General features: G+C 53.7%; 7 protein-coding genes across 8 annotated transcripts; 3 read left to right on the top strand and 4 right to left on the bottom strand.

Moving 5' to 3' along the window:
• Positions 1–56,329: 56,329 nt before the first annotated feature.
• RHCG (Rh family C glycoprotein) lies at positions 56,330–65,030 on the bottom strand. The gene is made up of 10 exons (XM_050903466.1): positions 64,820–65,030; positions 61,229–61,415; positions 60,605–60,755; positions 59,693–59,840; positions 59,142–59,308; positions 58,307–58,444; positions 57,814–57,950; positions 57,156–57,280; positions 56,682–56,755; positions 56,330–56,501 (listed from the first exon to the last, which is right to left on the bottom strand). Exons 1-10 carry the CDS (start codon positions 65,028–65,030, stop codon positions 56,436–56,438), a joined length of 1,404 nt encoding a protein of 467 aa, XP_050759423.1. The 3' UTR covers positions 56,330–56,435.
• Positions 65,031–71,545: 6,515 nt separating this feature from the next.
• On the top strand, positions 71,546–89,747 carry TICRR (TOPBP1 interacting checkpoint and replication regulator). The gene is given in 23 exon segments (XM_050903599.1): positions 71,546–72,202; positions 72,744–73,029; positions 73,633–73,874; positions 74,128–74,371; positions 74,891–75,026; positions 75,768–75,910; positions 76,652–76,687; positions 76,690–76,857; positions 77,431–77,579; positions 78,344–78,438; positions 78,796–78,889; positions 79,060–79,139; positions 79,461–79,703; positions 80,298–80,394; positions 80,649–80,718; positions 81,427–81,567; positions 82,070–82,160; positions 82,673–82,734; positions 83,555–83,710; positions 84,452–84,609; positions 84,821–87,119; positions 88,382–88,495; positions 88,847–89,747. Coding segments are annotated over 23 exon segments (5,880 nt in total). The 3' UTR covers positions 88,966–89,747.
• Positions 89,748–91,082: 1,335 nt separating this feature from the next.
• KIF7 (kinesin family member 7) lies at positions 91,083–102,524 on the bottom strand. The gene is given in 19 exon segments (XM_050903059.1): positions 91,083–91,950; positions 92,168–92,317; positions 92,410–92,608; positions 92,990–93,196; positions 93,418–93,633; positions 94,530–94,706; positions 95,215–95,340; positions 95,593–95,790; positions 95,906–96,108; positions 96,449–96,574; positions 96,577–96,603; positions 96,905–97,011; positions 97,298–97,500; positions 97,911–98,138; positions 98,284–98,421; positions 98,738–99,269; positions 100,023–100,434; positions 100,700–100,900; positions 102,221–102,524. Coding segments are annotated over 19 exon segments (4,140 nt in total). The 3' UTR covers positions 91,083–91,564.
• Positions 102,525–103,367: 843 nt separating this feature from the next.
• Positions 103,368–105,674, top strand: LOC127020855 (ras-related and estrogen-regulated growth inhibitor-like protein). The gene is given in 6 exon segments (XM_050903673.1): positions 103,368–103,427; positions 103,429–103,476; positions 103,478–103,616; positions 104,053–104,106; positions 104,561–104,637; positions 105,183–105,674. Coding segments are annotated over 6 exon segments (804 nt in total). The 3' UTR covers positions 105,609–105,674.
• A 1,685-nt stretch (positions 105,675–107,359) lies between these two features.
• Positions 107,360–112,922, bottom strand: PLIN1 (perilipin 1). The gene is made up of 8 exons (XM_050903456.1): positions 112,878–112,922; positions 111,286–111,484; positions 111,061–111,143; positions 110,452–110,704; positions 110,061–110,260; positions 109,363–109,515; positions 108,433–108,666; positions 107,360–107,918 (listed from the first exon to the last, which is right to left on the bottom strand). Exons 1-8 carry the CDS (start codon positions 112,920–112,922, stop codon positions 107,547–107,549), a joined length of 1,539 nt encoding a protein of 512 aa, XP_050759413.1. The 3' UTR covers positions 107,360–107,546.
• Positions 112,923–117,149: 4,227 nt separating this feature from the next.
• PEX11A (peroxisomal biogenesis factor 11 alpha) lies at positions 117,150–122,683 on the bottom strand. 2 transcript variants are annotated; one of them, XM_050903146.1, is made up of 3 exons: positions 122,613–122,683; positions 122,003–122,118; positions 117,150–120,425 (listed from the first exon to the last, which is right to left on the bottom strand). In XM_050903146.1, the coding sequence occupies exons 1-3, from the start codon at positions 122,666–122,668 to the stop codon at positions 119,860–119,862; spliced, it is 738 nt and encodes a 245-aa protein (XP_050759103.1). In that variant the 5' UTR covers positions 122,669–122,683; the 3' UTR covers positions 117,150–119,859. The 2 variants fall into 2 exon arrangements, with proteins under 2 accessions (XP_050759103.1, XP_050759102.1); XM_050903145.1 differs by having other exon boundaries at positions 117,150–120,335; positions 122,613–122,668.
• An 828-nt stretch (positions 122,684–123,511) lies between these two features.
• WDR93 (WD repeat domain 93) lies at positions 123,512–134,918 on the top strand. The gene is made up of 15 exons (XM_050903144.1): positions 123,512–123,804; positions 124,574–124,769; positions 125,415–125,479; positions 125,722–125,800; positions 126,658–126,795; positions 128,295–128,378; positions 129,028–129,211; positions 129,419–129,489; positions 129,937–130,023; positions 130,338–130,469; positions 131,031–131,247; positions 131,955–132,021; positions 132,757–132,925; positions 133,055–133,235; positions 134,435–134,918. The coding sequence occupies exons 1-15, from the start codon at positions 123,541–123,543 to the stop codon at positions 134,550–134,552; spliced, it is 2,052 nt and encodes a 683-aa protein (XP_050759101.1). The 5' UTR covers positions 123,512–123,540; the 3' UTR covers positions 134,553–134,918.
• Positions 134,919–138,179: the final 3,261 nt, after the last annotated feature.

Genomic DNA, 138,179 nt, shown 5'->3' with positions numbered 1-138,179 from the left:
GGCAGGCTGATCTCTGTAGGGTTTTATTTCATCCAGTGTCTGCATTGCCCTATTAAAACCAGAGCTCTGTCCCCGAGTCCCAACATGTCACTGTATGTCGAGTGCTTATCCCTGTGTATTGGGGCAGAGGAATGTGGCAATAAAACTGCTCACAACCACTTGTTTGGATAAAAAGCACAGATTTGCTTACTTGGCAGTAGCTTCCCTTTTTCAAGCAGAAATGTTTGCACAAGTGACTTTCGTTTTGTTGCAGTGGTTGTGGGAAGGAAATGTTTCGCCGTCATGCATGTTCTTGCGTTTCTGTGTGACGTTTTGCCCTACCTTGTTTATAGGGATGTCCAGAAATCTCTTCGCTTTCCTCTTATGGAAACCAAACAAAGGTCCAGGTGGTGGATCTGGCTGCAGGAGCAATGTCAGGGAAGCTGGGCTACCTCTGCCAGACCAAGGCAGGGCTCTTTTGGGTTTGCATCACAGCTTTTCTCTTCTCTGACTAAGCTGATGGACAGGAATAGTTTTGTACTCCTAAGGTGCATCTGTTTGTGTAGGAGGACGTGGGATTGTGGCATTTGTGTTTGCAGCTTTTACTGGGCTCCTTAACCAGGCTTTCTTTGGGCTGATATCTGCTCGGACGGGGGGAACCTCTGGGCGGCATCGCAACTCGCGTTGCGCAGGTCTTCACGTACAAACACCATAGGTGTACAGAGGTATCTGGCTTTGTGCGGGTCTCAGAGCCAGCCTCTTTGAGGTCTCTTTGTTTTGTCTCCCTCTGGGTATCTTGTGCGGATGCATTTGCATATATGGAAAACGTTGTCATCATCTTCTCCCCCTCCCCAGCTCCTGTTCCCTTTCCTCTGCCGACTCGTGGGCATTTCCAGCTGAACGGTATCTGCTGAGGCCAGCCAAGCGCGCTGGGCTGGGGGCTAACACTCCCCGTCTGTACCTTCTCTATTTCCTTCCCCAGGCGTGGCTGGGGGGTGGTCAGGGCATTGGAGGCATTTTTTCCTGTTTTTTTTCTCCTAATATTTAACAAGTAGCAATAGGCAGACAGTCAGGTCCTGAAGGGAGTCTGGTCTGTTCTCTGAGCCCCCGGACCCGACACCCTGCTGCTCCCTCCCTTTCTTCTCGCACTGTAGCGTGTCTGGCAGCAGCACCAAAAAGAGCAGTCCAAACTGCGCGGCGAGTCTGCTCGCTTGCTCTAATCCACGAGGCCAGGTTTAAACACTTTTTGTCCCTGCCTGGAAAGCCTTGGAGTGGTTATACCAATAAATCCCTTGCTCCTCCATGAAGATGTCCTTCCCAGGACATTTTAAGTCACTAATCCTCTCCAAGGCATCTCTGGCTCCATCTTCTCTTCCCAAACCCGTACCTGTCCCCCTGCTGCCGAAGACTCGAATGCCCTCAGGCATCATCCCTCCAGTCTGCCATCTCTCCGTGCACCTCTGTGCAGCCCTGCTCCTGCTCCCGCTCCCGCTCCGCCGTCCCACCGCCCCGCTGCCCGCCTCACGCTGGGGACAAGCTGGGCCATTGGAGTGGCCGGGGGCGGAAGAAGGGGGTGGAGGAGAGACGGGGCAGCTGCGAGGCTTGTGTTAGTAAACACTTCCTTGGGTTCACATTTTAATTCCTTACCCCCCTTCCACATCTTCTCCCCCATCCTTTCCCTTTTCTATATGCTCACACAATGAGACCATTGTCAAGGGGTGATTTGAATGAGGGGTCTCCGGGCATGTTCCCAGCATTGTCAAACAGAGTGGGAAAAAAACCACAACTCCAGCCTAGCCAGGAGGACCAGACCAGACTGAGACAGATGCCTAAATTAGTGACAAAGCCTTTTGAATGTCCCCCCTAGACAAGGGTTGCCTTGTGCATGCGTGCGTGTGTGTGTGCATGCTCGTGGGTGTGTATTTGTGGCTGGGTGGCAGCTTGCATGTCTTCCCATGTTAATTAGTTTTGCATGCATGTCTGATAAGGTGCCAATGAATATATTTGTACTCCTTCCATTGGCAAAAGCTGTCTCGGCGGCAGGGGAGATGCGGGGCGGCGGGGGTGTGCTCAGTGCAGCCTGGCAGGCTGGGGTAATTGAGCTGTGCGGAGCTGGGAGAAGAAGGGATGAGGGTTGCTGCGACTTTTGGTGCATCGGCGGAGCTGGGCTTCCCAGCGATGGGATCTGCTGCTTTCGTTGCAAATCATGGAGAGTTTAAAAGAGAACTGAAGCTTTTTTTGGTTCACTGGGTCTTTCTCTTCATCTTTGCTGATTGTCTGGCTGAGGGTCTATAGGCTCTTTCTTCTCCTCTGCCCTGTGTCTCTCTCTCAAGTCCTTTAAAAGGTGTTTATTTCCAATGGATTTGTATCCATCTTTTTACATACACATACACATGCGATCACTCACACAAAGCCCCAGCAACAAAACCTCCACCTGCTTCTCCAGAAAGGGAGTCAAATCCGCTACCAGTTACAAAATATGGGAGGGAAGTGAAGCGTGTGGGTGCCAGGGGTGGAGCAGTGGAAACAGGCAAATGGAAATGCAGAACAGGAGTTGGAGAGACAGAGATAGCATGCGCTCTAAAGGATTTATCAACATTTGCTCAGGATAGAGTTATTAATTACCAATGCAGAGAAAAGTCTTTCTACATCCCCAGCGTATGGACCAGCACATGTCATTCCTAGAGTGCTGTTATCATCCATCCATCCATCCATCTGCATTCTGTAGGTTCACACAAGAATTCATTGTACATGTAGAGATGTAAACACCAGTTCACATCTAATTAATTTCCTGTCTAAATTAATTTTGCATCCTTTCCCTTAAATCCACAAGACTTAAGAGCCCACATACATTTCTTGAGCAGACTGGGAAGAAGGTCTAGCATGGGCCAAGATGTCTTTTCTCTCCGTGCCCCCATCTGCTTCTAAGCAGCTGCCGGATGCCGGAAGAGCAGGGAATTACATGGCACAAGGCTGCTCTGAAGCGGAGGTCATTTCGGGAAGTTTTGCTGCAGCACAGCTTGTCTGCTGTGGAGTTTGGTGGCACCCAGCTTCATGCTGGCTCCCATCCACTTTGCCTTCTCTTCCATACTTGGGTCCTGGTGCTGGCGGTGAAGGGATGGAGAGCAGGAGCAGACACACGGTGGTACAGGGCTGGTCCTGCAGGGAGCCTGGGTGGGAGATAGCTTGGTCAGAGCAGCAGAGCATGGGGTTGACTCCTTATGATGGGCTGGCAGGGGAGGAAAGGGAAGGTCCTGATGAACAAGCAGGGTTTGGGTTGGGCAAGGGTTGACGCCTCTTCCCCCACTGGCTCTGCAGCTGCACTGGGCTTTCCTCTGCTGCTGGGAGGGGAGCTGGGAGGTGACACGAAGAGATGGTAGAGTAGCCAGGGAGCGGCAAAGCCACCTGCCTGGAGGAGAGCTGACATGTCCCCGGCAGGGCAGAGTGGGCTGCGAGAGGAGCAGGTCTCCTTTGTGCTCAGAGAAGTCCAGGAAGGCGGGCAGGGCCAGGCTGCACCTCCCCATCGACCTGCACGGAGCATCTGCGAGAGAGCACTCGTGGCCAGCCCGAAGAGCACCCCAAAATCCTCACTGCAGTTCCAGCAGTAGGTGCAGTGGGCAACTCATGAGTAATGTGCAGGAAAAAGGGACTCCCGTGAAATGCAGGTCATCCACTTGGAGAACAAAGGCAATTTCGTGTGACTTATCAGCGGTGCCTAATTGCGCAGGGTGAATAATGAGCAGCCAGGGAGGCAGTACTGCGGTCCCTCCCGGCAAGCTGCAGCCAGTGGCCGAGCCCCACATCTGGAAACCCTGAGTCGGTGCCAGCAGATCGTGGGCATCCTAAGAGGGGTCCAGCCCCAGTGCTCTGCATCTGTGCCCATTTCGGAGCCGTTTGGGCTCCTCCGTTGCAAAGTAATTGTGTTAATCCCACATGGACCTAAGAGGGGAACCTGCTGCTGGAAAAAGTCACTCTGCAGTTGCTCGGACCTTTCATTTGCTCACAGGGTGAATGTGTCATCCATGCCTGACCCAGATGCAAAGTGGCCTTTAATCACAAAGAAGAACCAGGCACCAACATCCTGCAAAGGGCTGGCAATTCCTTCCCCGGCTGGTGCCTTGTACCCAAGCAGGGGCCTTGCTGGGGTCCCCTTCCAGCTGATCTCCCACCCCTTTGCCCTCCTCTCCTGTTTGCGCATCCCTGCCTCTCCTTAATTCTGCTCCCAAGCTCTGGGCAGGGCCGTGGAAACCGCTTTGTCAGAGCTCCTCGCCAGGTTGATCTGCAGAAGGGTTTTTTTTTTCTTTCCCCATTGGGATGACTATTCCCACACAAGCAAAGCCTCTTAATGAATCTGTGGCAGCAAAGTAGGTAACGCGCTCGCCCTGCCAAGGCTGCTTGGCACAGCTGGAGTCACGTAATCGGGCTAGGCTGCCAGCCGAGGACAGAGCGGGAAGAGTTAAAGTGAGGACAGTGTAGGGACAACTAATCCCCAGCAGAAAGAGTAGCAGAGACCTCCCTGTCCTTCATCATCCTCCCCCTCCATCCACGCACGCTTCCTCCCTCTCCACCACATCCTATTCCTCTCCCACATCCTCCCTTTACTTATTTCTTCTTCCGTCTTTCTCATCCTCCTCTTCTCCATCGCTTTCTCACTCCTCCCCCAGGTTTCCTTCCTGTCCCCCGCACTCCAGCACGGTCTCCTCTCGCGTGCTCCGTCATGTCTCCAGAGCTGGTTTTCAAGTGGGACCGAGGGACGGTGTATTTGGGCTGCGGTGGAGGTCACAGCTATATGGGGATTGTTTAAAAGAGATTTGCCCACATCCCAGCCCATGTGACCAGCCTCAGCTGCAGGTCTCTCTTTCTTAATCTGGAGATAAGCGTGATTATCCGAGGAAGGGCTGTTCGGAGCTTTGTAACTGTGACAGGGGAGCTTTCAAGTCGCACTTTGCTGGCAGAGCAGCGTTTAAAGCCGGGGAATCAGATTCCAAGCGTGGCTTTGCATCTCTTTTCTGCTGGGAGCATGGTGCAGGGCTGGCAGTGGGGATGGGAGCTTTGTTAGGACTTTGCTTATGATGCGGAAAAGGAGTTAGGGGAGGGAAACGGGGGGAAGAGGGAGGCAAAAAAATCCCAATTTGCCATTTCCCCATCAGTGGTGGCATAGGAGAGAGGTACTGATTCAAGGGGACAGGCCAGCCTGAACCCTGGTGTAGAGCAATAAGGTCCAACAAGCCTGGGGTCTGGCTTAGTTTTAGCCTGGGGTCATGTCTCCTTGTTCTGCACTCCCCTGGCTCGCTCCGTCGAGCCCCTCACACAAGAGGTCTCCGGGGCCCTGTTTGGAAATGAAATGCTGTTTTAGCAGCTCCCGTGGCACAGCTTCCCCAGGCGAGATGGCAGAGCCAGCTTTGCTGCCCGATAAACACATTGTGCCCCAGCGCTCAAGGCAGCTGGCTCCCTGTCCTCGTCCGGAGGAATATTTACTGGAGGTGGGCCCTTGTGGGGCATCTCTGCAGCCAGGGTGGGAATGCAGGGACATATAACAATTGTATAGTTTAATATCGTATCGGTGTCTTGTATTGCTGGAGGCTGAAATATTTAACATCTCATACAAGGGGCACGGTCCCCGAAGATTTCTTTTGCCGGGACAGGCATCAAAATAGGGTTTAGTGGAAATGTTCAGCTCTGGAGCAGGCACTGCTTTGCTTCTATTTGTAGACTAGAAACTCAGAGCGGAGACTCGTAACAGCACTTCTTTTGATGGAGATGGGTCAAGGAGAAAGAAACCTGGATGCACGCCAGGGGCGGGAATCTGGGGCAAGGTTGAATCAGGACGAAGTGCCAACGCTTTGGACCATCACTCGGGCAGGACTCGCTGTTCTTGCCGTATCCTCCTTGGAAACAGTTCAACTTCCAGTGTGGCAGCTGAGGCCAGCCTGATCCAAAGGACACCCTGAATCCCTTGTGCTCCCCCCACACCCCACACCACCCATTTTTAGCGGGTGGGAATTTGCAGTGAGAATGCCAAACAACCCCTTTGCCTGGCTTTGTTTGTGGAGGGGCAGTTGCTTGCCTGTGTTAGGATGCCGAGGGATAGAAGACATCCCTTTTCTTCCTCTCCCATGAAGGCACATCTCATTTTTGCATCATTCTGCCAAGGTAGCTAGCCAGCCTTAAAGCAGCCCAGGACATGTACCTGTGCCCGAAGATATGCAGATTAAAACGTGTGTCTGCAGGGCAGGTAGCTCAGTTTACCTTCACTGGTTCCAGAAGGGAAGCAGTTGCAAATGCATCATCTTGAGAACAAGCTCTGAAACATCTCCCACGTTGCCTGTCTGTCCCTGGAGCCCCACACAGCTGCTCTGTGGGTGGAAGCTCTGTTTTCCTTGTGCCCCTGTGAACTTTATTTTTTGCTGTTTTTCTTTGTGTGCTGCTTAGATGAATCCTCTTCAGTGCCTACAGCTTATTCCAGGGCTTTACTGAGGATCTGGCCAACACATGTAGCCTTACTCCAGGGCATGGCTCTTGAAAAAGCTAGAAGATGGACACAGCATCTTTTTCATCTAGTGACTGTAAGACCAAACAGCCCAAATCCCAGCCTGCAGCCATGTTGCGCAGATAACGCCCGTGCCCCAGGGGAGAACAAAAGCTCCCCTCGAGATCCCACAGCCTTGGATCCGGCAGCGGGAACGTGGGCAGGAACATGTAGGTGTTGGCGTGTGCAGGCAGGAACACGTGTACACTGGAGCAAGCATGCCCATCTCTGCAGGCATTGTCCCATGCCTGCCCGTGTACCAGCCCATCTCCGTGCACTCACCCCACGTGAATCTGCCCCATACCCACCTGAAACATGAGTTTAGGCGTGTAGGACAACCACGAGGGCTGATGGTAAATTTACCGCTGGTAAATGGAGGGAAGCACGGTAGAAGGGATTAATGGAGAGATCCGTTTGGGATGCAGCAAGGGAAGGTTTCCTGATGCAACACACGGGAGAAGGAGCTAAAAAAGGGAGCGGCGTGGTAGAGACGGGTGTGAGATCAAAGGCTGCGCCGGGGCCAAGAGCGAGGAAAGGTGACAGCCAGGAGCAGTTTGTGTTCCTGGGTGTGGGGTGATGCTGAGGAGAGTGAAGGAAAAGCACCAGCTGCTCTGAATGAAAGCCATCGAGAGGGGAGAGAGGAATGGAATGGAGGGGACCAAGCAGGGGTCGCAGAGCAACGAGCACCAAGCTCACGGTTTTTGGAGAACCGAGTGGGTGGCTCTCCATGCTGGGGTGAAAGATGGGCAGGAGAAGGGGGCTTGCACCCAGTGAGGATGTGCAAGCTGGTCCTGGCCCATGGACAGGGAGCCAGCACAGAGTCCCGCAAGCCAGAGGCACAGGGTGGCTTTGGGACGGAGGAGCTGTCACGATGCCAGGGTGCACAGTTTCCCAAAGGTGAGCTGAGCCCAGAAGCTGAGATGTTTCTCTCTCTCCTAAGGTTTCCAGGAGAGAGAGGAGCTCCACAGTTGGGTTGGGAAGAGCCGAGTCATTTCTCCAAACACCACATTAGGCCAGATGCTGGAGTTTGAGCACAAGCTGGGCAATAACACATGCAAGGGACTGGAAAGTTCATTCTCCCTCCTGTGCCCACACAGCATCCTTGAGCCGCACCAGGGCTGCAGCCCACCCCGTGGCACCGGGACCCTGCGGCGACCAAGGGGTCCCTCTGAGGACCAAGGGGAAGGGAGGAGCTCTGGCAGCTGCCTTCAGATTCTCCTTAACTAATCCCAGTGTCCACCATCAATGCATGGGTGGCTGAGACCCAGGGGCGATTCAGGCCCTTGCTATTGTTGCTGTTGTTCAGGGCCGTTTCTTACAAGGCCCCCAGCACCTCGGTACATGAGTCCGGTTTTTGTGATTGATAAAAGCAAAAACCTTGACCAAAAAAACCATAACGTTTGCTCGCAACCTCATTGCCATAGTAACGGAGGTCCTGAGGACACCTCTGAAGTAGGTCACCGTGGGCCCCGTTTCGCTGCATCTCCCAGCGCAGCATGGGTCCGGATGCAGGGTGCACCCACCGCAATCCAGCTGGGCATCGCCCTGGTGCAGCCCAGACGTGCTCAGGGAAGGCTAGGCTGGAGAGCTGCCCTCCGGTGACAGCACCCAAGGGTGCCAAGGGCTGTCCTGCACCCAGTCACGGGAAACTTCTGTCCCTCCTGCTGCCCCCATGCCAGCTCGCTGGTGTCCCCCAAGTCAGGGCTCCTTTCCCAGCCTCCCCTCTCCCCATCCCCCACCACCTCGCTGCCTCCCTCCCCCCTTTCCCCCAGCGCCTCTCCTCCTGCTTTGCATAATTTTCCATTTTCAGTGTCCCCTTTTCTTTTTCTCCTCTCCATATGGTGCGTCCCCCTCTCTGCCTGGCGCAGGAGCCGTCCTTAACAAGCTCGGCAAAGCCCTCTCTCTCAGAGGCTGCACATGAAAGATGCTCTGTAAAAACAGAGGCCGGGATGGAGCCCCCCCGCTTTTTCCCCCTTGATTTATATGGGGCTGGGATGTGGGAACGTTTCTGGGTCGCGCTTTGGAGCCGCCGGGTGCTCGTGCCTGTTCTCTCCAGCCATTCAGCGCAGACCCCTAAGGCCAGCTCGTCCCCTGCCTTTGATCTGCAATGCAGAAAGAGCGGCCGGGGCAAGTTTGTGCCTCTCTTGTCTGGCCCGAGCCCTCATTTCGGCTGGCAGAGAGGGATGCCCCGTCCCTGCCACACCGGGGAGAGGCCATGCCCTTCCTGGTCAGTGTCCGGTGGTCTTTTCCAGCCAGCTATTTCGGCTCCCTCCTACATCCCTGGCACCATGAGGACCTTCAGCCCCACCAGGTCCAAGGCACTGGGTCTTGGCGAAGAAGCGGGTCATGGGTTTTGCAATACGCAGCGGCTCGGCATGTCTAACCCACCACTGCCCCTCTCCTGCTCCGCTGTGGATGCTTGCCAGCGAGCACCCAGCCAGCCAAGCCAGGGTCGGAGCAAAGGGTGCCAGGGCTGGCGACGCCTGCCCAGCATTTGATGGGTTAAGCCGGTCTCCAGCTAATTTCTCCCAGCAGCTCCCCTCCTCCTCCTCGCACTTCTGTATGCAGCAGGCAGGGCCTCAGCGCAGGTTCCTGCACTGAGCTGTTGCCAGGGGAGTAGTTAGGCGAGTCTGAGCTATGCGGGGAAAAGGCCCGGGCTGTCAAAGTGTCTGAGATGAACCATAGCCTGGTCCCCCTGCAGCTGGGCCCAAGCATGCATCAGCCCTTGTTTGGAGCCTGGGAATGGCAAAGCCCAGGGAGGTTCAAGGGCAAACTTGCTATTCATTAGTCAGGGGTCCTTGACGTTCCCACTCTCTGTCTCCCTTCTTCTTCTTCTTCTTTTTTCTGTCCCTCTTTTGACAGATTCCTGGGTGCTTTTGGGGAAAACTCCCCTCCTCCTCCTCCTCCTCCTCGCCCCAGCAAAAGCCCTCCACATAGACTTCCCCAGCAGACAAGGCAGGAGGACAATAACGGCAGGGCCACGATGCAAACGAGAGCCGTCGGAGCAGCCGCATCCCCTGGGTGTCCTTTCTCCCGGGTCCTCCCCGCGCTGCCGCAGGAGAGCCAGCCGACGCATTCATTTCGCTCATCTTGCCCATCACCGATGTTTTATTATCTTGATGCTTGCAGGAAATTGTAACTTGAGATAAGAAAAATGTCAGCCGCCTTCTCCTCTCTCCTGTAGCCCAAAGCGCCAAGAAGTTCCTCCGTAGGAAATGTAAATGCTTGCCCAGGTGCACAGGACAAGCGTGAGATGGAGGGAGCCTCAAGAGGCCGTGCGAGCATCTCCGCCAGGAGATAAAACTCGCAGCGTAGGCGTAACACAGAGCCTCCCTCCCGCCCCGCCGAACAGAATATTTCATAGCTCTTAGAAGCCGAAGCTCCCTTGTAATTATCCAAAGCAGACAGCACGTGTTATTAGTTTAAAATGATTTTTTTTCTTCCCCCCCCTCCCTGGGCCCCTGGAGCAGAATGGAGGTGTAATTGTGCTAAGGAGTTAGCAGGGGAGAGCACTGCTTTTGGTCACATTCAAGTTGGAGGGCTTGAGCCAGGGAGGCGGTATGAAAGGCTGGTATTTGCATAAGCAGCGTGCATCCCTACAAAAAAGAAAGATATCAAGGGCTTGCAAAATTCAATCAAGGCTGGGAGGGAAAAAAAAAAGGGGGGGGAGGGGGGGAGGAAGGGAGGGCAAAAAAAAAATTGACAGTGAAAAAGGTTTTTCTAAGTAACACCCTGGCGAGATTAAATTGTCCAGAAAGTTTCTCCGTGTGAGCCGGTGAAGCGGAGGCTGGGCTGAGGGCAGGGGAGGAGCGGGGTCCCTCCTTCCCGGCCTCAATAGGGGATAGGAATCTGATTAGGCAGAGCGTTCTGCATGCATTTGCCATTATTTGAGGGTTTTTTTTGCCCTTCCCGCCGCCCAGAATTGCTGTGGCGGGGCAGTTTGTCAGCGTATAAACCTCAGCGCTGGCTTTGTAAGGGCACAGGGAGGCACAGGAGCAAGTGCTGGTGCAGAGGCTGAGCTGTAATTGCAATTATTTATGCATTGTTTTTAAAAAAAAGAGAGGGATAATGAATCCACATGCTACTTTGTGGGATGCTTTCCCTGCACAGGGTGCTGGGGAGGGAAGGCAGCGTTGGGCTGGGATCGGGTCCTGGTGGAGCCCTATTTTTGCAGGCACCCACAATACTGGACTGAACTCTGCCCACGGAGAAAGTGCGTGCAGGAGGTTTAGGCTTTCCTGAAGCTTATGTCAAATCATCTGGGTCGGTCCAGCCCCTCCTGCCCCCGGTTACTAAGTGCTGGAAGGTGCAAACCCACCGGGCAGGCAGGGCATCGTTTCCAGGGTGGGTTGATGTCTTGTGCCAACGAGCATCCTCTCTGTCTGCACCGTAGATGAGTTTCTCCGTAGGTCGCAGCAAGCTCCCCCTGCCCAGGTGGAGGGCAGGGGCTGTCACTGCCCAGGGCAGGGGTCTTTACTCGGCAAGGGTTTTCCCTGGTGAGCACAAGGGTTCAGCCTCCTCTTCCCCTCCCGAGCTTGGGAAAGCACCCGCCACTGTTCAGATCTCATCTGCCCTGACCTCAACATCCTTGCCAGCCTTGGCGGGACATTGGGGGTGACTCCTAATGTCACGTAGGATAAAGCAGTGCTGAGCCTTGGCTGCTTGCAGCCTGGGTCTCCCTACACACACGCCAGCATGGGGTCTGTCCTCTCGGCACCCTAATTCTCCAGAGACAGGCTGTGGTCCTTCCCCAAACCCATGCACGTGGGGTGGGTTTGGCTTCTTAAGTTTTAGGCTTGCTTCAAAGTTGTGAAAGGGAAGGGATTTTCCTCGGATTTCCATCAAGTGCTTTATGAATATTGCAATAAAGGGGTTACAGAAGATCTATTTTTAAGAGAGAGAAAAAATACCCATGAAAATTGCAGCCTGGACCCCAGAGTGCAGAGTATTTGCACAGTTCAAAGAGTTACGGTGGTTCATCCAGTTGCAGCCCGGGAACGTCGCAGTGCGACCTACAGCAGATCACATGCCGGCTACTCCCAGGGCGGCTCATTAGAGAGCCACACAGAAGATTTATCTCTTAAAATGGGCTTGCAAATATTTTATAAAATTTGCAATATTTTATAAAATTACGATTTGGTGCAATAAAAAGAATAAATTAGCCAGCTGATGGTTCCTTTTGCACTCTGGATCCAAGTGTATTCAAGAATTAGTTATATTAGTCTTTACTCCTTCCAGCATAACAGTTTATAGGCAAAGCAAAGGGAGAACAGCAGAGGGATGGGACTGGGTTCGGAAGCTGTGCTAGGGGATCCGTGCTCGCCATGGGGAAAGTGCAAAGGAAATAGAGAAAAAAATCAGGAAGAAGGGAGGACAACCTGCTGCAAGGTGCAAGATGTGTGGGGCAAACCCGGGGAGGTGCAGGGAAAACCGAGAAGGGGACTTTCGCTGAGCGTCACAGCTTCGGCTCCAGCTCAGTGGCTGGGTATCACTTTCTCCAGCCAGGCAAGGGCGCCGAGGGCAGGGAAAGTTAACACGAAGATTAAAACATCAGAGGGCTGTGCCTTTAGTGGCTCTGACATGCAGAGTAATCCCATGCCCCAAAGCCTAGGGGAGGAAGGACGAGCGGCAAGCCCTCCCCTGGCTGGCGGTGTGCGGGGCAGGCAGAGGTAGGGGATTGAGGGGGGCGCAGGGGGAACTTGGCATCTTGGGGACTGCGGCTTTGCCGGTCAGGAAGGGGGTAAGGTGGCCTGGAGCCATGGGAAGCGTGTGGTGAGGAGCGAGAGAGGATTGGAGTTTCGCTCCATCGGTGAGCTGAGTTGGTCTGTTCTCAGCCAAGCGCTGCTGGACCTTTTCCCTGCCAGAGATTGTAACTGCTCCATTTTTTTCCTTTCCTTCCTAGATCCCAGCGAGTGGAGAAGGGACTTTTCAAGCCTGTGAGTTCCTTCTTGCAGTTGGCTACCACGTGCCCAGGCTTGCCGTCTCCAGGTTTCTCCAGGAGGGTCCCGACCTGCTTCTCCAGTGGACCCAGAGAGGAGGCGGCTTTGGCTCATGAACACAGAGGGTTTCTGCTTCGCTTCGAATCACGCCGGTCCAGCCATGGGGAGGGAGCCAGGGCAACACAGGGAGCCAGGGGATCATCCCACATCACTCCTGTATGTTGTCTTCAGTGCCCTAAATACCCCAGAACAGGACCACTGTGCTTAGGCAGAGGGATCTGGGCAAGCCACCGTCTCACCTGGCAAAACACCGGGTGCGTGAAGCTTGGAGGGAACTTTTAGCACCGGGTTTTGCTCATGGAGCAGAGCTCGGCCCTTGCCGCTCTTCATCCCTGGGTGTGCAGAGCTGCGGGAGCACAGCCATCCCGACGGCACTGTGCTCGGGGCCCAGAGGACCGTGAGTCTGTCCGGGCCAGGCAGCCCTGCTGCTGTTTTATTGCACCCTCTCTGTTCCTGTAAGAGAAATGTACTGGCTGTAATTCTCTCCCATTAAAATCCCCCCACCCCATGCACTGTTGAAAATAAACTCTCCCTTTTGCAAAAGCGAGCCGTGTGATTTGGTGCAGTCTTGGGATGGAGGAGGCAACGAGCACAAAATAAACCCAGGCAAATCAACAGGGAAGCAGGAGCAGCCGAGAGCCAAGCGGCCGGGCTGCGCCGTGCCCCACATCAGGCACATTTCCCTGAAAGCCCGAGCGAATCCCTCGCCGCTAAACGATCTTTATTTGGTCTGAACCCCGTCTGGGAAGTAACCGCTAAACCCAATGCAAACAGACCCCCGTGAAAGAATATAATGAATATGTCTCTCAAATGATTTGGAGCCCTTCTGCCTGCAGAGCAGGGTTCCCCATTGTGCCCGGCTCCCGGCGTGCTCGGGGCAGGCTGCGCGAGGTGGCCGCTTTCCCAGCTGAAATCCGAAAAAAGCAAACAATGGGTCAAGGCCGGCATTGTGCGAGCCCAGGCAGGCAGAAGGAGCGCAGGCCGGCATGGCCAAGTTCAAGGCTGGGCAGGGGGCCGGGCGCGCAGGGATGCTAATGGGGGCTGCGCGGGGGCTGCGGAGGCGCGGAGCGGGGGGCTCGCGGGCTCTGCGTGCCGTTATCCTGTGCAGCCGCAAGCACCCGAAAACCACCTTATGGAGAGGCAATGGGGCTTGATGGCCCAGTGCAGCAAGGAGTGCTGGGGGCACTGGTGGTACTGGGAGGGATTTGGGTTGCTGGGGGGCTGATGCTACTTGGGGGGCTGGTATTACTGTGGGGGATTGGTGTTACCTGCAGGAGGACTGATGCTACTGGGGGTGGACTGGTGCTGTCGAGGTGTTACAGGGGGAATTGGTGTTGCTAATGGATATTACTGGGGGAACTGGTGTTATGGGGGGGATGCAAAGGGAGGTGATGGCACAGTGCCGGGCCCCGCTTGTGCAATGTGCATCCTGGGGGGGGGGTGTGTGTGTCTGGATTTGGGAGCCCTGCGGAGGACACAGCCTCTCTGGGTGTTACACACAGCTCTGCCCAGTGCTCCAGGCCCCGGGCGGGGAGCCCCCCCACACCCCCTCATCTCCCCACCGCTCCCCCCTCCCCGGATGAAGTGTGCGGAGACAGGCGGAGCGGCCCGTGGAAAAACACCATGGAGGGCCTGCACAAAGGGGGTTTTATTCAAATTTGTTTAGAGTTTAGCGGATTTGCATGAAAAATGTGTGAGAAAAGCCGGCTCCAATGACCTCATCCCCAGCTGCCATTAATGTTCAATTAAGTGCTGAATAGTAGCAAAGGGGGGACCGGCCGGGACGTGCAGAGAATCCAGGCTCGGGCACAGACTGTGAGAACCGGGCGGCCCCCCCGACCGTCTGGCCCCGGCCAGCCCCGACGGGGTCCCCCCGCCGCCGCCGCCGCCCCCCCCCCCCCCCCCCCCCGCATCGGGAGGTGCGCTGAGCCCGTCGGGTCTCAGCCTGTCTGGGTTATTCCCCGGATCGCTCGCATCCTGAAGCAAAGTGCCCCCCCCCCAACGGTGAGTGTTTGGGGGGGTAATGCCCCCTCTCTCCGCCACCGAGGCTGTGGTCACCCCCCCCTCGCAGCCCGGCTCGCTCGGCCCGGAGCCGCTCTCCGCCTGGCAGACGGTGTCAAAGCCCAAGTTCAAGTCCACGCCGAGGGGCTCTGCCCCGGGATTCCCAGCTCCTTTCCATCCTCCGCCTTTTGTTCGCCTCTGACAATTGCTCTTTATTTCTTACACACCCCCAGCCTCCCCCCGCACCCCCCCCCCCTTCCCTCCCTGCCCGCACTTGGCACCGTTTAGCTGCCTGCCTGCAAACTTAACAACCCCGGTTCTTGGTATAAGCACTCAAATTACCCTTCTTTCTACATATAAACGCGGCCCGGGGTGTGCGGCTCTCCCCGGCCGCGGGGTCCCCCCGGCGCAGCCCGGCTCCCCCGCACCGGCCCCGGCCCCGGCCCCGGTCCCGGCCGGAGGAAGTTTCTGCTGCGGGACACGGCGGGAGAAAACGAGCCGGATTCAGCACCCCCCCTTTCCGGGGCTCCCCCGGGCCAGCGCTCAGGTAAGGGAAGACCCCCGACCATTTGCTTTTGGGGGGCTGCCTCTGCTGCGGGGCGCGATGGCATGGCAGGTTTTGGGGGGTGATGGGGGGGGTGTCTCTCTGCAGGGGGTCCCGCATCCTCCCGCAAAACCGGCCTTGCCCCGGGCACGCTGATGCGGAGCCCCGAGCCGGCCTCCCCCTGGGGTGCGGAACCCCCCGAGCCGGGGTGCAGGGGGGACACTGCCTGGCGGGGGCAGGCGGAAAGCCAGGGGAGGGGGCCTTCCCAAACCTGTCTCTGCCCCGGCCTGCCTCTCTCCGCCCCCCTCGGGAGGGGAACACCCACCCGGGAGCGGGCTGGGGGGCTGGGGGACCCCGGCGGGCCGGCACCCCCGGGGCTCCCGAGCACCGACACCCCCGGGCCCGCTGCCCCCCGGGACGGGGCGAGGGGGGCACAGAGCTTCGGGGGCTAACCCCCCCGCCGCGGGGGCAGCGGCAGCATCCCTGCTGGGGCACACCTCCCTCTCCATAGGTGCGATACATGGGATTGGGGAGGCCATGGGGTGCCCGAGGGGGGGGCCTCAAATAAATCCCCTCCTAGTACCTGCGACTGGGCAGTGCTGGGATAAATTGGTCGGGGCAGGGCGGGTCCGGGGGGCCACGTCTGCCCACAGGCCTCGGGCACGGCCTGGCAGATTTGGTTTTTCGGCTGATTTTATTTTGTTCTAAGACAATTTCGGGTGAAGGAGGGGGAATAAATCTTCCCCCCCTCCGCGGTTAAAACAGAGATAAGGGACGGAGGGAGCGAGAACACCTTCACTGCGGAAGGGGGCAAGATTTGGGAGAAGGGGGAAAAAAAAAGGGGGGGGATAAGAGAATGAGAGGGGACGGGGAAGGGGTGGGATAGCGGGTGGGGAGGCAGGAGGGGCTCCCCCGAAACCCGTCCCCAAGCGTAGCGCAGCGAGGCGGGCGCCCTTCGCCGGCGCCTCGGGGCGGGGCGGTCCCGCGGGTGCGTGCTGCCGGCCCGGGGACACGGCGGGGGGGGCCGTGCCTCGGGTCCTGTGCTGTCACATCGCATCGCGTCACGCAGCATCGTGTAGTACAATACGGCATCAGAAATTATAGCGTAACATAAAAGTGGGTTTTATATATATATATATCTCTAGTATGGAGCCTATATAACACTGTATAGCGTTACAGCCGTGCGTCGTCCCTGGGGTTTCCCGCTGACCCCCACGCCCCGTGGGGGGGGATGGGGGGTGCGCCGTGCCGTGCCCCCGCCGAGGGTGCGGTGGGGTCGCCGCATCCCCGCTCAGACGGCGGGGAACCCCCCCCCCCCGCTCCCCAAAACAGAGCTCTGCGCTCCAAGGGGCGTGTTTGAAAATAGCGGGGTGGGCGCACCTCGGGGCGGTGGGAGAGGCGGCTTTTTTTTTTTTTTTTCTTTTTTGGTGGCTATTTAAAAAACCCGCACCGGTGCCTCCGATGTCCGTCCCATCCGTAGGTCCACACGCGTGAGTGTACACACGGCTGCTTCTCCCCACTAGTGCCCGTGGACACCCCTCACCCCCCTCAGCAGAGGAACCGAGGGCCGAGCCCCTCCGGGGCGCCCACCCGTGGCTCCGCGCCCACCGGCGGCCACGCACGGTGCTGGTGGACCCACAGCAGTCACGAGTTGCCGGGGTCTCAGCACCGGGGCCGGCGTCGGAGCCCCTCGGAAGGAGGCAAGAGACTTTTCCCCCGGGCGGTGGGAAATCAGAAATCCCTCCGCGCGTGGAAACAGCGAGGATTTGGCTCTGGGTGCGAGGAAGGCGGGATGGAGGGGGAGAAGGAAGGATGGGGGTGAAAAAGGGATGGAGGGGGAGAAGGAGAGTTGGAGGAGGGGATGGAGAGATGGAAGGGGAGAAGGAAGGATGGTGGGATGGAGGGGGAGAAGGAGGGATAGAGGGTAGAAAGGGAGAAATGGAGGGTGGGAAAGGAGGGATGAAGGGTAGAAAAGGAGGGATAGAGGTGGGATAAAGAGGGATGGACGTGAGAGATGGAAGGATAGAGGGGGAGAAGGAGGAATGTAGGGTGGAAAAGGAGGGATGGAGGGTAGACAAGGAGGAATGGAGGGGAGAAGGAGGGATGGAGGGTGGAAACGGAGGGATGGTGGGGGAGAGGGGGGGGGAACCCCCCGATTGGCTGCTTAAGCACAAAATCCGGCGCTGGGTTTGAGGGGAGGGGGCGCGGATGGGCCGGGGGCTGCTGGGGGGCAGAGGTGGGCGCTCGGGCAGCTCGCAGGGCCCCCCCCCGGCAGCCATTTTGTGGCAGTGCCTGCCGTCGTGCCAGGGCTGGGCGGTGGGGCCGGAGGTCCGCCCTGCCCTCCCCGGCCCGGCGGGGCGGTGAGGGGCGCGGGGCGGGGGGAGGCCTCCATGCCACGGTGGGAAACATATTACCTCGCCCGCCACGCTTGCCCATTGACAGAGATAAACATGCAAATGAGTCGCTTTGCATGTCATTAGCATACAGGCAGATTGGGGGGGAGGGGCCGCCTGTGTGCGCACTGCAGCGTGCTTTAATGCAACACCCAAACAGCCATTGCTGGTGTCTCCCGCCAGCAGCACCTGCGGCTCCCCGGGCCCCCCGCCGCGGGCAGTGAGACCCCCACCACCCCCCCGCACCCCCCTTGGCCCGCGGAGCCGCCACCGGGGCTGCCCTGCCAGGTACCCGGCTCGTCCAGCCCGGCCCGGGGCTGCAGGGCGCAAGGACACGCAGGAATGAATAAAACCAAACCTCGGGCAGCGCTCTTTTGGGGCTATTTCTGTGTTTTCACCTATTTCTGTATTCTTTCACCTTGTGCAGGGGAAGGGAGCGGGCGGGGGGGCCGTTACCGTTCAGCCGTCGCCTCTCGCAGCCCCGCTCCGCCGCCGCCTTTAATTGCGTGGGGTGGGTGGGGTGGGGAAAGGGAGCGAGAAAGCTGGGGAATTTGGGGAGGGGAGGTGCAGGGGGGGAGCACGGCCCGGGCTGGGGGGTCCCCGCGGCTCCCGGAGCTGGGGGGGCGGCAGGGGTGCAGCCCGCGGGGGTGCGTTTGCAGACGGCGGGTGTGTATCTGGTGTGCGTGTCCGTGTGTAGACACGGGTGTGTCCGCGACCTCTGCATGTGCCGACCCGTGCGTGTCCGCACACGCGTGTTGCATCCCCCCACCGTACGCGTGTACCCACTCGAGTGGGTGTGCCACACCGGCGGGTATCCGACCTGAGGGTGTGTATATGGGATCTGCGTGTGTCCCCGCACACGCGTGTGTGTACCCGAGCGGGGTGTGTCCGCACACACCGGCTATACCCGCTCCCCGGGCACCCGTGGGGCGCATCCCGCCGCGGGGTGAGCACCGCACCCACGGCCGGGGGGGGTGCGGGGAAGGCCGCCGCTCCCCGCTCGCAGCTGAGGCGGGGGGACCCCCCCCCGGCCGGGCTTCCCCTCCGCGCCGGCCGCCGTGCGGCGAGGGGGGGACCGCAGGGGTCCCCGCCATCACCCCCCGGGTTTTCGTTGAAGGGGGAACAGCTCTCCCGTCCCTGCGAGAAAGGCAGGCGAAGCAGCCTGCAACGGGCCGCGGGGCGAGGAAAAAGCACCCGGGGAGGAATCCACCCTCCGCGGGTGGGGTGGGGGGGGCACTTCCCGGGCCCCTTCTCCCCCCCAAAATCCCCGCACGGCTGCGGTGAGACGGGGGGGAGCGGGGGAAGCGCCCGAGCAGCCCCGGGTGCGGGGCTGGGTGCGGGCCCCCGGCGTCCCCCGCAGCGGCCGTTCCGCAGCCCAGGGGGACCTGCTGGGGAATGAACCCCGGCCCTATTTAGGGGGCACTCGGTGGGGAAATCACCCCCTTTTCTCTGCGTCCGCTCGAGCCGCGGCACAACCGTCCCTCCTACACCTCCCAAAGCAGCAGGTCCCCGCTCTTGCAAAGAAACCGGCTTTTCAGTCTTGCAAATAAACCCGATTTTTATTCCTGCAAAGAAACACACTTTTTATTCTTGCAAATAAACACGATTTTTTTTTCTTTCTTGCAAATAAACCCGATTTTTATTCTAGCAAAGAAACCCGCTTTTCTCCGCGTCTGCGGTTGATTTCTGGTTGGGAAGGACAGGGCGGGGAGAGGGCTCCGGGGCCGGACCGGGCGTTATTTTGGGGAGGGGGAAACCCCAACTCCGGCGGGCGTTGAGAAATAAAATCGCGCCGGCTCATTTCCTTGTCCCACCGCAGGGGATATAAAAGCGCCGGCGAATTTATTTTCCAAAACAATTTTTAAAAGCTCGCGTATATCTTTTTTCCCGTATTTCCTCGGGAGAGCGAAAATTCGCAGAGCAGCCCCGTAATGAATTTTTTCTGCTGAAAATTCCTCCCAAATCCAGTTAATAGATTATTATTACAAATAATGCCGCCTCTTTTCTGAGCGACTCAATATACAATTGGAAATTAGAAACACCGTTGTTTTGTTGGGTTTTTTTTTAATGTGTGTGGGGGGGATTTTTTGTTTTGCGTTTTGTGTTTTGTTTTTGTTTTTTTTTAATGTACCTGAAATATAATTTTCTTAAGCTTAGGCAGCCCTTCAGAACAACCCGCTGGGCAAAATCCGGAGGTTCTGCCTTTTAAAACGACAAAAGTGTTAGGTGAAGGCTCCGGGAGAAGCACCGTGGCACGGACAATGCCGAGCAGCGGGGATGAATCTGTCCGGCTTGTGCCACTGAGGGGAATCATCCTTTTAATTTCGGTCTCGGGTGAGAAAATTCAGAGAGTCGGAAAAAGCGATTTATAGAGACCCTGAGACCTGCGGCCACCGGGGCGGCCCCGGCCCGGGCCCGCACCAGCTCCCGGACCTGTTATCCATCCCCTTGTGCCCGATTCCTCCGGGCGGCCGGTGGGATCGGGACGGCAGGGACAGCCCTGGGCTGCAGGGCAAAGTTTGTAGCGCTGGGCAGAATTACTTCAAGGGCGATGTGGGGAGCAGGATTCGGCCCGGCTCTGCGGAGCCGGTCCCGGTCTCTGGGTGCAGAGCTCGTACCGCCTTGTGCCGCCGGCCCCAGGCAGAACCCTCACCCGCAGCACCTCCGGCTCCGGCTCTGGGGCCAGCCACAGGCGAGGAGGAGGAGGGGGAAGCGGCGGTTAACGAAAGAAGGCTGTATTTCTGGCAGCAGGGCCGGCTCTTTGTCGCTGGGACCGGGCAGGGCGACCCCGGGGCTTTGCCACCCCGTTTCGCCGTCGGGGCACGGCGGGGCGTCCGCACCGTCCCCAGCACCGGGAGCAGCCCCGCATGCCGGCGAGGGCGGCGGAGGCTGGCCGAGCCGCTTGATATTCATTAAAACAGCCCCTCGGCTGCATTTTCGTCCCCTATACACGGTTTCCCCGCATAGGCGGGTGCGTTTGCGTTGGGGTGGGCTCTGACCCGCTGCCGAACCGTGGCCCCCGTGCCCACAGCACGGCCCCGGGGCTCGGCGGCCCCTGCGGGGGTTGATCACAGCCCGGTGGCGTAGGGAAAAGGGGAAGAGGGGGCAGGATCGGGCCCGCCCGGGGAGGACCCCCCCCCGCCTCGGCGCGGCGGGACGTGGCCGGGGGACGCGCGGGGACCCGGTGGAGCCGCGCCCCGACGGCGGCCCCGCCCCTGTCCAGGGTCCTGAAACCGACCGCGGCCGCCGAGCCGCCGACGGGGCTGGTCCCGGGCGGGAGGTGGCGGGAACCCGCGGGGTGCGGGGGGGGACACACGACCCCTCGGATGCGGGAGAGAACCGACGGGGTGCGGGGATGGACCCTGCGGGGTACGGAGCGGGAGCCCTCGGGGTGCGGGGCGGGAGGTGGGCATCCCGCCGGGGAGCCGGTGGCTCGGATGGCGGCGAGACGGGGCGGCAGCTGTAGGGCCGGCGAGCGGCCCCGACGGCGCGTTTCCATGCGCTATTCTTTCCCGATTTACTGCTTGTCACTGGCAGCTCAATGGGGGTCCCCCTCTCTCCGGGACCTTCGTTGCCTTCCCCCCCCCTCCCCCCCACCCCCGCCGGCCCCGGGGCCGCCCAGAGCCGACCCCCCCCCTTTCCCCCTCGGCACACCGCGCTGCCCGGCAGCCCGCTCCCTTGCGCGGCTCCGGGGAAGTTCAAGAAGTTGGCTGGCCCCGCTCCCTGCGAGCAGAGCCAGCCCAAACACCAGCGCCTGCCCCGGAATATTTCACCATCGGGCAGAGGGAAGGGAGGGGTGGAGACAGCTTAAACCCCCCCCCCGGACTCTAATCTCCCATGCATCGTTACAACTGTCCGCAATGAGGCGGGGGAGGCCGGGCTGCAATTAGCTATAGAGCCGCTCGCCTTGCAAACAGAGGGGCTCGGATTATTGCAAATTCATTTCTATTTTCCAGGCCAGCGCTTGTATTCTCTGTTAGCATAAGAATAGAGCCAGGCCCTGTGAACTCCTCCGACCTACTGACCCCTCTCCCCAGAAATGAATAGCAGCACTTTCCGTCCCCCCCCCCCCCGCCCCCGCCAGCCTCTCCAGCAGACTCGAGCCACGGCCTAAATTCCTAATCAGGGTAATTTAATATATCTTAAGCCCCTGGCTGCTTTATTTTCGCTCCTTTTTTTTTAGTTTGTTTTAGGCATTCACTGGCTCTCACCCCGTCATTAGAGATCCTTATTTGACGGATATAAGAAGCTGTTATGAGACTACAAGTCTCTTTTTATCTTCTAAATAAGCTGTGCTTCCCCGTAATTAGAATGGTGTTCCCAGCCTTTGAGGCCTTTCAGGGCCGCCTAACAAAAAACTTGCAGGAGATGAATAATCCCGAAGTACAAACTCCCCGGCCCAAGCAAAGAGCCGGGACAGAAGCCGCCCCGGGCGGAGGGGAGCGGCGGGGGCACCCACGCGTGGGTTGCGAGTGGCTCCGCCCACGCGTGTGCAAGGGCGGCCTTGCCCGCACCCCTCTGGCCCCCGGGGCGCTGGGGTTTTGGTGGGGTCGGGGCAACCCCTCGCCTCTTGTTTGGGGCTCTGCTCCGCGCACCTCCACCCCCCTGCGAGGGCCTCGCCCCCTCCCACACCCCCACGCGTGATCTCGGGGGCAGCGTGACCCAAACCCCCCGGGCCCCCCCCGGCGCCTGGCGCTGACCCAGCCCTCTCCCCCCCCCCACCCCGCCCCGGGGGTGTCACCCCCTCCCCACGCCGGGGGATGCAGCCCCGGGGTGCCCGACGGCGCGGGGGGCGTGGGGGGGGTCCCGTACCGCCCCACGTGCGCCTCGAGCCGTCGAGGGGATCCCGCCGGGGCCTCGCCGCTCGCCCCTCATTGGTCAGCGTGGGCTGACGACGTGCGACCGGGCCTTGCGGATTGGCTGGCAGGGGGGGTCGGGCTTGATGGCGTCACGGCTGCTCGACGGGGCTCCCCCGCGCGCTGCCCTGCCTGCCAGGGCGGGGAGGACAGCACGGTGATGGGCGCGGGAGGCCGCAGCCCTCCCTTCCCCTCCCGGTGCGTGTCCGTACGGAGCGGCAGCCCCTGGTATTTCGGGAGAATATCCTCGTATGTATACGCAGATATACGTGGATACATAAAATAGATGTGGAAATGTGGGGAAAGTGGCTTTGGGATAATTAGCCTTCTTGATGTGGTTGGAGAGTTATCTAATCCAGAGGAGCCTAAAGGCATCATTACGGAGACAATATTTCAGGAAATCCAATTCATTGGAGCAAAAATATGACATTCATTTTGCTGGTTATGTTATTACAAATATCCTTCAAAGCCGACATTTCACGCCCCTCCCCCTCAAAAAAAAAAAGAAATAAAATAAAATAAAATGACCAGACTAAAAGCCCCAAAGCTACGGACTGGGAGGAGGAGGATGAGTCCGGCGGCAGAGGGATCACCCCTCCCCTCCAGGACCCGGGCGCAGCGGGCTGGACGGAAGCCCCCCTCTTCCGTCCTTGATGCTGGAGGGAGCTCCCGGCGGGGGGGCAGAGGTCTGGGGGGGGGGTGTGTCAGGCAGAAACAGCGGCAATTGCTCGGCCCCGAACACGGGACACCAGCGCTGCGGCTGCCCGGGAGCTGGAGGAGGCTGCTCCTCGCTCGGCTTGCGCGGGGCTGCGCGCTATTTTCAGCTCTTCCGTGGAGGAATTGCAGTGCGAGCGGCAGTCGGTGGCGGGCAGCGGGCAGGGAGGCTCTGCCTCGCCCGCAGAATCTCGGAGCCGAGCGGTTCCCGTGCGGTGCGGCATAAAACCACAGCCCCGGCGGGCAGGGCTTCCCCTCTGCCTGCGCTGCCCGGCGCTCCGCTTCCCGAGCACGGCAAGTCCAAGTGCCACTGGTGCTACTGGTGCTACTGGTGCCCGGCGGGGAGCGGCTGGCCGGGAGATGCTCTGCCGGAGTTTCCCTGCCCGGATCAGGCCCTTCCCACCTCTTTTATTTGGGGCCGGGGGGACGAAGCGGGGACCGAGCCGGTAAGGGGGTGGGTGTGAGTCGGTCTCTCCCGGCGCCCAGGCTCGCCGGAGCAGCATCTCCCCAAACCCCCTTCAACGAAATCCGCTCCCCGGAGCGCCCCACGCCTCCCCCCCGCGCCGCAGCCCGCCGGGCACCCCCCTCGCTCCACGCCGGGGCAGGGACACGCGTGGGCCTCCCCCGCCGTGCTGTGCCCCGCTCGTTTTTTTGTGAAGAGATGGCCAAAACGGGAAGGAAAAATGGTGTTTCCCGGCCCTGGACGGCAGGTTCCGCGGGAAGCCGGGCCCCCCAGCCGGCCTCGGCCTCCCGGGCCCGGCGTGGCTCCGGCCGGCCGGAGTGGGCTCGTCCCGGCGGGGCGGCGGCGGGTGTCGCTCCCAAACCGCGCCCCGCCCGGGTCCTCCAGCTGCCGCCACGTCCCCGCTCCAGCTCGCAGCCTGGTTGTTTTGTTTAATTAAACTCAATGTCAGTGTTAATTTTCCGCCTGGCCGGGCAGCCCTGCCTTTGCCGGAGCCGGCGTGTTGGTTACAGATGTCAACGCGCCCCGTCGGGGCTGCGCCGAGCCCGTGGAGACGCGCCGCGCCGGCCACGCGTGGCCGCGGCCGCGGGCTGCTAGCTGGGGCCCTGGGCTGCGGGGCCGGGGACGGCAGGGGCCGGGCTTCCCCGGTAACCCCCCCCCTCCATCCGCGACTCGGTCCTGCGTGGGCGAGCAGGGTGGGCAAGCACCGTTGTGATGTGTGTGGTGTAAAAAGCCGTCTCTGCGCGTCTCGCGTGGATTTCCCTGGAGGCACGGGGTAATTGGTGAGACCCCGTCCCGGAGGCGAGCCGCCGGGAAACCTGGAGGTGCATTTTGGGAGGGAGGAGGTCCTGCCTGGTGCTTTAGGAAAGAGGTCCCCTCCCGAGGTGCATCCCTGCCTCTGGGGGTCAGAGATGCTCCAGGGATGAGCAGAGGACCCCGGGCCACCCCCAAACCCATGGCAGCTCCGGGGATGAGCCACCCCCTCCCCAGAGGTGTCCCAGACCAGGACAGGGCACAGGACCGTGGCAGGGAGGGGTACACTGTCTTGCCTGCTCTTGCCCATTTTCCTGCAGAGCCCCCAGCCCCAGCTGGCTCCCAGCCGCTCCAGCAGCCAGGCACCTCTCTGCTCTTGATTTCCCAGTTACTTTCCCAACTCCTCCAAACTTTTGGTCCCTGCAGCCCCCCAGGTGACTGCCAAAGCAGCTCCCTGTGCTGGACATTCAGCTGGTGCATCCAATGCTCTCTGCCTTTTCTGCTCAAGCAGTGAGTAGTAAGTGCCCATTCACCCTCTCCCTGCCATTCATGCTTTCACAGTCTCCTCTCTTCTCCTCCTTAGTCCCCCTCCTCTCTTCTCCTCCTTAGTCCCCTCTTTCTGGAGGCTGGACTCCTACTCTGTTTAATCCCTCCTCAAATGGCAGCTATTGCACACCTCCAACCTGCCTCCTCGTCCCTCCTCACTGCATCCCCGGCCCCATGAGATTTCGCTGCGAGGCAGGGACCCACGTGGCGCAGGGTGAGCCGATCCCTGCCCTCTCTCTGGTCTATCCTTAGTCATTCCTGAGATGCTGTATGCCCCTTGCCCCCTGCCAGTGACCAACGATCTTTTCAAAGTCATATCCATGCCTTGGAGCGCTCTTCCTCGCTGGATGTAGCTGTTTCATTGCCGTGTAGGCAATGGACTGGTTTTCTCTGTGCTCGACACAGAATTGCTCCTTCATTTGAAGGCCAAGTTCATCAGCACAGCGAGACCCTTCTATACCCCTCTATACGGTGCCAGACTTTGTTGTGTTGGAGCAGCAGTGGATATTGTCCCGTCGCTGCTTCCTCCCTCCTCCCTGGCACTTCCGAAGGCCCGCGCTCCCGCCTGCTGTGGGGGCTCCAGCACTGACCCCTCTGCGCTGGGAACCCTCCGGGTTTGTTACGCCACTGTGTCTCCTAACTTTTAACTGGTTATTCATTCCCCAGCTGCTTTTCAAACTTCACTTCTCGGCAACAGGCTTGGCCTTATTTACCAAACAATCAGGTTTATTGCTGTTTCTCCCCATTCTTTGTTACTATTTCTATCTGTTTTCCCCATTAAACTCAGGACGTTGTGATTTTCCGGACCCCCCGTAGAGCCCTTTTGGGGAAGTTGGCTATCCTCCATTCCTATTTACAAAGACCGATTCACACAGGAGGCTAAACTCCAGCTACTGAAATAGCCATTTCATATTTAAGTTCTTCTAAAAGCCTTGCCTAAACCCCGTCTTTTCTCGCTACTTGTTTCTGCACACTCGATCGAGCTGTTTTGCAACCTCTCCTACCGCTACCTGGGCCGTCAGTGCATCCAGCCCCCCAGAAAGAAAGCTTCTTTTGGGGGGATTTCTTTAAGATTGTGGTAGCAGTATCCAATGTAGGGGGATCTTCAATGTAGGGGATTCATCCCATTTTCTTCTTCCTCCATTTTCTTTTCCTGTGGATGCCAAGCCCCCGGACATCCACCTCCGGTGCTTTTTATTTGTTTGCCATCAGCAAATCATTCCTGAAAAATCCCTTTGTCCTGCTTTGTTGTTTTATATCGATGTTGCGGAATTCACCTTGGAGGGGAGCTGAGGATGGGATTTGGGGGCTATGGGGGGGGTGTCAGAGCTCTGACACAGGTGACCAGCGTAAAGCAGCCACCATATACCTACCCCATCCCAACGGGGGGGATTTATTCCTACCACCTGTCCCTAAAACTCCCACAAACAGATCCTCGCTCTTCAGGTGTTGCCGGGGTCCAAGCACCATCATCCCAGCCCCTGTCCCAAGGCAGGCATCACATCCCAGGAGGCAGAGGATGGCTGATGGTGGGCCAAGGGCAGGAGAGCCCGGGGGGGGCCGCAGGGCCGGCCAGCACCAGTCCCCAAGGAGAGCCAGCCCCTTGGCACGCGTCCACCCCCCCAGCTCGATTGAGGTGCAGGTGTGAAGGCGACAGAAGAAGAAAACGGGCCCTGCCTTATTGAAGCCACTCGTAAACAAAGCCACTTGAGTGGAGAGGATTCAGAGAGCCCAACAGCCGCAGGAAACTATAATTACGTTTAAATATTGTTAGCATCATTATCTTTTATCTGCCATCAGATTAAAACAATTATGGCATTTTCAGGAATCGTCCTGGCATTCTCTTGACCGGCGTTATCTGTCAGGCAGGAAATGTGATTTTCGCTTGGAGAGGTGCCAGCCGCCGTGCGGCCGGTCCCATGGCCCCGTGATGCTCTGGTCCTGGGAGAAGCCAGCAGTCGGGGTGAATTCCCATTTTACAGAGAAATCCGCATTCATCCCGTTCCCTGTGGTCAGGCATCGGTTGCTCCTTCATCCCCATCCCCATATTGCTCTGAGTTTCTACCCGTCGGCTCCGAGGTTACTTGGCCTTTGTGGTGGCAGGGGGAGGCGGAGGGGGGGGACGCCGGCCCGTGCCATCACCTCTGCCGGTGGCTGTGGCGGCGCGCCGGGGCGGGTGGGCTTGGCAAACACGGCTCCGTGCCTGAAAGCCGTGGTGAGCAATTTACCCGAGGAACTCATTTCAGGAGATCTAGTCTAAGTTAATTAAAGATGGCTGGCTGGGGTCATCGCCTTGGCAACAATTAAGGGCAGGAAAGACGCCTCATTAGTAATAGTTTTTAACAAAAACCATAATTTTTCATATTAAGACAATCCCGGGCACATGAGGTGGGGGGGAGAAGGATGCTTTCTTTCTGGCTTTCTCTCTTTCCCCACCTTGGCTGTGGGTTAGCCCACGGGGCAGGACCGGGAGATGGGAAAACAGGATTGAAAGGAAAAGCCCCTTTGCGGATCCGGAAGCTGGCGAGGGTTCCGTGGCCGGTGTCCGGGCAGCAGCCCCGGAGCTGGCAGAGAAGGAGCCATGTGGAAAGCAGGGGTTCTGCTTGGAGGGCAGCGGGTGGGATCCAGCTTCTCGGGAAGGGGGAAGAAGCCAAGCACTGGCCATCGCCACCGTGCGGGGGCTGCCCGCACATCCCGGCCTGGGGAGCATCGTGCCAGGCTGCCACCCCCAGCCACCGGCGATGGGCTTATTCCTCCAGCTGTGCCTTTGTTTTTTAATTTCCCCCCTTGTACTCCAGAAATCTTAATGCCGCTGCCTACTAATGCCAGGCTGGGCAGAGTAGCTTTATTTTCTACTTAATTAACTGTCATCCTGTGATTGATCAATTAATGATGGAGCCATCATGGTAATGCTCTGGGAGCCGGTGCGCCGGGGCCAGGCCGAGTCACGCGCTCGCCTTCCCACTCCTACCTGCTCCGGCGCCCCGGCACACTCCCCCCGGCACCGGGGCCGCACCAGCTCCTCTCCTGACAGCAAAGGACAATGTGACGGATGGAAAATCCCTTGCTCCCAGGAAATTTGGCCATTTACAGGGCAGCCGCGGGAGGGACTGGGGACTGGGGACTGGGAGTGATGCTCCTGCCCTGACATCCCTGGCCGGCAGCTGGGGGTCGTGGAGAGGGCCGCTTCCCTGCCGGACACAGCGCTCGCTGCTGCGTTTAGCTTTAGCCCAAGTATTTCTGCTGTTTTCCCCCCTTGCAGTGACATTTTGGCTTGAGAGAAAGGACGAGGCTGATGTTGCCCATCGTGGTGATGCTCTCACTGCTGACCCAAAGAGGTCAGGGCTCAGCAGAGCCAGCAGCAGAGTGGGTCTACTCGTGGCCTCCTCCTCCTCCTCCTCCTCCTCCTCCTCCTCCACCAAAGTTGCACACATGGCTCAAACGGGAGGGATAAATATAAACTCCATTCAGATATCCATAGAAACAGAGCTGGAGATGGAAGACCCCATGCAGTTAAAACATTCCTCCTCCCCACACGCTGCTAGTCCCAGTATTATTCCAGAGCATTTTATAAAACCAGTAGAGCTGGGCAGGGACCAACAGAAATGACCAGTAAGGTGTTACCGGGAAAATCCCAGAATGGAGGAAACACTCTTTCTGCTGAATAATTTATCCATTAGCATTAAAAAAAAAATCAGGATTGTGTTTAAAAAGGGGTGAGGCTCCACTTGGCGTGGCTGGGCGTGCCGGCACATGCGTGTGCTGGGCTGAAAGGGATGCAGCGTGACTCCGGCGTGGAAGCGGTGTAAGTCCTGTTGCTTAATTACTGTTTCCTTTCTGTGCTCTGAAAAGTGCTGAGATACAGGTTTGATGTGCTGAAAAGCGTCTGGCATCTTGTCACGCACCAGCCCATTTCCAGCATTCAACAGCTGGTGAATACACCCCCTACGCACCCCCAGACGTATACCTGCACCTACAACATCGCCGCCTGTTTTATCTATGGATCGGTCCAAACGATAACGTGTTTATTCAGACAATTCCACCAGCTGGTAAAAAAGAAACCGAACTGGTACCAAAGGGAACCAGCCGCTTCTTGGGGCTGCGTGTGCGGCTCTTCCTCCCCACCGGCTCCAGATTGAGTTGTTTGTCTCATTACATCCCTGCACACACATCCGCACCCCCACACAGATACATATATAATCCCGTGCGTACAGCCAGGAGAAAACCTTATATAGTATTATAAACATAATGCTATTTTTTGAATTAAAGCTTAAAACCATTCATCGGAGATGACACATGCGACACGTTCAAGCCCAAGAATAGGTTTGGAAGGAACTCTGGAAAATATCAATAATCACCAGCGTTTCCTTACATCCCAAACCCAATCCGACATAATTTCTGCTGTCAACAACGCGCATTTACAGGGAGGAGACATCCAAGGGGGCCCGTGTCTCGAGCCCTGCCTCCCCTTAGGGGTGAGGTTTCTGCGCCTCCGTGGGCTGGGGGAAAGATTTATTTCCCCCCATCCTCATGGGACGGAAACTGTTTGCTGAATTAACCCCTCTGGGTGTTTTTTGGGTGAAGGACGGAGCCTTTTCTCTGCCTGCTTGGTGCCTGGAGGTGCACAGTGGTGTTAGGTGTGATGGGCCCAGTGATGCTTGGGCAGCCCCTGGGCTTGTGCTGGCTGTCGAGCTCCCACGTGTCGTGGCCTTGTGGAGCCTAAAAAGAAGCCAGGGTTTGGGTGGCAAGACGGTTTTTGCAGTGTGCCAAGGTGGGGGGCAAAGTGGAGAGTGGGTGGCAAAGCACATCTCCCCCATAATCACACAGGAGGGACCAGGGAGCTGGAGAAATTGTGAATATATTTGGAAAAGTAATGGCAGAGCATCCTTAGCATTTCCCCGGCTCCTCTCCCCGCCGGCTGAATCCATACCCCGGCCGAAGCAGCGGGAGCTTGGCGGGTCCCGGGGGGCTTTTGTAGGGCTGACCATGGGCTGGAGGAGGAGGAGAGGCCGTGGGGGAGGCGGGCTGGCCGCTCACCCTCACAAAGGGGCCCAGGCTGGTGGTGCCCGGCGTGCCCTGACCCCGCGCGGGGCAGCCGGGAGGGCACAGCCACATTGTGGCCAGCTCATAAAGATGCTCCCAGACAGAGCTGGAGCCATTTAAAACCAATTAATAACTGTAAACTGCCCCGGCCCTCGCTGTTCATTAGGCAATGACAAAGAAACTTTATTTTAGAGTTCTAAGTCCTTTTTTTTTCAGAGAGAAACTTTTTAAATATGTAATTGGCTCTGGGAACCAGGACCCAAAGGGGTTGCAAAAGCAAGGGAAGCAATTGCCTTAATCAGTCCAAGATCCCTGATTTATTTATGTATTTATTTCGATTTCAAAGCAGTGCTGCTCATCATATCAGGGCCTTTAGAAGCACAATTATTTTCTCGACAGAAGAGCTAACCTAGGCTGCGATTATTTGCCTTTCTGAAAGGTGGCAGTTGCCCGTCAGCCGTCCTCCCCACGAACGCGCTTCCGCTCCCGCATCTCTCCGAGTGATTTTAGCATCCGAGAAACATCCCCCCCAGCCTTCCCGTAGCCACAGCCTGCCTGAACACCCAGCCTTTCTGCCGAGCTTCCCAGCTTCAAAGAGCGGGGCGAGCGTTCGCTAAATAATGTTTCTTTATTCCTGTTCTTTGGCTGCTTTTCAAGCAGTGGTCGAGAAACGCGCTCGCGTCCTTAGGACTTGCAAAAGGCACCCGAGGTCACAGGTGGAAGGAGCTGGGCAGCCTCAGCCCTGGCGGGGTTTTGGACCACGGAGGTTTGCTTGTGTTTCGGCCCTGAGAAATGTTTTATTCCCAGGTTGTGCCTGGGTTGGAGAGGGATCGGAGTGGGATTCGGAGGTGATGCTCTGCTGGCCTGCGGAGGCAGAGGGTGTTCCAGCGGCGGAAGGGAATGAGCGGAAAGGCAGGAAAAGAGGGAGCTGCGCTTTGAAAAGAAACCTCCTCGCAGCTGCGTGGGATGCCTGGGGTTGGGGCGATGCCCCGGCTGAGCCTAAGTCCTGCCCGCCCGCCCTGTGGACACCCATCCCCACGGCGAGCGAGCAGGTCGGGGCTTGGGGTGGGCAGCGTTGGTACCCGCAAGGTCAAGGGGGAAGCAAATCCACAGGGCTGGGATGGATCCTGCTGGTGTTTCCCCAACCAGCTGCGAATTTTGCCCCCATAAAGGGGCAAAACCCTTTTGCGGTGACAGCCCTGCAAGCATCCCCATCCCAGGGGGCTCAGCCACCCGCTTCCCCGGGAGGTCCCCGCAGCCGGCAGTGATGCCACGCTGCGTCCCCAACGCCACTGTGGGGCTCCTCCGCGGCAGCACGAGCCACCCGTGGGCTTGCGAGAAACCCTCGCGTGTTGTGTCCCCCCCCACCCCTGTCCCCGCAATGCATATTTTGCGAAGGTTTAATTGGCTGCGATTATTAACTAGCACGGACACTGGAAACCTGCCAGTCAGGAAAATAATGAACCGTTTTAATACAAATTCAGCCCGTAAACAAACGTGGCTGCCAGAGCCGTTGTGGCCGCCCGGCGCTGGGAGAGGCGGCGAAGGAGATCGGCGGGGAGATCCAGGGCAGCCCCACCGTCCCCTCTGGCACTGGGCGAGGGTCTGTGTCCCCACGGCCACCCCATGTCCCTGCGGGAAAGGCCTTGCCTTTCCCTGGGGGCTCTCCCACGGGACTGTAACGCTACCCCCGAATAGCAGCACCAATAACAGAGCGGGGGCCAAACCCGTGTAGATGTAAGAAGATGTAGATTTGGGGTTTGGGGTAGTTTTGGGGGGGATGTGTGGCAGGGGAGGGGTGGCAGCGGGGCTGTGCACGGGGGAGTGGATGCAGGGGGTGCCTGGGGCTGAGCCCTGCCGGAGCATCCTTGCTCCCCGCCTTGACCTGCATCCCTCCCTGATCCCACGAGCCCACCCGGGATCCTAGCACCTCCACCCCAGCTTGCACGGTCGCAGACACGGGGAACAAACCCACTCTCCCCTGGCAGATACCTCCTTTATCTGCCAACGGGCTACCCCCAAAAAGGGTTTTCAGGGCATTGAGGCAGTGGGCAAACAGCCTCCTCTGCCCGCTGCAGGCAGGAGGGCGAGATGCTGTGGCCCTAGAGCATCCCTGGGGCACTGGCATCCTCCGGCACCCCTCGGCATCCTCCGGCACCCCTCGGCATCTCCCGGTACCCAGGGCGAAAAGGCAGGGCTTCCCCTAGCAAAAGGCGTCTGTGGGACCCAGACTTGAAATCTTCTGCCCAGGGAAATATTTCTGCCAAGGAGCCGCTTTTGGTTTATTCTAAAAGGGCTACATTTTTCTATGTTATTTTTTAATTTTCTGTCTCTTTTTTTTTTTTTTTTTAAATAGTAAAACGGGCTGATTGTTCTTTTAACTTTCAGTAATTTGTGGAAATTAAAAAAAAAAAAAAAAGAAAATAATTTGCAACGTGACCCAGATTTTAATGGCACTCTGAAATAGATATCTCCGGGCTTTGTTTTGTTGTTTTTTTTTTTTTATTTGGATCAACTCACTCCCAGAATGGTGAAAAATCTCTCAAATCTGGATCATGAAAGTGTCCTGAATTGTTTTCCTGATTTTTTAAATACTCCTGAAAAATTAATTGTTCTGTATCTCGATGGAGATTAAAATCATCTTTGTCTTACATGTAGCTCGCAGGAGCGCATTTTACCATCAGAAAATATAGTGAAATTTTATAAACCAGAGAGATTTAAAATATATAAATTAGTAAAAAGGTGGAATCGGCTCTTTCCTCAGGGTCATGTGTGTAAAAAGGCATTTTAACATCTTGTCTGGGCTAAGACTATTGCTGCCTGCCTTCAGAAGTGGCTCCTTCCCTTGAATTAAGCACCAAGGTAGTAAAGATATGGTATTTATAAGCCAAAAAATAAAGCAGGCACAATTTATTAAACAGCTATAATGTGACAATAAATAATTTTAATGTCAATCAAAATTGGATTATTGTCACTGAAATTTGGATTGAAAAGATAAAAGCCTGAAAGGGAGAATTGAAATCCAACCCCGGAGACGATTCCAATACCTTTGTTCCTCACGATAAATATTTTGGGTGAGAGTTTAAATCAGCTAATTCTTGATTTGGGCGGAAAAAGGTTGAGTGGGATAGGCTTTTAAGAAATATAGTAAGAAAATATATTCATGCTTGGGATTGGTGAGAAGAGCTTTTTTTTTTTTTGTGAAAGCAAGAGAGAAAACAATTTTATTTTATTTTATTTTTTTAAAACTGCTTGGTTTTTAATTTTCTTTGCAGTGTCAGGTACCAACGGGAGAGGGATGCTTCTCCCCACCCGGCCAATATTCACCCTCCTTCCTCCCACCTTAGCAAAACCCAAACTTGCCCCCCCCGGGACGCATCGGCAGAAGCCGCCCCTGCTTCGGGACAGGTGTTTATCGGCGCGGCCAAACTTCAAACGCCCGGGGAGCCCCGGCTGCTGCGGGGCCGCTCTGCTCCCGGCGCCAGCCACGGCCCCAGCTCCCCTGCCTGCCGTGCCGGGGCCTTGGGGGCGAGGGGCCTCTCTGAAAACCCTCGCCGAAATTTTCCCCTTTGGTCCCTGAGATATTCAGTGTGCATCTGGGGAGAAAACAGCCCTTTTTGGGGATGGTAAAAAAAATAATTCCCCTGGCAGGAAGCGGGGCATGTTGGAGAGCAGAGGCCAAGGACATGGCTCCGCGAGAAGCATCCTCATCACCTATTTTTTAACCCCAAAATGAGGATGATGAGGATGCTGGGGCGTAATGGGGTGCAGGCAGGGCTGCTGGCCTCTGCTTGATTCCCTGAGGGGCTGAGACCCTCCGGGCAGGAGAACGGTCCCCTTCTCGACAGCATCGCCCAGCTTCCCCTCCTACGCCTGCCCGCTGGCCTCGGGCAGCAGCTCTGCCTTGGCACCGAGTCCAAACGGTGCCTGATTTGGGGCCGCAACCAGCAAACATTCAACTGGAGGGGCCGAGGTGGAAACCCTCTGCGTGTCTCTAGGGTGACGTTTTTATTCTGCATCCCAATAATGCCCAATTCCTCCTTGAGACAGGGCTCCCAATTATTTTTACAAGGATTTAGGGGCATGACATAAATAAATATACCTATATGTATACACATATATTTAAATGTGTGTATGTGCATACTAAATTAATACCCAATATTGGCTTAAAACCCACGGCACCAGAACACGCACGGATAGAGGCGTGGGCTAGAAGGGGGATGTCTAAGTTTGTCCCCGGAGCAGCTGATGGATAGACAAGGAGGAACCGGCGGGGGCCGGACGGTTTTAATCAGCGTGTGTGTGTGTGTGACAATAGCTGGGTGAAGAAGGGGACCTGACACCGGCATCCTTGATTTGTTATAAATCACACCCGTAAAAACAGGGGGGAAAAAAATTAAATTCAGGGGATCACAGTGCTTTTAGTGCCAACTCAATCCCCAAGCTGGAACAAAGCTTTGCCAGCCCTGAAATAAATGATGCTGCACCTAATGGCTCTTATCCCTTCCCCGCTGCCTCCAACCAGGCAGCTTTAGGGTTTTAACGATGCCGACGCGATGGGAAGCAGCGTCTGGGCCTGATGCTGATTTTTACCGGCAAAGGTAGTCCCGCCGGGTAGCGTGGAGGTCCCGGGGGACTCGCGGCAGGGAGGGAAGGCTTGTCCCCGTGTCCCCAGGTCCCCGCTTGGCCGTGGCTTTGCTGATACCCCGCAGCCGCCGGGCTCCTCTCTCTGCTCAATTGCACAGCGCGCAAATGGAATCGCTCTCCTCGCTGTGTTTGTGGCCACAGGAGTGGAAGAATTACATTGGGCTGAAAATAGTATTTACTTTTACTGATTGAAAAATAGATGTTGGGGAAAAAAAAATAAAAAAAAATGCAAAAGCAGGAATTGAAACTATAATTACAACAAACCGTATGTAAACTCCCAGGTAAACACTGATTATACTGTGTCATTTCAGCCAGACTTTATTAGCGAGGGAAGAAGCGAATCTTCTCTCTCTCTCCGCCTGCGGTGGATGCAGCACGCAGGATCCCACCGCCTGCCATTTGAAGAGCACTTTTCACCCTAAAAAAATCTCATGTTTATGGCCTGATCCTGCATAGCTTTCATCAGCTCAGTTTCCTAGGCTGAGCCGTGCCGTCCCCCTCGCGTGGGTGCAGAATGGGTCTGCTGGGGTGCTGCTGTGGGCGCAGGGCTGAGCCGCCCCGGGGCACCTCCTCCGCTTTGGGGAGGCACTGGGAAGGGGCTGGAGTGTGCCAGGGGGATGAGAATCTCGGGGTGTGGGACCCAGCCTGCTCGCTCCTACAGTGCTGTCGGGATGGGATGGGATGGGATGGGATGGGATGGGATGGGGTGCCCCAGCTGCAGCATCCCCTTTCCTGCAGGCAGTTCACAGGCCCGACTGCAGGAGAACAGGGCTGGCTGGATCCATCCTTGAAGAGAGGCTGGAGGAGGCGAGTGGCCACAGCCTCGCCAGGCCCTTTGCTTGTGCCCCCTTTATCGTGGAGCTGCATCCCAAGAGCCCAGCACCCCAAATGCAGGAGAGGAGCAGGGTCAGCACATTGTTCCTGGACGCCTGGGTTACGCAGCAGCCCCCTCGCTCGCTGGCATGGCACACGGTCCCGCAGAGCCTCCAGGATATCTCCTCCCTGCCAGGTCTGGCAGAGACAGAGCAATGCCATCACACTGGTGATGTGTTGGTCTCCACTGTACCCCGTGTCACTCTCAGGACACCCCGGAGGGGACCGCAGCATCCCCTCCTCTGCCATGCGGCGCAGGGGTCACCCGGCAGCACCGTCCCCTTGGGATGAATATTTGAGGGGCTTTTGGGCTTTTGCCGCAGTTTCCTCGTGGGGATGTGGGGGGAGAGGGGAGAAGGAGAGAGCGGAGGGGAAGAAGGAAACGACGACTAACGTGGATAACACCAGGTATCGCTTATACAACAGGGCTGCAGGGCCCGGCCGGCCTTACAGCTTTGCCATAGTGGCACCCTGTGGCAAAATGCATTACTACAGCTGGCAGGGCCTTTGGAGGGGGACACAAGGCCTGGGGGGACCCTCGCCCCAGGGGCTCGCAGCCCCGCGGGGACACACGCCCCCCACTCTGGCAGGGATGGGATGCTGGGGGCTGAGCAGCAGGTGGTCCCCGTCGCCATGACATCCCAGTTCCCGGTGGTGGGTACCACCCATCCCCATGGTTGCCCGTGGGGTCAGCCAGGATGCTCAACAAGGCTGGACATCCCCTTGGGCCGGTGCCGGCATGCTGGCAAGCTCGCTGGGCACTGCGCGCTTGCTCACTTAGGGTTCTCCAGTGGCATCCACGTGGCCAGGCGGCGTGGGGCTGTGCGGTGGCGTGGAGGGGGTGTGTGTGTGTGTGTGTGTGTGTTGGTTTTCTCCTCCCGGAGCAGACCCGGAGTGACGGAGCGAGCTCTTTGTCTGCCTGCGCGCCTGCCTGTCACGGCTCCCGGCATTTCCCAGCCACCTTGCACAGTGCGCAGCCACTTCGGCAGGAGCTGTCTCGGAATTTTAATGCGGCTGATTAACACGCCACAATGCAATCGCGGAGCCGGCCGTACCCCTTCCCCAGCCTTGCCTTTTGGGGGAATAAATAACCAAACCCAACCAGGCACCCCCACCCACGTCGCATCGCCCCATCCCAAACTGAGCTGGGGAATGGGACCAAGCTGGAGGCACGAGGTGATCCAAAAGGGAGAGATCCTGATACTGGTCCTGTCTCAGCTCAGCAAGCCGTGGGGTGTAACGCAGACGCCTCTGCCATCCAGGCCTGGGGGTGGCAAAGCTCGTTTTGGGGCTGGCACGGGGATGTGCCGAGGGATGTGGCACTGGGTGACACAGCAAAGAGTTGTGGGAAGGGTCACCTCTCCCTCTGGGAACAAGGGTGAGCAATGGAAAACTCCAAGCAGAAGGGAAAACGGTGAAGGAGAGAGAGTGGAAAGGCAGGGGAAAGCTGCCTGCCGAGCAGGGAGGAGGAGATGGGTGAGCAGATAGCCCTGTGGCCCAGGAGAGGACGAGGGGGAGTTATTGACACAGAGGACACATTGCTAAAAATTAAATCTGTCCCTTTCTCAGGCGGTGTTGACAGAAGAGGATGGGTAGGAGATATCAATGGCAGGCACACGTGTCCCAGGAGAGGGTGAGACACCAGCGGAGATGGAGCAACAAATGAGCCTCAGACGGCTGCAGGAAAGAAACTCAAACACTCTTTGGAAAGTGGGGGGCACCTGTAGGCTGGGGCTACCCTGTGAAACACCCACCCCTCTGGGCATCAGGGAGGATCCAGCAGCCATCAGGGCCTGGCGTGGGCCCCATTGGCATTGGGGAAGGTGCAGGCCTGTGTGAGGGGCTGGGAGACCCCCCGCACCCCTTGTGCATGGAGCCCTTACAGCAGAGAGGGGTGCAGGAGGAAACCTCCCCTGAACGTCAGCTGCTGTGGCGGAGCTAAGTCAGACCGCTGCAGCCAAAAAGGAGATGGGGAAGAAGAGATACCGAACTCCTCCGCAGCGGGGTGGGGGCTCGTGCCTGCCAGGTTTGGCATGGGGATGCTCCCACCTCCGTTGCCCCTCCCTGTGCTACCAACAATTCCCACGTAGGCAGCCGAGCCGAGCATAGCGGAGGCAGGAGCAGCCAGGGAGGGAGGAAAGGAGAGAGGCAGCACCCGCAGTGACAGGGACCACAACCTGGGCATCCCCGTGCGATTCATGTGCTGGCGACTGGGAGCATGATGGCATGGTGCATCTTCTTACGGCATGGACATGCAAGGGAGGATGCTCGCAGGGGCAGAGGGAGAGGTTGGGAGATGCCACTCAGGACCCATCACGCTGCTGGGATGTGCCCACGGGTAGAGGGGGACATGTGACAGGGACAACTGGGCACCCAGGGAACACAATTGCTCCAGCACCTAGACTAAAGGCCTGAAGGTTCAACATATGAAGCAAAGGTGGTTTGGACTCAGATGGGAGAGAAAACCCATTTCTGGAGCACCTCCTCCAGGGGGAGATGACTTCATGGTCATGGAGGTTTGAGCTGGCCGAGGGTTTGGCTGGGAGAGGTTAGGCTGACTTTTCTAACTTGATTGCAACCAGTCCAGCTCTGCTGGGGATGGTTGTGATGTTTATTAATGGCGGCGAAGGAAGGGACCAGCAGATTTTTAGATCCTCGCAAGCATAAGGCAGGGGAACGGGCCCTTTCCCAGGCATTGACCATGACCGTACTACTTCACCGCGGGGCTTCCCAGATGTCAGCCATGTCCCAAAAAATAAATGGTGAAGAAAGGGAGAATAAACCCAAATGCAAGCAAGGCAGCACAAGCCCCCCCTCTGCCTTAGGGCTGCTCTCACTAAAGGCTCGATCAACCTTATTCTGGGGAAGGCGATATATATATATTTGCGAGGCGAACCTCAAATGCAGAGCAAATGCCCCCTGTTTCCACAGCTGCCGGGTGCAGACCCCTGGTCCCACCATTGCAGCCTTTTGTCCCGAGCAAGAGCTTCCTTTGGGAAGGCGATTTCACTCCCATGTGCACCTTCCCTGGTTTTCTTTGGGGTTGTATCCCCCCTCCAGCCCCTTTAGCATCCCTTTACCCTATTAATATCCTTTGACTGTCCTCACACCTGCAGACAATCTGGTCCCCAACCACCTCCATCTCCCCAACTCCTCAAAAGCTTCCCTCAGCTGTCTTTAAGTCGTAGCTGAAATCCACGGTATGTAGGAGGAGAAATTCAGTCTGACAGCAGTTTAAAACACCGCACTACTTGGCAGATTTAAATGCTATTTTAAATATAAGCTATGACACAACGGACAAAAATAGCATTGAAAATACCCTGTCATGTTCCATATTGTGAGGAATAGAGAAGCAGACCAGGCTAGAAAGGAGCAGAGAGAGGGGCCAGATGGAGAGGAGAGGTTATTTGGTTTGTTTTAAAGAAACTGGATAAATGTATTTTGTATGTGACTGGGTAAATGTGTTTTATGGAGCCTGGAGCCAAAAAAACCCCAAATAAACCTTCTCATGAAAAAATCTACATCTTTTATTCTATGTGGGATCTGCCAAAGCAGGTTTGCTGGTAAATAATTGGTGAGAGGATATATTTGTTACCAGGTTGTTTTGGTGATGCTCAACACCAGCAGCCACCAGCTATCGGAGACTGCTTGGTCCCCTCTGAGCCTTCTCCTCCCCTTTATTTACCTACGATTTAATAGGAATTGCCTGTTCTTGAGAAAAACAAAAAGCCACCCTAAAATACCTAGAAGTGATGGTTCACTTGTGGCTCCCAGCTCGGTGACCCTGCGGTGTGCCAATCCAGGAGCAGGCGCTGTAGGAGCTGATGTATCGCAGCGCTGGGCTGGGGGTGTCACTGCAGGGTCAGCCTGTGGCACTGGGGAGGGATGGAGGGATGGAGGGATGGAGGGATGGAGGGATGGAGGGATGGAGGGATGCAGACTGAGCCACCACCAATTTCCTGAGGCGTGTGGGTGTGTGGCTGGAAGATCTCAGGAGCTCGCCTGACCCTGCAGCACGGTTGCCCGCCCGGTGTGGGTGCAAAGCACCCGGAGCATCTGGGCCCTGAGATTGCGAGGCTGCAGGGAGAGTTTCCTCTTCATCATCCTTCCCGAATACAAGCACTGCTCCAAGCTGCTCTCTCCTCCCAGCATCTTCTTTCCCATCCCTCCACACACACTGACGTACAAGGCAAGACAAACATCCATCCCCTCTTTGGGTTTGCTTCAGAGGAGTGGGTTTTCGCTCCTTCCAATCCTCCTGATATAACCAGCAGTAAATCTGGTGGGAGAGGGTTGACCTGAGGACGGTCCAAGAGATTTGGGGAGAGGTCGGAGTGTGAGCGAGCCTCAGGCTGCAGCACCATGCACTGCCCTGGAAAGCCCTGGAGATAAGGGCTGGTGCTCCCCACTAGGCTGTCCCCGCCTGGGGACAGGCACAGGGATCGGCACCCACGGCACAGCGGTGCCAGCTGCCAATTGTACCCCCCAAAATGGAGTGTGGGGTTCACTCCCAGTACAGGACCTGAGCAGCTCTGCCTCTGGCTGCCTGATTGCAATAGCAATTGCCCCTGCTTATGCTGGGGTAAGGATTTGGTCCCCGACAAGCACCTGATGGCACAAGTTATCAGAGTAGCCGAGCTGCCAGTTCCCTGCTGAACCCCGTGGCAGGACTTCAGGGGCTCCCCAAGCCTCCTCCACCCACAGCTAGTCCCGCTGCAGTGGTAGAAACCAGGCACAGGGACCTGGAGTGAAACTTTTTTGCTATCACCTTCAGAGAGGTCTTTTTTATTTTAAACCCAGCATGCTATTATAACAGAAACAAGCAATTTAAAGAGTTTAACAAAACAGTTCAATGAAGCCAGGTTAGCACTAGAAACCAAAGACTGAGATCTTTCAACCCCTTACAAATCACCATGGCCTGCGAAAACGTGCCCTTGGTTTTCCCAGCTGACATCTCCGGGCAGATTTCCCTGCCTGTCCAGTGACGACGGCAAAAGGTTTTTATTAGGAGGGAGAACTGCCCTGAAGCTGTGCTCCCATCTCACCCCCTCACCCCCTGGGTGCCCATCCCCAGCCAGGGGCTCGCGGCTCCTCCTGACCCTCCGGCTGTGCCCACCCATGGGATTCCTGTGGACAGCAGCTCTGTGGGCACCATGGCAGCGGGTGCCAGCGCTGCTCGGTGTCAGGAATGGCATCGCTGCTCACAGCGCCAGGCAGGGAAGAAAGCCTGTGAAGCTCCCGACACGTTACCATGACCTTCTCAGGCTCTAGGCTAAGGCAACCAGCAGAGAAGGGCATCCACACCTCCACATCTTCATAAAGATTTTAAAGACCCCCTGGTTGCCCTGCCTGATGCAGGCTGTTGCAGACGCAGATGTACAGCCATTTCAGCGTGGAGTCTGGCTCTGGACACTAGCACCAAGCAGAATGTACTCGTACAGCACCTCTCGGCCCTTGTGCACCTTGCAAAGGGGAGCGTATGCCGTTCTCAACACCTCTGTGTGTGCAGAAACCCAGAGCGAGAGGGAAACGGGAGGATCCCTGGTGAGAGGTGAAGGAAAACCTCCTGGTAGGGCCAAGACAGGCTTTGCTGTGTTACAGCTGAAGTAGCATCACTGCTGCCAGAGCTGACGCTGGGTGCTGGGTGCTCTGCTCACCGGGTGATTTTCATGCCCCATTCAGAGAAGCAGAACCACTGCTCTGTAAAAGCAGCTTTTTTGTGCTTGTTTTCTATTTTAGACGAAAATAAAAGCATTTCTGTGTCTTTTGATCTGCCTCACTTCCTTACTGACACTTTCAGGATGCTCACAAGCATTTGGGCACGGTGGGTCCCCATAGCTCAGCAGGGTCCCCAGGACTCCCCGGTGAATTGCAGCCATGCAGGTACAACCAGCAGCAGAGAAGTGGAGCGAGGATGGGACGTGTACCCAGCCCCTCTCAGCCTTTCCCCTGGCTGTCTCGCCATCCGAAACATCACCCCCGTTGCAGTACAAGCCTCGGGGTGTGGAGTTGCTGATGCTCAGGTACACAGCAGGCACGGCCATGGGGATATGCCGGGCTCCTGCCCACCTGCGGCAGGTATTACAGGGCCGAAGCTGCTTGCTGGAGTGGTGGCATTGCAGTCCTGCCTCCTCTTACCGCCTTGCCCAGCTGCGACGGCAGCTCAGCTCCCTCCCTTGCTCTTTGTTAACCGCTGAATTCATCTGACAACTCAAAGAGAGAGAGAGAGGGGAGAGACCCTGCGGCCCACCGTGGCCGGCGCGGTTCCCCGGCTCCCCCTCTGCCCTCATTTGCAATGCTTGAGTGGGGATTTCTCTATTTACTAAGCTAACAATGTGGGTTCCCAGGGCCTGGGCTGATGATGACATCCTGGCGCTGGTGGGTGGTGGGGCCGGGGGGGCGGCGAGGGCTGGGGGGGGATTGCATAATGCCGAGGCAGGCGTGGGAAACCACAGCATCTGCGAGAAAAGTCTCTGCCAGCCGCTTTGAGCATGGCTCAAAGGGCTCCCGGGGAAGCCACGGGGCAGAGGGAGCCCCGGGGACCCGGTGGCAAGGGGAGACACTCAAACCCACCTCCCACGACCCCAGCCCCGCTGCCACGTCCCCGCAGAGCGAGGGGCGGCCAATGGCCCCACTGCCACTGCCTCCGTCCCTGGAAGGGTTAACGCAGGCCGCCACGGGTCTGCTCATTACAGGGTTAAGGGGGAGATGGCACTTGCAAATCCCTCAATTATCCGGGCCAGAAGGCTGCTCAGGAAGAGCTTTATTAACGGTTGCCGTCTTCATTAACCGCTTCTCCACAGCTGCCTAATTACGGCCGCCATTAGGCTCGCCGGGTCTCCCCACCACCGCCCTGACCCCCCGGCCCTCTGATTAACCTTAATTACACCTCCATTCCCGGGAACCGGGCGCTCACCTGAGCGGGGGCCGCGGCCGGGGGCTCGTGGGCTTCCTAATTGCGGGCATCCCTGGCGGCGTGGGGAGGGGGCTGGAGGCGGCCGGTGGCCAGCCGCCCGCGGCACGCCAGATGTTCGCTGCTGAAAAGCAGAGGGCTGCCCTCGCACTGAGCTAAGCGGCGGCAATGAGATCGGTAGCACGGCATTGAGGGAGGCGGTGAAAGGGTTTCCCACCTGAGCCGATGGGGCTCGGCCGGGAGGAGAACGGGGCTTGCCGGCGAGGGAAGGCAAAGGGATGAGGGATGGGAGATGCTGCGGGTGCTGCTGGTCATCCCCCAGCGCTCATCCTTGCCAGGAGGCCCAGCACCCTTCTGGGTGTCCTCCCCAGCCTCCTTCCTCTCTGGTTAGGCTATGGGATGTCTCCCAGGCTGGATGCAGCACCCAAGGATGTCTGTCCCCGGAGGTGGCTGTACGGTGCATGCCCACGCTCAGTATTTCAGGCAAGGCCACAGACACTATGAAGGGTGGCAGAGACCCTGCTGCCCTTCGGCTCTGCCATCCCCAGGGTGCCGCCACTGCTCCAGGACAGCCCCAGCCTGATGTACTGCCCCGGCCTCCTTCCACAAAGATGCTGCTGCTGCTTTTCTTCTCTCCCTCGCTGAACAGGGCGAAGCACGGCTCCTTGGGTGAAGGGAAAATGGAACCGCTTTCCCCCTCTCCTGCGAGATGCCCCCACCACCTTCTTCCCCCTCCTTGCCACATACCTCCCTTTTGGGAGTAAAAAAAAAAATAAGAAGAGATAATAAAGTTCTTATTTCCACCACATTTGCCATTTCCTGGTCTAAGTAAAGAGTGTCATAAGAGTGACAAGCTAAAAGCCACTGATTACTGTGGATTCATGGCATTTATTCTCCTCGTGAAAAGAGCAAACATCAGAAATAATGTGGTCCGGCCTGCCTCGGAGCCTAACCCTGCAATTAATCAGCATTCATGTGCAGAAGGTGCACGAGCATCTGATATGCAGAGAGGGAGTAATTAAAGGCAGATGCAATCTCTGCTTCCCGCAGGCCTGGGGAGTGCAACCGCGTCCCCCCCCATTGGGGTGCAGCCCCCCCAAAGTCACCACATTCCCCCCTTTCCTCCAGAGCAGCCGGTCACGCTCACCCCGTCTGCCTTTGCTGGGTGCATCTGGGACAGGCTCTGCTCCCTGGAGCGAGCAGGGCGATAGGGACCCCTGTCCCTCGGCTGTTGGGCAAAGCGAGGAGGAGGGTTTGGGGACGCGGTATTCAGGCGAGCTTCCGATGCCTTGAACCCTGACACAGCCCGGTGACACCACGAGGTCCCCGGAGAGGGGGATTGCTGCGGTCTGGGGCTTGCCCGGGACTATCGCTGGCCTCCTCCCGCCGGGGTCTGCCCTGCTGCTCCCGCTGATCCTGTCGAGACCTTTAATCCGTGGGGGATCAGCAAATTAATCCACTAAAGCATGAAGGGCCTGAGCTGTGTTTAATCGCTCCCTTTTGTGTCAAGGGACGGCTAAATGACCATACAAGAGAAAAACCCACAGAGGGGTCAGAGGGGAGGCGGTGGGCGATTAACCCCCGTCACCTCCCTCCAGGCTGCGGCGCGGGGTGAGACGGGGCCAAGCCTGCAGCCGCCGGGGCCAGGGCATTGCGGGCATCAGTTGAGCCGGCGTCCCCTTGTGCCTCGATGCCCCGTGTCACCGACCAGGGGTGGCATTGTGGCCCATGGCGCTCTGCAGCCCCCCACCATGGTCGGAGCTGCCCCAGCCGCGGGCGAGATGAGCTGTGCGAGGTCTCAGCCTGGCTCCCAGCAGACAAGCTGTTATCACGGCAATTACCCCCCAATACGCCCTTTGGGAGCTATTTCGGCCGAGGGGTCAGTCGTGCTGACAGTGGCCAAATCCTCCCCTTGCCCCCCGGGAGGAGGAGCCATGGCGGGGGAGGCTGAGCAGAAGCCGTCTGCCTGCTCCGGCACAGATTGTGCCAACGCGTGGTTGAGCGTGGCGAACGCTCGCAGCCAGCACCCTTCAAAAATATCACTCGGGGAACAAATGACACCACCTCCCCCTCGCCATCCTCGCACACCAACGCCCTCGCCCCGGCAGGGGTGGCCACGCCAGCCTGGGTGCCGCAGCCCCCCGGTCCTCCCCCCCCATTTTCTTCAAAAGGAGAATAACCTGCAATATATATATTTTTTTTTCCCTTTCTGGAAACTAATGGACTCCTTAAATAGCAAAAATTGCACCCTGTAATTAAGATCTTGCTTTTTAAATGATTAATCATTCTAACCCCTTCCAGCGGCATCCCACTTACTGCTGCTCTCATATTGAAATGCAGATCTGAGAGGGAGGGAGCCGAGCAGGTCTGCGGAGAGGAGCAATTAAATCTTCCAGCTGTCGCTGGCCCACCCCATCCTCCATTTTTTTCGGGAAGCCCTGGGCGTTGTCCGCTGGGCTGGCTCCATGCCCTGATCCACATCCCTGCTTTTGATCCTCTCATCTCCATCCTCCTCCCCACCTCCATCCCTTCTTTTTCTGTTGCCTCTTGGTTTCCGGGCTCAGCAATACTTTCTTACTGCAAGGTGTGACCTTCCTTTCCTTGGAGGTGCTGTCAGCTCCCCAAAAAGCCATCTGTCCCCCTATTCCCAGGTGAAAGGGGAAAGGATGTGAATGCAGGGTTACGGTAACATCAGCCGGGGGCCGCAGAGAACCAGCAATCCCAGTCCAGCCCATAACAACCAGCTGCCTGTTTGGGGACTGCTGCTCTGCCTCTCTGCCTACGCCAGTGTTTGCAGCCCTCCGAGGTCTCATCCTCCTGTCCTTCTCTTGGCTTTCCCCTGAACTGCATCACATTGTGAAAAATCAAATCCTGCAAAAGACACCCGTGAACATGTGCCACCTCCCTGCAAGGGGTTCCTCACAGCCTCGGCACATCGCCTCCCTCATTCACACTTCCCTGGGACCAACTACGGGTTTCTCAGGATGCTTCAGCAGGAAAACTGCTCAGCTGTGTAGAAACCATAACCAAAAGAAGGTCCTCTGGCCTAAATCCCTCCTATAGACCCTCTTCAGGTTGGAGGGGATCCTTCAGGTGTTTTCTAGAAGCATGCAGTTGGTTTTTCAGCCCATTGCAGTGAAGCTATGGGTGGAGAGAAACCAACCAGGGCAAAACGCATCTGGTTTCAGCCCCCAGCAATGTCAGGCTGATGGCTTGGGAAGGGCAGGCTCTCTCTGATCACCACCCGAAGGGGAAGGACCTGGGATGTGTGTTTCTGTTTCAGTGCTCTGCAATAAATCCCCCTTTCTGTCACCCCCTCAAGCCAGTCCCATGGCAGGTCTGCAAGGTGGCTGGGACTCCAATCCCCATCCCCACGGGCCAAGGAGGAACCTGGTCCTCTGGGTCTATTTAATTCAGTACAATAGACACAGAGTTTCTCCAAGGAACCAGAGAGGGGGGTCTCCGGAGTTTCTGTGTCTCTCTGCCAGTTTGATTTTTCTGATACGGAAATAGAGAGGACACAGGAAAGTGTGTAATCATGTGAGATGGGGAAAAGGGAATGACAAAGAAGGAAAAAAAAGAGGCTGGGATGGGGAGAGGATGCTCCCCACAGAGTGGAAATGAGAGGAGAAAATGCTTTCCCAAGGAAGAGGAATGGGAAGGGGGCTCCTGTGTTACTGTTACCTCTAAAATGCTGCACCTGTCTTCTCAAATGTTTCCAAAAAAGAAGGTTCCCAGAAGATCCGAGGAAGGGAAAGAGATTGGAGCTCCTCTGGACCATCCATCCCACAGTCACCGCATGGTGCATTGGGCTGGCGCAGCGCTGAGCACCAGGGCAGAGCATGGGAAGGGTGCTCCACAGATTGGGGGAGCGAGGAGTGAGCCTCCTCCATAGTACATGTAAGACACTGTTAGCCCTCAGCATCAGCACTGTTTCCACTCTGATTTTCAGGCTTGCTCCTTATATTCTGGGTTGCAACACCTGGCTATGACATAGCTATAGGATAGGACGTGGTTCTCCTCACCAGGTACTGACCCATCCCAGGACACAAGGCAATACTACCAATGAGGCCAAGGGGAGTTCCAGCCCTCCACCCTCATCCTCTCGACATGGATGTATCCAAGAGGGAAGAAGGTCCCTAGGTACCTTGTCCCTGCTGAAGAGTGTTTTGGTCTTTATAGTCACCAAGATGGCTTTTAATGGTGTGGACAACTCTGACCTGGGACTTCATTCCCACACCCCCAGCTAGAGCTCAGAGGCCTTTTTCCCATGACAAAACGGAGACAATATCAACAAGCCACAGAATAAGCAATGGGGAACCACGCAGAGCATGAGCTGCCCTCCCAAAGGAGTGACTCCTTGCAGTCTCCATGCTGCTCTGACACCCTCTCTTATATAGTCCGCATGCTCCGAAACACCCGGTGACCCTGGAGGATTTTAAAGCATTAAACGCCCGGTTTGTTGGTGTTTTGGCTTTGGTCTTGCTGGGGAAAACCCACGCAACCAGGCTCATACAGCCAGGAGCACCGCGAGGGTTAACCTGCAGGAAGCGGAGTCGGTACAGACGACCAGATTCCCAGAGCACCAGGAGGAAAGTCAGCAAACCCCACCAAGCTCTCTATTTATGGATCGCTGCTCCTCTGCATGGCCTCTTTCTTCCTCCTCTTTGCTTTCCTCTTTTTACTCCCTGCCCCAAGTTGCAAGGCGCAGGACCCCGTCCCGTCCCCGAGCCCCCTCCATGCCATCATTTGCATTTTCACCAGCCTTGATTAATGCCAGAGCCTGTTTATAGAGTTACAATCTCCAAATTAGGTTGCCGAAGGCATCCCGGGCCAGCCCTGGAAAAATCTCGGTGGCTGAAAGGAGCCATAACTAAGCCTCAAGCAGACGTCTTTATTCAGCTGTAATTGACGTTTAACAGACGTCTGTAACTTCGTCTGGACTTATAAAAAACCCCGAAAAAAAGTTCTCCCCTCTCTTTATGTTCCCCCCTTTTATCCAGCAGTCAAAAGTGTAAGAGCCCACCACACCGGCCCCACTCGGTCAGTGTGCAGCAGGGGCCGTGACAATAGTGGGGCTGAGACAAAGCCGCAGCCCACGCTGCACACACTGGCGCCTTGTATGTCTATTTACCTCCTAGAGTGGTTTATGCTAATTTATTGGCGAGCGGCGACCACTTCTGCATACTGATGTGCCGCCACTTCTTTCTGAGCGGGGGCCCTCGTCTGCAGGGAGGCCCGTGGGGGGACCCCCTTCCCTGCCGGCGGCGCCCCAGAAAAGGATGCTGCAATGCTCGAGGCTCCCCATGTGCCCCCCAACCCATCCAAGCTGCCTGTTTGATCGCACGATGGCTCTTTATTTCGGTCCCCTTTGGACACAGGGTGCTGATACTGTCCCTTTGCACAGGGATGTTCCAGGCAATGGAACCAAACTGCAGGGAACCAAACCCACAGCCATAGGATGGAGCTAAGGGCACAGAAAGAAACGCTATAGATAGCTGTGGAGACAGCCAGATTTTCATATAAATATATCTCCACTGTGTTCTGCTGACATGTGTGAGTATGGAAGGGTGCTCACAAGTCAGGAAGACACTAGAAATCAGGATAAAATTATTTTCTTCTTTCCTGAGTGCTTACATTGTGTACTATTCTTTGCTGCACAATGGTTTATTTCAGCACTGGGACACGAATTCTCAGATCAGGTTTTACTGACTAGTCCTTGAAGGCAAATTTTCCTTTCTTCCTCAAGAAGATGTGGTGCCGCTCAGCCCCTGGCCAGGGGAGAGGCCCTGTGCTCTCCCGCAGATGATCAGACCATCAGGAGGACAGTCAGGTCTCTCTCTGCAGACCACATCCTTCCCAGAGGAGGGTTTTATAGAGCATTTTCAATGTAGAGACCACCTAGAGTTAAAGACTAAATTGGTTTTAGCGGTTCAGGATTCCCCAGAGAAAAGTGAAGCCAAATGGGATGCTGCTGCTCTCACCCACAAAGCACCTTCCAGCACCTGCCCAGCACAAGTCAAGGCGAAGCCAAGGCTTGGAGGCAAAGCCAGGAGAAACAACCGAGGCAAAAGGAATAAAGTCAGGAGCAATTCGTTTTGACACTGGGGACTTGCTGTTTGTAGCACATGGAGCTCCTAGAAACCTGGTCAGTGCCATGATGATGTGAAGGTTGGGGACAGTCAAACATGGGTCTTCATGTCCATGGCGTGAGCAGTGGGTCATCGTATTGCAGATGATAAAGTGAATGAGTCGGGCAGTTTATCCAAGAGGAACAGAGGCCATTTGCAGGTTTAACCAAGCAGTGGGCCAGGAAGCTTTAAGATGTATGTCAAAAGTCTTTTGCCCTCTCCAGGAGAGGATGAAGGGTGTGCTCCAGCCCCTCAGCTCTCCCACTGCTCCTCCGCACAGGTGATTCCTGGCTGCAGAGCAAGGCAGGAGACCTGTCTGTGCAGTGGAGGACATGCCTCATGGCTGACAGAGCCACCCAAAAAGAGTGAGAAATCTGGCCTGAAGTACCAGAGCAGTGGTAAGGTCCCAAAGCTGGGAGCTTGCCCCTGCTGGGGCGGCCAACAGCCAGGAAAAAAGGGTGACAGAGAGTTAGTTGGACAGGTGGGACTGCGAGAGGTGTCTCAGAGGTCAGCAGACCTCGCCTGTGCTTTGCTGTCTCAAGCCTAGGGAGACTTGAACACGCTGTTGAGAAGCTGCTGGCTGGGAGGGATTTATTTGGGGTGGGTGCCCACTGCCAAGCATGGCAAGCAGCCGGCGCAGCTGCTGCTATCCATGGCGAGCACAAAGGGATAGAGCACCTGCACCGTAACACCACCTTCCCCCAGAACGCCAAACGTAGGTACTCCTATTCCCAGGAAGACTGGAGAAAGTCATCATGCCTCTGATGGGACTTAGGACAACCTCGGGGCACTGGGAATCCCATCCCGCTGCCCATGGCGCTGGAGGTGGCCGTGGCATTGGCACTGGCACTGCCCCTTCAGCCACCGAGGTACCCCCTCCAAACTGGAGGAGAGCTCAGCTCGCCAGAGAAGCCAGTTTTTCAGCTGCTTTGTGCTGCTAAAGCTACAGAAAGGGGCTGTATCACAGCCATGGATCCGGCCTTTTGTGTTTCAAACCCGAAGGCTCAGGGTTTCTTTCCTTTTTGTGCTGCTTAAAGCAGCAGTAACTTTTGCAGCCCCCCTGGCATCTTTCCCTGGAGCTTTTCGCACCAACTGGGCGCAGGGCATAGCCGTGGGGAGGGAGCAGCTTGCGATGCCATGCCAGAGTGGTTCCCCTTTCCCATGGAAAGGGAAGCAGCCTCCCCGCGGGTCTCTTCCACAGTCCTCCTGCATGTCAGTGCAATGAGCCCTGGTCACCTCCTTCTATCATGAGATCAAGGGCTTGCAGGAGTCTGAGGTCAAGAAAGTCTTCCCAGGCTGAGGTAGGGATGAGGGGGTTTCTTCAGGCTTCCTACAGCAGTGGAGAGGGAGGATTTCCCGCATAGGGCTGAGCACAAAGAGCTTGAGCTGCCACGCATCAGTAATACTCAGGGGTGCCTTTGCTCAGGGCTGGCGAGGGAGGTTCGGCAGTGGCACTAGAGAGTCACTGGAGGGGTACAGGCACGAAGGAGAGCCTCCTTCCTCCCCCCCCACCAGCACCCTGCCTGCGAGGGAGGGCAGGCAGGGCAGGCAGGGCTCTGGGAAGGTGCCAGCCCAGGGCCTGGCAGCCTGCAGCCCTGCCTGCACCGCTGCCTTGCAGGAGAAGAGGGAGATGTGAGCACCGTGTCTTAGGCGAGGGCACCTCATGCTGGCAGCTCCAGAAATAGCCTGGAAAGCCTTTGTTTTAGTGATTTCCCTTCTTTCTCGCGGGGAAGGTTTGCCTTAGCTGGTGCTGGCAGGGGGAGAGGGTGCTCCGGAGCAGCGTGAGGCTGCAGGGACTGAAAAGCTGGCCCAAGCCTGGAGATCATCCTCCTGTTGCCTCTGCCACATGTCCCCCTGCAAGCCCATGCCCAGAGCCACCCCTGCATGAGGCCAAGCCAGGCTTTTCCTTGGCCACTGGCACCGAACATTCTCAAAGGCCATGTCCCCAAGGTCCTGCTGCGCCCCAACCCTCCAGGACATGGGGGCTGTGGGTGTGTGGGATGGCTGCCCTTCCGCAGCCTGGCTAGGGACACCCCCATGCATGGCAGCAAACCCCAGACGTTTAGGGCTGAGCCCCCGACCCCAATGCCCCAATCCACCCTCCAAAGGCTTCTGCATCTTCCCTTTCCTCCAAGGGTGAGCTGCCTCGGCAGGGGCATCCCCAGGCCTCGCCGGAAAGCTGTTATCTGCCAATCAAAGGTGGGTGAGAAAAGAAACACCCCCCCTAAAAAACAAGATGTCTGGTGTGAATCTCCTGCTCCTGCTAACCCGAAGGCTCCGCTGGAGCCGGCCGCGTGCAAGCAGTGGCCCCGGGTCTCGCTTAGCAACAGGGCACGGAGCAGCCTGCGGCTGGCGGGAGAAAAAAGGGTCTTTTCTTGTCGGTGAAAGATTCATCGTTGGGCTGAAAGTGGCCCCTCCCCTCTTTCAAATACTTGTCAGCAGGGAGAATACAGCTTAGATACTGGGCTGATCAGATCATGGCTAATCTGTTATTCCTGGCCGCGAAAACTGCCAGAAGACTTTCAAACAACTTCACTGGGAGCGTGTGTGGCGGGAGGGAGCGAGCAGGAGATGCCGAGCTGCTGGCAGCCCCACGCCAGCATCCCGAGGGCATCTCCCGCTTGTGAAGTGTGCGGGGTGGGCAGCACCGGTCCCCCACCCCACGCTGGCTGGGGCTGGCGGCATCCTCTGTGCCATGGGGCAGGGGCAGTGGAGGGGAAGGGGTCAATGCTGAGCGGTGGGAATGGAGGAGATAGGCTGGCCAAAGTGTCCCCTGCGGTGAGAACCGGGCCCTCCTGGCTGCATGGCTTTTTCTCTCAAACCAGGTGGTTTGGAGATGTTTGTCACTGTTGGAGGATGTTTGCCACCCGTGTCTGGGAGCCTCGGCGCTGCAGAGAGTACCAACAAAAAGGTGGCCAGCTCGGAGAAGGGTGCTTTCCTGGTCACTCCCTCCCTCTGGCAAGGGAGAAAATAGACCAGACAAATCAAACAATTCATACTCAGTGGTTTGCAGGAATTTCACGTGGTGGCCCAGATTCTGCTCCTGTACATGGGGGTACATCAAAGAGAGATAGGAGAGGTAGGAGCACACTCACAAATATCTCCTACACTGTCCTGCTGTGCCCAGCACTGGGGCCACTGTGGGCGGCCAGCCCAGGGGACAGTGGCAATACACCCTTACAGCCAGGAGCCCACTTCTCCCTACAAAACCAGGGTAGATGGAGCTGCTTTAACCATTGCCACTGCACACGCAGGTAAGACCTGATCCCCAGGCCTGGCACACGCTGCTCTGCCTCTCCCCAAATGCTCTGCATGCCCATGCATCTTGCCCATGCACCTCACCCTGCTCCCCAGCTCTCTTGCTGCCGCTGCCTTGCCCTGCCGCATACTGCTGCCAGCCTGGCTTTAGACCTAAATCTACCTCTTCTGGGCTCAGCACTAGCCATGGTTATTGTGCAGGACCTGCTGTGGAGATGGACCTTTGGTGGGACAGCTCTGCCTGTGATGGAAAGGAAAACTACCCTGAAGTGGCCCAAGCTGATGGGAGCCTGTGGGAGGGGGATGGATGACCAGTGAGCCTGGGGACTGGCCTGCACCCCGGCAGGCTCCTCTTAGTCAGGAATAATTAATTACCTTCTCGAGGATCTTAGCTTCAGCCCTTCCCTGCTCATGCCCCAGCCCAGGAGAGGAGGGAGGGAGGGAGGAGACGGCAGCGAAGAGGGTAGAGAATTAATTGGACATTGTGTTGGGAATCGCCTCCTGGTTGCTGTCAATCTTGGGAGTGAACAGCCTCTTGTCTCACTCAATAGGAACTTTATATGGTCCTTTAATCCTTCAGTCCGTATTGTCAGAGCTTCCCCCCTCCTCCTGTCTCTCCTTCCCACCACAGGACTTTTGATGACCCCAGCTGTCTGAGGCAATACAAAGAAGCCCCTTAACTAACACCCTGTGATCTATACAGGCAATAAAGAGGCTCCCCTTGACAAGGATTTGCGGGCAGAATATATGCAAATGCTGGGAGGTACACGGGTGGGGAGGTATGCCGAAAAAGCTGTCGCGCAGCAGGGCACGGCTCCCGGCCCTGGCGATGCTGTGGCCCAAGCGGGGATGTGCTGCAGGTGAGGGATGGCCAGAGAAAACCAGGGCTGGCCGGGGCTGGCTGGGCATCGCACACCCCACCATGGGCTAAAGCAAACAGGAGTGCCCCATTCATCTGGACTGCAAGGCCAAGGCATCCATGGACATGTAGATGGGGGGCTCCTGGCCCATGTCCCCCTGTGCTTTGCTCCTCCACGGCCACCTCCCGAAGTCAGGAGGCCATGCTCCTTCCCACATTAGCACATGAATGGGGTTAGGGGTGGGGGGGAGGCGGGAAGGGGGGCAAGCCCCCACTGTCCACTCAAGCAAACAATTTGGCTAGCAAATTGACATAATTACAAGGGACAGAGAGAAAAGAAAGGCGAGCCCCCTCCCCTGTGCTCCAGAGGGCCCGACCCCTGCCGAGTTACTTAGACCCTTTGTGCGACTCAATGCTAGGTACTGATGAGGGGACGTATGCCCTTTTCAAGGGCCCTAAGCGACCGGCTGCCCTAATCTGATTACAATTTACAGCACTCCTTCAGAAGGGGCTGGAGCGGCGCTCACGCAGGCGTGGACACGCCGGGTCCGACACACACGTGCTCGCACCAGTGCAAAGGTAGACGGACATGCATGGCAAAGGTAGATGGACATCCACAGCGATGCCGTGGCTGGCAGGCTGGCACGCGTGTGCGAGGGCATGCCGACACTGCTGGCAACGCGGACAATGTGGTTTTCAGTGCGTGTGGTCAAGAAGGCTGAAGGCACGTCTGTGGGGACACAGGGCTTTGTACACGTGGGCACACTGCCAGCAGGAGATCTGCTGTGGCCAGCGTGTGAGGCGTGCAACGAGCCCATTTCAGCCCAAATCTGGGGCTTGCACCATGTACCTGCACCCACACCCACGCACACCAACACACACATGGGCACAGATGTAAGTACATGACCCCCCTTCTCCCGGGCAGGCCCACAGATGGGGACCCTCTGCAGAGGCATGGTGGTCCCCACCAGGAGTGGGGGACAGCAGAGGCGAGCAAAGGCCTTCCCCCGAAATCTCTGCAGCAGCTTGCAGGAGTGGAAGTGCGAGCAAAGCCCACCACCTGCCTATTAAAAGCAGGATTAAACGATGCTGTTCCCCCCCCTCACCCCCTTCCCGACCTCTCTAACATCATCCCCTTGGGGAAACCACCACCTTTACATGAGATTTTCCTTTTTTTTTTTTTAACCTCTTTTCTGCTCTGTGCCCCAGAGATCCCAGGGGATTAGCAGCCAGGCTGGGCCTTCCAGCCTCCTTGAAGGCAGGTTGTTTCAGCCAGCCCCCCCATGGGAACCTGCCTGAGGACAACTTTGGTCAATGCCTCTGGTGCTTCCCAGCCAATTTGTACCACCTAATCCCCGCGGGTATCAACAGCCCCTTTCTCACACGTCCTCCGCCTGCCAGAGCAGCCCAATCCTCTGCTCCCCGCGCTCCCCCATTGAGAAACCCTCCGTCCACCGCTGGGGCCGCAACCGCACTTCAAACACGCCAGCCCGACCCCGGCATTGTTTGCCAGGGAATTAAAACTGCAAGGCCAGCCCCAGCGAGTGATTTAGGTACTGAGACCAGACTGAGCCCCGCAAGAGCATGGGCAATAAAACGCTTCGCTGCCCAGCAGCCTGGGCAATTTAGGTGTCTTCCCACGAGGAGGAGGCAGAGCCCAGAGGGACGGGGAGCGGGTTCGGGGCTCCTTCTGCCAGCACATGCACGTGGGGCAGGACCATCTCCTGGTGCTCACAGACCTGCCCCACCAGAGATGTGGGCTGGCCACCTCGCTAAGGCAATGAGGGTCACTCAGTCTTTGCCATTACTGATCCCCACTGATCCCTCTCCCTTGCAAGCTGTTGGGAGGAAAGACTGGGGGCCATGGGGGCTGGACGCACAGCTGGATGCTGGCTCATCTGGGACATGGCCAGAGCTCAAATGAGGTGGGACACAGGGGCACTGGTCTGGTGACACAGTAGGAAATGCAGTGCCCAAAAAGTCTGCTTCTGCTTTCAGGTTTTGCAGACTTGGGGCAAAAAGTTTAGGATTTCTTTTTTGAAATGAGATTGTCTACAGTGCCTGTCAGTAAACATCCCTGTGGTGGTTTCTGATGGGCTCTCTGGATGAAGCTGTGAGCAGAAAATGGCTGTTACATCCTTTCCCCAGTGCAAAGATGCTGGGAGGAGATCTTCTTCCTTCAGCAGATCCCAGCACAGGGAAATCAGGAATTGCCCTTCATTTTCCCATCCCTGCCCTGGGGAAAGTGTGCAGCTCAATGTACGCTCAGCCTTTGCAGGGATCATTCTCCGGAGACCATGTCTAACCCCTGTCAGACCTGCCTTTGCCATCATAAAAGAATACACAATATACCATCAGCTGGCAAGAGGGCTAGAGCTCCTGATGGCCTAGCTACGGTATTTCTCAATTTCCCCTTAGCCGACAAGCCCTTTCCCTGCATCCGACATCACTGCCGTCCTTGAGACCCTTCCTACGGAGGATTTTAGGCCTTACGTTATTTTGTTACTCCTCTTTCTTCAGCGGTGAGGTTGTCTCAGGCAAAACAGAGGCAACGCTGTTCAGAAGAGAGCATCTCCTGCGCCTGGCTGTCCCCGTCCCCGTGCCATGGCGGGGGAACACAGTGTTTCGGCGCCTCCTCCTCTGTCACAATGTTTTTCAGCTCCACCAAGCAAAGTGTCCAATTAGAGCAGAGCCTCTTGCTTCCATCTTTGCCGACATTTAATTAACATGCTGCTGCTGGCAGCCGCTGACAAATTCCAGAAACATGTTGTAAAGGGTTTTTGTCTTTACCCAGCATGGAAAATGAGGGTGTCATATCCCAAGGGGATGTGAATAGCTACTTTTGACTCCCTCCCTCAGGTGTGAGAATTACAGCTAGACGCAGTGAAGAGACCTATCAGCCCTCCTACCTCCTTCCCCCCCCCCTTTTCCTCTCCTGCTCCTCACATCATCTCACCCTGGAAAACATGCAGGTTTTAGGCCTGATTTTCATTTCTGTCTGAATGAAGAGAGTTCCTCCAACTCTGGCTGAAGCCTGATGGTCCGGTTAAGAGTTGGGGGCTGTGCTCTGGCTTTGAGCTCTTCCCACCAGCATAGTACCGGTAAGTGGAAGGAGTGGTCTGATGACACTGGAAGAAATGGCTGAAACTGAAGAGGAAAGGGTCTTGCCAGCCTGCGCTGTACACGCAAACAAGGCTCCCAAGGAGCTGATGGAGGCCTCAGTAGAGCAGGTCAAGAGAAGGTGATGGCGGAGGCACATAAAAGTGTAGCCAGACTCAAAGCTGGCCCTCACCCAGACCTTGGATGGCAGCACGAGTGCAGGGATAGCTGCTGCACCCCAGCACCTTCCCCCCCGCCCCGAAAAGCACCAGCCTGGCCTGTGCTTCCCACATGGGCTCAGCCCCTGCTGTCAAGGTCTGGCTGCTGCCTCCAGCTGCTGCATTTTAAGGCACCAGGTCCTAAGCCAAGTGTCTCCACAGCCTGTGCGATCCCTGCATTGCCATTGCTCGTGCATCCACTTCGGCCCCTGAGCACCGGGAGTGTCCCAGTGCCGCTGCTTTACCCGCAGCAGCCAAGAGCTCTCCGGTAGCTGCTCTGTGCTGCCGGCGGGAGAGACGGGGTCTGGGCGACATCCCATCCTGCTCCACTACTGACACAAGGGAGCACAGGCCTGGAAAGAAGAACACGTTTTTATTTTATTCACAATAGCTCGTTACAAAAGCGGGAGGGAAAGGCAGAGCCGGGTGCCTCGTCGTCACAGGGAGAAAACGAGCTTTCGTGTCGTGTGTCCCCCCCCCCCGGAGCAGGGCCCGGGGTCCTGTGGTGGGGGAAGAGGCTGGCGGGGGCAGCCCCGCAGGCAGGAAGATGGCGGGCAGCCCCGCCGCCCCGCTGCGGGGGCAGCGCCCTTGGCGGGGGACGGCGGAGGGCCGGGGGCGGCTCAGGGCGAGGCGGGCTTGTCGGGGTTGTGCATGTGGTACACGTCGCTCTCCTCGTCCTCCGGCACCTGCGGCGCGGCAGAGCCCCCTCAGCGCCGCCCCACGGCGGCCCCTCACGCCGCGGGGCGACAGCGCCATCTTGTGCCTCCCGCCCCCCGCCGCCCCGCTCCCGCCGCCGGCCTCGACCCCAAACCCCGCCTCAGCGCCCCGGCCGGCGGCCCGGCCAGCCCGCCCGCCCCCCGCCTCACCTCCCAGTAAATGTCGTCCTCAAAGCAGTTCTCGTCGGCGGGGTCGCCCCAGACGGGCAGCTTCAGGATGGCCCCTGGAAGCAGGCGGGCAGGGCGGTGGGCAGGGGGGCCATAATGCGGTGTGGGATGCAGGCAGGGTGCGGACGGCCGGAGTCCGCCCATCCCGGCAGCAAAGAGGGCAAACGCAGCCCTGGCACGGTGCTCGGTGCTGATCCCCCCTTTTCTCCAAACCCACTTGACCTGGCTCCCCCCTTGGCTGCCCGGTTTCCCTTGGCTGCCCGGTTTCCCCTGCTCCTGTGGGCTTTGGGGTGGTCCCACTGCAGGGTGCCCAAACGTGAGCAAGCCAGGGGGCTGCAACCCTCGCAATGCAAGTGGGAAAGACGCATCCAGCCACAGGCAGGAGTACACGGATGCCTCCATTTCAGCCACAGGCTGGACTCAACCCTCCCCTCTCCGTGCTCCCCTCCTGCTTACCCACAAGGGCTCCCCCGGCAAAAGCCATCAGCAGAGACACGAAAATGCCGGCCGCCTGGAACCCTCCTTGGACACTGGGTGTCCGCATGCGGTACTCGCCAGTGAAGCCAAACGCCTTGGTGAGCCTGCCGAAGGCAGAAATGGCAAGGATTGCTCCTGGCCGGAGATCTTCCCCAGCCCTGGAGGAGCCGTGTTGCCCTGCTCCCTCAGGGACTCCTCCCTAGCCCCATCCCTCTTCTGCAATGGACCAGGAGAGTGTCGCAATGCCACAAACCACCACTCACTTCCTTCCCCTCTGGCCCCTGGCAAAGCTTTACCTAGGAGGAGCCCAAAATATAAACATTTCTTTTGTATTTCAGACCTTCAGCCTTACCTGACCCCCCCCACAACGCAGGGATGGAGGGAGGAGCGCTTCCCCACCCACTGTGCCCCAGAATAATGCCAAGCAGTAGGATTGTGGCTCACTTTTTGAGGCCACCAGAAGTCAGCTGCAAGACATGAGTCTTTTACACTTCAGTAAGCCTGACACAGTCAGCGCAGCCCATGTTTTTGAGGGGGAAAAGGGCAACTCTGGACAATTAACAAGGGCTGTTAATTGCTCCTTGCTCCCAGCCCAAGGTAAAATCTATTCTCAGGGAGCATTTTCCAGCTGTCTTACCCTTCCGTTCCATATACATCCTCCGTGGCTGCAGCTGCAGTAATGGCCCCCACAATGCCCCCAATAAGGCCTGGCATGGCGTGGAGGTTGTGGATGCCGCATGTGTCCTGGATGTGCAACCTAGACTCCAAAAAAGGCTGAGGGGAAGGGATGTAGAGAGAGATCAGGGACATGAGCACAGCCCTGGAAAGGATAAGTTTCTTCCATGGAGGACTGGGATAAGCAGAGAAGGAAGAGTGATATTGTGTCCCATTAAAGAGCTAAGGGCTTGTAGACAAAGATGTGAGCCAAGCTCAAGATAAAATAACAACATATCCTCCAAACACTCTCCTGTTGGGAGACTGAACATTCCTGAGCATTTTGGGGCAGTAAATGGAGTCAGAAGTGCATCTACATCAGGGATGGTGGAAAGCAGGAACCCTCAAAGGGAAGTGAATACATTTCTGGTCTCCTTAGCAGGACCAGGGCTGCAGACCCCTAGAGCAGCACTCACCGTGAGGTAGACGTACCCCACTGTGGACACGATGCCACAGATGAACCCAACAATGAGGGCGCCGTATGGAGTCAGCATCATCTCCGCACTGGTGCCCACAGCCACGCCGCCCGCCAGCGTTGCGTTCTGGATGTGGACCTGCAGAAGTAACCGCCTTGTCTTGGCATCTCGGGGAGATTGCAATTGCTCAGGGATGGTGCAAATGGCAAAGCGGGAGAATCAGCTCTGAAAATGTTTCCAGAGGAAGTATCAGGGCCCATTTTCCTGCTTATTGGTGAAAAACAAGAGAAGAACAGGCAGCCTCTGTCTGTAGCACAGGCGCACATAGACTCCCACTCCCCGTACCACACACATTCTTTGCATCCACAAATCTGGGTGGGGAGTTGTGATGAGATGGAAATTGTCTCACCCATGTGTCATGCAAGCTCTGCTGTCACAGAGACATGTCACCCACACACATAACACGTACAAGTCAGCCCCCCGATTGCTCACGAGCTGCCGTGCAGGTCCTGCTTGGCTTGCTGGAGAGCGCTGCCAAACACGGCTCTGCAACATGCCCATCAGTAGCTCTCTGGGCAGAGCAAGTCCAGTCCCTGCTGTGACTTAGGTCCACCACGTGCAGGGCGTCATCCTGCACCTCAAGCACTGCAGGACTCGCTTCCCACTTGCTTATTCAATATAGCCTCTGGGTTTCTGCCTGGATGCTGGTTTCACCATCACACCCTGAAACCCAGTATCTGTTCAGCAAAGGACAAGTGCCAATCATTTCCTGGACCCTCGATCAACCTCATTGTAAGTCCCCTGGGCAGCGCAGGGCGCTCTGCTCCCAGCTTACCATGTCAAGCTTGCCTTTCTTCTGCAGCATGCTGGAGAAGGCCACTGTGGTGAGGACACAAGCGGCCAGCGAGCAGTACGTGTTAATGGCAGCCCGATGCTGGGCATCCCCATGCTCAGAAATTGCCGAGTTGAAACTGGGCCAGTACATCCATAGATACAGGGTACCTGGTGGGATGGGGAAGAGGGGACGAAGAAGAGAAAGGGAAAAGAGAGAACACAGGGATTGAAAAAACTTCTAAAGAAGATCTTTCTGCACAGGGGGAAGTTAAATCCCGTAGTCCTGCTGCCCCAGAGCTGCACTCCCTGCCATCAGGAGGGGCTGGCAGAGAGGGGGAACCAAAACGCATCATTGTCTTCCTAGGCACCCTCTCAGCCCAGCCACTGATGAAGGGAGCTGAGTAGCTCTGAGAGGTGGAAGACCAGGATACAGAGCTTCTTAGCCCCAGATCCTGGTTTCAGTTTGGTTTTCCCAGAGACACAGGAGGGACCAGCCCTCTGCAGCCGAGTGGTCTGCATGTACCAGCATCCCTGAGGCGGAGGATGACTCACCGAGCATAGCGAAGAGGTCGGAGTGGTACACGGAGCCCTGCTTGTCCTTACTCTGCTCCAGGTTGGGTCTGTACAGGATGCATGTCACTGTGAGGCCAAAGTAAGCTCCGAAGGTGTGAATGGTCATGGAGCCACCCGCATCCTTAACCTGCAGCCATGGGAAAACAGAGGTTTGCTTCTGCCATCGCCACTCATTCTGGAGCTGAGGTCTGGGTTGCATCATGCCCAGCTTGTCTGCCCACTCATCCTTCCAGCCTGCACTCAGTCATGGGAAGAGGTGGACAAAAATGCTCTGGTCCTGCTATCTATCCTGCTCACTTGGTCCTGTGCATGGCCATGGCATTCCTCTTAGCTTTCCCTTGGAAGGCATCAAGGCAGAGGGGAGTTTCTGACCTGTCCCAATGGCAAGCAGGTTGCAGCGATAGCCAGGTTGGCTCCTAAGTGCACTCAGGTCTTCTGGGAGCTCCTTTGCTTCCCAGCCCTCTAAGCCCTCTCTCAGAGGGCAGGAACCCTGCCTCTGTCAGCAGACATCTCGTCCTCTTTGTCACTTGATTTCCTTCTACAACACCCGTATTCCAGCAGGGAAAACAGATGAGAGGGAAGTCTCACGCACAAAGAGAGTGGCTGGTCCTTTGTGCTAAGACTCCTCGTCTGCCTCGGGAGCCATGGCAGAGGGACCCAGTGCTCTTGAATTGCCAGGCTTGTGTGTAAAACCCCCGAAGATCTCCCTTCTCAGGGAAGTACCACCCGCTTACCCCCTCCTTTGTAATCTGTCTACTTTTTCTGCCTGAATTCTTGCATTTCAAATGCTTATGAAGGCAGTGGCTTGGTGGAGCCATAGCAAAGGGAGACAATTTGGAGAGACGTGGAGAGGAAGGAGCAGATCCAAGCAGGTGCTGCCTAAAGCCTTACATGAAGCAGGTTGAGGAGGATGTACTCATTCACTGCGAAGAGCGTGACTTGAAACAAAGTCATGATGAGGAGCTGTATGGGGCTGGTTTTGCCCAGGATGGCCCCAAAGGCAATGCACACAGAGCCCACGCAGAAATCAGCATTGATCAGGCTGGAAAAGGGGAAGGAAAATTGTGGTTTAATAAGGAAATACTCTTCTGTAACTCACCCTCACCCACCCCCAGCTCTAGAGATCCCACCCAAAGACAAATATGTGATTAGGAGACAGCCCTGGATTTACCACTGACCTTCCTCCCAACATTACATACTGTCCAGGAAAGGTGCTTTCCCCCAAATTATTTAAATAATGTGGCTCATATGTGTTCTCAGCACTGGTGTCCATGGTGCTTGGCTTGGGACTAAGGGGTGACGCTCATCTCACATTTCCCTTTGAGCAGTACCACCATAATGGCAGGTACCTTTGGGCTAAAAGGTGGAAAGCAAGTGGAGGTATGCAGAGGGAACACAACGTTTTAGAGACTCATTTGCACATAACAGACAGGCGCTGCCAGCTGCTTGGCTCCCATCCCAGCTCTTCCACTGGCCAGTCAAGAGGTGGCACCCCAGAGCCCATCGCCTCCTTACTTCTCCACTCCAATGAGGATCTTCCCGTTCTCGAAAGAGTGGAACCAGCCTTGCATCAGGATAGCCCACTGGATCCCAAAGGCAGCAAGGAGGAAATTGAAACCCACGGCTCCGAATCCATAACGCTTGAGGAACATCATGAGGAAGCCAAAGCCCACAAAGATCATCACATGGACGTCCTGGAAAGCTGCACAGAGGGAAGGGACCGTCAGCTCTGTGGGTACAGCAGGGCTGTGAGTGACATTTGAATTTGGTGGTGAAGGGAAAATCACCGCATCAGTGGCAGTAGGGGGGGAAATTTAAGCCAAAATGTGTGTTTGTCCCATGTCCCCACATTTCTAAGTCTGAAAATGGCTCAGTTTTCGGAAATTGGCTTTTGGTTAAAAGGCTCAGTCTTGAAAGTAAAAAATGTTTATTAAAAGCTGTGTGCAAGAGAAGACTGGAGACTAATGGATTGTACAAAGGAAAACATTTTTCTATTCAGATTGTTTTTTCCCCTTTTGTAAAAAACTCAGAAAATGTAATGTAAAATGAACAGTGAAGTTTTGTTAAAAGCACATGAATGGTCATTTTGGGTAGGTCCATCCAATGCAGGGTCCTGGTGATGGCTCAGAGCAAGAAGAGTACAAGATCAAGGGAAGTTTACAAATACATTTTTAAATGCCACTGAAATCAGTGGCAAAATACCCTTGAGACCAGGATCCCACCTTGTGAGATTTTGAGTGTTTAAACCAGAAAGACCCAGTTCTTCCCACAAACTCTCAGACCTGCTAACTCGAGCCCCTCAGATGCCCTTCCCCGGGGGAAACCAAACCTGCATGAGCCTCTTGAAAGAACTTCGCGGTGCAGTAAACCTGCTGTACTTTTTAATGCTGCACATTTCTATCAGATAAGCATTGCTCCGCAATTAAGTGAGCTGAAACGCTGCATACTTACAAATTGAACCATGCAAACCCTCATATTGGAGGCCAGTCTGCCCACGAAAAGAGCAGGAGACCCAAGGCTGGGATCCCCCGCTGGGAGACTCCCACCAGCAAACCCACACCATACAACAGGTAAACACAGCATCGACGGAGCTACGCCAGCAAGTTCTGCATTATGCAGCACACAAACCATTATAGCCACTATAACCAGCAACGTCTGTGCACCTCAGAGAAGGCATAAGCTCAGGGCAAAGGAAATGCAGTGATTGAGAATCTGCTCTACCCTGAACCTGTGCTGAAATCCAGCAGCCCCAGGTCCGCTCCTGCAGGACAGTGGGGTTGTATCTGCTGCTTCCGCTAAGGGCTGGGTGAGGATTTGGGTGAGGTGCAGCTCTGCAGAAGCTGTGGCTTTTGTCCTTTGGTGCTTTACAAGATCTTGCAACTTATTTAAGGACAAGCATTTGGATAGGCTCCAGCAATGTAGTGCCATGTTGCAGAGACAGCTTAATCTGCTTGTTTTTAAAAATGCCCCCCACGCCTATGAAATCACTCATAAAAAAAGGAAGGAGACGAGATCTGCAGCTAGCACTGTTCAGCAGAGGTCACTTCAAATGCACTTCTCTGCATGTCCTAAGAACCAGTCTTCCTAACTCTGGTTTTACCATACAATCCCACAGACTTTCCTTCTGCAGCTGTATTTATTCTCCCCACCTCTCTTCTCCAGTGTAAGCAGCACAATACACAGCTAGAATTATCTGCTGCCATTTGCATTATACATTACCACTTTCATCCTAAAAGCAGAAATACACAGGTCAGAGTTAAAGCTGCAGACTGTGCACCCTCTGAAAACACAGAGGATCCCCACTGTGTGTTAGACCCTGTACAAACAGGGAGGAAGAGCAAGTCTTTCTTCAAACTACACCCAGTCTAAAGCCTTTTTCTAACCCTTGCATTTGTTTTCCCTTGGGAAGAATAACGTTGGCATCACTCAGAGGCAGCCCAGGTGCTGCCACACCCTAAAGGTTTTGTGACCCTGCTTTTGTGCAAGAACAATTGCCATCATTATCGAGAGGAAGTGTTTGGGCTTTGGGAATGCTACCTGTGCCGAAGAATCTCATTTCTTTTCCCTAGAGAGCAGATGAGTCACCCATTAGGGAATATCAATGTGTGATTCAAAATGAGAAGGAATTGTTACACTGACTGGACCTGGCAATGGGCACCACGGACACAAGCGCACGTAGGCTTCCCTCTGCCTTCCTTCCCAATCATCTCTGGTCTTGGAGGACCTGTCAGTTTGTCACTCCTATCCCACTGCCATTGCGGACAGGTCCTATGGACAGCAGCAGTCACAGACACGTTCATACAAATGATCCTCGGGTGTTCAACCATCGCATTCTCTTCTGAGCAGCGCTGGATGGACACAGGGATCAAAATGCCAGGGCTTGGCCGCCTTGCCATGTTTGTCCATCTTTGCAGAGAGAGCACATCTCTGATTAGATAATGGAGAAAACCCAGCTGTGATTTTGGGCACATGAGTCCTTCCTCAGGTCTGAAACAGAAGCGTAATTCAAAGCTGAACTGAGCTCCTGCTCAGTTGCTCTTAGGTTGATTTAGTTGTGTGAATCCATGCAGCCATTTGAGGGAGAATATTTGGCGCTGTGGAGCAGGGGTGGGATATGAGGACAGAAGAGATGTCACATCCTTAGCCCCTACAAGCTCTTTCTTGGACCCCTGATGTCCTCCCAGCACATCAGTGACAAGAGCAGCCCTCAGGCACTGCTGCTGCTTCATGCCAACCTGTGTGGGGTTAGTCACAAGGGCAGATCTCGAGGGAAAGCCCAGGGCAGCCACAGCTATATACTAACCGGGAGGCCGGCTGAGCAGCGGGTTTCTGTAAGCAAATCCTTTTCTGAACTAGCTAATCCTCAGCAGCTACAGGTTTCTATAGCTCCTTTGATTTAGCAGGTGTTTTTAATGGAAATGTTCTAAATAGATGCATGACTCAGGCCTGTTGCTTCCTTGGAAACAATTGCCTACAGAAGCAGCCTGTTCTGAACGGCTCACAAAGATGACCAGCCCTGGAGATCAAAGCTGGCCAAAGGTACTGCCTGGCCAAAAGGGCTTTAACCACCTGAATAACCCCTGTGGCAATACAATGCAGCGACCCAAGAGCCCTGGGAACCTGGCAGGTTAGGAGGACTCCGGCATCGAAATGCCAGTAGCTAAAGGGTAATTTACGAGTGAGGGGGAGGACGTAGGAAGGGGAGGAAGATGTCACAGGATCTCAACAGCCGTTCCTCCGTATGCACAGAAAAGCTTGCTCTGATCCAGAGCTGAGGGAGGGGGCAGCAAGCCGAAACTTGCAGGGTGCTGGGAACGCGTCAGACCTATTCCTGGAAAAAAGAAGTCACGTACTGGTGTCACGGTACCCTGCTGACAGAGCCCCAAGAGCACTGGAGGGCCACGACGCTTTTCTCTTGCTCTTTGGTGTACCCCAAACCAGGCTCAAGGCAAGAGCGCGACTTTCCAGCAATCAGTGGAGACGTTGCCTCTGACAGGCTCTGCCATGGGATGGGATGGGACGGGATGGGATGGATGCGATGGGTTAGGATGGGATGGATGGGATGGGGACCAGCCAGCACCAGGACTAGGCTTCCCAAATACTCACACGGGTATCGGAAGTAGAAATCGTTCTCTATGTCGCTGGTCACGTTCATCTTTCGCTTCTCTTCCTCCCAGTGCGCATCGGCTTCGGGGCTGAAGCGCACGAAGACCCCGAAGAGGACGATCATGGCCACCTCCCAGAGGAGGCATACGAGCGGGAGCCGCCAGCGCATATACGTGTTCTTCGCCATCCCCTGGTGCCTCGGCCGCTCCATTCACAGGGATCCCCGGTCGCCCAGCAGACCGTGTGAGCCCACGTCCCCGGTGCCCGGCCAAGGCCGGTGACATATATAGGTCGGAGAGGGCAAGGTGGGGCCCAGGGAGGTGCCTGTGGCAGGATCACGTTTCAGAGCGCGGGAGCTTCGGCAGGCTTGCTCCTCTCACCCTCCTTCCTCCCTGGGAGGAGGGACAGGTCTCTGAGCACCTTTTCTCTGAGCTGCTCCGAGCACCTCTGAGCCCTGCCTCCCCGGGGACGAGTAGATGTGGACACCAGTGCGAGTGGGGAGTGGAGCCCTGGTGTCCTGCCCCCTGCTCTGCCCGGCCCCACACCCCTTCCCTTCCCCTTGCAGGAACACCCTGACCCCTGCCGCCCTAAGTGCCCTTCCTCCCTGCACTGGGTGCTCCCCTTGCCACCCCCCCCCCCGGCTCTGCAAGCACCCTTCCCCAGCTGGCACCGAGGGTGAAGGCAAGGTGCCCCTTGCTCCAGCTCTCAGCTGTCCCCACCCCGTCTCGCAGGGCGCAGCAGCAGCCCCAGGAGGCCCTTTGTCCCAGGGTGAGACCATCCTGCTCCTTGCTTTCCAGCAGGCATCCAGACAGTTGACCGCACCCTGCAAGCCAGGGTGGAGGAGAGCGGGGACAGGCTTGCCACCCCATGCAGGGCAACTCCCAGAGCCTCTTGAGCAACACGAAACTGTCACCAGGGTCCGTTTCCTCCCGCGAGCCTCTGTCTTGGGTGCAGAGAGGGGGACACAGCCCTGCTGCAGTGGGGATCTGCCTGGGGCTGCCCACCCCCTAAGCAGAGCACCTGGCTCTCTTTGACCAAGAGCAAATGGGGCCGAGCCCAGGGGCCACACTCCCTGCTGATGACCAGGAGAAGATGAGTTGTGGGGCTTCCCCACATCCCTGCCAAGGCAGCCTGAGTCACTGGGCTGGGCTTTTGGAAAAGCAGTCTGTGGGGCAGTCCCCGGAAGAAGAGGAAGATATATGCTTCTAACCAAATGCCAAGATCCTGCATGCATGCACAGACAGGCAATAGCCCTGCCAAGGCTGCCATATATCTATAAGGACGTTCAAGTGACACATGTTCCATCATTTCCCACAGTGATTTACCCAGTGCATCCTCCTGGCAAGACAAGCTGGGCTGGGGCTGCGTGAACCAGGGCAGTACTCTGAGATGGTGCTGGAGATGGGGCTGGAGACCTCAGCGTTGCAGCTTAAACATCCCCTCCTCTGGTATGGGGCTTCCTTTACTTAATAAACATAAACACAATACTCCTTTTTTTCACATGGTTTTGAACCATGTGCTCTTTCCCCAAAGAGCCGGGCAAGTCCTTCAAATGGATCCCAGCTCCTTCATCTGCCTGCAGATCCCTGAGATGCCTGTCAGTCTTCAAGAGATGAAAGCCTGCAGCCCAGGCAAGCTGCCCAAATTTGCTGATGGCATCTAATTGTGGCCTGCAGGCTGAGCAAGCAGCACTGATTTCTGTGTTGATTAGGCAATAATTTGAGTTTATTATTTTTTCTTGTTTGCTTTCTTCTCAAAATGACAGATGGCAGAAGAATGCTGTGGATGGTCTTGAAGAGACTGACCGCCACACAAAATCATTCTCCAACCTCATTTGGGCCCCGTGCAGGCAGCAGGGCAGAGGCAGCTTTGGGAAGAGCTGGGAAGATGCAGCTCAGGAGCACTTCAGTATGGCAGAGGAACCAGCTAGTGATCCAGACACACTAGGGAGGGTCAGCTGGGAGTAAGACAGCAAGTGAATGCCGGACCACGGGAGAGCATCAGGGTGCAGGCTCCTTCCTGCAGCCCCGTGGGAGCACTGGGAGGTTGGGGCCGCAAACCGGTGCTGTGCTTGTCTCGGCAAGGGTCCAGACCAGCACCGCTCCCCTCCTGTCCATGCCGGGGCTGAGGAAAAGAGAACCCCATCTGCCTAGCCCTTACCCTGCATGAGCAGAGCTTCAGCCGGCTTTGGCTGGACTAGGGTCACTTGGTGGGGACACCAAAAGCAAGTGGATGTTGCTGTTGTCCTGAGGACGGGCACTCCCCCCAGCGATGCGGCTCAGGGCCCACCCACTATGTTTCTGGGTCTCCCATTACACATGGTTTCTGCAGGGCAGTCTCAGCTGTACGCACCAGGAAAGAAGAGATCTCCAGCTAGAAAGAAGCTGGAATCCCTAAACAATACCTGAGCCCTAATTGCTAGAAGCACTGTTGATAGTTGCATGTTCTCCTGCCAGCTACGTGCTAGGACCCGTCTTCAGCCCTACCCTAGAGCAGCTCTTAGACACCTTGAGAAAGGCAACACGGAGGCACAGAGGAGCATTTTATAATACAGGGGAACTTGCTAAGGTAGCATAGCCACCAGCAATTATGCTTTGTGATTACTCTTTAGCAGAAGAAACCAAACTGCAGAGCTTTTCTAATCCGTGGTCTCACTGAAATGGCAGCGTCCCCAGAAAAGCAGCTTGTGAAGCCCTTGCACAGCCCAGGAGTCAGCAGCTCTGTCCCACCCGTTGTCCCCAGCCCCTCTCCCCTGTGTCTGGAGGCCGAGGACAAAGGCTAATGGCTTTTCCGCTAGCCCGATAGTCTCACCTTGCTGCACTGCCTTGCGCTGCCCCTCCTTATCGACCTGCAGATCAGCACTTTGCCACTGCAGTCCCATCAGAGCTGGCATGCTCCACTGGCTGCCCATGCCGTGGGAGCCCATTAAAGGACCAGCTTCTCTCCAGGCTCCTTTGCAGGGCCAGGGTAACACTGGAAAGGCTGACGGGGCTGTGCCGGCACAGGTGCCTGCAGCAGTGCTGGCAGGGCACTTCCTACAGCGGGTTAGACCAAGTCCTTTGGTCTAGGGTTAGACCATCCTACAAGGTACCTAACTGCATGGTAGGACGCATGGGGCATATTTCACCATGCCCCAGTCACAAATATCAAGCTACTTAAAAGCTCTGTTGGAAACTCCACGCCAGTGCGAGCCAGCGCAGTGCCCGCTGGAGGCAAAGCTTGCCTGCTCCACCACTGAATTTGGCCCATCATGTCCAGCACCCATAAGAGCGGCAAGGTTTCCCCAAAAAATCAGTGGGATGATGCTGGGGGAAGAGGGGCAGGTACGTTTGCCCTTCTGCTCTGGAGACGTGGGACTAGGGCTGGCAGTGGTCAGGTCTCAGTTGCCTTGGGAAGGCTCTGGGTAAGGGTTGTACAGTACTGGTCCGAGCTGGGTCTCTCCCAGTTTCTCACTTTTATGAGCACTAAAAATATTTGAGATGTAAAAACGAAATCTGAAGCACACAGAAATCCCTCCCTCTTGCCTGGAGGCCTCGGGGCAGCTTCACCCTGGAGAGGAGGGAATGGGGGCTCCTTGGGTCACTGCGAACTGTCTCGGCAGATCTTATTGCAGCCAACGATGGGCCAAGGTGCTGTGCTGGCTCTGAGAGGTGACCACAAAGCTGAGGACCCCTGGGGTCTGGAGGCACCCAGGAGAGGGCAGAGCTGGAAGCACCATCTCCACTGTCTGCAGCGTTGCGGGCGCTGGCCTGCCACTCCCTGCCTGCTTACCCTCGCCTTTCCCTCCTTTATCTCCTGGCAGCTCCAAGGATTCACTGGAGTGAGGAGAACCAGGTAAAACCAGGCAGTACCAGAACTTCTCCAGGGGAGGGACATGAGGCTGGGCTAGCCCACATGCAACGGACAGCGATCCTTGCTCCTGCCTGGATTTACCCTGGAGCTCACGCTGGCTTGCCTAGCTCGCTGGTGAGCGGAAGGGAAGCAGATCAAATTCTCTTCCATTAAGACAGAGAACCGAAGAAGTTGCCTCTCCAGGAGGCACCAGTGACCTCCCATGTCATGCTACACCCAGGCCAAAGCCATCTCTGAGGACTTTAACACCCAAGAAGCACAGCCAACCCTCCCAGCTGCCCCCTTCCCTTCCTGCAGCTCCCTCCCTTCTCAGACGACTGCCTGGAGATCCACCAAGGAGCCCTTTACCCATCTTGAATTGCCCTCCAGAATTAGTGGGCAAAGCAGCAGCAGCCACTACCAGTAGCCTTTGGGCGCGTGGGGTGGAGAGGGCACTGGAGAATGACAATATGGGGAGGCTCAGAAGCCTTCACGCAGCACAAGTGAGTCTCTGGGCATTGCCCAGCATCAAAGGTGACTCGTTGCTTGTGCAGGTCCTTGAGGAGTGTCCTGAAAGCAAAGCATCTGAGTCAATCCGAAACAAAACCTTTTTGGCTGCCTCAGCAGAATGGCAAACAAATTTTCCACCGGGGCGGGGCAGAGTGGTGGTACGGTGGGAGATCAAACAGTTCATTTAGGTCTGGGTTTTCTCAGCCCTTTTTTCAGCCCTCACCGTTAAATATCACTTGGAGAGAAATGTTGGAAAAAGGTCAAAATAAAGCAAGACTTTTTTAAGTTAAAAAAACCCCATCTGGATCAAAGTGACAACCAAATGTGAGCCCAATTTACACATTATTTTTCTTGTGCCCTCTCCTTCCTCCCAAGAAACCGCATTTATCGGCAAGTAAATGATTGTCCAGAAAGAACCCAAGGGCTCTGAGAGAGGAGAAGTCAGTGTCCTTGGGGAGCAGGCGGAGAGGGCGAATGTCTCTGCGAGCAGCGCAAGCGCGGGACAGTGCGAGAAGCAGAGGCGTGAGCGACTCCGGCTGTCACGTTGGGAAACATGCAGGTCACCAGGGCTCAGCCAACATCTCTGACGGCTTTCCCAAAAGCTGGATGAGCTTCAGGAGCAAATACGCTGGAGTGGGCAGGAAAGGAGCAGGGGCTTGAGCAGCCGGCGGCAATTCCCGCGTTGGGAGCTGCCAGGCTTTGCTGGGAAACTCCCCCGTGCCCCGAGTTTGTTTCTGGTCCCAGGTGGACCGTGATAAGGCAGGTTTTGGTCACACTCTGCTAAGTGTCCTCAGTGGGCTGCTGGGACGGATGCCAGTGGCTGGGCAATGGCAGCAGGAGCACAGTGGGGTTGGCTCTTCTTCAGGGCTCATACAGGAGAGTGATATATTGACAAGCAGCATGAGACGTCTCACGGGGCCAAGAACAACGCCCAGCCAGGAGGAGGGGCCCATGGCTCCCCAGGGAGCCCACATCCCCAAGACTGCAGGCTGCCCACCACCCTTTCAACCAGGGAGACCTGGTGTCCTTCCCTTGCTCTTGGTGGCAGGTTACTCCTGCGCACCCGACTGGATCAGCTCCTCGTTCCAGCTCATTAAATCCGCTTGCGTTCATAGTCACCAGCAAAGCCGAATGGGTGGTTTACTGCCCGCTTGTCTTTGTTGCTTTATAAATACGACTGGCTGCTGGTGCACTGGTTTAGGCTGGGGCATTCAAGCTCTGGAAAGAAGGGTGGTGTGGACATCTGGGCGGCTCTGGTCTGCGGGGCTTCCTCCTCCCTGTTACCCCGTGCAATTCATCCACACGTGGATCACACCTTGACTGCTAACACCCATGGGGTAAGACGTGCTCCAGGACCTGCAGGGAGACGATGCTCAGGGGCAAGGTGGCTGATGACAACCCAGGGTTTTCATCCTCCATCTCCCCAGACGTCAGCCCCTGTCCAGGCACCCCGACCCTACACCTTTTCACCCATATGGGCCCTGGGTTGTCCTTGCTGTCCTCCGGGGAGGCTCAGGGAGGAGGATAAGCCCTGGGGTGACATCTCCCCCGGGTCTGTGGGACCTTCCGGGCAGCCGGCAGGGCTCCTGCCTGTCCCTGTCCCTCCTGCCCTAGGCTCGGCCTGCCCGCAGACGGCCGATCTGTGACGGCGGCTGCAGAGGCGCCGGTTTGCGGGCAGGCGTTGACCTCTAGCGGCGAGCGGGAGCCTGCTCGGGTGCAGGGCGGGCCGGGGCAGGAACGGAAAGCTCCCGCGGCTCAGCCCCGGGGCTGCCCGCCCTGCCTGCCGCCCCCGGCGTGCTCTACCGCCGCCCCGCCTGCTCTCCAGGCTCCCCCGGCCGCGCCTCCCGCCTCGGCGACCCCGCCCGCCTCGGTGAGGTCACGGCGGTGACATCATCGTGGCGTCACCACCCTTACGCCCAATGAGGAGGAGAGGAAGGCAGTGACGTCACCGCACGCGCGCCCTGCCGGCTTTAAATTTTAAATTGGCGGCGGCGGCCAATCGGCTCGCTCCGGGCGCTGGCCTCGCCCTCTATTTTCGTCACGGACGCTCGCCAATGGAATGCCGCGCTCCCCCGCACGCACGCCGCGGCCGGCCAATCAGCGGAGAGCGTCGCCCGAACAGCCGGCGCCGCTCCTCCCTTCCGTCCCCCGCCCGCCGCCAGCGCGGGCGCCGCATTGCGCAGGCGCGCCACACAGCCGCCGCCGCCGCGGCCCAATGGGGAGCGAGGAAGCGGGGGGGCGGGCGCTCGGCGGCAGCCAATGAGGGCGCGCGAGGCGAGGGCGCCAGCAGTTGTACCGGGCGATGGCGGCGGGCGCGCTCTGACGGGGCCCGCGGGCCGCGCGCGCGGCGGGGGCGGCCGTTGGGCCGTCGTGAGGCAGGGCGCCATGGCGTGCTCCCACAGCGTGGTGTTCCTGCTGGACACGGCCAGCCCGGGGCGGCGGGCGCGGCTCCAGCGCGGCGCCCTGCGGCTCCTCAACCACCTGGGCTGCCGCTTCGGCCTGCCCCGCCTCCGCTGGGCCTTCAGGTTCTTCGACTCGCTCGGGGGGCGCGGCGGGGCCTCGCGGGGCGGCGGCTTCCGCCCGCCGGGACCCCGCGCGTGGGCCCGCTTCGAGGAGGAGCTGGCGCAGCGGTTCGGGGCGCGGGGACCCGCCGCCGTCCTGCCCGGGCCGGCGACCCGCGCCGCCCTCACCCACAACGGCCTCAAGGAGACGCTCCTCGACTTCCAGTGGGACCGCCCGGAGATCGCGTCCCCCGCCAAGCCGCTCCGCAGGAGCCGGAGGACGGGGCTGGCCGCCGGTGAGCCCCCGGAGAGCCAGGCGCCCCCCGAGGGCTTTGTGAACGCCGTCTTCCTCTTCTCCCCTTGCCCCCACTCGCGGAGGGAGCTGCGGCAGTTCGTGTCGGGGAGCGACGCCCCTTCCTCCCCTTGTGAGCCGCCCACGGCTCACGAGCTGGTGGAGAAACTCCTGCCCAAGAGTGTCCAGGAGTTGATCGCGGACCAGAAAATCACGCTGTTCTGGGTGGACACTGCCGAGTGGTCTCAGGTAATGAGATTATACCGCACAGCTTTCAGCTATGAGTGCTAGCGGGCCATCTTCTGCGCTACCCTCCCGTATAAGAAGGGAGAGCAGTTTTATGCTGTGGCCTTTGAGTGGTAGGGAAAGGTCTTTGGTTTCTGCCATGTAGTCTTGTTCAACGAGAGACTGAAAACTGGAATGGTAGTTCTCCCCGTTGAGATGGAGATATATCAGCAATTGAGTAACTGTACAGTGTTTATTGGTGGGTCATCTTGTGCTTTGAGTTAGGTGGGAGTTACAGCTATTCAGAATTGCAAATAGGCGGTCTGACAATTCGGGTGTCAAGATACATACTTGAAAATATTGACTACCTCTTAATTCAGTGGGTATAGTATTTTCCTGATGAGGTTAATAAACTCCATAAAAACACTTGGAAAGCACTGCGTTAAGATGCTCTGTATGCGTTTCTTATGCCAGTTTTTCTAAAAGCATGCAATCTCTGTGTGTTCGGATGGAGGTTATCTCACTGCCAACATTAACTTGAGACCTCTCTGTTACTTTATTTCAGCTGATTGAATCCCCAGATCATGTTGGATACTGGACAATGTTTGAACTGATCCGTCAGATGGGAGGCACCATCTTGCCGTCTGAAACCTTAGTGCAATGTCTGAGTCACCACAGGGCAGATCTTGCTGATGGCTTTCTTGGAGACTCATGTTCCCCGGTGCCACAGCCTGTGCCTTGGACCATGCTTCTGCCGTTGGATGCGACTTTGAACTGCTTGTTCTCGAAGCCCTCTGTATTTCAAGCAGTATTCCCCCAGCAAGAAGGAACAATGTTTCTTAGCATGCCTGGTAATTAAAAAAAAAAAAAAAAAGAAAAAGAAGTAGGTGTGCATAGTAATAACTGTGATCTCTCATGCAGGGTCCTTGATGAGTTTCCCTTGTGAACAGTATGTGTAGAATAATTTCAGATATTTAAGAGTCTACGTTTAAAAAAAAAAAAAAGTCCTGTATATGCTCTGGTTCCTCTGATATGAGAGCTATTAGCCCATATTTCTGATTTAGTCTCTTCAGTTTTCTATGCTTCCAGAAGTTTGGATGCCTGAAGAGCTCTTTGCTGGTCCCACCTTATATAGATATACACCCTTTTCTTCTACATGCTTTGTCTCAGCTTCAATTTGGCTAAGCTAAGAACACAAATAAAAAGTCCCTTCAAAAGAAAGCAGATTAGCTTTAAAGCAACATGAAGTGTGCATGGTCTCTTTAGCGGTCCCTTCGTGCACTTAGCTCCTTCATGAGAGCTTGGGAAGATCAGTTCCGCGGTATGCTTACGGTAGAACTATTCCCAGTTTAATCTCTGAATTTCTTTTTCTTGCACTGAAGTTGTCTCTTCATCTAGATGAAAAACCTGTTCTACAAGCTTTAGAACTTTTGCTTTATCTTATCCTTGCACAGGAGGAAAGAAGCAGGAAAGCTGTGCTGTGATCCTGGAACCCCTCGCCATGAGCCAAAGACAACTGCATTTTCCAGTTGATATCTTCCTGAAAGGTAGCTTGACGGGCTGGAGCTTGGTGCAGGCTGGCCGCTTTCTCACAGAGAGCTGGATATTGCAGAGCTCGCAGGCTGAGCAGGCAGAATGTAACAGGTCACTGTTTCATCAGCTATTAAGGAGTCTAGTGACTGAAGAACTGCACATGGTAAATCTCTTCTTTGCCTTTAATATCTATTGTGAAATGAGCTGTGACAAAAGGGGTGACAGTGTATCATGTTGTGAAGACAATAATAGTGGTATTTGTTGCACTGCAAATTGCTCATTTGGAGCTAAATTCAGAGCATTCTTTAGAAGGTGATGTAAATCTATAACCTGTTTGTAAAGTATCTGTACTCTTTAGGTCTCTGTATTTCTAGAAAACTTAAACTTTTCTCTCTTTTTTTTTTTTTTTAATGTAGGTTGCTGAGGTATCTCTATCTAAAACTTGGTGCCCCTGCACTGCTATTTTATCACCACTTTCTGAGAGCACTGCAGTTCTGACTATACTTGGTACTGAGAACTCTGCTGAAGTTCAGCAATGCAACCTTGAAGGAGCTGTAGTGGAGAACTGTTTCCAAGACCATGCTCTTCATCTCCCAGATGTTGTGAATAGTGTGTTGAGTAAAATTAACACGTTGGTGGAAGATTCCCTGGCCAGTATGGGTAGGTGTCAGGAAATGCTATCTTTTGATCATGTCTAGGTCTGATTTGGAGTGGAAAAATCTAAAGCTAATGATTTCCTCAGCAAGGAGTCTCTCATTTTTGGGACTTAATTTTGTCTTGTCTTCTGTGGCTCAGGCCTTGTGATGTGATGCAGAAATCTGCACTGTTGTATCTTTCTGTTTTATTGACAGAGCATTAGTTTCCATTAGCTTGTAGATAAAGTGCAGCTACTTGTGCTTGGGGACAAGTTTTTAGCACGAGGTTTCCTAAAATGTGTCACATAGGCCATCCCTGGCCAGTAAAGCGTTTGGGTGTGGCTGCAAGGAGGCTGCTTTTAGCTCACCTGTCTTGTGTTACAGTGAATCTTCTTATGAGTCTCCCTGCATGATATATTGGCTATTAAATTGCCCCTCCAGGAGCAAAGGTTTGGAATCCTCTGCTTTAGAGCCTCTGTGAAGGCTGGGACCTTGTGCCACTTCATTTAGTTTCCTTCTATTTTTTTTGTGTGTCTGCTCACAGAAGAAGAAACTCCTATGCCAGAGTGGGTCCAACGGGAACTGTCCCATACAGGGGGCTGGCATCCTTCAGTGCTTGAAGCATGGTATGCTGCATCGAACGCTTGTGGAGCGAGCTCAGATCTGATGGAGTCATTCAGGTATTTTTCCAAAACATGTCTCTGAGTAATAATCAAGGATTTCTGCTTCCTGTTAAGGGAGTATGGCTGTAGTGTTGCTCAGAGTTCTAGAACTAAATGCTCCTCTTAGTAAACCGAGTACAGAAATAGAAGTACTATGTCCTTTTGCTTCATTATGTCTTGGTGTATAGACAAAAGGAACTGGGAACAGGATGTTTGGGTAGCAGTTTGTGTGAATTAAGATCTTGACAGTTTCAGGAGTGACATAGGTGACTTAAAATTACCTAAGCTACTTGGGGAAATGTCAGTCTTCAGCTCTTCTTATGGTATGATAAGATCCACTGCAAGATACTGAAGATAGTGGTTGTGTTATCACAGTTGGTATTTAGTAGGAATGAATAAGCCTGCTTTCTTCAAAGAGCTTGCCGAGTGAAACTTAAAAAAAAAAAAGCCTAATGCAGGATGGCTTAGATAGCACAAAGCTGCTCATGTAGTTTTGTGGCATATCCATTGTACATCAGGCAACTCTTGTTACGCTTGTTTCCAAGTCTGACCCTTTTAAGAGGGTGGCTTGTATTTTTTTTATCTTTTAAGTAAGAGTTTTGGGAAGCAGGCATTGGAAGAGCACTAGCATGTGTTACTTGCGCTATACTGCTGTGGACTGGCACCTAGAAAAACCTGGTTCCTGTCCACTGGGAACAAGGGATATGCCTCCCACTCCCATCTTTTTTGATAACTGTATTGAATGACTCTTTTATATAGGCTCCTGCAGGTTCCTTGTGCTAACAGGAAGGATGATGCAGACCAATCTGAAGTGGAACTCTCAGAAAGTCTATCTGAGCTGTACCAGAGAAAATTCAGTGAAACATGTGCTGCAGCTGGACCAGGAAATAACAAAAAAAGACGTATGTATACTTTGGGATTATATGTGCATATTGTCAGTAAAAGATGATACAGGCTTCTCAGCAGGCCTTTTTAATGCATGAACCCTAGAGATCTGTACTCTCCTGAGTAGTGGCATGCTTTAGACTTTTTTATTTAGAGACAGCATCATTTACATATTAATATTAGGGTTGTCCTTTAGTACAACCCAAATGACTCGAATTCAAGGCTGCACAGTGACTGACAGAACTGTCAAAAAGCAGCATCCAGAGCTCTGCAGTTTTACTAGTTGTTGAAACAGGGACCACTCCAACTACTATTAAATATTGCAACCTCTCAACTTTGTTCTAATTTGGAGAAGTAAAACACTTTCTTCTAGAAGAGTTTAATCGCTGCATTTCAGTACGCTAACCACAGTTGATTATACTCTTGAGCTGATGTATCCCTAAGTCTTGCTCTGTCAGCTATTTCTATTTCTGTGACATAAGATTGATTCCTATACATGTAACTTCTGATTATACCCATGTAAGTTCTTATGCAGAGCAACAGTTTTCACCTTCTTTTTACTTAGAGAAGTAGCTGCCTGCTATGCTGCCTGTACATTTATTTCATGGAGAAATACTAACCTTTTGGGCCACGTTTTCCACTAAAAGATTGTTAAGGTCACTTGACAGTAACACAGAATTCAGTATTATGCTCTACCTTGGGTGGAGTTCCTGCCCCCGGATGTCTGATGGTAGAACTCCCTTTTTGTGGCGTTGCAGGTGGGGTTCCCCGAACTCCAGTCAGGCAGAAGATGAAGACATGTCCAGATCCCTGCAGATGCTCAACGTAGCAAGACTGAATGTAAAAGCTCAGAAGTTTCAACCTGATGGCGTGCCACCAACAGTGAATGAGAAGGTTCCACAGAAGCTTTCAGCAAAAAGATTGGATGAAAAGGTGGAAGAAAAGGCACTTAAGATATCAATAGGTGTGTGTTAAGTTATCAGTCCCGATATTTGTAGGAGGTCATACAAAATTTTTTTGGAAGGGAGAGGGAAGGATAATAAGGGAGTATGGGGTGCTAGGGAGCAGATCAATGATACAGGTTTCTGTATCTTCAGCTTGGCACAGAGTGGTTATTTTTTTCCACCCTTCTTCTCCCAGTTAGTTTCTATAAATGTTTGCAACCTAGTGTTACAACTACTCCTGGGGTTAGTTTCCTGCCTTGTCTCCATCTGAAAAAAGCAATAAGGAACTACTTTTTTCTTTAACCAAAAGAAGTGGAGGGAAGCACCTTATTTACTAATTATGCAGAAGTAAAGGGAATTTCTTGACTGCTACAGTAACCTGAAAGCTTGCTGATCTACTCGGAACTCAGCTTATCATTTGTCATGGGTCTGGACCTGGCACTGCTTCTGTTAGTGTTCTGTTGTCTGGATGTGTCTTTGGAGAAAATCTCTTTTGATGACCCCGTCTGTTCCCCTCTTCAGCTGGAATGAGTGTTTTATCAGTAAGGTGGGGTGAACAGGCATTTAGTTAACTTAGACCATTTCCTTTGCAGACTTCAAAACTGAGGAGGAACTGCAGTGCCATTTAATTGCAAGCTACCAGAAGGCTGTTGCTGAGGGAGTTCTTTCATCTGCGTGTGCCCAGAGTATGATCATGGCCATTAAAAGGTTCTTGAAAGTACAAGATTCCACAGAGAAAGAGGTAGGTAAGAGCATGTGGGCAGGGTTGTTACTGATCTGGAAATTAAAGTTTTTACTATTTCAGGCTACCTTTCCCTCATCATATCTGAAGTTTTTATGCACAGTTGCACGTAGTCAAAACGACAACCACTAACTACTTCTATCTGTGCCTACTCAGTAGTGAAAAATGTAGGTAGTTGTAAAAATGTAGGAAAATCCAGTTCAGTTATCAGTTTACACCTTTGCTAAAGATTCCAACGGATGTCTTTTTCCCTTACATTGACCTCATTCTGAATTCTAATTTCACTTATTCAAAGACAGTATTTTAAAAAATACATTCTTGCAAACCATATTTTAAAAAAGGTGTGTCTTCTGGTTTTGCTTTACATGGTGAATCTAAGCCTACTACTTCTCTAGGAAAGAGAAATAGTTCAAGGTTTTTCTTACAATCTTTAACACTATAGACTTAAAGTAACTCACTGAAACCAAAATTGGTAAACTTGTGAGTAATTGAAAAAAATACTGTGAAAGACAAATCCATAGTTACTGAAGAAGGCCTGAAGCTGTAAGCAAGTGACCACCTCTGTGATTTCAAGCTATACGTTCTTCTGTGTCTCAGGTCGTCGTGACTTTGCTAGTGAAAGAAAAAGAGAATTCTTTTCCTTGAAGGAGAAGAAAAAAATTGAGCTATTCCCAAAAGAGTGGGTCAAGAGAGGAGGGGGAAAAAACTGTCCTGCAGACAGGGAACAGACTTTAACTTTTTGCTGTAATTATGTGTCTCTGCAGGTGGCCTGTGTGGAAAGAGTTAGAAGCCATCTCCTGAAGACCAGCAAAATGCTCAGACAACAGCATGGCTTACAGAAGGAGACCAAAGTCAGAGAGTATGAGACACTCTATTTACTTCAACTTCTGAGATACTGTGGAGCTGGTTAGCAATTTTTAATGGTGGCTTTTTTGTACAAGTGGAAAAGTATTTACATGGGGTAAATATTCCAAGGAGAATCTCTGGTCACAGTAAAAACATTTCATTAAATGCAACTATACATATGCTGCGTGATAAGCATTGCAGCCTATATCTGAAATGAGGCATCTCCCCTGCCACCAAAATGAAATGCTAACCAAGTTATGCTGTCAAAAGGAGCCACTTCTCCTCCCATTGCTTTTTTGAGCATACCTTTTGCAGTAAATATGCTGTTTCCACCAGAAAAAAGGCAGTGAATGATTACTTGTTTTCTTAGGTGCCGACTTCAGGTATTTTTGCGCCTTGAGTTATGTCTTCAGTGCCCTTCACTGCAAAGCAACACTGACGAAATGGAGCAGCTGTTAGAAGAGGCAAGTAAATTATAGACCAGGTTGTGTTTCTGGATGGCAGTAGAAATGCAGAACTGGAACCTGTAGTTTTCCCTTGATTTTACTGTAACACTTTATATTCCTTGCTAAAAAAATCTGATGTTGCAACTGTCACATCTTAATCCGTTTTCCCACCTGACTTTCTCTTCCAGATGACAGATATGCTGCGCATTTTATGTCTGACTGAAGACCCAGGGTATCTTACAAAGTTTCTAGAGGAAATATTAGAATTGTAAGTTCTTCGGCATGACTTAAGTGTTACTGGGGGCTGTGGCTTTGTTTGGATATCTTTGAGTAAACAGCAATCTACAGCTTTGATTCACTGCATCTTTGTAATTTTCAGGAGTTTAGACACATTCTGTTTGTTAGGCTTATATCTTGATTAAAGAAAAAGTAGCTGATAAGCAAGTAAACTAATCAAAAAACCCAGTTGATTTTCAGTTATTTTTTTAATTGACATTTAAGAACAAAGATTTAGTTCAAACCTTGGGATTGAAACACTGACAGTTTTGTGGGGGATTGTATTTGATGTGGGTTCTCTCTGATGCTTTAGGTATATGAATTCTATACCAAAGACCCTTGGAGATATTTACTATGGTCTTGGTACACAAATACCCCCGAAGCTGGCATCTGTTCTGCCTTCAGACTTCTTCAGTGACGACTCTGTGACTCTGGATAGCAAATCTCCAGGCCTTCCGCTGTCTTTATCATCTGCCTTAACTCCCAGCGCTGTTTGCCTACGCACTGAGAGCGATCAGCTGGAGGAGCTGCGCACCAGATCTGCCAAAAAGAGAAGGTAATAATTCCAAATAGGGGGCAGCTTGTTGTGGCCTGGGCTGTGGCTGAGGAGTTGTCTAAGCTACAACTCAGTCATCTTTGTTTCTGTTGCTGGATAGCTAGTTGGGGCAAGCTGACACCTGCTGATAGCTCTACAAGCCTGAGAGAAATATTAAGGGCTCCCATTTTTCATTTTAACTTGCTGTTGTTGACTATATGAAAGTGTAATCTTGATTCTGTATGTGTGTCTTATGCAAAAGTAGAGTTCATGAGCATCTTCCATGAGAGGAAGAGGATGTTCTGTTGTGCAGTAGGTGACCCTATATTGTTAGTTAAAACTGCGATTTACTGTAGACCTCTATGTTGGGGATCCTGTGTATGTTTTAGCAAATCGTGAAATGAGTTTTAATACCAACCTTAAAGTTAGGTATAGCTATTTATATTGCAAATCATCTTTCAGTGTTGTAAAATAAGTGCGGTATCAATGCAATTTGCAATCTGAATTTAGGTAAAAACTTCCTATCTCTAGAGTCAAACCTAAGTTTAATTGTCATTAGGTTGATAATTATGCTTCTGATCTTATTTTAACTTAATTTTTGTATACTTTCTAAAGGAATAATGTATTAGCCAGACACAGGAGCATGACAGAAGCACCACAGAACTTGCGTCAAATTGAGATTCCCAAGATAGCCAAGAATCCCATCAGAAAGGTAAAACTCTTCTGAAAGAATTGTGTGTGGGTTGCTTCTGCAGGGGTGCAGCAACGTTGTGAAGTGACACTTGAGTGCAGAAACTCTTGCTCTGTATTCACTTAGTGAGTATGCCCTGTACCAGCTGTGCAGAGATCAAAATCGTTTTGAAGGAGAAATTGAAATAATGTGTGGTTCAGAGCTTACAGTTAATATTCATAGTAGTTAAACATAACATTAAACTGCTGGTGAGACTAATTTCTTTTTTGTTTCAGGAGAGCTTGCGTTCTTACCTTGCCACTGAGAAGTCTCAACGGATGCCTTTGCAGAAAGAAGCAGTGCAAGGTATATTGACTTCTAGCTTTTCCGTGGAAAGGTGTGTCTTCAGCACATGTTCTCCCTGTAAATTTTAGTGAGCTGTGCTGAAATTATGCTGAAGCATGCTGGAAATCTGAAGGAAGTTTTGCTGAATTCTGCAAAAACTTTGAGGAAAAAATAACCACTGTATTCTGTGTGTGCTCACACGCAGAAACCTTAAATCATGTATCCTGAAAAGAAAACCTTTCCATTCTTCCTTGAATCTTGCAATTATTTCCATCTTCTCTGTCCTGAAAAGAAAATGAGGACAAGAGTGAACTTCTATATCTGGAAACAGAATATCTCTCTACAAAATACTTGATAAAATTAAATTCCACATGCATTCTCTGAACCAACATGTGCTTCAGTGGAGATTTTGTAGCTTACTTGATGTTGTTCCATCTGGACACTGACTGGCTGCTTTTTCTGCTATGGCATCTGCTTGTAGCTTATTGCTGAAATAATGCAAATTTGTAAGAGAAGTCCAGGATGGATTTAGAGGAGGACATCTTCTAGTAGCAGAAAAACAACTTTTTCAATGCTTTGTGGCCTCTAAAAAGTTGTTTTTCTATGCTAGTATGTGATGTTTCCATCTCTAGTGGCCTGACAACATTATTTTCCTGTGACTTTTTTCTTTTTTCCTCTTTTTTTTTTTTTCCATTTAATCTGATTATTTCTTGCTTTGTCTTGCCTCAGAGGTTACAAAGGTAAGGAGGAACCTCTTCAATGAAGAGATACTTTCACCATCAAAAAGGTCTATGAAAAAGATGCCTAGAAGCCAGTCAGTATCTGCTGTGGAAGGCTTAAGATACAAATGCACTGATGAAGGCACTAAAGGTAGGACATGACTTGCACATGTAGGATTGTTGTGGAAGAGCTTTTGCTAAAATTCCTATTCTTGTGTCCTCAGTTCTATGAAACAATTAATTATGATATGTTTTTAATGAAGGAGAAAATATTTTAGATCATTGCTGTGGTGTTTGGAGGGTGAATAGGATGATATTGAAACTGAAACCTATTTTTTACTGAACTCTTAAGTCTCATAAAGAAAACTAATGTTAAAAATGGATCTAAATGGAAGATGAAGAATGAAAGTTATCTCAGTAGGTTAATTATCTCTGACACAAAGTCAGTACTATTAATAATATTGAGGGAGTGGGAAGGAAGTGTAGACACTGGACTCTGAACTGATGATAGCTTATGAGTGCTGGGAGACTGATGCACAATGATACTATATTGGCTGTCATTCTTCAACTGAAGCCTATACAAAACTGTATTTATTTATTTGTCCTAACTGCTTTATAATTGTGTGATGTTATAGCTCTTGCTTGATTTTTAGATCATCGCAAGTTATTGACCAAGAGAGTTGCAGAAACACCACTACATAAGCAGGTCTCCAGGAGACTACTACATAAGCAGATCAAAGGCCGGTGAGTAAGCTCTTTCTGAATTTCTTCAGTAAGTATTGGATGTCTAATTAACGGCTGCAAGCACAAGAACCGGGTATCTTCTTTGTGGTCAAAGTGTCATCTTCACCTAAGGCAGCAAGAGAACCAGTGGAGGCTAAGTTCCATTGTCTGAGTGGGGAGAAATACTGCTTGCTTTATCATGTAAGTCAGGGTGCTTTAATTCCTGCAGCTAACTTCTGTTTAGGTTCAGTTGCTGTTTCGAGGGCTTCTGAAGAAAAGGCTTGTGCTGTATTTTGTGGACTCCAGGCTGAAATTTAGCATTTACTTCCATGTAGAACTGTTACCTAGACAGTTACCCATACTCCATCCTACGTTAATAGGAGGCAAAGTGCTTACTAATTGCTCACTTAGAGTAGCCCACAAAGCAATATATTGTTGTAGAATAGAGTACTGCTTTTCAGTCTATGTGGTAAGTTCTGTTTTTTGTAAATGTGAACAGTATGCTCAGTCCAAAATGTCTGCTGTTTCTCAAGGTCTTCTGATCCAGGTTGTGACACCGGTGTTGTAGAAGAATCTCCAGAGAAGGCCATAAATGGTAAGCACTGATTTTTGATTAAAGGTGGTTTTGCTGTGTTGTAGCTCGTAAGATGAGCATGCTCCAATTTAGGGTAATTCATGAATAGTCCGTACAAAAGTATTGTACTGTTCTTTTGGTGGAGCACAGCCTCCTCTGATAGAACCACTTGCTGCTCACTGCTTTGACAACTCTGTATAGTAGAAGTTAAGAAAGGTAGATAGTAACTTTTTAAATGAAAATACATGAAGGACTTCGAGGGTGAACAAGACTCTGAGCTGCTATAATTACTGTCAAACAAGCATGTGCAGGTTTTTTTAATGTAACTTCACCATATTGTGCTGTGACCCTAACACTGCTCTGATTTCTACTGTAACAGATAGCCACCTGGCTCTGTGGAGTGTCTCTGTTATGTTGGCTACTGCTGTTTCTTATCCCCAGGAAGGGAGAAGAAAACAGCATGGTTGGGCAAGCAGGAAGATGAAATCACTAATAAAAAGAGATAGGAGAATTAACTGATCATTTAACCGGGATGTAACTTGAATTGAACATGGCTTTTCTAGCATTCCTTTCCATATAATTGCTAGAGAGGGATGAGAATAATCAAGACTTAGAGGAGGAGGCATCATGATTTGGAAGGAGATTTGTATGCATTAATATTCCAAATCCCCAAGAAAGTTGAAGCTTTCTTCTTAGCGTTCTTGCCTCCCTACATGAGATAGTTAGCTGTATGGAAGTTTCTTCTTAGAGTGTGTTCTTCTTAGTTACGAACTGTTCTTGAAGATGTCCCCGTTGTTGAGGGAGAAAGAAAGCTCAATCTCCAATATCCTTACCTTTTCAGAAGCAGGTTTGAGAAGAAGCCCACGTATCAAACAGCTGTCTTTGAATAGGACCTGCTCTGGTGTTTTCTGTTCCACTACACAGCCCAGCTCACAAAATTCACAGCGAGTCCATCAGGGACAAGAAGAGGAGAGCTGTACGCTGCAGGATGTAGAAGGTACTGAATGGATTTGAACAGGCTGATATTGCTGATCTGAAAAGCTGGTATGGATAGCTTTGAGTTTGATTTGATTTGGCTCTACAAGAGACTGTAAGAAGCTAAGAGCTATCATGTAATATCTTCTGTAGGAAGAAATTCATCCCCAGTAATTACTTTTGAATTGGGAATCTGAATCTGGAGGATGGTAAGGCAGCTATTTCTATGATGAATACACTGCCAACTTAAGAAACCAGTCAGGCCCATCTAACAGAATACCACTGATTGTCAGTCTGCATCCCTTAAATGCAGTGAAATCCCTGTAAAATATGGGACAGAAATCCTAAAGCTGACTTTCAGTCTACTCTGTGGCAGCATAAAGCAATGACTGATGGGATCTTCTTTGCTGGCTTTCTCAGTAGGATTATTAGCTATAAATGGTGACATTTAGTTCTTTATATTGTACTTACTAGAATCTTTAGTCATGAACCAGAACTTTCTTAAGCTAGAAGCTATAAATAGAATAAGAGGCTGAGCTATTTTGTACTTTTTTTTTCACTAGAGCACTCTTTCTACAGATGAATATTAGTTTCATATTGGGAAATAACAATAATTCTGGTGAAGCTTTAACATTTGGCTAGAAAAGAACATGCTAGCGCCATAGGCTTTGTACACTACTTGTCCATACATCTGAAGTGATTGAGACAATTGTTTGTGGCAGGTTACTTGGTGTTAGTTGAATTGTACTGTTCCACTTTATAGGCATTAAGCGGCATTCAGAGAGCCCCGCTGTCCAGACTCCCAAGAGGTTTTTCTTTGGTGCAGTCATTGACACATGTAGTCCTACAGTGAAGCATTCACCTGGAAGGAGGAGAACAAGAAAAGATTCCTTACACTTGGAGGAGTTGACTGCCTGTCAGGTAGAAACACTTACCTCTCTATCTTTCTTCCCATACCCTTTTTCTATTCATGTTTAGTGAGATCTACATATCTTAAATTTAGTGTTTCTGTTAAGTCTAATTAAATGTTTTTTGTGTTTTAAATCTTGAGAAGTAAATACCAAGAGGGGTAGATAATACTGCTGGAATAGAACAAGCATGATTCTTTAATTTTTTTTTTTTCCCCCTTCAGACTCCTAGAAAAACACCTCATAAATTTGCCCAGAAGCTACTGAATTCTGCCAGTAGGCTACCAAGGAGATCACCTCGCATTCTCCACAGGACACCACAGAAGCTGGAGAAGACTCCTGGCAAAAGTCCAGCTGCTAAGCAGACTGCAGCTAAGTGTTTGGGAAAGTACTTTTCTCATCCTGTACAAAAGGTCAAGTCACCATCTCCATTAACTGAAAGTAAGAGGGTTCACTTACTGCAAGTAACTTCTAAGGATTGTTCTCCAGCAGAAAGACTTTCCCCTCCTTGTGAAGAGGCTGGCTTACAAATACCAGAACATGAAGGGTTCACAGTGCTCAATGCCTCACTATTACCTCTGACAGATTCAAATCCAACTGCTGCTTCCCCCTCTGCTGCCCAGGAAAGATGTTTTACAGAACTGCAAACTCCAAGACGTTCCTTGAGATACCTCTCAAAATTAGCATCTCCAGTTGGTACTCGGAGGCAAATCCTCTCAAAGGAAATTCAGGTGCAGTCAGATCCGTTATCTCAAGCAACTAAAAGTACTCCCAGGAAACCTGAAGATCCAGGTTCAAAATTATGTACCAGCCCACTGAGTGCAGAAATATCACAGCTCGCTGTGAGGCTAGAGCCTCCCTTCAGTTCTCCTCTCTGTGAAAGTTCCATGAACACTGTTGCAATCTGCTCTCCTTCCCATGTGCAGGCTAGGGAGTCTGACTGGGAACTTAGTGCATGTAAACAATCTTCTCAAAAATCTCCAGGTATTACTGGCACTTCACTGATGTCCCTGCTTCACGCATCGAAGCAGGCCAAATGTGAACCAAATTCTGGAGGCGAGAACCTCACACTTGCACGTTCAACACCTTCTGAAAATAAGGACAATCATCATGATGGTGGTGGTGACTCTTCTGTAGAAAGCCTTCAGCTTTGTCAGTCCCAAGGTACTGAAAACACCCCTGTATCGGAGAAAAATAAAGTGATGGATGTAGCATCTCAAAAGTCTTCTCCAAGAGAGGACTCGGAAAACTTGGAAAAGCATTTGTCTCCAAAGCTTTCTGCTGGAGGGCAGGTACATGCACAGAATGCTGAGATAGAGTGTGAGCAATTGGTTAAGGAGGGGAACTCCAGTGCAAACACCTGTGAGTCCTTCTTAAGTGGCTCTCAAACAGTTAGTGATGACTTGGAACCAAGAACTCTGCTGAGAGAAGAATATACGGGGCTGAAGGCTCCAAGTCTTAAGAGACACTCCAGATTTGCCTTGAATACTTCACCTCCTATGCCAAAGTCTGCTCCTGCCTATTCTTTACGCTGCACTGCAGACAGGCGGCAGCGGGAGGCTGCAGCGCGGATGGGAAATCCTCAACTTCTAGCCAAATTCTCTACTCCTAAAAGTCGTTGCAAACTGCCTTCTGCTAGCCCACCGACTTACGAAGTTGAACTTGAAATGCAAGCTTCAGGCCTGCCCAAACTTCGCATTAAGAAAATTGGCTCTTGCTCATCGTTGGAAGCTCAACCTGAAGCAAGTGCCAGCAAACCCAAGGGAGGAGAAAGCCCCTTTGGTGATCTTGCTATGACCTGGTGTAGCAAGCACCCGGGAAAACTAGCAGCTGCCTGTGTTTCACCGTCCTGCTTCCGCTCTTTCCACAGTACACCTGGGAAAGGTGGAGGACAGACCTACATATGCCAGTCATACACCCCAACAAGCTGTGCCTCTAATGCCACCTCCCCGTCCCCTTTAGAAGCAGGAGTTCCCCGGACGCCTTCTCCAAAGCAGAAGGGGAAGACTACCCCTGATGCTATCAACGATTGGCCTCGGAGAAAGAGAGCAGCAGGCAGCACTGCTAATGCTAGCTGTGGTCTAAGTGAGAAGAATGCTGATGAACAGAAGAGAATGTCAACAGGCAGAGAAGGAGAGATGAAGATCTCGGAGCATTGCAGCAGCAAAGTAACAAATACTCTTGGGGAATTTGAACTGGAAGGGATTTACAGGCTCCAGGATCAGGCATCGCCTAGTGATTCTGAACCCAGGGCTGATGAGGACTCTGCCATGGGAACTTTTGGCTTGAAATCTCGGAAGCGGGTCTTTACGTATCTATCGCCAGAAAAGGAGGAGAATCATGATGCCAAAAGATCTTGCACTGGTAGGTGCAACTTGGATCTCACTGGCTTTTCCACAGATGAAGGCAACAGAAGCAAATCAAGGATGGACTCTGTACTTCCTGAGAAACCAGGAGCGTGTACGCTCATAACTCTTGAGCAGCACGGTTGTGTAGGGGCTGATGATGTCTTCCTTTTGTCAGGTAATTAAGTGGCATGAGTGACACTCCATTGAAATTCAGAGATGGTTAAAAATGTGGGGTAGACAAAACAAGAACACAACTGTCTTCTGTCTGACTGAGAGAGAATGAGGTGGAGGGGGAGAGTGGGTTGTAAATGACATGGAAGTTAATTTTGTGGAGAGGGAGACTGGATGTGAGGAGTTCATCAATGGAGTATTAATGATGAGAGAGAGATCAGAGAAATATGAAAGAGCAGGAGGCTGGAGGAATTCAAAGGAAAGTTTGAGAACTTAGGGAGGGAGGATCCCAGTTGCATCCAACTGGTGATTTATTTGGGTTTGTGTTGATGCTGCCAGCTGTTTCTGCCCAGCATCCAGCACTGAAGCCAACTATCTTAAGTCTAAAGCTTCAGTATAGACTGGGGCCTTGGCAGAGTTAGTCCTGTGGATGTTAGGATTTATTGATGCTCTCTATATAATTCTTCTGTCCGCCCATGGTGGCGGGCCCATTGAAAGTGGGGTATCAGAAATTGTTGCCTTGCTAGCAGTATCGTTGTATCGGTAGGTATTTAAGTTTAAACTACCTCTTTGCTTTTGCTGTGGGTACAGATGATTCAGCTGACCTTGGTTAAACAGGCTGTCTCAGCTCTGTAAGCAAGGCCTTGTGAATTTCAAATACTTAATCCAGTATTGTTCTAGAAATTACATGTTACAGGAGACTATGGCAGATGTTGTTCTATAGCCATTGCATGCCCTGAAGCATTAAGTTTCAGTGTCTGTTTCCTCTTGCAAGGAAAGGTTTGTATACAGAGGCAGTGTCTTATCATTCAACAGGTATCACTGAGAAAAACAGGCAAACTTTAAAGCAACATTAGTCCATATTCAGGACATGAAATAATAGCAGTGTTTAGCCTTTAGCTGGCCCTGGGAGAGACTTTCTGTAGCTACAGACTTTTTTTTGTATTTACAGATCATCATGGTTATAACAGTTTTTCTTCAGGACACATGAATTAACTGAAGAGTAACTATGTTTAATATGAGTGAAGCGCTTTTCTACTAAACCACCTAAGAAAATTAAATGTGCTAAGAGCTAATTCCAGACTGCTGTTTACCTTTCTTGATGCCAGAAACCCACTGTGCCAGCCTAGATTTTGTTTCAGATAAACTCCAAGCATCACTTGTACTGATGGAAGTTTTGAGGTAGAATAAAGGCTGTGTAGGAGACTTAGATGAAAGCACTCTTGAGTTGTCAGTTTGCTGCAGCATCTCACTGTGCTTCTCCAGGCTCAACTCCACCAGTGAAGAGCATGCTCTCCGCTAGCAGCCTTCTAGCACTGACCCAGTCTCCGCTGCTGTGCCAGGGACAGACACCGCCATCTCGGAGAAAGTGTGTTCAAGGTAACCGCCTGTGCTGTAAGGAAAGGCTGGGCTCGAGCAGACTAGGTGTGCTCTCCGCTTGCCTGCAACTAAAAGAGACAAAAGCATACTGTGCTAGGGATTGGTCTTTGTGCAGAAAGCCTGTGGCTGTATCTGCCACTTCTGTATTCTGTGTCTCCATCTCGCATACTTCCAAGAAACTTGGCATGAACTGGGAAGTTTGGAAGGGAGGGCAGATAGCAATGAAGAAAGAGTAGCTTAGTAGGAAGTGCACCTTACTGTTCTTGTTGTTTCCAGTTGGTATTTGGCTTCTTGGAGTCACCAGTAAACTTTGGCAAACTGTGGCTTTAATTTATTCTTTCTCTTTTGTAGAAGAGGAATCGGATGCCTTCCGAATTACTGCCAACCAGGAGCTGTCTCCATTCCACATCATGGCTTCCAGGAAGCGTCCCCTTAGCAGGACTTACTCACGAAAAAAGCTGCTCAGCTGAAGTTTGGAGCCAGAACAGTATGGGAAACTTTACATTATCCCAGCTGTACAACATGCTTTTTAACAAGGACCTTATATTTGGTGCTGGACTGGAGCTGTCTTGTGTTGGTAGGAGACTGGATGCAAGCATATGACAGTGGAAATAAGGACCACTCTAAAAGTGTTTTTTTTAACCTCAATTGCAGCATCTCTCCATCCCTTCAAAGTCTAGCTCAGTCTTTCTGGCACTTCTCCTGCATGTGGTAGCTGAGTTCTGCAGTGAAGGTTCAATTCTGCTAGGTAAAGAGGGAGAACTGTCACTTTTCTACAGCTTTCTTGTAAAATAAACTGATGTAAATTTTCATTGTGTCACTTAATCAGAAATCTGTCTTTAGCCCAAGTGATGGGTGAGGGATTGGGGCTGCAGGAAGAAGGATGCTGGAGGTGAATGGGTACAAAACCAGCTGTATGCTCCTGTTGTATATCTTGTCCGGATACTAACTGGATCCCTCTGTTAGTTGCATCCAGTTTGCCACAGCTTAGCGGGAAAATAACAAGCAGATTAACTCTGATGGATTAATGAGTAAATTACTCAGAAATACTTGACAAATGCCAAAAGAGTACAGAGGAGGGGAAAGATAACTTAGCTGGGCATAGGGTAGGAGAGGAGTTTAATTTTCCCTCTTTGTAGATAGGGAATGGTTTGGTGTATCTGCTCCTGGCCACTGCTGGGTAAGCAGGTGCTGATGGAATAACTTTGTTACCCTTGTCTGCAAACTTGCAGTGAGCCAGAGAGGACTGGCTGGGGAAGCTTCCTTGAGAGGTAAAACTTGGATGGAATAACTGGGGATAACAAAGACTACCGAACTGAGTCACTGATTAAATCGTGACTTAGTTGCCTGGGACACATGTGCTTGCATCCTAACCCCATGAAGACAGCAGGAGCTGTGATTCAGTGCCTGAGATGTAGCCTACAAGGGGCTGAAATTGTGCATTATCTTGGAAGGGCTGTTTTTTTTTTTTTTCCCCCTTAGGATAGTGATCTGTTTGTGCATGGCAGGATATCAGGGAAGTCACCCACTGGGTCTAGTGAATGCACAGGAAGCAGAGAGCTATGAAGATAGTGTAAGGTCATCCTAAAACCAGGCACGGCAACGCGGAAGTTTGTTACGTGGCTCTAAGGCTTTGAGGGGCTAGATGGTATTGAATGGAATTTGTTTCCCAGAAACACTATTTGTTGCAGGAAAGCTGACTGTTTCCCTCTGCCAAGAGAGGAGGAATAGTGTGCTTACCAGTGATTGTTTTGCTTGTGGGAGAGGTGCACCTGCTTCAAGAATGTGGACTGATACACAAGCATGGAGCTCCAAGACTACTACTTACTTCCAAGTAGTATGGCTTCTTCTTTTCTCTGCTGAAGATCTTTGTTTTCAACAGCAGAAAATAAAGGTGCTGAACTTAAATCTCGTGCAGCTCAGCTATGCCCAGAGCCCTCAGTAATGTCCCCCCTCAAAGCCACACCCCTACAGGCAAGATCCAAGTATGCAGGAGGAAGATCAGGTGGTTCCTACTTCAGATGCTGGCTTTCAACTTGGTGTATGTTACTCCTCAAATGGTAGTTGTGCTCCTCATGATTTCAGGCTTAAGCAGTGGCTTGCTTTTTGGGGTCAGGTACCCAAGCTGCCGTTTTCCCCCCTTGCCCTTCTTAAAGCAGCTACCCGGGCTTTCATTTCTTGCTCTGCCAGAGTTAAACTTACGTTCCCTTTCCTGAGGTGGATGGTGTCAGTGTTAAGTTGCAGGATTGTATTTGATCTCCCTTACATCCAGACTGGAAGTTTTCTCCAAGAGTAAGAAAATGCTGCTTAAAGCAGCTTATAGGCTAGAGCAGAAAATGGCACTGAACCAGGGGCTGCTTTTATCCTGGATGCTTCAGACAATGCTGCTGCTGTCTGGAGATGCTGTTCCTGCAGCGACTCCATCTAGAAGCCTACCAGCTCTGGCTGTGAGCATGTACAAAGCAGGTACTTAAACATTAAGGCAACACTGTGACAGCAGCTGAGTTCCCATGCAGTGAGGTTTAAATAGAACTCCTTTCCTACATACCCAGAGTAAGTGACAACTGGAGCCTCTGACAAGTGACTGCTTCATAAAACTCACTCTGCTTTATTAGAAAAGTTACAGTAGAAAAGTAAAAAACCAAAGTTACTACAAAAATCTATGTACAAGTTCTGCAGGACTGCAGAGCATCTCCCTCTGAGGCTGCTAGGGCTGAGCAAGCCCTGCAGCAGAGGTTTCCAAACTGTAAACAAGTTTTTAGTGTTAGAGGCCAAGGTGGAAGGTATCATCTCCCACTTCCCAGTGTTTAAGCTGCTGAGGGTGCAGGAGGAAAGGTGTCCAGTCGGCGCTGTCTGGACTGGCAGCAACGTGGCAAATGTAGGCTGGTGGTCTCACACCTCACATGCTTACTTCCCTTAGGATGAAAAGTCATGTCTTTTTCTTCCTCAGGCCTCTGAAATGTAACAGGTTGGTAGCCAGGCTGGCTTGAGGGGCAGGAAGGCTCTTAAGCTCACCTCAGCAATATCTGCTCCTCCCTGCCCTGGGCCAGGTAAGCGTTAAGATTATGTCTAGAGTGGGTTTTTCCTCACATCTATCATTGCTGGGTGGTAAGGCACTGGTGTTGCGTTCAGGCTGGCTCTGCGCAGCTCCCGGCGGGACTTGGAGGCAGGGGCGACGCTCCGTGGTGGGTGCACCTCGTGGGGCTGCCCCGATCTCAGCAAGTGCTCAGCATCCCTCTGCCGAAGGTCCCCGGGGCTGTCGTTGGGCAGGGAGGAACGCCTCCATGTCGATGGCAAAGGGGCGTGCACCAGGTCCCTGCTCTCATCCCTGACCCGATGGCTTTCTTCAGCGACGGCCAGAGGCACGGGCTGTTCCCCAAGGCTGGATTCCTCGCAGGTCCCGAGCACAGGGGGAGCTCTGTCCCCAGCCCCGTGAATGCCTCTCTCCATCGCTGCTGGGAAAGATTGGGGGTACAGTGAGATGAGTATCAGGATCTCTACTTTTCTCATCAAAATCAGTGCCTGTAGAGCACTTGCTCAAGGCTAACAATGACCTGCACCCGCACTGCTCCTGACTCTGCTCCAAGCTCTTGCTGCCAGGGGAAGGAATTTAAACTTCCTTCCTTTTAACTTGGTAGGAACAGCAAAGCCCTAGCCTGGGTTTCCTCTCACCTTTGGTCTGTCCAGGATGGAGGTTCATGTTACTCAGCCTCTGGTTCAGCTCCTGGTTTGCCCACATGTAACGGCTCAGCTCCTTTTCCAGCACCTGAATCCTCGCCTCATACTGCAGCTTGCTGCTGGCCAGCCCCTCATCCATGTGCTCTACAAGGAAAAACAAGGCCGTTTCAAGCTGCGAGCCCTGTGAAAGACAAAAGCCGTGCCACTGCTGCCCGTTTCAGGAGCTGGGTGGTTACCGCGGCTCTGCTGGAGCAGTAACTGCATGTTCTGCTCGTGCTCCTTCTGCTGCAGGGTGAGCTGGCGGTCCATCTCCAGGCGCTGGCGCTCCACAGCCACCTCCAGCCAGTACACCAGCTGCTGCTGCTCCTCCAGCTGCATCTCCAGCTCCGAGAAGGCAATGTGCTGCCTGTGCTGATCCTCTCGCAGCGTCACCACCTGGCCAGGGCCCAAAAGCAAGAAACATCTCAGCTCCTTCAGAGCCTGGAAGCTTTCCTGCACCACCGAGCCTGATCAAGTTAGTTTTTTGGTACAGCGTATGAAGATTATTAGTTCTGGGATGTCGCAGCTGCCTCACACAGGGAAGAGCAACGGCTGCACTGATGTGGCACAGCCACCGCAGGGATCCATGCATCCTATGACTAATTCAGCCTCTCTCCCAGGTGTTGGGACAGGTGGGGATTGTGGTGCTGTGGCTTCGTGGCTTGACTTTACAGGGCAAAAGTACAGCAGGAGGCAGACAGGGAGCGTGAAACTGAGAAACTAGAGTTTGGTCAGATACTACAGCTCCCACCAGCACAGAGGGCAGTTGTCTCCTACCTTGTCAAAGTACTTGCACAGCAGAGCTCGGGTCTCGGAGGAGGAGAGGTAGCTGAGCTTGGCCATGAGGTTCATCTCACACTGGGACAGCAGGCTGGCCGAGGCCCGCAGGACTCGTTGCCTGCATGTGATGGACTCATTCTTGTACTCGATGGCTGCATCTAGAGCCTCGATTGCCTCATCCAGCTGGAACAAGATCCGTTCTTCCTGCCAGGGCAGAGCTGCAGTTACTAGCAAGCAAAGGGTTTGCTCTGTCTCACCCTGCCCTAACCTCCCTTGTCATCTCAATAGTGCTGGCAAGAAGTCGGGATACGCACAGTTTGGGGATGTGGGGGCGTATCTGCTAATGACCCCATGCTCAGGTCTCTACTTCTCTCTTACTACCTCATGCTCTTGCAAGCAGAGCAGCCCAGCCCAAGACAAGGTACCTCTGGGGACAGCAGGGTGCCCTGACGCAGCTTGTTGTCGAGCTCCAACCTCTGTTTGAGCAGCTGGTCCTTCTCCTGGCGCAGGTTGTTGATCTCCTGGCGGATCTGCTGCTGGTCGTGGGCACTGCTGTGACGCAGCTGCCCGTTCTTCTCAGTCAGCTCCTTTTCCAGGTGCTCCAGGCGGCTGGACACACGTACGATGTCATCTGTTAGGGCCTGCAGCAGAAGATGCTCAAGGGGATCTGCTCTAAAGGCAAGTCAGGCCCTCAGCCCCTTTCTACTCCCTCCATAGGTCAAGTGACCCCACAAGCACACATAAGCTAAGGGCTATCCAACTAACTAGCTCAGAGGCGCAGCACAAGCAGGCTCTTCTGTAGGGGCAGATTTCCTGCCCACTTCCCAACACCACCTCATCCTGGCCTGCAGCCCTCTGCCAGACCCAGGATGGCACCAGGTCTTCCAGCCTCCCACCTCTGCTGGAAATCACGCAAGGGGTTGAGGTGTGTCGTGGTTTGACCCCAGCCAGCAAATAAGCACCACACAGCCGCTCCCCCCTCCCAGTGGGATGGGGAGGAGGATCGGGGAACAAAAAAGTAAAACTTGTGGGTTGAGATAAGAACGGTTTGGTAACGAAAGTAAAATAAAATACTAACTAATAATAATAAAAATACAATAATAATAGTAATGAAAAGGAATATAACCAAAAAAAGAGAAATAAAACCCAAGAAAAGACAAGTGATGCACAATGCAATTGCTCACCACCCGCTGACCGATGCCCGACCAGTGATCCACCCCCCCCCCCCGGCCAACTCCCCCCCGTTTATATACTGGGCATGACGTTCTATGGTATGGAATATCCCTTTGGCTAGTTCAGGTCAGCTGTCCTGGCCGTACTCCCTCCCAGCTTCTGGTGCATCTCCTTCCTCGCAGAGTATGGGAAACTAAAAAGTCCTTAACTTAGGATAAGCGCTACTTAGCAACAACTAAAACATCAGTGTGTTATCAACATTATTCTCACACTAAATCCAAAACACAGCACTGTACCAGCTACTAAGAAGAAAATTAACTCTGTCCCAGCTGAAACCAGGACAGGTGTCACGCTCTTGTCCTACCTGGCTGGAGCGCAGTCGTTTGCTCTCCAGGCCATTCTTCTCCTGCAGCAGGGCTTCCTTTTTGGCCACAATAGCTTCCCGCTTCCTCAGCTCATCTTCCAGCTCATCCAGGGCCCGGCGCTGCTCAAGAACTTTATCCATCTCCATGTCCAGCCACTTCTTCTGTTCCTCAATTTTCTGATGGAAGGAGAGGCAAAGGGCATGTGCGTGCGCGCAGACAGCAGCAGCCATGTGCAGGACTGCTAGACTAAAGAGCAGTGGGGTTGAGATCAGAGCGACAGTCTCGATTCCATCTCTGCTAACCCTATAGCCCAGACTTCACTGGTTTTATCCTTCCAGCTCCTCCAAGAGGCAGAGCTAAGGAGGAGCTTCTCCAGAGGCCCCCAGCTGCCAAGGAGTCCTTGGGGGCCACATCTCCCACCACCCTTCTGCTAACAGACAAGATTTCACAGCTTCTTTACCAATGCTAGTATTTAGAAGAGATCCTGGTCCGGGGCTAAGACAAGATCTAAGTCCTCTGCTACTAGATGCAAGTGACATTATGGACCGTCCTCCTCAAGGGCAGGATGCGCTGTGTCCCGTCTCAAGCTGAGGTCCCTGCTTCCAGATCTCCCCTGTCAGCCTGTAGTCTGCCAAGCAGTCCCTTTTGAACAGGAAAGGGGAGGCAGGCTCGCTCTGCCTGTACCTGCTGCTGCTCCAGGCTGATCACGGAGCCATTGCTGCCGCTTCGCCACTTCCTCTGGAAAGCTGCGATTTCCTCTGTTTTGATGCGCAGGATTTTCTGGTGCTGCTCGTGCTTCAGTTCCAGTTCCTGCGTGGGAAAGGGCAGCCGTGAGCATTGAGGGGGTGGAAGCTGTTTGCTCTGCAGCCAGGGGCTGAGGGACAGGTTATGATCTCTACTAGCTCTTTGCAGACTCTTTAAATCCTCTCTCCATCTCCATGCTCTCCAAGACAATCACAGACCCCATCAGAGCCACCTTAGCCTGCCCAGCAGCTTGCAGAGCCCACCCATCGTCATCCTCACAAATACCACAGTAGCACAGCTCCTCCTGCCCGTTCCTACCTTGACTCGATGCTGCCGCTTATTCACCTCCGTCTCCAGCCGCCGTTTCTGCTCACTCTCCTCCCGCAGCCGGCGCTGCAGCTGGCCCTGCTGCCGCCGCATCAGCTGAATGTTCCTCTCCAGCTCCTGCACTCGCTTCTCGCTCTGGGCCGAGAGCGACACCAGCCTCTCCGTCGCCTGCTTCTTCTTGCACAGAACCTGCCGGAGGGCGAAAGCTGCCCTTGGGCTCGGCCTCTCCCCCGTGCCCTTTGCAGAGATGCCCTCAACTCTGCCCCTGCCCACCTCCCCGGGGGGCAGAGCCCTTCCCACTCACCCGTGCCTTGTTCTGCGCGGCCGCCACGCGTGTGCGGTACTCCTGCAGCTTGTGCTTCTCCCCGGGGTCCCACGGCTCTTTGCCCTCCAGCTCCTGGAGCTGCTTCTGGCTGTCGCTCAGCTCTGCCCGCACCTGCTCTGCCTCCTGCTCCAGCTCGCTGATCTTCTGGCAGTACTGCCTGTTCAGAGCCTGGGCGTCCTTGCCTGCAACACCCCCCCGCCTCTGCTGTGACCTCCAGGCCCCCTTCCCTCGCAGCCAGGATCCTGCCGAGGGATGGACCTTTCCTCTCTCTCCCCAAGTATTTTTGGCTACAGAGAATGAATGCTCCCTTTCCCTCAGCTACTCCAGGGAAGGGAGAAACCAATGGGAAGGGTCTCAGTCAGCCGGAGGGATGGAGAAACAGGGCTTTGCTGCCTACAGGAGAAGGGACTGAGCACAAGCAACACAGGGAGGGAAGGTGAGGATGGGAGTAGAGACCAAGCATCATGACTAGGAGGAGATTTCATGGGGAATGGGTGCCTATTCCCACCAGCAGCTCTGCACCTGTCTTAATGAGCTCCGTGATCAGCTCCTCCTTCATGCGGATATTGATTGCCAGCTCTCGGATCTTCTGCTGTGCTTGCACCAGCCTCCACTCGGAGTCCTTCCCTGCCAGGCGCTCCCAGGGACGAGCAGCGGCTCCCGCCTCCTACAGACCTCTGCAACACAGATTCCTGGGTAAGGAAGGTCCCGTCTTAGCAGCTGGGTGACAGGACAATCCAATCTCAGATCTGTAGCCAAGATCTGGCACAGCATCACCCAGAGTCACCCGCAGCTTCCACCAAAACACGCAGCTCTTGCCAGACCCCAGCAGTTCAAGTTTCTCCTTAACAAAAGCAGCTAGACTGTCATCTGCTCCACTTTTGTCCTCTGGACTCATCCAGGTGGGACATCAACAGCACCCAACAAAGCACTGCCAGCTCGAGGAAGACTGTCCAACAACCTACGGTTGCCACTTGCCTTTTGACAGCTCCAGCTGCTCCTCCTGAATCGAGTGGGCACTGCCTCCGCTCGGCTCCTCGCTCAACTTACAAATCTCTTTCTTGCTCCAGCTTTGGATCCCGTTTCTAGAAGGAGCAGCAAATTAATCAGTTGGGTCTGGGCACTGCTAAAGCTGTTCCCAGTAAGGATCCTCATGATCCACAGGCTTCAGAAGGAGACAGAAACAGTAGCTGTGGTCAGGAAAGATGGTAATTAACTCCCCAGCGAGCAGGCAGCTGTCTCGGCAGAATCACTGACCCCAGAGGCAGCATTTGCCTCTACATCCTACGTGAGAGCTGAGCTGCAGAGGTGGGACAGCCAGGTCATGCAACTGCCAGGGCACTGCACAGTGCTGGGACAGCCTCAACTCACCGACGCTGGGACAGGGACCGTTTCTGTTCCCACTCCTCCTCCTCCTCTCCCGAGGACAGCTCTGATGGCTTCTCCGAGTCCTGGCTGAGCTCCCTCCTCAGCACCGCATCTTTGACCTCTGGATTGCCGGTCGGGCACTGCGCATGGTTCAGGTGCCAGCCTGCCAGGTCCTCCTCCTGGAAGGAGGGGTTGCTGTTGAGCTGCTGGGGCAGAGAATCGGAAAGAGAGGAAACATGCTGCGTGAGAGTCGGTGTTAGAAAAAGCAGCTCTCAGCTGGGCATCACTGCTAGACACAAAGAAAAGGAACAAAATGGACTTGAGCGTATTTTCAGAACTGGTGTGTTGCTAGACCCCGCCCTCCTGCCTTCTGCTGCTCAGATGCTGAGCAAATCTGGGACCTGCCCGTAACATCAAAGTAAAAGCCTCAGTTTTGAAGCTGGGCTGTTTGTGCCGGTGTTGTGAAACTCTTCGGATGTGAACACTGAGCGCAGCCCTCTGGACTATGCCTCTGACAAGGTTCACGTTCAACAGCGGGGAAAAAGCAGTTCCTACAGTGGAGGGCGCCCAAGTGAAAAGGCAGCGGTTCCTCAACGGCACAGACTTGTGCCCTCACCTTCCTGCAAAGGGCTCTTCCACTCTGCTCGGCAGGAAGGAGCCCTGAGGGAACCCTGCCGAGGCCATGGGATGGGGCAGCATCCAGTGGGGCCGTGTGAGGTCTCTGGCCGGCGGTCACCAGGTGAAGGTTTTCCAGCAGTCCTGGCACACACAGGTTTGGCATTGCCATCTCCAAGCGCACGTGCAGCTCTGAGATCTTATCCTGCTGCTCCTGCAGTTTGTCGCTCTAGGAAGCGACGAGAAAAATGTGGTTACGTACACACGGATCCCAGACCTGCTGCAGAGGAACCCAGAAGCTGGGCTGCACTCTCCTGGGGAGGAAGGGGAGGAGCGGGGCAGGTCCCTATAAAGCAAGCACGGCCCAGAAATACCTGCAGCTTATACTGCTCCATGGCATCCTCCAGCGCAGCCAGGAAATCACGGTTCTCCTCCTCCAGGCGCTCCACTTGCCTCTGCAGTTTGGCCACCTGCTCGTCCTTCATGGACTCACACCCCTTCTCGGTGTTCACCTGCGCCCCGAAATACAAGAGAGGCAGCATCAGCATCCACCTTTGTCCTTCCCTTCCCATGCTGGACTCTGCAAGGGGCACAGCAGCTCTGCAGACCCAGATTCTTCCTGCGAAATAAATCTCTCGGCCGCAGCTGAATCCAACTTCTCCCTGCATGCTGGGAGGGCCACGTCTTTCTGCCTCCCTATGGCCTCTTGGCCAGGTTGCTTCTCCTCCTCTCCCTCTCTCGACCCTTCCACCATGCCATGCTGAGGCTGCTGCCTTCAGTGGCCGTCAGATGAACCCAACCTCAGAGCTGCAACACCCCAGCCGTTACCTGGGCTTTTGCCAGCTTTGAGCCTTGTGCCTCGGAGCTCTGGTCTTCCATGGAGGTGCTCTCGATGCCGCTATCCAGCCCGGCCGAGGTCAGCTCACTCCTCTCGCTCTCTACCGCACACAACCACTCCTTAACCCGCAGGATCTGCTCCACCGTCAGGTTACTGTCCTCCTGCAGCTCCATCAGCAGCCGGTACGCGGCGTCGGTGCAGGTCCGGTAATGCGCGCACTCCGCCAGCAGCCGAGCCGTGGGGTCCGGTGCGCATCGTTTGGTGGTGGCCGAGCGGTTGATGATACGGGTCTCGGAGCGGTGCCGCTGTTCCAGCGCCTTCTGCAGGTTCTTGATCTGCAGGTGAAGCTCTTCGACGTGCTCAGTCTCCTTGCGGCAGTTCACCACGGCCTTGTTCTGGATGTTCTGAGCCCGGCTGGCATAATTCAGCGTGTTGAGGCTCTCATCGAAGTCGGAGGAGGATGGGCTGACACAGGCTATCATCACGGTCTGGGCATTCCCCCCCAGAGAGTCTTTCAGGATCCTAGGGAAGATCACAGTGATTAAAATAGCTGAAATAGAAAATAATGCAGGAACCAGAAGGTTTCCAACCCTTTCCAACCCTTAAGCCCAAGGAAAATTATATTCTTGCTCTGTGGCCAGTTTGGCACTAGTGAAGTGAGCGGAATCATTAAGCAGAGGAATAACAGTTCGCACTGTGGCAAGTTTCCATCTGAATAATTCCTGAGGCTGGGAGCTCCCCAACTCAGTGATCACTGCTAGGCACGTGCTGCACGGGAACCTGCTGGAGATTGCAAAGGCCACCTGCTCAAGCTAAAAACTAACTGCAGACCATCAAATAAGCCTCCTGGAAGCATTTTTTATTCACTGCCAGGCAGGAAGGGCAGGATGACCCACGGTGACACCCCATCTCAGCTTCAGCAGCATGACTTACGCAAGCCCCATCTTCTGCAGCACTGCAATGAGCTAGTCCATCATTTCTATCCTGGCCTCATTGCTCCTCAAGCTTCCCTACATGAAAACCTGCATAGAGGGTGGACCTGTAAACTGCTGTGAGGCACAGCGGGTCAGCTGGCCCTGTACCATCAAGCAGTCGGTCTGAGAGCCCTGGTGTGAGAGCAGAAGGGGCAACTGGCCCTGCAAGCTCCTCTCGGCTAGCCTGGGGACTCTGCCACCAAACACGGCAGGCTGGGCATGGGAAGGCAGGGAGAAGCATGACATCCCTCCTGCTGGGCCAAGAGCCCATGAGACGTGGGGGTCCCAGTCCCAGCTGTACCTGGTGATTTTGGAATCCCTGTAGGGGATGTGGCTGCTCTTCCTCCGAGGGTCTCCCAAGGCACTGATGACGTTGCCCAAGGCCAGGAGGCCAGTGTTGATCTGGATACTCTCCTTCAGCCTCTCCCCCGTGTTTCCCGTCTTCACAATTCGCTCCGAGCCCGCCAGGTCCACAAAGTGAAACTTGGAAACCAGGACCTGGCCCGAGGCGGGGACGGAGGGGGGGTGGTGGTGCAGGGGGAGGCGGCCAGCCCCGCGCCGCTGTTCCATGGTCACAGTGAAGATGGTGTGCGAGCGGCTCGACTGCCTGTTGACATGGGTAGCTCCCGTGTGCTTGGCTGTGTTCCCCATCTCCAGCAGGCTCAGCACCTCGTCCAGCCCTTCTACTTCTGACTCCTTCACACCACAGAGCACTGCAACGGCAAACAGAGCTGTGGCTGGGAGGGACAGGCTGCCTGAGAATGCAGCTCCTCTGCACAGCCTGGTGCCGTCACCCTGCCCCTACCATGCCATGCACAGACTGGCTTTCCACACCAAACAGGACTAAGCACAGCAATCTGCTGCAGGAAAGGGACGGGGGATGGAGGGAGAAGACCTGGCTGTGCCTTCAGGGATAGATAACCCAACCCTGGCCTCCGGCACGGGGAGAAAAGGGAGCCCGTGCGCAGCCACACATACCAATGTTCCCCTTGTCGTCCTCCCGGATCTGGATGTCTTTGCTGGCTGTATCCACCTGCAGCAAGTCCCGAAACTCCTCCTTGTACACCTCCAGGTAGGACACTCGGACCGTGTAGTCGATCAGGTCATTCTCATCGATGAGCCTGAAGGTCTCGGCCATGGCTCGTGGGATGATGCCCTGCTCGTCTTCATTGATGGAAGCTGGCAGAGAGATGCACAAGGTCATGGGGAGCAGCAAATTCCTGGGGAGCCCATGCTGGCTGGGGACAGAGCCACAGGCAGGAGCCTGCCTGCAGCACACATGTCAGCTGGAAAGGAGCAGCCTCACAACCCTCCCACAGCTCAGCCCTCGCAGCCCAGATTAAACATCCCTCAGTGTTTCTAAGCCACAGGACCTTGGGGCAAATCCTATCCCACTGCTGTGCTGAATTCCAGCAACGCTGCTTGTTTCCAGTCCTTCCTCAAGAAGGAAAAGGCACGTTAGCGTTTCAGCAGGTAGCAAACACCATGCCTGCAGCTACAGCGTGCTGTCCTTTGAAGCCAGCACGACTCCACCACCTTTCCCAGCTCTGAGAATTTTTTTTGTGTGCTTGCAGCCTGCTTGTATCTGGCCACAGCACTCTGCTGTCTGAATTTTAAATGGTTTTGGTTTTGTCTCCAACAGCCGTGTAAAAGGGCAATCCCCAAGTTTGGTGCAATGATAGCCTGAACTGGGAAACTGAAAACAGAGGTAGCTTGAAAGTATGGAAACAATTTAGTGTTTACAAACTATGCAATTAACTAAAGCTGACTGAAACATTTACAGTACATCCTCTGTAAGATATCATAATACCATTAAACAGCACTTATAGGAGGGAAAGGTTTCCTCTTTCTCTGTCTCCTTCACATAAACAAACTAACAGGATTAACGCCCGCAAACCTCCCTCTCCTTAGGGCTCATTTCAGGACAAAGCTGATTAAGGTAGCGGTGCCCTAGGAAGATCACCACCACCTCCAGACCAGACACAGTCCTCTCGCTTGTCCTGCAGTGCTAGAGGAGAAAACCTACATGCTGTGATCTCAAAGAAGGTGTTGTCCACGGCGGGGGGGGGGGGGGGGGGTTACAGCAGCGTGGGTGGTGCGGAGGAAAGGCTGTTGGGGTGGGCAGGATGGGGATGGGTGGTGGTTGGGTTGGTGTGGTTGGGCTGGGGGGGCTGGCAGGGTCAGGAGGGAGGGCAGGGTGGTAGGATTGGTTGGGATGGTGATGTTGGAAGTGATGGAGATGGTGATGTTGGTGGGTTTGGGTGGAGAGAGCAAAGTTGACGAGGTGGGTGGGGATGGCAGGGACGGCGGCATCGGTGAGGTTAGTGGGTCGGGAGGGATGGCTGGGACAGTGGCATTGGTGGCTTGGGATGGAGGGAGGTGGCAATGTGGCACCGGCGGCATTGGCGGGGAGACCGGAGGACGGTGGAGATGCCGGTGGGACAGCGATGCCGACGGGATGCTGGCGGGCACGGTGCTGCCGGTCATGCCGCGACTCACCGACGCTGGCCTCCCCGATGGTGTAGGTCTTGCCGGAGCCGGTCTGCCCGTAGGCGAAGACGGTGGCGTTGAAGCCGCGAAAGAAGGCCCTCAGCAGCGGCTGGACGCAGGCCCGGTAGACGGCCGCCTGCCCCGCCGCCTCGGGCAGCACGGCGGCGAAGCGGAAGCGGCGGCGGCGGCCCAGCGCCACCTCGCCGGTGGCGGCGTCGCCCCGCAGGCAGGGCCGGTGCCCCCGCAGCGCCTCCCGGGGCAGCAGCGGCCGCACCCGCACCGCCACCCGCACCGCCGCCCCCTCCGCCGCCATGGCGGGGCCGCCCCGGGGCAGCGGGAGCGGGAGCGGGAGCGGGAGCGGGAGCGGCCCGGCCCGGCGCGCCGCGATGGCGTCAGGCGGCTCCGCCCGGCGCCGCGGAGGGGGAGCGGCCAGCGCGGCCCCGCCGCCCCCGGGCTCGGCGTGCGGGGGTGGGGAGCGGCGGTCTCGGCCGGCCGGCCCCCCCCTTGGGCAGGAAGGCAACAGCCCGGGCGGGAGCGGCCGGCGTGGGCGGTGGGGCTGGGGTGGCGTGGGGAGGGGGCGGGGGACACGGGTGGGCTGCGGAGGCTGTGCGGCAGGTCGGGGGCAAGGGGTGGGGTGCTCCCGAGATGCTCCATCGCTCGTGAGATGCTCCATCACGCGTGAGACACCCCCTCACTCACGAGAGACTCCATCTCTCGAGAGATGCTCCGTGACCTGTGAGACCACGCTCCATCGCTCATGAGATGCTCCATCATGTGTGAGACACCCCCTCACTCACGAGAGACTCCATCTCTCGTGAGATGCTCCATCACTTGTGAGACAATGCTCCATCACTCACGAGACGCTCCACCACTTGTGAGACGCTCCACCACTCCTTGCAGGCACTCCCGCTGTCACTGTGGGGAAGGGACAAGGGGCTACGTGGCCCTGCCAAGGGACAGGGTGCTTGAGGTGCAGGCGTGGGCAGCCTCCTGGGATGCAGTTTGCGGAGCAGCTGGTGCAGACAGCCAGTGCTTCCCGGCTGCCTGCCGCGCTCCAGGCACTGACGTACGTTCGGACGATCTGAGCAATAACAAAGTTTTTCATCTGGCCGCCTGCAGCTCCCGCTGCACCGCCCCTGCGGCTGCGGGGAGGGGTATGGCCCTCGCGGGTCCCCTGGGTGCCGTGGGAAGCACTGGCTCCTCGGCTGCACGGAGAGGAGCCGCACACGCCGCTGGGCCCACCGGCGAGGCATGGCCGCGCTCGGCATGGGGCTCCGGCTGCCGCTGCGCCGGAGTGCCAGCTTCACCCCTGACCACCCTGCCCTCATGGAGATGCCTGGCCCCGCTGCCCTGAAGGTGGAAGCAAACGTCCTCGTTATGGGAGCGGACAACGTGGGGAAATCAGGTAAGAACCGACCGTGAGCTGGGAGGAGGGGGTTCCCAGGCAGGGAGACCCGTTTCTCCCCCCCAAAAAAGGCTGAAAGCTGCAGCAGCATTTGGAGAACAAGCTGCAGAGAGCAGCCCCGCGGAGCAAACTGGTGAGATGGGGCTGAGCTTTCGGATGTGGCCATGATCTGAGGCGGGAAGGCTGAGCACAACCTTGTAGGCAGCGGGCGAGCAATGAGGGAAGGTATTTTCCGCTGAGCTGCAGTTTGCTGATGCTCCGGTTCATGCTGTGCCTCTGCTCCGCTCGCAGACCTGCCGGTGGCTGGGAGAAAACCAGAGGTTGTTCCTGCTAGTGGGAGTTTACTGGGGGATGGTGCCTGACTCTGCTCTGGATTTAAAAGGAAAATCCTTCAGGTTTAGGGTTATTCTGATGTTTCTTATCCTTCCCTCTGCAGCTCTGACTGTGCGTTTCCTGACCCGGCGCTTTATCGGGGAGTACGGAGACATGGGTGAGTGCCAGGCCAGGGCCAGGCCGGTTCCCATTAGGGACTGGGGTCAGGAGGCGAGCCTGCTTCTGCCCCCGGGATTTCATTGCTTCCCATCCTCTCCTGCCTTTCTCTAGAGCCTTTGCCTGCTCCCGGGGGGCTTGATGGTTGTATTTGTTCAGTGACCCATCTCTTTGCTCCAGAACTGCTTCTCTGGGGTGCAAAAGGTCCTGGGTGGCAGGTGGTGGCACCAGTGTGCCTGGACTCAGCGCTGGGGCGGAGGCAGGCTGGGGCAGTTACAGCTGTGAAGGCCACCATGCTCCATGTGGTTGTTGCTGTATGAAAAGAGCCCTGGGACCTTGCTTTGTGGAGCATGGTCGCCCAGGGTGGACGTGACAGGCTTGTCCCCAGGAGGAGAAGACCTGGGTTGAGGGAGCTATCTCTTGGGTCCATGAAGATGACGATTTTTTTTTGGCAGAATTCATCTACAGCCACAACCTGACAGTGGATGGCCGAGAGATTCTCTTCCACATCTGGGACGTCCCCAATTCCCAGGTGAGAGGGCTCTGCTCCTGTCACCCGTTTTCACCCCAGGGACAAAAAAAACCTCTACTAAAAGTTACCTATGGGGAACCACAGGCTGGGAACTCCAGCTGAGCAAAGCTCTCACGTCAGATGGTTGGTAGGTGACCGAACCCTTCTTGCCTGCAGAGCACTGGGCAGCAGCGTTGCTGGCAGGGTAGCAACAGTCACCATAGGCCATGGTCCTCTGGCTGAGGACGTTAGAGCCGAAGGAGTGTGCTAACAACGTGGAAGTGCCGCTCTGAGGTCCCCACGCTGTTATCACCTACAGCCTGCAGTGCTTGGCAGCTGGGTGATAAGGTGAGGACAGCGATGCTGAAGCCCGAATCGTGTCCCCTTGGTGAGGTCTGCCAGGTGCTGCTCTGCCTTCCTCAGCACTCCTCTTTCTCTCTGCCCTGTTGCTGCTTGCTAGCCGTCCCTGTCCTGACAGGCTCAGGTTCGCTGCAGCCTGTGCTAGCAGGCAGGCGTGGAGGGAGGGAGCCGGATAAAAAAACCCCCTTGCTTTTCTCTTTCCCCAGGAGCGGGCAGAGGAGGGCTCCTCGGAGGAGAAGCGAATCCAGTGGGCAGACAGCTTTGTCCTGGTCTACAGCATCTGTGACCGTGCCAGCTTCAACATCCTGCCCCTCAAAATCCAGTTCATCAAGGCAGCCAAGGAGGGGCAGAGCCAGGAGAAGGTGCCCATCGTCATTGTGGGCAACAAACGGGACCTGCACCACCAACGGGTGGTGTCCAGCGAGGAGGGTCGGCTCCTGGCCCTCTCTTTAGACTGTGGTTTCTACGAGGTCTCTGCAGCTGAGGCTTATCACGGGGCCCTCATGGTCTTCCATGGACTGGCCGAGCGCATCCCTGACACCAGACTGGCGCTGAAAAAGGGTACGGGGATCCGTGGCATCGTCAAGACCATGTCGGCTGTGTTTGCCCGTAAGCGAACGGACTCCCTCTGAGCTACGGCATGGGTGTTGCTTCTCTCTGTGCTGCCTGGCTGGACCAAGCCTCCTCCCTGGGAGCCCATGGAGATGGTGTGTGTGTTTCCATAAGTATGATGGGTTCCTTGCTGTCCTCCTAATGCAGGATCTGGGTGTCCTGCCATACACAGCCAGCGCAGCCGAAGATGTTAGTGCCTTCCTCTTGGCTCCGTGATGGGGCAGAGTCTCTACTCTTTGCTGTACCAGCTTTTTAGGTGCCTCCTGCTTTCTCCTTCCACCCTCCAACATTGGAAACCACCAGGTGATTTTGCCACAGCTCCAGGCAGCATCATCCCCAGCTCCTTCGGTGGGAGCTGCCCGGGCTGTCAGTGAGCAGGGAGGACACACCGCTTCTGCATGGCTGCCTGGCTCCCTGTCCCCCTGCTCCTACCCTGGGATCCTTATTCCTGTTTAACGCTTATCAGGGTCCTCTCTGGTAACCCTGGAGCACCCATGAGCTGGCAAGGTGGGGCTTGCTCTGCCATGGAGCCACTGGCAGTTCCCACGTGTGCATCACCATGTCAGAGTGTCCCAGAGCCCGCAGGACCGGCCAACCTTGGAGGACCTCGGTAAGGGCTGACGCCTCCCATCCCACCTGCCTTGCTTTTGAACCATCCTGCTCGTGGTCCTCTCTCCCACAGCCTTTCAGCGATCGCAGCCGTTTTCCTTGTGCAAGCGCCGTACGGGCTGTGCCTGGGAAAGAGCAGGCGCGTGGCTCGTTCCCAGGATGGGGATTGCACCGTGCGCCTTCCTAAGCCGCTCCTTCTGTAAGGTTGCCTGTCCCTGAGGAGGAAAGGAGGCAGGAAAAGGGGTCGCCAGGCTCATCGCCGAACCCTTCTGCTGCTGGGAGGTTTTTCCCTGCCTCTCCCTAAACCCTTCCCCTCGTGCGCCTGGGAAAGCAGTGTGTTGGAAGAGGGTTTGCGTGTGCGGTACGGACACTGATTTCTCTGCTGTGTTCTTCTGGAAATGCAATAAATCATCTTTGGCAGGAAGCCCCCAGCTCCTCGGGGCTGTGAATTTGTACTCGGGGCATGGGAAGAGACAGGTCCTATGCTGGGCATGAGCACCCACCGTCCCTGCGACAGCGACCACAGGATGAGTTTCCCGTACTCACTCCCTTGGCCCTGGGTTGGGTGGCTTGCCCCACTATGCTCCCTGGTTTTGGTGGCTCACCCTCATAAAGCAGCCGAGCAGATGGGGCGAGCAGCAGGTCAGGAAGGTTTATTATTGCAGTGGATACAACAAGGTGTTGCGGGAAGCCAGGGGTCCTGCGGGAGAGAGGGGCTCCAGGAGCTCCACCTGTTCTCACCAGTCTTCTTCCTGACCCCACCATTCGTCCCACCATGAGCTGGGGGTGGATGCCCAGAGCTTTCCGACTCATGAGTCCTGCTGGTCGGCGGGGACCTTCAGCTCCTCCATGGAGGAGCAATCTGTGGCCAGGGATGGGCCCTGCAAGAGGGGACAGAGGGAAGAAGGATGGGGAACCAGGATTGCTGTGGTGATGTTTGATGGCTTTGCTGTTCTCCCTGCTCTGTCTCAGCGCCGTTCTCAATGTGTAGCCCATCTAAGTCCATGCTACCTGCTCAACAGGGACCAGGGTAGCCCAGTGCGAGGCCTGGCTGGTCCCTTTGTCTCTTTTCTGGTCTTGCCGCTCTTTCCGCATCTCCTTCACCTCTCTGGTCCCCTCTGGTCCCACCTCCCCCTACCTTCTCCTTCCACCAACAGGGCTTTTGGCTGCCTTTATTCCCCCATCCTTGCCCCAATGCACTCCAGAAGACGACATCCCGTGGCACATCTACCACCTTGAGCTCCTGTCCCGGTACAGGGGTGCATGCGGGCGGCTGGCTGGGACCTGGGCAAAGCATGCTGGGGGGGTGATTAGAGAGGGGCCAGGGTGCGCTCGTCGTCCCCACCGGCTCAGTCTTTCTTGAAGGCAGGACTGTAGAGGTTGGTGTAGTAAGCCCGGCTGTACACGGCCTCGGGGCTGAAGCGGTAGGAGCCCTCGCTCACCCGCCTGTTGTAGGGGGCGAAGGCGGATTTCCGTGGGAGGGGGCACTCGGGCTCGAAGGCAGGGCTGCGGTAGAGGTTGTGCCGCAGGAAGAGCGGGTCCTCGAGCCCCAGGAAGGAGAGGGGGTGATGGCCACGGTACAGCCGCCAGTCGCCCCTCAGCTGGGATTTCTCCTCAGTGGAGGGGGCGGCAGGCTTGGCGTCCTCCTCCTTCTGCTCCGTCTCCGGGCTGGGCTTGCTGCCCCCGGCTGCCTCCTCTTCCTTCGCTGATTGCCTGCGGAGCTGAGAGACAGAGTGAGCACCCGGCCAGGCTGTACCCGCCTGCCAGCCCTGCTCTCCCTGTGCTACAAAGCCCCCCCAAAACTGGAGGGACCTCAGGACAAGCCAATTTGCCCCCAGAGGGGTCCCCAACAGAGAGGAGTGGGTGGCTGCAGCCCCCGGGCAGCTGCGGTGGAGAGATGGTCCCAGGGGAGCTGCAGGGTGGGGGAAAGGAGAGGGGAGACGGTCTCAGCCTGAACTTTCACCTTCCCAGGAATTTGTGGTCGCACCCTGGCTTGGGCATGAACTGTGTGAAGGTGCCACCACTGGCCGACCTGCTGGCTCTATGGGGGGGACTCGCTGTCACGTCTTGGGGGGTGCTCAGGAGGAGGGTGGGATTGAGGTGTCCTGACAGCACCCCATCTCCCTGCTCTGGTACCTCCTGGCACTGCCCGGAGCTATGGGGTGCTCATGGGAGGAGGTTGGGCAAAATGAGGTTTGCTGGAGATGGACGGGACCTGGCTGGGGACAAACTCACCGGCACGTAGCTGTACAGGGTGCCCAGCAGATTCTTGGGGGCACTGATGAGGGTCCCGCCAAGAGCATCCACCGTCTCCATGGCCTTGGACAGCCTGCGGGGGGTGAAGAGGATCAACCCCTCTGCTGCATCCCAGGCCACAGCCGGGACCTTCTTCACGCTGGAGATGCCGGAGGCACAGGCGGTTTGCAGGTTGTGAGCCACGCTGCCCACCAGCCCGGTGTCGTCCCCTGCCTGCCGAGAGAAACCAGCTCAGCCGCTGGCCCCGGCCCCACCAGTCCCTCCAGGCAGGACAGGGCTGGCCCTGGGCTCCCCATTCCCTCTGCAGCTCAAAGCCTGAGTGCTTTCGGCTCACTGCTTTGCAAAAGCCACCACAGCCCTTTGCAGCAGGGTCGCTGCCTGTCCCCCCCCCCGGCTCCCACTACTCCCAGGCCCCCGGGGACCCTCTGCCCCAGCCTGTGCTTCCGCTGCAGGCAGAGGTGAAGGGCAGTGACCCCGACCCGATGCTTCCCGTCCCCATGTCCCAGCGGAGCCACCACTGGAGACTGTTCCCAGCCCCGCCGGCTCACATTGCCCCTCGCTGCTGGGACCATAAGGGGGGATTTTTTGGGGGCGTTCAGGGGCTTGGTAGGGAGCTTGGTGCTGACACGCCACAGCAGCAAAGGAGTCTTGAATATACAAGCCAGGGTGACCCTGCCTGGTGCAGAGGCTGCCCACAGCCCCCAGCTTTGGGGAGTCAGGGAAGGGGGCTGCTGGGGCTGCCCCCCTGCCAACCTCCCCTTGCCTCCTCCAAGCTGCAGTTCAGGGTTCAGCAGGGATGGGGGCCTGGTCCCCAAGGGTATGGGGGGAACATCCCCCATGCTGGCATGGTCTATGGGCACGAGGATGCTTTGGGGTGCCCCCAGCTCGCTGCCCCCCTTTTCTCCATACCTCCTTGGTGTGGTTATTGTCTTTCTTCCCTGCCTTCTCCTGCTTCTGCTCCGGCACCTTGCTCTGCTGCTGGCTCAGCCAGCCGGCCGCGGTGCTCTGCCCATCACTGTGGACCTGCGGTGCCTCGGGTACGCTCGGCTTGGCCAGGCTGCCCTGGAAGAGGAGCAGAAAGCCAACGCTTGGAGGGAGCTGGCAGGTCCCATCCACCACATCCTGCTTAGCCTGAGGATTTCACGGGGGCCCTGGGGTGCGCAGGGAGCAGAGGGCTTCATTTATGCACGTGGGAAGAAATCCTGAGGGCAGCCGAGAGCTCCAGGATTTTGGCACAGGCCAGGGAAGGGGTTCCCACCGCAGTGCTGGGTGGGAGATGAGAGGCGCCTCCTTCTCCCCATCCCCTCTGGGCCTCTGCAGGGGCTTTTTGCTTTAGGAAGGATGTTATGGCAAGGCCATAAATCAACAATATACATTGGGAGCTGGCTAAAAATAACTTGTCCCACTAACATGGTACAAGGTTGTGTGTGAACATGCCACAGGAACCGCTGGCCCTGCCTCGTCCTGCTGAGTGGGGGAAACAGCAGCACCCACCACTCTGCTCTCAGACATGCTCCAAGGAGCCTGAAATGTCTCATCCAAAAGCAGAATCAGCCCAAAAGAGGGTATGGGGAGCAGGAACCCGGCAGGTGGGTTTTGGCACTCACCAGGATGGGGATCCAGGTGGCCAGCTCCTGCCCTTTGGCTTTGGCACGCTGGAGGCTTTGGGTGGTTTGCTGGTAAGCGCGGTGGGAGACGGTGCTAACCAAGGCGCCGATCCGGCCCAGGGTGCTGGGAGCGCTGGGAGCGCTGGGCTGCTGCTGGGACACCTTTGCTGCTGACCCACGTGTCTCTTTGGGCTTCTGATCTAAAGGCAGAAGAGCACAGGCTGAAGAGCGGTGGGGAGTTTACATCCTGGTGGGACAACCCTCCTAGGCAGCCCTACGCCAAAATCCAGGGGCTTCCTCCTGCCACGTGCACCCCACGAGTGAGGTGCCACCCCATGTACAGCCAGCCCTTGCCAGACACCCTCAGAGGGGATTTGGGCATCAAGACTACCTGCTTCTTCGTCCTCCTCCGGCAGCAGGTACTCCATCAGCTTCTCCAGCCCTCCCAGGGCTGTGTCGACCCCCGCGGCTGCCATCTGGCTCACCGAGTTCTTCCTCGTGTACCTTGCCGTTGTTTCCACTGTGCTCTTGGTGGCCTCGTAGCCCTCCGCCGCCAGCTCCATGATCTTATCCACGGAGTTGCCAATGGTGCTTTTGGCACTTTGGAGGGGGGAGGAGATGGTGCCCTTCAGTTCAGACGCAAGCTGTGCATGGAGAGATGGAGAACAGCCCTGCTGGTGTGCTTGGGGTGGCACACGGTGGCCGGAGGGACCACGGGGACCCCAGCCATAGCCATGCCAGTAGACAGCCCTGAGAGGGGCATAACAGCTCTCTCTAGCCTGTGCTGGAGGTAGCTGGCAGGGATGGGACATAGGATGCTGTTGACCTATATTTGAGAGTGCCCCAACCACCCCTGGCCTGCAGGAGCCCCTGGAGGAGCTCTTGCTTGGAGGTGCTGCCTTGTTTCCCCCCCAGCAGCCCGTCACCATCCAGAAACAAGACCAGAGGAGACGTGCTGTGGGCTCTGCAGAGGGGCCGGGGGGTCCTGCCTGTGACTTACCTTGTCGACAGGGTACTGGAGAGCAGGGATCTTCTCCTCCAGGTGGTCCAAGCCCCGGCAAGCCAGGTTGTTAGCCACAGCGACTGCCTTGAGCAAAAGCATGGGGTGGGTTGGTAAGAAAAGCTCCTGGGCTGTGCTCGGCACATGCTAGTGCCAGCACTGTCCCACCAAGGGAGGCTCTGGTGGGCTCCCGCCTGCCGTGTCCCCACCGGTGGATGGACTCACACTGAGGCTCCAGCCTGCGCACCACGGGCTCCACGCTCCACATGGCCAAGGCGCTGGCACCCTGCACGCCCCGCTCGTAGACCTCACACACCGAGGCCATGAGCGGGTGGGCCTCCTTGGTGCTGGCGTAGGTCCGCTGGAGGCTTTCGCAGGTTGAGCTCACCACCGGCAGCTGCATGACCCTCTGCAGCACGTTCTCCTGCGCATGGCAGACGGGCATCGGTTAGCCCTTCCCTGAGGAACGCCTCATCGTCCACACACCAGTGGCATTTGGTGTGTTGCAGTGACCACAGAGGACATCAGCTCACGCTGGAGGAGGAGGGGATTTCTCGAACCCCATTGAAGGTCTCCCAGCTACGTTGCGTACAGCACAGCCATGGAGAAGCAGGCTGGCTTCTGCCGCTGAAGGAGTAGGGACACCACAGGCAGTGTCGGAGAGGTGACAGTCCCCACTCCCCCATCTCCCAAGCCCAACTGTCCAGGTACTCTCTCTGGCTTTCCACCCTGCTTTGCTGCTTCTTCCATCTGACCCAGCCCTTGCTCCTGACCTTGGACCAGCAAAGACTGGTGCCTATGTGGCACCTCTGTTCTGTTTGTCTTGTCCCCACTGTGACAAGTAAGGGATATGGACCTCAAAAAGGAGGAGGAGAGGAACAGGTCTGTCCCTGAGGGCACATAGGACTTTGGTAGGAGCCATTGCTGTAAGAAGAGGGCACCAGAGCTCTCCGAGGCAGCAAGGCACCCCGGCCCCACACCTTGCTAGCATGGGCAACGTGGGATGCCAGTATAAACCAGCACAGCTGACACCTGTGTGTGCTGCCAGTACCAGAGCATGGCTGGAGGTAGGTCCCTCAAAGCTAGGTGAGCAGGATAAACCTGCAGCTCCAACCCTCTGCTCCTGCTCTCGCCCAGCGCCCACCTGGCGAGGTGAGACAACCGAGAGAGACACTGCAGCCCCAAGGGAGGACCGAGGTGAATGTTGGCTCATCACAGCAGCCATGAGGCAAGAGCTCTCTGGGTTGCACAGGACAGAGCAGAAGAAAAAGCTGAGCTTTCCCTTGATCACCAGCGGGCGAGAGGCCGAGTTTGGCTTCGTGTCCCACTTGTGACCATGACTGGACTGTGAATCTGCATGTTTGAGAAAAACTACATTGTTTTGTGCCATATTGTGCTAATTTTGGCTTGGCGTGGAGCCAGCCCTCTCACAAATCCCACAGTTCAGCAATCCCGGGGGATCTAGCTGTTCAGAGCAGCGCTGAATCCACAGCAGCATGGCTGCTGGAGCTTCGGGGTCCACAGTGGGGACATAGATGAAGGACAGACACTGCTGGCAGGTATCACTGAGGGCTCTCATCAGCTCAGGGTTAACTTTCTTGATTCTGAACTATTTAATTTCAAGCAAGAGAAAGGTTTTATCCTTTCCCTTTGATGATGCTCTATATTATTGCAGGTAAAGATCCATATAAAGATAACAGGGGGACACATGGGACAGCATGAGATGTGACTTGTATTCATCTGGCAGAGTTGGTACGTGCTACCTGGTGCCCTTGGCACACCTCTGCCCTCCCCTCTCTCCCTCTTCCCGCACCCACCTTGGCACTTCCATTCTGCAGGGTCTGGTTCTTCTTTGCTGTCATCGTGACACATCCACCTGCAAAGCAAAGTTGGGAGCCACAGACCCTGCTGTGACGGCAGGGCTGGGCTCAGGCTCCCCCCACTCGCTCCTGCACCCCCCGAGCTGGGCTGAGACATGCACCTCCCATGGGTGCAATGGATGCGGCATTGCCTGACACTTGACTTTTTATCAGTTAAGCTGTAAAACCAATGACTTCACACAGCCCTCCCCTGCTAGTGTCTGTTAACACGCAAAGATGCAAAAAATTAGTTGAGAGGCATCTAGTTTGGAGGAGCTACAGTACAAGGCAGGATAAAAGGCACTGGCAGAGCTGTAAAGCAAACTGAGAGCAACCAGGACACTAAAAGATGTGCGTGAGGGCCAGGCTGAGAGATGCAGGCTGAGAAGGGGTAAGAAGGCAGGACAGGAGCAGAGAGAGGAGCTGCGGGTAGGGATGCAGCGAGCTGCCCAGCTGTGGTCAGCATCCCCCTCCCACACATCTGCCCTGCAGCTCTGCCGCTCGCAATGCCAGCACCCGTCCCTGCACAGCCCCAGCTCGATGCAGGGGGCAAAAGCACTGCAAAACACCCATCTCCACTGCTCCCGGCTGGGTGACAGCCAAAAGCACAACTCCAGCTCCCAGCCCTGGCACAGACTCCCTTTTCTTAGCAGTAGATGAAATTCAGGTGATTTAGGGAGAGCAGGTGATCCCTGCTCTCACCCCCCCGGTCCCGCTGAAGCTGTCCCCGGAGTGCCTGGTGGGGACAGGCTACTCACCGAGGGGCAGCCCGTCCCCGGCAGAGCAGGAGCAGAGGGTGGTGGCTGCACCGTTCCTTCACCCTGGTTCTCTGAGAGTGATGCACCGTGCCCCGGCCACTACCACCACGAGGCCCCACCTCCCAGTTGCGCCGGTTTGGGAGCTGGCGGATTGCAGTGGAAATGGGCCAAAGAGCTCCCTGAAGTCACCGTAATTTGGAACAGATGACAACAGAAAATCCCCTTTGTTTTCTTCCCTGCAGAGCCCAGAAGCTGTAGCACAGCTGGGAAGTACCGGGGTTGAATGTCACTCCATCAAGAGAAGATGAAAAGAAGCTGCCCTTGGACCTCACCACCTCAAAAGCAACAGATCATGAGCAGCCAGGGAGAAGGTGAAGAGTCAGGCAGCGTTTCTGAAGAGATTAAAACCTTCTTGTATTTCTGTAGCCCCTGTTATGCCCCATGGTGGACCAGGATCCTATCCTGTTGGGAAATGCAACACAGACCAAGAACATAGTTTCTCCCCAGGAGAGTATACTAAGCACAAGGAGCAGAAGGCAGACATGAGGGACACATCCTGCATAAAACAATCTGGTTTGGCCAGGTCTGCAATTTCTAGGAGAATTCATGGAGGGTTTTGGTGAGGAGGCTTTTAGCTGAGGGTCAGGGCAGACACTGCGTTAGGAAAGCTCTAGGCATTTGGAGTAGACAGAAATGGAGGAAAAAATCAGGTTGGAAGTGATCTCTGGAGGTCACCTCATCCAACTCTTGCTCAAAGCAGGGCTACCCTTGAAGCTAGATCAGGCAGCTCAAGGTCTTGTCCAGTCTTGAAAATCTCCAAGGATAAGATTCCCATCTCTCTGGGGCCCAGTTCCTGTGCTAACCATACTCATGGTGAACTATTTTTTCCTTATGTCCAGCTAGAATTTTCTCTGTTGCAATTTGTGCCTGCCATCTCTTATCCTTGCTCTGTGCACCTCTGAGCAGAGTTTGTGCTCCAGTCTGCGCTGGTATGGCATGTGCTCCGTGCCCCTAAATGTCTTACCCTCTCAATGATCCTCTGCTGGACTTGAGTCAAGATCTCTCCTGTGCTGGTGGGGCTAAAACAGGACACAGTTCCCTAAATGTCACCTCACAAGTGCTTCATAGAGAGGAAAAACTGCTCCCCTTGACGTGCCGGCAACACTCTGACTACTGCTGCTCTTTCATGGCCAGCCTGCCTCGCTGCGTGGGAGGCACTCTGCCGACTCACATCATAATTAACAAATCCGTTTGAGATGTTGATTGAAAAGAAAGAAGACACCACCTGTATGGAGCTATGATAGGTTTTGGTTATTGACTATGGAGATCAAGGACGAGCCACACTGATGAGACAAGGACAACATGGTGGAAAGAGGACAAATGCCAGAGGACAAAGCAATAACCAAGGGGATCAGTGCAGATGAGTGGTCCAGGCAGGCTGCTGACACAAGGCTGCTGTGTGTCCTGGACCACCCGGCACAAGGCAGGGAGACCCTTGGCATGAAGCTCAGCATTGGGGGAGGCCCAAGCAGCAGAGCCAAGTCCTTGAACACCCACAGCTGCCCAGCACCCCTGTGCAGGACACAGAGGTGTGCACCCAACATGGGTCCATGGCTCCCTGCTCCTGGCTGCGCTGCTCATACATGGGGGCGGGACACTTCCCAGGGATGTGGGAAAGCCACGCACAGGAGGAAAATCCCCCTTTCCTCCCAAAGATCCTGGAGTTCGCTTCCAGCCCGGGGCTCTGCAAAGCTCACAGGCCTGCCTTGCTAGCTGGGTACAGAGGCATGTGAATGTCCTGGGCTATCTCCAGCTGGGTGGCGGGGTGAGTCACTGCTCTCCAGACAGCAGGACAAAGGGCAGCAGCCTGCTCAAAAGTTTGCTCTCTTGGCACTGAGACTTTTTCCAGCCCTGCTGGCCTTGCTAAAAGTGCAGGAGGCATGCCAACCTTCTCTCTGCCTTGGCTGGAGTCAGGACCAACAGACAACGCAGCCTTTGCCCTACTAATGCCTTCGCTCATCCCGTCCCCTTCCTCCAGCGCAAAGGCTGTGCCAGCCCCTGGCTCTGCAGTGCAAAGGTACCACCACCTCCACCCCCCGCCGCTCCACCCCACACCAGAAATACTGTGTTTCTGCAGGCAACATTTACAGCTCACTGGATCAGCTGGGTGCAGGGAAGCAGTTTTACACCCTTGTCTCCGCAGTCTGCTCCATACCCATTAATATACCACGGTGAGGGGATGAGCCAGATCCCCAAAGACCTGCAAGGCATCTTTACACTTAGGTCTGGGAGGGGGCTGGAGAGGTAACTAATTCATTTCCATGCCCTATGGCAGGATCAGCACCCCCTAAACCACTGCTGGCAGATGTCTGTCCAGTTTCTTTTTAAGGACTGCCTTCCTGGGCAATCCATTTAGTCTTTTATTTTACTTACAGTTCAAAAAAAGTGTGATTTAATTCTCCTTTGCTGCAATATAAATGTATTACCTCCTGGATGGATTTAGAGACTGATTTACTGCCTTCCTCTTGGCAGACAACCTTTCAGACACTTGAAGACTTCTCACACCCTGCCCCAGTCACCTTTCCTCTACAGAACCGGTTCATTTGGTCCCTCCCTGGAGATGCTGGTTTTTAGACCTTTGATCATTCTTGCTGCTCACCTAGGAATCCCGAATGGCTCACACATTTCTTGAAATATGCCAAGCACGGTATTACCATTAGAAAGGCCTTGTCTGCAAGTAGAATGGAAGATTACTTTGCACATCTCACACAGACCACTCTCCTGTTAACTGTTTCCGTTATGAAATGTGTATGAGACCAGTAATTCAGAAGGAAACTCTTGCTAAAACATTGCTGAATGCAATGCTTTATACATTGTTCAGGAATTGACATTTTGGAGCTGGGGATTTTGCAGGGGATAGGAGCTAACAGTAAGCTCAGTTTTAATGGTCATCCTGGCTCCATCCCTCGCCATCTCAGCTGGAGATGTTACCCTTCACTCCCTGCCCTGAACACGCATTTGTTGTTAAACAGCTGCATCCATTTGCCCTACGACACTAAGACCCATCCAAATGAAAGGCTGTTTATAAGACATGAAAATGCAGGTGCACCCATTCCTTTCACTGTTGCTGTGCCTACGCTGGGCAGAAGGCTCCAGCTCTCACCGCTGGTACTCAAGGGCAACTGATGACAATTCTCAAAATGTCACTTTGTTTCAGGGCATTTCATATATGCAGTTTTACCTGGTGCTCACATAGTTACTTCTTCATGTTTTTGCAACTGAAATGGGGATTGTAAATTAGTCTGATGAATCTGGCTGCCACCTTGCTACTGCAAAAGGAAAGCTCTATAACCCAAGTGCAACTATAGGCAATGTCTCTTTAACAGTATCATCCTTCATAAAATTCAGAGATGGGAGGGAGGATTCCTCCTTCAGCATCTCTTTACACCACCTTCTAAGTTACACACACAGACACGGTGTCACACTCATTTTATTGCTTGTGTTCAAACAGCTGTCCTTATTCCAACTGCTGTATTAGAAACAGATACCAAAAAAAAGGCACTAAAAGGATTTTCTCCACATGATTGTGATTCTATGGCTTCATTCACATTATGTTAGGGTACATAAAAGTGCTAGCCTTCAGCTGGGGAGCAGAAGGCAAGTATTAGTGCTTAACATCCAGTAAAGAAAGTTACTCCTGTATGTTCCAACCCACATCATGTAGAATGGGACAGGTAAGGCTGAGACAGGCTGAAAATTCACTGCCCCATCTCCCACATTAAGTCTGTACTTGCTAATCCATGCCAGTCCCTACAGGAGAAACATCAAAACCGGGCTCACGGCTTTGCAGCGTTTGCCTGGCACAAGGGAAAAAACCACCCTTCTCTCTCCGCAGGGCACGGGGAGGTGTAGCTGGCTAGGGGGCACATCACTATATTAATCCATTTCCCTTTACCTCCAAAGTACAAGAGAGAAAGAAAAATCAGTTCGCAAACCAGTGAAAGAAGTATCTGGTATCCGAGCACTCCCCTCAGAAGAATTCAAAATGCATTTTTTTGCAAGAAGATTAAATCCTGTAGACAAAAGGTGGCCAAACCTCCACTGCCAGATCATCAAGACTCCTCCTCCTTCCTTACAGGGGTTGCTACACACTGGGATAATGATCAAATCTGACCAAGGGAGGGATGGGCTCCACACTGCCAGGAGCTCAAAGGCAAACAGAGTAAAGAAACAAAAAAATCCATTGTTAAAAAAGAGAGGAAGCCCTTGAAGACAACATATCCCATACATAATGCTCCATTATGGTCTGAACTGCCAGTACTTTCTACTTTTAATGGTATTCATTTCCATATTAAAAAGAAGAGCTGCTGCAGGCCACATTTGGTCTTCAAGCACACTTAATTATCCTGCCCAGCAACCTCTTTTTTTCAAACACTTCATTGGCAGGCTAACACTTCAGATTCAAACTGGAAGTAATTCCAAGCCTGACCACAATGACTTAAGGTAAACTGGGGCACTGCTTTACCGTGCCTACTCAATTCCACAGCCTTCGCCTTTTAATAAAGGAGACCAGCACCCTCTAATTTCTGTTTTCAGACAGCATCAGAAATAATAAGAATACCTTGGTTCAGGTTAGAGTAGTCTCTGTTCACATCTCCTGACAGATTAAACAAGGAGTCCTTGCACCAGAAAGCAGCAGAACACACAGGACTAACTCTGACGAAGAAAAATGATACTTTTATCTCCTATATAATATGCAAATTTTTCTCAGATGGTGTCAGAACTGGTACTCTGTAAAGTCAGGAGCAACAAAGACTCCATGCCATGTTAGGCAGCTGGACACAGCATTTCTCGTTTAACCAAGATTACACTGCCAAGCAATCATTCCCAGCGAGGGAAGTGAGGAGCAATAATGCAGTGGCAGGGCAAATGTAAGGCATTTTCAAATGGTAGAACCCATTCAACCAGCAAGGGAACACACAAGAAATCTTGTGGTCATGAGAGGGGAGGATAGGGAGGACCAGATAGGAAAATCTAAACCATGAATGCCCAAATCCAGTAATAAGCTCTTCTTCTCACAGGGGATTCTGATATTATCATGACCAACTCCATTCCCTTCCCTCGGGAGCTTACACAACTAGAAACACACCCTTGCAGTTTTTCTGACTCAACGAGCTCTGAGCCAGGCTTCTCTCCTTAACTGCAGGTTCCAAAGCTCCTTATTATACTGGATTTTTCACGTAAAATTAAAACAGCAAAACAAGCTACTTATCACAGTATGATTAATGGAAAATTGTTGTACTTGGAATCACAGGGGTTTGGGAGTTAAGGAGCGTGTGTAATGGGAAATCTAGTGCTTTTGAGTGGTTCCAGATTCACAGCTTTGGAAACACAGTTCCCTACAAATCACAGCATCATCAGCACTCAGACAAGCTTCTCCTACATGCTGTCCTTCACCAAAACCCTCAGCCATGGCCTGCTGGAGAAGTCAGAGTCAGTGGCCAACGGTCCTTGGCTCACATTATTGAAGGAAAAGAAGAAAGTGCTGATTGCCTGGGACACAAATTGGCACTCCCTAGACTACAGATCCAGCGTCACCAGTGCACGTTACAGAGATCATCGGAAGGTCAGATCATACCACTCTCCAGTTACCATCACACTGCATTCAAACCACTGCCTACAGATAACAGGATCCATCAACCCAAACCCATCAGAACACTCGTTCTTGACTTCAGGCCATTTTAACCGCAGCTCCTAACTTGCCTGAGCCCACTATAGAAAACCTGACTGTAGGAACCTTTGATTGGTGAATTCCAGCTTTCCATTGTAAACACAGTTAGTTATGAGTCATATACCTATTACACTTGTCTATGCAGCTATTTCACAACCCTGTATGAAAATATAGGAACATCAATATTTCCTTATCTAGCAGCCATGTTCCAAGTCCTGTTTCTGTTTGTGAAATATTACTCTGCCTTCTCCCATCTCCACTCCATCAGGCACCAAACTCATCTGCAAAGACACAGGGAAGCAAAAAGGGTCGAATTCACTTATTCAGAGAACAAAATTAATTTTGAGGTTCCTGTGAGACATGTTCGTTTTGAAAGTGCCATATGGAGGATAAAAACCTATCAGAGGATCAAAGCTGTTGGCTCGCTGCATACTACGCAACTCCTTTTATGTCACTGTTTCAGCTTCAGATGTGGGCTTGCTAATGTGAGGATCCCCACCAGGGAGGAGAGGACACCACAGAAACCAATCACTCCTGGGTTCGTCTTGTAGATCCCTAGCGTATCCAAAGGTCCTGAGAGATCACAGAGATTCTTCACCAAGTCCAGCAGCAAAGGAGGATGTCTTTTCAGTATCTGAAACAGCAGGAGGAGAAAACCATGCAAACCATCACATTTCACACAGTTTAGTTCCTGATTGTGTTTGTCCCAGAAGGAATTCTCCTTTGTCTTTTCTTCCTGTACAGCTTGTTCCAGCCTCCAGGCGATCTCATACCAGTCCCTGGCTAGATTCATCAGGAGTGAAAAGTAGTAGCACTTGGTAGCCCAGTTCCGCCACTTTGCCTTATCAACGTCAGGTTGGAGCCCAACACTCTTCAACCACAGGACCGCATCGCAGACGAAGTAGAGGGCACGGGTCAGGTTGGAGGCTGTAAGGCAGAAGCGAGGAACCACATCTGGCAGCTGTGTAGTTCTCCTGGCTGCTACCAAAGCGTGTACCATGTTGCCCAGTCTGAACACTGCAAGAAACCCCAGAAAGTTTAGCATAGCCTGGCCTTTACCGCAGGGACACAGTCCTACGCAAGACAACTTACCATGTCACTGTCCACATGTACTTTTAAAAAACTTAGTGGGCTTTGGGCATTTGTATGCTTAAGCATTTTCTTCTCACAGCGTGAGAAGCTAGTATTAGCGAGGAAAGGGGTGTAAACATCTCAGTTCTGTCCTGCACCAGCCCAGGACCTACACACAAGTTTTGTCAATAGCCAGGACCTGCAGCCTTCTCCTGCTGCTCCATTCTCAGTGCCTGGGTGCCCTCTGGACCAATACACCCACAGCTCTGAACGAGTCAGTGTCAGCAAAAAAGTGACACAAACAAGCCTCCAATTTCACCTGTATGCTTCACTGGATTTCACCTAACTCTGTGGACAGGAGATGTTACAGCAGTAACCCCGTTGCAACCATGAACTACAACTTCCCTAAGCTTCTATGAAAGCTGGTGATTCACGTGCCGAGCACACTGAGACCCAAGTCCCTCCTCAACCATGAATTTGTCAGCGGTACACGTAGTTCCCTGCAAACAGGAACGGTGTATTCCATTTCAAGCTATAATATATGGCAAGCCTGATTTCATCCACTGCACAGTTTAGCTTTTGCCCTGTGAATGTTAACACAATATTACGCAAAATACTTTCATAACCTGCTGCACTGTCACAGTGACAGATGTTGGCGGCATCCAAGCTTAGTGGAACTGCAAGAGTCCTGAATTTAGGCCTGACGTCCATTAGCGAGTTGTTTAGCAGAAGCAAGAGAATTACGGCTATGCTGATAAACCAGCTGGCCTCTCTGCTAGAAATTACCATACTCCGGAGCTAACTGGAATAATAAAACAAATCCATGGTAACACATTAAATTAGAATATTTCCCTCATATATTGAAGTTGTTCCAGGATTAAGCAATTGATAAGTAGGTGTAAGATCAACCCGAAAGCAAGCAATACAACCACAGCAACAGCATAACCATAATGGATGCATCTGTGACACAGAATGAAGTGATGCAAACGGTTAGACTATGAGAAAAGTATGGAAGGGTATATGATTTAGTAGAGTATAAATGCTGAAGAAAATTAATATGTGAAGTAGGATATAAAAAGCCATATTGAAGGATGGTCCTTCAGCGGTGATTTTATTGGGATGATGATCTTTAACGTTAGGCCGCCTCAACCCATTAGCTGGAAGTACTAATGACAGTGCAGTAAGCCAGCCTTGCATCGTAACTCTGCGGTCTGTCCTTGAACAGAGATAACAACTCGATCTCTGCAGCAACAGCTGACTGCCAACTTATTTCTCTAGTTCTCCCAGTGATAATTCAGATTGCCTGATCAGAGAGGAGGCTGAGGAAGTAATAAAGGTCTGTTTGGCCCTATCTAGCCTGGCAAGCCAAGGCAGTGATAAGGTCTATTGATGATTTTGTGAATATACTAAAAGAAGTTTTGTGGCTCAAGTTAAGTTAACTACAGAAAACACAAGGCCAGGAGCTGTTTTGCTGGAAGGAGCAAGTGAAGAAGGACTTATCCCTCTAGACACCAGGTACTTACTTTTCCGGCCAGAGCTCATGCTAGATTCCAACTGCTTGAGTTTCATTACCAGCTTCTCTTTATCAGCCTTATGCTCTATTAAATAGCTAAGCAACATGCATGTGTACTGAGTGGCTCTGGAATGGAAAAAACGAGGAAAATGGTACACAGGTGAAACACGGACAATTCACAGGAATGGCAGCAGCAGGGCAGCGTTTATTTCCAAGCTTAAGGTCACCCCTCTCGCACCCTCACAGTGCCAGGGTGAGTTATATCCAGGGGAAGGGGCACAAGCGCAGGAGGGGTGGCTGAGGACAGGCAAAGCGGCGAGCAGCAAGGGGTCAGCGCGGCAGGAGAGGGGCTGGCGCCCGCCCGGGGCCTGGTGCCCGCCCGGGGGGACCGGGCAGCTCTCCTGCCTGAGGCAGGGGGCCCTAAAGCGGCTGGAGGCTGCGTGAGGGGCCTGCTGAGGGCCCCATCGCCCAGAGGGGCAGTGGGGATGCTCCACCCCACGGGGCCGCTGGGCCCACGGGGGTCCCCGAAGAGCCGGCACCGGGGGGCCGCTGCCGGGCGGGCTGAGCCCCCAACCCGGCACGGAGAGGCCGCCTGACGCCGCCGCCGGCTCCGCACTCACCGGAAGAGCTGGTCGCGGCCCTGGCTGCGGTTGGTGAAGTCCACGAAGCCCTCCATGGCGGCGGCGGCGGCAGCAGCGGAGGGGCGGCAGCCGCGGGAGGTGTGCGGGGCCGCGGCCGCTCCGCCCCGCTCCGCCCGGGCCCCGCCCCGCCGGGGGAACCCTCCGCTCCGGTGCGCGTTCCCGGCCGGGGGCGCGCCGCAACGCGCCGTTGCCACGGCGACCATCAACAGCGGGGCAGGTGTCCCCGCTAAAGGCTTCCCCCAGCCGCGGCTGCCCGGTAACCGCCGTCAGCGGTTCCACGCGGGGAGGTTAGAGGGGAGCGGCGCGGCCCGGCCCGGCCCGGCCCGGCCCGTTGGCTCCCGCGCCGAGGTTAGGCCGCTGTGTGGGGAGAGGGCGGTGGAGGTGGGCCCGCCGTGAGCTCGGCTTTGACGTGAGCTGCCCCGGCCCCGAGGGGGAAGCTGAGAAAGCACCCAGTGGCTTGGAAATGAAGTTTATAACGTCCAGTGAAGTCACCTGCTTTCCAAATTAATTGTTGGGATTTTATCCAGGCCGAATAAGTCTTTTAATGAAGAACAAGCTAATTTTTTTGAATGCTTTGTCATAATTCTTATACAATCTCGTGCCAAAGCTTTTACACTCCCTTTTTCTGCAGGTAACCTACAGATGCCTGTGTGGCTGATGTTCCCAGAGCAGGACAAAACCCCTGAGTAACAGAGGCGATGCAGCAAGTAGAAATGAGCTATATAGAACAGGGTTGCTCTGGCTATCTATACTGAAAAGAACCCTCCTTCCCTCTTAGAGATCATTAATCATCTTTTTCTTTTCCCCCATTACCTCAGGAAAGTAGGTACGGCACGATTCTTCGTTCTTCTGCATCTACTGCAATTCCTGCATCTGTGGTGTGTTTTGCATCTGGAAGGGCAGAACCATGGCTGTGTATATCCGGAAGCATCCCCTGGAGATTCCTCCGCCATCTGAAAAGGACTGGCTAAAGGAAAACGAGGAAGATTTCTTCCTGCAGGATCCCGATCGAAAGCATGATGCGTTGCCTCAGCCCTTCAGGATGATCAACAAACTGGTGATGCTGGTTTTTGAGAATGCTATGGAAATCATTGAAAGAAGGGAGATGCTCCGAGAAGCGCAAAAACTAAAGGTCCAGCCCGCAAAATGCTTTCCTACAGCTGAATTCCAGGTACAGAGCCCCTCACAGCAGAGATAGCGTTAATCACCATAGCAGTTTTTCTAGAGAGTATCCATTCAGTTGATTTTGCATTCTTCTGTTCATCATCTTCCTCAGAATCCACCACATCTCACTGATTCACTTCAAAAGGCTGCAGCCTCTAAGCTTGTCTGACAGGTTCTGCTTCCCACTCATCTATCACACCTCTCTGAAAAGAGAGAAGCAGATATTAAGCAGCACTAAATTCACGTTCTGCTTCTCAGGCTGACTCCACCCTTGTTTGCCAAGGAGAAGGTAATTAGCCAGTAGCATATAAATGGGCAAACTCAGCTCTGTGTTATGGTGAATACCATAATGGGAGTGTTGTAAGCAGAAGGGCAGCACTGCCTTCCCCATCGTTACGTGGAGGTATCCAGGAGGATACGCTGGCGTCTGCTGGTGTTCTGCGATTGCCTGGAGGAGCTCAGCATCCCGTCGCAGCTCTGCGTTAGTGGTGGGAGGGCTGAGTGCTACTGAATTCTTGGCCTTTAAAGCCCCTTCTCTTTATCGGAACAGGAAAGGTGGGAGCAAACTTCTTCATTCCCAACACAGAACAATCTCTGTGACAGAGATGAGAGCCCCTCCCCTGCTCTTCTGATGAAAGCTCATGCAAAAATTTTTCCCTTGTAGAATAAATCTCATTTTCTGTTGGTGAAAGGCTAGGAGTATATCGCTAGTATGGCTGATGTATCCTCCACTGGGGAAGCAGTTGGGTACACTCATCTTTTCCCTTTCTCGGTAGGTAACTGGAAGAGCCAATTGCCTTGCAGTGTCTGGAAAATACGTCTTTGTTGGTCTGTCCGTGGGTCTGTATGCATTCAAGGTGTCTGACTGTAAGGAGGTCTGTGCGTGGGATGCAGTCAAGACAGAGATTTGTGCCATCCATGCTTCGGATTTGGGGAGTGAGCGCCACATCCTGCTTGCTGTGGATGAAATGGGTTAGTGCGACATGGATTTCCTTGACCTAGCTGGGGATGGCTGTGCTCTGGAGCTGAAGAGTTGGCAGCTGCATTATGGAAGAGTGCTAAATCAGGAGGAACATTAGAATGGCTGACAGGTTTTCTAGAAAGGCCTGCAAAGAGGGTGTTAGATAACAGGTTGCAGGGTGACAGAGTGGCCCTAGGGCCTTGTGATTAGTGGGTTTGGTGTCCTCTCTGGAGCAGCAGAGGCAGGTGCAGAGCTGAGAGTGAAGTGCAGTAAATTTTAGGAACGCCTTGGACCAGACAAAAAGAACCATTGCTAGGTATGACCTCCTGCCCGTGCTTTGTTTCACCACCTGTACGCAGCCTAGTGGTAAATAGGTGAGTTTGTTGATTCATCTGAAACCTGTCAGTTCTGGTGGAGATACTTTTCAAACGGGCTTATCCATCTCTATGTACAATTGAGTGTTTGCTGGTGCTGGCATAAGGAACCCAGCAAAAGTTTAGTGCTGGAAGCAGTGGGATATTCTTCCTTGAGCCCAGGAAAAAATGTAGTCCTGTTCACTCTCCTGCACGTGTTGTAACAGCCATCTTCCAAGAGCATGGCTACCATCTGTTCACTTTTCTCCTCCTCCTCCTGTTACTTTTGTATTTCTATTCCAGGGCTTGTCTGGCTCTTCTGCTTTCACAAGGAAAGCTTCCTACTCATTAAAATCCTAAATGAAATGGTAAGTACTGAGTTAATTCCATAGACAGTGGGCAAAGGCTGGTACATAATCATTCATGAGGAGTACTAATTGCCCTCAGGAATTTCTGTCATGGGCAGCAGCACTCCAAGAGTGCTGCCCAGTATTTATTCCTGTTCTTCCAACAATCTGTCTGGCCTTCACCCTGTTGAGAACTGTGTAAGGCCACAGAGCTCTCTGAATCGGTGATCTTGCTTTGATGCCAGACCGTTTTTCTTTGGCAGGAGGATATCAGCAAGCGAAGTACTTGTGTGGAGGTGGTGCTGTCCCCAGGAGGTGATTACGCAGGAGTCCTGCTGCAAGGCAAGTGCAGGAACATGGTGTGTTGAGTGACGGCTGTTGTGTTCTAGCAGAGGGGCCAGCAGCAATGCTTTTAAAATGCTCAAAGTGTTCTCAGTTCCCAGGGATTCTGTTCCTAACCCTCCCAGTCCCTCCTCCAGCTTAGAGAGCTCCTGCCACTCTCTGTCCTCTCCAAAAGGCCTGGTGTGGATCAGGACTGGTCCCAAAAGCGAGCTGTCTGGAACTGGTCAGTGCGGTTCCCAGCTTGCAGAAGGCTCAGTGAAAGCAGGTTTCCCGCTCCTCTCCAGAAGTACCAAACTCAGTTCTCCCTCTGGTTCGCTGTGGCTCACTGTTACACTGGAAATATGTACACCTGAAGAATTTTCTCTGCAGACATAAGCCAGCCAGCACAGTTTCTAAAAACACTACAACAAACTTCTTGCTACAACATTCTTCTGCTTCATGGCAGCTGCCTTTGTCAACCAATTTGCTGCTAGCAGGTTTTCTGAACCCCTGTTTGGTGGAATCTGCCTGGACATGCGAATGAGATGTAGCATCCACAGCGAACTAGTGTGAGACCACACCTCACTTTCTACTTTACCTCAGAGGCTACAGGTCAAATTCTTTGACTGAGTCGCTTCATGGAATTTGTTTGGTGGCTGTTGGACCTCAAGGACTTGAGCTGGAGGCTGAGATGTCAGTCTCAGTCAAGCACGTGAAACCTTAAGTGGGAGGAGAGGTGGGCTGCATGGAGTTCACAGGGATTTTATATTTCAAAAAATATCCAAATCTTGTTTTAAGGATATAAGATAACAGAGGCTGCTTGATTGAAAGACCTTTTCTCCTCATTTCCAATTGCTCAACATGGTTTCCCAATGCAGACAGCACAAAAGCCTGGCTGGAGATCTACCGATTGCCTAAGGATTCCTGGCTGAAGGAGACGGAAAAGAACCCAGGAGCTGCAGCAGGGCTGGCTTGCAGGGAGAGGAGGTCAAGTTGGACATCTGCGGTACAAACCAGTTCTATCTTGCACTGTGCTATTTTTTCTTATACCCTTTTGCCTATAGGTCTTTCCCCAAGCCTTGCTCCTGCAGACAGTGACAGCAAGATAAGGGCTGAACAAGTCTGTCGGCCCATGGGGATGGAGTATATGTCTCTACAGCTGCTACAGCCGCCCATCCCACATTTCACAAGGCCTTTTTGTTATTGGGACATGTTTACTCTCCCAAGACAGGCTTTCTAACAAGGTTCCCTTGGTCCCAGGGTTACCATTCCTGCTGCCCCTCCCTGAAACTGGCAGCTCCTTTCCCAGCAGTATTGCCCCATCTGAGGAGGCCCTGTGTAAGGGTAATCCCACAGGGCTTCTCCCTTAAGTTACTGGGCGAAAGTGAAGGAGTGGGAATCAGGCCTGATACCTCCACTTGGGAGTCTGGTCCTGAACCAGGGTTCGTGTTTTAGGCTATCTACAAGAGGAGCCTGGTGGGGTCACGGCTGAACCTGCCTGAGCAGGGCAGGGTCTCCGCCTGTTTGCACTAACCACTGCCACTTCTGGTTCTTTGGCAGAAAAGTCTGGAGCTGCATGGAGATGGTTCTGCAGAGATGGTAACTGCCTCAATGAATGTCCTGAGCTGTTATGGGGGATTTTAAATGCTGAGTCAGTGCTTAACCCTCTCCTGCATCGCTTTCACCCTGCTAGATTTCACCTCTCAACACACAGATGCCTTCTGCCCAGCACCTCCAGCTAACCCTCTGTGATACTTGCCTCATAACTCTTCCCTTCTCCTTCAGCAGAGGCTTTCCTGGCTATTTAAGAGGGAGCTGCTTCTCAGCCTTGTCCAGGGCAAACATCCCCCTTAACTTGGCCAAGCCAAAAGCAAACACCCAAGCATTCCCTCTTTGCTGATTCCATGTAAACTACCCAAGTTCCTGTCTCTCCCTTCTCACACATGGTTGATTATTTAGCCACATCTTTTCTGTTTAGCCGAGTGTTAATGTGTGTGAGTGGGGTGGTGGGGACACACCAGTGCCAGTGCCCTGTTAGGATTTTCCATTCCTAGCCAAGCACATATGTGACCTCTTCCAGTCCTGGGCTCTCTGAAGTAAAATCTGGTTCTTGTATTCAGCAGCACTCTGCAACCTTTAGTCGTGCTTCTTTTTTTTTTTTTTTTTTTTTTTTTTTTCTTTTTTCTGAGCTTTGCTGTGCCCCACCCAGGCCTGTGCTGCAACAAGAATAATTCAGAGAGATTAGTAAGATCAGAAGTGGAAGTTATTTAGGGCACAAAGACAGGAGGTGTCTGGGCAGGACATCCTTTGTAATGTTGTTGAGAAAGTAGTGACCTCCCTCAAGCTTCTGTGTTTTGGCCTGAAGAATGAGCCTAAACCCAGTATCTCCTAGGCAGTGTCAGCCAAGCTTTGCATACACTTACTTTAGGAAGCATTTGATTCCCATGAACAAGTGAAAACTTAGCACTGTAGGGCACAACACAGTTCTCAGGCTGACATTTTTCTGTTGCAGGAGTCCCTGTGTCTGCAAACAAAGCTGATGCAAAGCTGAGTCTCCCAGTGCTGCTGCTGAAAGTGAAGCCACCCAAACCCATTACAGGTCAGGACTGATTCAGTATTTGCAACCTGCAGCCTCCTTCAGGTGGCAAAGGAATCATGGCTCTTATGACTACAGAACAGGTCAGAAAGTTTCAGTAACGTGCTCCCTGGTCCCTTCCCGACCTGTCTTTGTAGTTACACGTAATCCTGTAGTGGGAGTTGCTTCTTACCCGGCCATCTCACATGTCACCTTTGTTAGCACAAAATACTTGTCTCGAAGTGGGTGTCATACATCCTCGGCCTCATTGTCAGCAGAGAGGGAGGAGGTTGTTTTGTAGATCCTAGCAACCTGACAGCACCCCTGGTTCGCCACTCTGAGTCCTGGATTCATAGGAAAATGCTGAGGATGGGGAGGGAGCAGACCTTATCCTGGTACACTGTCAGGGAGAATGCCACAGAAAGGCAAGCTGAGCTGCGTCCTCAGATGACTTGTCCTAGTCCGTGCCTTCAAATACTGGAAAATGGGCTAGTGATATGGAAAATCCCACAGAATATATTCTTAATGTTGAAATACTTCTACCAGGAAGATGCAGTGTGTCCCTCTTCAAGACAATGCCACCCTGAAGGAGGGATGGTCAAAGTGCCTCTGAGCACTCCATGGTGTCTGCTCCTCCAGGACTGTGCCTTTTCCCTTTGTGTTCCCAAACCAGGCAGCAGTTTTAAAAGCCCTGTGGATGCCTTGAAGAAAGTGGATGATGGCAGCATGCTTGGCTTGGGGTACAATCACCTAATCAAGGACTCCCAGTGGGAGCAGCAGGAAGCAATCTTCTGCAGCACTTATCGGGAGTATCTGGAGGCCGAGGGTGAGAGAGAGAGCAAGGAGGAGATCCCCAGGTGAGTGGGAGCACCAACCAGAATTTCAGTCCATGAGACTTCAACACAGGGCACTTTTCAAGTGTAGAGGGAAGCCTCTGTCTTAGCTTTGCCTCCTTCATCCCAAGGCTTCAGGGCAGGGGGTTGAGCCATTCCAGGTCTTGTCCCAGTGCTGCCTACTTATCAAGGCCTTTCTTTTACATATATTTCTTATTTCCTTTTTTTCAGACGTGCTACTTTTCATTTTCTCCTGCCTAGCCAGGTCCTACAGGTGGGACCTGAAATGAAAGTACAGCCAGGTAATCCAAATGGGCAAAAAGCTGTTAACCTATGAAGCATGTCATTGCATGACATTGAACTCCAGTTAGAGCTCAATGGCTCTGGCTTGGGTTCACTATATAAATTCCATCTCCAAGGGCATAAGCCTGGATAAAAATGTCAGCCCTAAGACTTATAAGTCAGTCACTGGCATGGAGTCAAACAAACTTAGATCCATAGTTAAAAAAAACCAAAACACCCCAAAACACCAAAAAAGATGAGGGGGCACATAGGCAAGATAAAAATAACAGACAAGGGGAGAGTTTGTTGTGGTTTAGTTTCTATGTGAGCAGAGTTTCTGTAAGTCCCGTCAGGGAAACGGTGAGAGCTCTAATGAGAGCTTTCTAATGGTATTTTGATGCCCTGGATTGTTCCTTTCTTCGTCCCCAATCTCCTTCTCTCTTTTGTTGTCCCCTTCTCTGTACCAGATGTTGCAGCTGGCATCAGTGTGCACTGGGATGGAAGCCACAATCTCTGCTTGTACTTACTTAACCGTCCACTCAAGGAGAAATTGGGTAAGAAAGTCTTGCTTTCTCTAGCAGAGCACAGTGTGGGGAGTGGGAGTATTCAGTGGCCAGCGGCTGTCATTCAGTCAGATCTTCATGATTCAGGGACATGAGGAATGGGGAGGAGAGCTGCCCCATATCTTGTAGGCTAGGCTGGATTGTAGGGCTCCATGTTGCACAGGCTGGCAGTATTTTGAGTGAAGCAACTCTGGCAGGAGACCCCAGAATGGTGCATGTTTTATTGGGAAACTGGAAGCTGGTACCATGAGAGACAATGCTCTGCACCTTCTTACGGTTATCTCTCTTCATTTCCTTCCGTTTAGATTCTGATCCAAAACCTGATGTTGTGTGGCCATGTGCAGCTCCAATTGCATGCTCGGCTGTCAGCTCCTGCTCCAGGTACCTGGCACTGGCATGTGAAGATGCAACAATAACTATTTGGGATAAACACCTAGGTGAGCTTGCCCTTTGGGACTGTGTATTGGGATCACAGTGGATTGCTCCCTTCCCTAGGAGTCTGAGGCTCTGGCTTGGTGTGAACAGGGGACTGGCAGTGAGTTTACAAGCAAATCTGGAAATAGTTTGGACTCACTTCTTCATGGGATGCTTGGCCAGAAGTTGCTAGTGCAGTGTGACTGCCTTAGCCCTGACAGAACCATTCCCATCCACAGCAATGCAGGGGCTGTGAACTGCTGCAGCGAGGACTGATGCCTGTCTTGCCCTGAGGCTGCGAGACAGTCACTGCTTTGCCACTGCACCCTCAGGTCATCTTTGAGGCTGTTGTGGCATTGCAGTCCAGGCTGCCACCAGTGCTAGTGTCATCCTGCCATGATGCAGGGATTCTCCTGGCCAAAGAATCTTCTTCTGCCATCAGGATTGTCCTGGTGGCCGCTGCTGCTGAGCAGGCCACAATCCAAGCTAAGTTTTCCCTGGGTAAATTGCCAGTTCCTTTTTCTTCCTAAACTGCTGTGGTTTTTTGTTTGTTTGTTTTTTTTTTGTTTTCCCTGCTTCCCCAGGATACCCACTATCTGTGACTGCCATTCTAGAGGAACATCTCATCCGTAGTATCCACTTCCTGCGGAGTTCTGCAGCTGCCAGCGATGAGACACCTTGTTCTGGTACAGATCCTGCCTGTCCCACTGTGCAGCTTCTAGTGCTATGTACAGACAGCTCTTTCTATTTGGTGAAAGCACCCGGGGCCGGGAAGTCCAGCATCACGCTCCTGGCAGACAGGTGAGGTAGACTCTGATAGACCTCACTCCAGCCAAAGAAACCATGTGGTGTAGTGGTCAGGTCCAGGAGGGAGCCCCAGATTTCTGTGGAGTAAAGAAATTTCTACAGCTTTTACCCAGATAGCTCTGCCGTGCTGCTGTCAGCAGCAAGTGTGGTTTTGCTAGGAGTCAGTTCCAGTGCTAAAATCCAACGGTTATGCCAGAATTAGGGGTGTTTCTGAGTTCTTCTATGCACTGGAACACAAGTGCTTGTAGCACTGCTCCAGGGCTGACGTTCAACTAGCTGGGTCTCTGCCAGGTACCTAGTAGAATTTTTTCTTCTCTCTTCTGCCCTTGCCAGAATAACATCCCCTAGAAGTCAGAATAAGCATTTCTTGCCATCTTTCTATCAATTTTATGTTCACTTATCCCCTTGGTTTGAGGAGAAGGGTCAACTTTGGGGAAGCTGCTGCTCTGAAGGCTATGGTTTCATGCCTCCACGGCAAGCAGGGGATTTGTATCTCCAACATAGTTCCTAGGCAGGTTTGCACAGGGATGGGCCTTGGGGGTTCCCGCCCAGGAGGAGGCAGGCTTTGTCTCCATAGGGAAGAGGCTTGGCTGGAACTTTATGCCAGCCCGTGTGCCACAAACTGCCATTGTCATTATCACAACCTCTCAGTACATGCCAGGTACATGAAACAGTGGCATAAGCCTGAGTCTGTTTTACAGGCCTGAAGATCCAAATCTTGCTGTCAGCGCGGTGGTGCCTGTCCTGGCATTCCCCAGTGCAGTGAGTATTACTGCCAGCTCTCTTAAGAACTGGATGAGAACACAGGTCCATCTGGCCTAGGATCTTGTTTCCAGTAATGGCTGTAACTGGGTGCCTAGAAGATAAAGAACAGGGCAATCAGATATGGTACTGCCCTCACATCCTTTCCCAGCCTCCAGCTATTTTTAGCATGGGGACTTCCTGCACCAGTTACAGGTCTGTATGTAGCTGGTCACTCTCAAAGGATTTCTCTTCCGTGATCTTACTCAGTATCCCCTTGCACCCATGTCCTCTAATTGACCACTGAGGTGGGAGGCACTGGAGGCCTCTGCACATGGACAGGTCCAACTGCAAAGATGAGAGGGTTCGGTCATGAAGCTTCAGGCATCAGGGTCAAATATGAGAAGGTATCAGGGTAAGGAGAAGTTACAAGCACAAGTCCAGCCAGACCTTTCAAGTGGCCTCAGAAAGTTTTCAGGCATGGCGAGAAAAGGACTAAAAGCCACTCACCAGAGCCAGCCATGCAGAAAGCTGGATCTAGTTCATTTCTAACCTGCCCTGCTGCCCTTTTCCAATCCCAACCTGCAGCAATTCCAGCCCAACTTCCCTGCACAGCCTGTTCTTGATCTGCTGTGGCCCTATGACTACTGGGCAGGCAAAGAAAACAGCATCATAGTTGGGGATGTGAAGTCCTGAATGTCATTCCATGTCCTTTTCAGGAAATGCTTTTTACTCCTTTTACATCTATTTCTAAGTGTCAACTTGCTGTTTCAGGCCCTGGTCTTCTCCTGGGATGGCACAGTGTCCCTGATGAACACAGCCACATCACAGATCGTTTACTGCTTCAGTACTCCACCTTCTCATGCTGTAGCATCCCCCTGGCAGCCAGTGTTCATAGTGGATAGTGTGAATTGGTGCTTGCTGCTTCGAGGTGGGTAGCACCTTGGAGTGGTCTTAGGTATATGGTTACTGGGTGCATTCAGTTGTGCGCTGATCCTTGATAGTTGTTCTTATTGGATGACTCCTGATGCAATAGCCCACTGTTCTTGTTTCTGTCTAGGAGATAAGCAGCAGCAGGCAGATGCAATGGCACAGAGCAGAGCCAGTCACAGCACCATCTTCCTTTTTGACTTCAACTCCTACCCACTGAAGGAGGCTTTCCCAAAGGAACCAGATTTGCCTCTGAAATCCTTGCAGAACCTGCCATGGATTGAGAGATGTAACATTTTCTTACGTGATAGGTAAGGTTCTCCTTCTGCCTGATAGGTAAGTGCACCTGCATTATTGTAAGCTGTGGTGTTGCTCAGGTCCACGCAAGGTCTCACCCTGGAGCTTCTGGGTTCTTGTGTATGCTGTGACGGATTTATGTCTGGGTAAGATTGATGTTCAAGTAGCTGGATTCCTGACAGCCACCCAGAACCCTTCTGCCTCTCCCTTCTGTCCTTCCTAGAACAACCTAACAGCTGTAAGTCAGGATGCCTGGGGCAGGCTTGTCATTCCAGGTAGAGACGGCTTGCTAGTTCTAATGTGCTTTTGTGCAACACAGATTGTGCAAGCTTGTCAGGGAATATGATCCTCACTTAAGTGTCTGCATCTTCCTTTTGACCCCATAGCCAGGCAGAGCTGGGATCTCTTTGTACCTTGCTCCTCCCCTCCATTCCTAGGTTCATGTGATGTTTAAGTAGATTTGTGTTGGAGGTTTCTCGGTTTGAGAAGGTCCCCAGCACGCTCAGGCCGAGATTGCAGTCAGAGCTTAGCTGATGCATTGAGCTCATGCCGTCACTAGATGGCAATGTGACATCTCTTATTGGGTGACCTGATCCTTGAATTATTTCTTTTGGGAACCTGGAGCCAGATCCGTGTCAATGATAGTCTGTTTGTTCTTTTCACTATGCCTTAATTCTCCAATTTGAAATGGAACAGGTGGGTGCAGGTATGACCTTATAGCACATATTACCTGCCAGCCTTCCCTAATTCCTTGTCTCCAGGGTGAATCCTGTGGTGCTGCCTGGCTAGTTAAGTGCAGAAAAGTTTCATCCTATGCTACCAGCCACCAGTTCTGTCCCTCCTTCTCATAAAGCTGGAGAGGAGACTCTTGTCTGCCTTATACCAGAAAAACTGGGGAGACATCACCTCCAGGGATATCTTGCTTGCTGGGTACTGAGAGCTGAAAAAAGAGCAGAGCAAATACAACTTCAGTGAGACCTGTGACTACAGAGGCTAACAGGCAAAGAGAAATGTGCAGGTCATTGCTGTCAAGAGCAGTAAACTTGAGTGCTGAGTGGCATGAGGGAATCACTGAGGTTTTTTGGACACAAGAATTCTGAACTGCTTAATTTGTAGTGAGCCCCAGGGACCCTTGAAGGAACCAGGCTAAGGTTGTCTGAGCACTGGGGGAATGGCAGGGACTGTTTTAACCACCCTTTTCTTCCCTCTTTAGGCAGCAGAGCCTGCTGGGACTCAGGGAGCAGTTGCCTGAGTACTGGAGTCGGCTGCAGGCACAAGCAGCTGCCATGGACAAGGAGAGACAGAAAGTGAAGGGACAGAAGAAGCCGTAGTCAGCCTTGCATCCTGAGGGCCAGGCTCTGCACTATCACAATCCTGCAGACCCATGATCCAGCACTGATATTTTGACAGCAAATCTATTCAAATCTATCCTGCTGCTTTCCAGCCTGGGGCAATTTGTCATCCGAAATAGCTGCTTGCCTGCCACTGCTCAGCCACAAGGATCTGCGCCCTGCCTCTCTCCCTACCTAATGCTCAGCCTGTTCCAGCAGGGTTTAGCCGCTCCTCATCAGAGACAAACACTGCTGATGGAAGAGTCTTGAGGCAGGAAAGGCCTCTCACCGAGGTCACGGGTCCAACACCTGTGTGGTTCAGCTAAGTATTTGTGCTGGATATCTGAGTCCTCTCAGAGACCTGGAGCATCAGAGCAATATGGTATGTTACAATGTCCCTCCTTAATAAAGCCTTTTCTCCAGTAGAAGTCTCTTGCTCTTCATAGGACTGGCATTTTGTCAGACTCTGATGTTCTGTCCTTCTGTTGCTGGGGCTCACCAGTGTGTCTCATCTTCTGCTCTGACCCAGATGGGCAGGCAGCAGCATCCTTGTGCTTAGCAAGAGACCCAGTCTTTTCAAACCAGGCAGCAAATCAGCCATGAAGGTGGCATCCCCCAGAGTATAGCAGCGCCAAGCAGCAGTGTCACCGCAGAGTGTGTCAGGCCTGACCTAGGCTGTTCTGCAGTCTAGTTGTTGCTTTTGACTTCAAAGCAGGCGGTTTTGGGATAAGACTGCTTAGGAATTGCAGCCTGGAAATGTGCAGACAAGCTCTCTGGGTTAAGGTAAGGCTAGAACGGGTGTTAAAGCCAAGAATTGATGTCACTGAGGAACAGGACAGAAGCTGGGGGGTTTGGAGAAGTCAGGGCTGAGCTGAGCCAAAGATAGGCCAGGAGCATGGCTGGCACGTTGGTCAAAGGCCATAAAAAGCTGAAGCATCCCTCCTACAGGCAACACAGGACAAAGAACTAGCAGGGACAATGTAAGGCCAAGCATCCATGTATTTGTTTCTTACTCCAGAAGTCTATTAAGTTAGTAGCTTGCCCTGTATTCTTGACAGATGGGGCAAAAAAGCGTGCAGGGTGCCTGGTCAGTCTTTCACTTGTCAGTATTTTCAGGTCTGTAGTCCCGTGGGAGACTGGCAGCATCTAGATGTTAGCTGCAGAGTTTGATTGCTCAGTCGGGGGCTGACAGCCTACCTGCATTTTGCACTGGGCATCTTTGTTGCTCTTCAGGCAGTCAGGGGTTCTCTGGACCCTGAGGGGCTTTAGGGTAGGTGACCCAAAATATCCATTCTCAAGCATAGCAAACATATGCTTTCTTGAGCATAAAAACCATGAGAAAGCCTCAGTCTTTTTACAACTGATCGTGCTTCCAGGATGACTGCCTAATCCACAAAGAATCTGACAAATCTGCCAGCAACCACTCCAATCTGTGTGCATGGGTGAGCTGTATTTTTTCCAGGTCCCTCTAGTGACTGCCCCAAAGGTTCAGCAAAGCATCAATGCAGGGTGCCAGGGATTCAGCACAGACTGAGCTATGTAGGCACTCCCATGCCAAGGTCCCAGTTCAGTTTTTCATAGCAAGTTGTCTTGTTTTGGGTTGAGTTTTGATGAGGGGTCTCAGCTCATCCTCTGGAAATAAAGTCAGCCTTTCTGTTGTGGAGGTAGGAAAGGCGCGAAGCATTCCACTTGTTTCACAGTCTCAGATGCCTGGTTTTGCTCTGGAGAAGGACAAGCTATTTGAATTAAATCTTCCTATTTGCTGCCTTTGTGAAGGGCTTTGAGGGCCATAGTAAAGCCTTTTGTGCTGTCATTTTCCATCTGCCACATATTACAGCTTCACAGCTCATCTGATTGTTACGGATATTGATACTGGGTTGTGTGAGCACTTGCCATCTGCTTCAGTGCAAAGTCAAGCGGGTTAGCTCAAACCACCTTCAATGCCTGTTTAAACTAAGCCACCTGGTTCAGCACTGAAGTGAACAAGACACAATCCTTGATCCTTTTTTCTGTTCTTGCTGTGGTGGCAGTAACAACTTAATTATTTTGTTTCTGTGGTACTTTAAGAAACAATGGACCTTCTGCCATAACTGGGCACAGGGGATTACTCAGGGCAGGAATTCCTATTCCTACATTGCTTCCCATGCTGCAGAGAGCCAGCACAACTAATACGTGGCCCCTCGAACAGCACTGGGTCTAGTTCTTGCTATTTGTGCAAATGTAAAGGGCTTGGGGATCTGTGCCCTTAATCCTACCCCATCTGCTTTTCACCCAGAAGAGGAGCAGGGCTTGCCTAGCATCAGAAGAAGAGGCAGGGCAGGATCTGCTAAACAGTTAGATGTACTGTGCATCCACCAGTTTGTGTGTATTCATCTCAAGATGTGCTTGTTTGTTTGCAGTTTGAATTTGCTCTAAAACTCTAATCATGTGCTTGGCCAAGATAACCAGGAGCTGGCAGGCTCCACAGAGAAAGGAAAACAACAAGCAGCTGCAGGAGGCTGATGAAGAGCCTTTGTTTTTACTCATGACTTCAGCAGGGGACCATTTGTTTCCTGATTCTTCAAAGGGATACAGAAAAATTGGTATGATCAGTGTGTTGACATGTGCGTTGGTGATGGAGCTGTGTGCTGAGCTCCACGGCAGATTCTGGAGAGGACCAGAGGCACCTGATTGCTTATTCCAAAGATGATGCCCTTGCCAGCTATTCTTCTGTTCCCGGTCACTCTGAGAGCCCTAGGCAGCTGTAGGTCTGAACCAATTATTTGAGCTGTGCTGCTGCTGGAAACTATAGAAAGGCCTTGAGAGGTATCATAAATATCACCATCAAAAGATGAAACTGTAAGAGTTCTGTCTGGGCCAACTCCTAGCCTAGTGCCAACTTCAGTGAACTCAGCGGTGCTACCTGAGTATAATAGGAGCAATTTGGCTCTGTATTTTAAAAAAAGTAAAATAAAATTTAAAAATCAGTTGGTGGATTGCGAAGGCTTGTGAGAGGGAGGAAGAGGAGCTCAGATCCACAGAGAGGCGCTCGAGCAGCATCGTTCCAGCGGAGCCGGGTTACTGCCCAGCCATGCCGCGATGGTTTCGGTGGGAGAGGAGCTGTACTTTAATCTCACTAAATTATCTGCTGTTGTCTGCAAGAAGCCAAATGTCATCTTACTTCTTTGCATACTTGCTTGTGCTGTGGAAGCAGAGGAAATCAGAGGCTGATCTGATAACATTCCCCCACTACTGAGGGCCAGCAAAGGTTTGGGCTGTTTGGGTAAGCCACATCTGTGCTGTCAGGAGGAGTGTGGTCCTCAGAAGAGCTGAAGTGTCATGTGCTCTGGGAGCTGCACTCCTTGCACCCGTGTTGCCAGCTTTAATGCAACGACCCACGTACCCCGTAGTGCCTCACCACATAGAACCTGAAGCCATCCTAAGGACGAATCTGCAAAGACTTCTGTGTCCTATCTGGGGCAGATACTGTGGGACGTGCAGTGGTGCCTAGGGCAGGGCAGTCCCAGCAAGTGCTTGCTCTTTTTACTCTGGAAGTAGGGGCAGCACAAGGTCAAGCTTCCTCCCTTGCTCTACAAATTTGTGTCTAGATATAGGTGAACCAGGTACCGCATCCCATTCCTAATTGCT

This window comes from Gymnogyps californianus, chromosome 11 (assembly GCF_018139145.2).
Source record: "Gymnogyps californianus isolate 813 chromosome 11, ASM1813914v2, whole genome shotgun sequence".
In the NCBI taxonomy this organism is placed as follows: domain Eukaryota; kingdom Metazoa; phylum Chordata; class Aves; order Accipitriformes; family Cathartidae; genus Gymnogyps; species Gymnogyps californianus.
Note: the sequence above shows the minus strand (reverse complement) of the source record. Positions and strands in the feature narration are given on the sequence as shown.

What these genes read in the sequence shown, in the direction of transcription:
- RHCG (XM_050903466.1), bottom strand. Translation starts at nt 65,030, where the DNA reads ATGGAGCGGCCGAGGCACCAGGGGATGGCGAAGAACACGTATATGCGC. An exon ending in TTTCTACTTCCGATACCCGT is followed by an intron (nt 61,416 to 64,819) that starts GTGAGTATTTGG and finishes CCCTCTGTGCAG; the next exon opens with CTTTCCAGGACGTCCATGTG. An exon ending in AGGACGACATTTACTGGGAG is followed by an intron (nt 56,502 to 56,681) that starts GTGAGGCGGGGG and finishes GCCGCGCCGCAG; the next exon opens with GTGCCGGAGGACGAGGAGAG.
- PLIN1 (XM_050903456.1), bottom strand. Translation starts at nt 112,922, where the DNA reads ATGACAGCAAAGAAGAACCAGACCCTGCAGAATGGAAGTGCCAAG. An exon ending in CCACCTGGATCCCCATCCTG is followed by an intron (nt 109,516 to 110,060) that starts GTGAGTGCCAAA and finishes CTCCTCTTCCAG; the next exon opens with GGCAGCCTGGCCAAGCCGAG. An exon ending in ACAATAACCACACCAAGGAG is followed by an intron (nt 108,667 to 109,362) that starts GTATGGAGAAAA and finishes TTCTCTCGGCAG; the next exon opens with GCAGGGGACGACACCGGGCT.
- PEX11A (XM_050903146.1), bottom strand. Translation starts at nt 122,668, where the DNA reads ATGGAGGGCTTCGTGGACTTCACCAACCGCAGCCAGGGCCGCGACCAG. An exon ending in GGCCGCGACCAGCTCTTCCG is followed by an intron (nt 122,119 to 122,612) that starts GTGAGTGCGGAG and finishes TTTCCATTCCAG; the next exon opens with AGCCACTCAGTACACATGCA. An exon ending in CATGAGCTCTGGCCGGAAAA is followed by an intron (nt 120,426 to 122,002) that starts GTAAGTACCTGG and finishes GGTTTCTTGCAG; the next exon opens with TGTTCAGACTGGGCAACATG.
- WDR93 (XM_050903144.1), top strand. Translation starts at nt 123,541, where the DNA reads ATGGCTGTGTATATCCGGAAGCATCCCCTGGAGATTCCTCCGCCATCT. An exon ending in CGCAGGAGTCCTGCTGCAAG is followed by an intron (nt 125,801 to 126,657) that starts GCAAGTGCAGGA and finishes TTCCCAATGCAG; the next exon opens with ACAGCACAAAAGCCTGGCTG. An exon ending in AGCAAGGAGGAGATCCCCAG is followed by an intron (nt 129,212 to 129,418) that starts GTGAGTGGGAGC and finishes CCTTTTTTTCAG; the next exon opens with ACGTGCTACTTTTCATTTTC.